The sequence below is a fragment of the Sparus aurata genome, chromosome 21 (genome assembly GCF_900880675.1).
Source record: "Sparus aurata chromosome 21, fSpaAur1.1, whole genome shotgun sequence".
Taxonomy (NCBI): Eukaryota; Metazoa; Chordata; class Actinopteri; order Spariformes; family Sparidae; genus Sparus; species Sparus aurata.
The window spans coordinates 34481445-34604351 of NC_044207.1; the positions used below are offsets into that span (position 1 = coordinate 34481445).

General features: G+C 41.5%; 5 protein-coding genes and 1 pseudogene across 6 annotated transcripts; 4 read left to right on the forward strand and 2 right to left on the reverse strand.

Moving 5' to 3' along the window:
• The first annotated feature begins 5238 nt into the window (after positions 1–5238).
• Positions 5239–8124, forward strand: nol7 (nucleolar protein 7). Its single transcript, XM_030403900.1, has 8 exons — positions 5239–5470; positions 5964–6024; positions 6285–6340; positions 6435–6460; positions 6553–6676; positions 6872–6993; positions 7296–7373; positions 7625–8124. The coding sequence occupies exons 1-8, from the start codon at positions 5286–5288 to the stop codon at positions 7696–7698; spliced, it is 726 nt and encodes a 241-aa protein (XP_030259760.1). The 5' UTR covers positions 5239–5285; the 3' UTR covers positions 7699–8124.
• Positions 8125–9212: 1088 nt separating this feature from the next.
• ranbp9 (RAN binding protein 9) lies at positions 9213–31914 on the reverse strand. Of its 2 annotated transcripts, none has more exons than XM_030403888.1 (14): positions 31229–31914; positions 27701–27812; positions 25974–26026; positions 23681–23848; positions 21841–21863; positions 19095–19279; positions 16374–16486; positions 16154–16262; positions 15391–15545; positions 14676–14829; positions 14360–14478; positions 13920–14071; positions 13120–13231; positions 9213–12988 (listed from the first exon to the last, which is right to left on the reverse strand). In XM_030403888.1, the coding sequence occupies exons 1-14, from the start codon at positions 31443–31445 to the stop codon at positions 12858–12860; spliced, it is 1803 nt and encodes a 600-aa protein (XP_030259748.1). In that variant the 5' UTR covers positions 31446–31914; the 3' UTR covers positions 9213–12857. The 2 variants fall into 2 exon arrangements, with proteins under 2 accessions (XP_030259748.1, XP_030259746.1); XM_030403886.1 differs by having other exon boundaries at positions 14360–14481.
• Positions 31915–40338: 8424 nt separating this feature from the next.
• Positions 40339–42322, reverse strand: rnf182 (ring finger protein 182). Its single transcript, XM_030403897.1, has one exon. The coding sequence runs from the start codon at positions 41564–41566 to the stop codon at positions 40709–40711; it is 858 nt and encodes a 285-aa protein (XP_030259757.1). The 5' UTR covers positions 41567–42322; the 3' UTR covers positions 40339–40708.
• A 1624-nt stretch (positions 42323–43946) lies between these two features.
• LOC115572849 (reticulophagy regulator 1-like) lies at positions 43947–71926 on the forward strand. Its single transcript, XM_030403303.1, has 10 exons — positions 43947–44085; positions 46213–46501; positions 48714–48820; positions 50705–50735; positions 66451–66568; positions 66690–66774; positions 67018–67140; positions 67365–67435; positions 67751–67874; positions 69092–71926. Exons 1-10 carry the CDS (start codon positions 43947–43949, stop codon positions 69607–69609), a joined length of 1605 nt encoding a protein of 534 aa, XP_030259163.1. The 3' UTR covers positions 69610–71926.
• Positions 71927–73177: 1251 nt separating this feature from the next.
• On the forward strand, positions 73178–76418 carry LOC115572850 (GTPase IMAP family member 4-like; annotated as a pseudogene).
• Positions 76419–82185: 5767 nt separating this feature from the next.
• Positions 82186–110342, forward strand: LOC115572851 (translation initiation factor IF-2-like). Its single transcript, XM_030403304.1, has 5 exons — positions 82186–82252; positions 93045–93119; positions 94900–95894; positions 103233–103290; positions 109318–110342. Exons 1-5 carry the CDS (start codon positions 82228–82230, stop codon positions 110340–110342), a joined length of 2178 nt encoding a protein of 725 aa, XP_030259164.1. The 5' UTR covers positions 82186–82227.
• Positions 110343–122907: the final 12565 nt, after the last annotated feature.

The following is a 122907-nucleotide window of genomic DNA, read 5'->3' on the forward strand; positions in this document are numbered from 1 at the left end:
AAGATAATTATTATTATGCTAAATTTAATTTTATCATGTATTCCTCTCCAACTTTGGCTGTTTATTTGGTTTGTTATATTTCTGAAAATAGTAGAAAAGAATTACGAAACAATGATCTTCCATTTGTTTTGCTAATATATTTATCAATTAATTTTAATATCTTTATGCGTATTATTTTGCCAAATTAAAAAAACAAAAGAATACAAAAAATATAAACAAATCTGAACTTTGGATAAATCCTGGTTCAAAGTCTTCATTTCATTTGTTGACCTAAATTCACCCGATTACAATATTAAAGTAATGTAACTTAATTACATTCTGTTAGTATTGGAATAATAACAAATAAAGACCAGAGAAATTAAATATCAATAAAAAAAGTGGCCATTTTAAAATCCTTTTACCAAATGTTTGTCTGTGTTGGTTCTATTAATATTAGTTTTATTTTGAGTTTAGCTCCTTTTGACAAAACAGATTGAGAAATCACAGGAAACACAACGCAGTAAAAAACCCTGAGCCGGGAGTCGAACCAGTCTGAAGTTAAACATCTATAATTTCGATACCTGCTGTACCAAATGAGCTAAACAACATTACAAACTGTTGGTCTCTCTGGATTTATCAGCATAAACCAGGTGAAATAAGTCCCGCCCACAGATATTCAGACGAATCCAGGTGGTGCGCGTCAAAAGGGGCGGTCTCGCTCGTTTCCCGCGCGAAGTTACTGCATTTCCCTCCAAAACCTCAGATCTGTATTTAAATGGCTGAGGAATCGTCACTCTGTTTGGAGCTGCTCTTCTCTGAGGACACTAACATGGTGAGTAAACTGTTCTGTATAATCTGCTTTATGTGTCCAGTTACCTGCTCAGTACAGGTGTGTTCATGTCTGTGTGGGAGGTGTAAAGATCAGTTATTAAAGGGTTTAAAGGGAATTAACGTCCCTCTCATGTCGGTGAGATTTGTTTTTGCCTCAAATGTTTCTAAAATAACTCCGAACATGAAGCTGAAGATGTTTCATTTAACTGTTAAGTGTTGAGGTAATTTCGCTTGAACATAATCCTTTAATTACATCCAATTAAATCAGCCACGGACTTTTGCTCGTGCACCAAACTCCACTGTGATTTTGGTCGTTTTCTCTGCTGTGTTTATTACATGAATAAATGCACAGGTATTTAAATGTTGGTCACTTTCTCAAAACAAGTCGGTAGTTTCGGTAAAATCGGCATGAAACTTTTTTGAAATGTATGTATTCTTTAGAACGGCATGAAAGCTGGTTAGCTAATGTTTGCTGGTCAGTTTGAGTGAGTGGTGATGCTATGTTAGCTAGTTGACTTTAAAGTTGTTGTAGATGCACTGCACGGTTTGAAAACACGTTAGCAGCGGCTCGGCTGCCTTTATTAACAGTAAGGACACATTAAACTGGGTACTGACACTATAACAAGCTTATAAAGACGTCTGAGTCATTTAATCGTCGTGTTTTTACAGACAGGTTTGCATGTTAGCTAACGTGTGTGTCTGTTGGAGTGTTAGCATGACGCCATTATCATGCTGTGTAATGTTAGCTTGTTGATACTAGCATCGTTACAGCTGAATATCAGAGTACAGCACAGTTAGCTAACAGGCTCTATGTGTTGTGTTAATGTCTCAGTATGTTAGTATGTCAGCATCTATTAGGTCATTCTGAGCAGCTAAAGTAGTTTATACACACAATATGCAGCCTCATTGTAGCTGCACAGAATGGATTCAGTGTGTTTGTCTCAGTTCTGGTTTAATGTGAAAATCAGTGCAATGACTCACTGTTCGTCAAAAAATAGAATTTAAAATCATATTACTTGTGTAAATACACACAAAACCTCCACAATACCACACAAAACCTCCACAAATACTCACAAAACCTCCACAATACCACACAAAACCTCCACAAATACTCACAAAACCTCCACAATACCACACAAAACCTCCACAATACCACACAAAACCTCCACAAATACTCACAAAACCTCCACAATACCACACAAAACCTCCACAAATACTCACAAAACCTCCACAAATACTCACAAAACCTCCACATAGACTCAAAATCTCCACAAATACACAAACCCTCCACAATGACACAAAAACCCTCCACAATGACGCACAAAATAACCATAAACTCCACAAATTCACAAAAAAATTCAATAAACATTCACAAAACCTCCACAAATACTCACAAAACCTCTACAACCTCCACAAATTCACAAAAACACAAAAAAAACCTGCACAAAGAGGCGTGAAACTACCACTGCTCTTCTTTCTCATCTTGCAGGTGACGGACGGCTGAAAGGACGAATCACCGGCCCAGGACAGGAAGGCTCTGCAGCGGGTGATCCATCCATCCACAGAGCATCAGTGACAGAGGAGAGGTGAGGTGTCTGCTCAGAGCTCAAAGAATACTGAACAGACTAACAGAACCAGAAGGAACCGCTGACGTAGCTTCTGTCCTCAGGCTGTGAGACTCCTGAACATCCTCAACAACATAGACTGCTTTGGTTTCTGTCGGTCTGTGATGAAGCAATAAATGAGTCAAACTGATTCTACAAGCCTGGTGTTGCCAAATGTTTCTGTCAGATCAGTAGGAAATGATGTGCTGCTCAAACAGACTCACACTCTCGGCTGTGTAGACTTCAGACACAAGAGCTCCACCGACCATCAGAAGCTCCGTGTTAAATTACAAACTTAATGTCTGCAGGAGAACAAACAGAACTGTTTTTTTTTTTAACTCGCTGTCGTTCCGCCATCGTTCCAGATCCACATCAGCTCATTCAGAATCTCCTGTCGCTCACAATGGAACATTTTGGCAATAAGAGTTTTGGTGTTTTTAATACGAGCAGGACGTTTTTTCTTTAATTAAGCAAACTCACAAACATTCTTTCATTTATCAAGGCAGAAACTCCTCTCAAATATTAATGTTGCCATCTTTGTTTTTAGTAAGTATTTTGTAGTTAATGAGTACGACTGAGGGTCCACAAGTGTCAAGGAAAATAGTAATAAAGCATTTAACTAATTGTACAATAAATATGGGCATTAATAAAATAAAATATTAGTCTAAAATAGACTAAATTACAACGTTTTCAATATTATAATAAATGTATCATTATTTAATATTTTAATGTGTAATAAAATGAGGAATTATAAATGAAAATATTAATCCATCGCTAAACAGTTCAAATTAAAAAGGGATTTACAGTTTAAAATATTATTTTTCTAATTGCAGAAGACAAATTGCTGGATTCACAATCTGAATTAAGAATACAGACTTTATTATTTGATGTATATTTATGTAAAGCAGTTAGAATCACCTCATGTCTGAATGGTGCTACTGTACATCAGTAAACTTGCATCAGGTGAAGTTTTATTTATTTGAAGATATTTAACCCTCAGAATCCCAAGCAGTTTCTGCCCGTTTTTTGCTTCTGTCACATTTTTACTCACTGTGGTCTCATTTTGTGCAGCACCTCTATAGATTCAGGACAACGATGGCTAAAGCCAGATGTAACTCATCAATATCTCCTGAGCAGTATAACATCATCAGAATGCAATAAATCATTCAATAAAGAAAAACGAACATTGACATTTTCTAAATATGTATTTTCAAAACAATGAAGAACTGTGAATACCTATGTACAACATACTTCAAGGTGCACACAAGTCTTCAGATACAAAAACAATTGGTGAACTATTTATATTATTACAGGCTATAAATACGCATTTACTCTTTACAAACAATACTGTCACAACTATTTACACAATTTACAGTCTACATTGCAGAGGCATCATGCCAATCTGCAAAGCAGTTTCTGTCAATAATAAGACAGAGTGCCACACCACAATTTCTGCACCTCCATGCAGTCTTTTTTTTTTTTACAGAGGACAAGAGAGTTGTTAAATTTGACCTGAAACAACTTTTGTAAGGCACTGAGAGCAGGCATATAGAGCCTGCTCGTTGGTGCTGAGCGGCTCTGAGCAGAAATGTTATGCCTGCAAGACAATGTGATGGGACGTAAAATTCAAAGAATTTTTGAAGCGTGTATACTTAGCGTATGTCCGTCATTCAGGGCTTCCCGGAAGCAGTAAGAAGCGTTGAATTATTTATTTTTTTACAAAATTTAGATAGAGTAAACGGTTTATTTTCTGCAAATTTTCAAAGAAGACATGGCAATCAAAGCGAGGTTGATGAAATTTCATGAAATTCTACCGTCTTCTCCGGCCTGTTTAGACATGTTGCGCATGTTATGGAGCCAGAACGGTGACTTTAAAATTTGGCATCCAAAAAAAAAATTGGCATTGAAAACAAAACCAGTACTGAAAAAAGAAACATTGTCATTGAAACATTTGTATTGAAAACAGTTGTATTGGCATTGAAACAAGTATTGGCACTGAAAAAAGAAAGTAATTCAAATAATTCAAATCCGAAAATCTTATCATTTTATTTTATTTGGATTTTTTTGTATTTTTCAATGACAATCTTCAGATTTTTTCTTCATGTCACTTTTTTTTCAGTGACAGATTTTTTTTACAATGTCAGTTTTTTTTCAGTGTCACTGATTTTCAGTTTCAACTTTCTGTCACTGTTTTGGCGTCGAGAGGGCGGGGCCTGAGGGGAGGGGCAAGTAGAGCTTGGTTTGCATATCATTTGAGAAGGTAACGGCAGCAGCCTGCGGGAAGGCGGGGCTGGACGGTCCAGCCATAAGACAAAAACACATTTATTAAATCAGATTATAGTAGATTTTACAGAGCAGAGTGATGTGAGACTCCTGCAGTGTTCTCATGCACATGGTTACAGACTCCTATATCATTGTTTATAATGAAATTATATAATCCTGTAAGAAATCCCCTTTTTGCTGGATGTGTCTAATCTGATTACATCTTCTTTCATTCTGTTACGATCAGAATATATATTTATATATGTATGTTATTATATGTCATGTCTCAGTATTTATGTCCTGACTCTTAGCTTTATATATATTTATTTCTACCACATACTTTTATTTACTTAGTTTATTATTTTATTTGTCATTTATCCACCAGCCCTTTTTAAAAAATAAAATTATTGTTGTCTATTTTATTTTATTGTTTTTGTTAATTTGATTTGCTCTGTGAAGCACTTTGGGATGCATTCATGTATGAAAGGGGATAAATAAATAAATAAATATAATTGAAGTTAGTTGTGGTTCTCACTTCTTCTACTCTCCGTCGCTTTCGTCTGACGTCATGATGTGGCGCGGCTCGATGACGTCTCTTCACCAGCAAATATGGCGAAGAGACAACGTGGGAAAACGGCCTCGTCTTCAAAGACGGCGGACATGGAAGAACAGACAGAACATTTCAGTTTAATGTTGGCGTCCAGTGACGATGAGGCGCCCGAAGAGGTGACGTTTGAGGACTCGAAGACTGAGGCGCTGCGGAGCATGAAACAGGCGCTGGACACGGCCAGAAGGTAGCTAACGGCTAGTTCTGCCTCGTTACGCCAGACTCCACTCAAAACAATCCGCATTCAGGAGTTATCGTGCTAATACGCAGCATAAATACACCATAGCGAGGTATATGTCACACATTCAGGTTTGTTTGGCAACACTTTTCATATCGGCGTGCAAATATGACAAATAAGTGGTTCACAAGTTATTACCTCGCCCACAATGTTAGCCTGGAGACGACAGAAGAGGTAATGGATTCTTGTAATAAGGCAGTTTTTGTACTCTCTGACTGCCGATATGAAAAGTGACTCCCAACAATTCCGAATCTGTATGTCTTCAAAATTTGAAGCGTTTACCATTACATATAAGAAGGATACACTGTATATAATTAATAAAACTTAAATGGAGCTTGGTGTGACGATTTGCCCGCTGTCTGCTGCTGCAAAGAGCAGTTTGACATTAAATCAGGGTTGCAGCCATCTGATGTTAAAGTTTGACACAGTCTCCTGTCTGCAGGGAAAAGGAGCTGCTGAAGGAGAAGAGGAGGAAGAGACAGGAGTTATTCCAGGAACAGAAGGTCGGTGTGTGTTTAGTCCACCTCATGACAACATGTGCCTGCTCCAGTGTCATAAATCAGCCTCCTGTGGAGTTGAGCTGCGATGATTGGTCGATTAATTAACCGCTAGACAAATTATTGCAAGTAAAGACAATGTCATTTGCTCCTCTGACATCTTAAATGTGGAGATTTTCTGCTCTTTTTTGTCATGTTATAGACCAAACAGTAAACAAAGTAATCCATGTGGTTCAAGATAAAGCAGCTCACTTCATTTCCCACAGAAAAGAAAACTCTTACCGGCTGACGTGTTGGAGGAAATCGACTCGTCTCCTCCAAAGTAAGTTCTCTGGTCTGACTCATCCTGCAGCTCTTTCACATCGTCCTGCTTCCATCTCTGATGAGTGAACACTTACATCTGTTTTATGTTCCAGGAAACAGAAACAGTCCGACGATGAAGGTAAAAGAACCTTTTTGTCAGATTCGGTGGTTTAAAGCAGCCGAGGAATCTTCAGTATGACTCATGTTTCCTCCCAACCTGTCCTCACACAGCTGAAGAGGAGCAGCAGCAGGAGGAAGAGGAGCAGCAGCAGCAGGAGGAAGGAGAGGACGGGAGCCAGAAGAAGAAGAAGATAAAAAAGAAGAAGAAGAAGGGGAAGCCAGCATCTGCCAGAAAGTACGTAAATATACTTTTCCACAACTGAACACTCTTTGGAGCCAAAAGGACGTAAAGTGTGCTTAATATTTCTTTAAGTTGATGTTAAAATACCATGAAGTATAATGTCATCCACATGTTGATGAAGTTCAAATATTAAAGGAAAAGGAGAAGGTAGATTAAATTAAGTATAACTGGTTCCTTTCTGTGTGTCAGTTTGAAGGGAAGCTACACGGTGACGACGGTGAAGGAGCGCAGGAAGTCGTCCTTCCAGCAGCAGCTGGCCGAGGATTTCATCCAGTCCAGGCTGTACGGACCCGGAAGCTGCCGGACCACGAGTGAGAACAGATTCACTGTTACACTATTGTTCAAACCGTTTAGAGCAGCTTTATCCTCATTGTTGTTCTGTGAAAAGATGTAAAGAACTTGCAGGCTACACTCTGTGGCAGAAGTCTGTAAAGACGATGATCTGTCTCAATTTGAGCTTTGCTACAGTGACGTCCCTTCTCGTCCCGCTGAGACGTCCGCTCTCCTGAGACTCTTTCTGCGGAGACGACGGGCACATTCACAGCTTCCTGTTTGACCGTCAGTCCGTCTTCTGACTGAACAGTTTTACTCTCTAACGATCGTCTGCTTTCAGGTAACGAGATGCTCTCACTCGAGAACAAGAAGGGCAGAAATAAGAGCGCAGCTGTGCAGTTTGTCAAGAACAACTGGGGTGAGTTCAGGAAGATAAACTAAGATTCCTTTTAACCGTGAACATTAAACTTGGTTGTTCACTGGGTACATTTTCCCTGTAGTTTGGCTTCTTTTCACATAAAAAAAAGCTTAGTGAACCAAAGTGCCAAACCATGTAAATTGTGGACCCACAAAATAAGTTTGAACCTGAAAACGGGCCATCACATGTTCATTAGGAGTTACCAAGTATCGGGTCTGATATCCTCTCATCTCTTCTGTCTGATGCTTCAGCCACTAAACAAAAAGCCAAAGCAGAGAAGCTGAAGAAAAGATGGATCCACAAGCAACAGATTCCCTCCTGCTGACCGCCTGTCAACCCGGCCGAGCAGAACGGACTTCACTTCTTCTTCTGCGCCCTGAATTTAAACGGACACTCAGCATGAAGACTCCATGCTCGCTCTATAGCTGGGAAACGTTGGACAGTGAATCCCACTGATGTGGACACAACCTGGATCCTTGATGCACATGATAGAACCTGACAGGACGGTGTCGGTGCAGCAGAGTGACGGACTGTGATGAGTTTAAAAGTCCTTTTTTCGTTTGTTTAACAAGTTTTTGTTCATTTTGTTTATGAAACAGGACTTTTCCGCTTGTGTTTATTAAAGAGCTGTTAAAGATGTTCATAACTTTAAGTTCAACAAGTTCATTGCTGAGATGTGAGACTCAGATGAGCTGCTCTGTTTTCTGTTCGATGACTGTATTAAAGTCTTTGTATATTTTTGAAAACACAAGTTTGTCTACACACGCCTGAAAGCTTTGTTACTGAAATGGTTCAGCTTCTACATCAGTGCGACTGTTTTTACAACTATTATAAAATGTATAGCTACATTTTCTTAGGATGGATTCAGCAGTGACACAAGATGAGCACCGACTTCAGCCTGAATGTTCCTTCTTAAAATGTATTTCACAGCTTTAAAGAAGCTGTTACTTTGTTCCCCCCCAAAGAAATCCAAAACTTTGTGCAGAAACAATCCTGTCGGTTTGCTTTGTCATGTGTGACAGAGTTAAATACCTTGTGACTGTTGGTTAACGAGTCTTCATAAGTTGCTTTTTCACAATTTGACATTTGGTGGATTTAAATCGTTAGTTGCTGCCCGAATTATTAACTATTCCTTTCTAACATGTTTCTACATGTTTAAAATATCTGACATGTAACTCATTATTACTTTTATGCTGAACTAAAAATCAATAGATTAAAGAAATTAATCACCATCATACCCAAAGTCTGGTACCAGCCTCTTAGATCATTCTCAAACATTTCACAATAAAAGCCCAAAGAAAGCGTGTTCGTCCCAGGTAGTAAAAACACTGCTATTCTGTTTTTGATCATTTCAGTCAAATATCTTGTTTGGACTGTTAGAAGGAAAAAAACACCCAAAAAGGCATTTTAGTATATTTATAAACTGTTGCAGTCACTCCAATTTATCCACTAGAGACAGTAAAATGTTCAATTTAGTTTATATATTTAGTGGAAATCTTGTTTGGAATTTATGCATTTTATAAAAAAAAAAAAAAAAAAAAGACGTCAGATGTTTTGGACTCTAATATCAACTTTCATCGGTCAAGCTTTCATTTGAAAACAATCATCGATAATTAAATGTATTTTTAGATGCAGATGTCTGTTAGTTATTTAAAAAGGACCAAAACAACGATGACTGTTTTCAAAAGGTGGATTTTTTTCTGGCAGGCTTCAGGTGTTCAGAATGAAATCAAACATTTTGCAGGTTTTCTTTAAACTGATCTCTGTTCAGCCTCAGCAGAATGAAACTGGTTGGAGGCTTCAGCTCCGGCGTCATGCAGCATCCAGACAAGTGCCTTCGTCATTTGTCATTTTTTAATATAAATCTTTTCACCCTCACACAAATTGCAATTTTTTTTTCTCCAAATGGACACACAGTCAGCAGTGGACAACTTACTGGTTGACATCTTCCTTATACACCGTGAACTGGCTAAAAGAAGGAGAAACAAAAAGAATAAAATAAGAGACATCTAACTTGATCTTACCACCACTTTACTATGGCATGCATAGGTTTCAGACCTTACTCAGAAAGAGACAACAGACACTTTGTCTAAGAAGTTTGCTAAACGATGCCGTGACTGCTTGCGATCCGAAAAGAAAAAGAAGAAACAAACCAAGGTACAGAAAAGCTCGGTTCCACCGTGAGAAGAGAAGTCAACTCCGGACCCCTGAGGGGGAAATGAGAGGAAAAGATGGAGGTCGTGTTTCGCGTAAAAAGCCTCTGCATTCCTGTTTCTCTGCAAGTGGCGAGCACGAACACACAGGCTTCAACACACAGCTGCGATGTCTCGTCCTAACTTTTTGGTTCGTTACTTTATAAATGTGGTAGCCACAGTGCAGCTGACAATACTGAATGTTTTTTTTATTGTTATTCTTGTGTTATTTTTCTCGTCGATTCTTTGAGCACTAAGAAACGTGACAGGAGAAGGACCTGGCAACAAAAAGCTCACGGAGAGAGGGAGCTCGCCTCTGAGGGATGATGATGGGTGGACACGTGGACACGAGGACTTCAGGGCTTTTCATACCTGAAGAGTATTTCTACAGCAGCTTCAGAAATAATAAATAACTTGACAGCAACATGTAACTCGGGAGCAACGTGGAGTCTGACTGAAGGACAAACAGAATCGACTGTTGGTCTGAGGTCGACCAACAGGCCTGACAAGAGTGTGAATGATGTGTTCTTAAACCCATCAGGGATCTCCTTTCACTTGATTTTTTCCTGGATATTTTTTTACGTTTTAAAATATTTCAGTTATTTATGAGATTACTGCAACGCTGTTTTGCTGTGAAGCTCCAGAAATGTTTTGCGGACTACGAAACTTCTGACTTTCCATGAGCATGGGGGTCGGAGACAACGAGAGCCCGGCCGATCTATTGGTTGGTTGATATCATCTCTCAATTCAGACTATTCAGCTTGTTGTTAAACTGTAAACTATCCTGCGTCTGTTACACAACAAGTGTTGACTGAATATATCAGCAGAAATGTCAAAATTTGAATTTAAAACTTCTTAATATCAGCCCGACTATTTTTCCATCAGTGTTGGGGTGAGTAGATAACAAATTCATTTTCTTTTTTGAGAAACAATGCAGCAAAGTTCACTTTACAACTTTAAAGCTAAATAAAATAAAATTTCCTCGGTGTACTTGGTCCAAATTCTAATCCCTGCTGAAGACGAGCAAGCTGTCTCACTTCAACTTTCCAAGTAGAAGTTAATCAGCCTTACTTGCCTATTTTTCATTGGAACACAAACTTAAACGCACGAGTCTTCCCAAAGAGTCAAATGTTGTAAAGGGTTGATGATCAACACTGAAAGGACAAATAAAATAACACAGAAGTCGACTGTTGTCATTCAGAAGATAGAAACGTCCACTCAGAGGTTGATGTTTCGAGAAAGTTTTACACAATCATGTCCAAAAATATGTTTATCCTCTTTTGAAAAATCAAGTGATGACAGCTGCAGTGTTTTTATCGTAATAGTGAGAAGTTTGATTTGGAACACAGCTCTGTTTGGCCGTTGCTTGTTTTTCTGTCTGTCAAGTCTGAAAAGCCCGTAGCTGCGAAACAAGAACCACAAACAATAAAAGGGCGAGTCCACCTGGAGTCGAGGCCCGGGGTCGGTCAGCTGCTCGGCTGGACCTACTCTAAACCGAGGAGGAGGAACAAAGGGACATTTTGGCTCCTGAGTTCTTTGTAGGGTTAAGGATTAGCATAGACATCGATACGAAAATAAAGATCGACAATGTTTGCATCAAACCTGCTGTGCAGCGGGGGGTTCGGGGGGGTAACAAGTTAAACGGAGTCAGAGCTCATCACAGGGTTCCTGCGCAGGCTTTCACACGTTCCAGACTCTGTCCAGAAGTTTTTATTCCCCCTGTTAAAGTCTAAATTAAGCTCGATGTGACGTTTAAGTGCTAAAACTCTGTCTGGGAACTTAAGCGCAGTTTTTCCCCCAACAGATCAAATATCAGCATTCCACCTGCGTAGGAACCCCGAGGCTCCGACACAGGAAACAGAAAAACTTGTACAGACTCGGAACAACCAGGAGTCACTGGTGTCGGTACAACGCATTAAAGGACTGGTTTTTTTTTTCCAAAGATTTCCATTCATTTGATAACTAAATATCTCACTCTATTGATATAATTCCATTTTGTTAAATTCATATATAAACGTTAACATGTACACACGCTCGTCACTGGCAATCGGTGGAATCGGGACCTTTATTATAATAAGTTGGTGGAACTTGCTCTTGCTGGCGCTCAACAAATATACTGTGAATGCAAGTAACAATAATTAATATAATAATAATAATAATAATAATAATAATAATAATAATAATAATAATAATAATAATAATAATAATCCATCGTCTGCACCATGCCTTGTAAACCTGGAAAAACTAAAAACAAAACAAAGCCAGGTCACCACCTCTCCCCGCTCCGCCATGAGAAACAAAACAAAAGATTAAAAACAGGGAACGTTGAGTCGAGACTGTAAATTCTCTCCGGCTTCTTCGAAAGTCCCGAGTCCACATGCGTCACACAGATCTCCGCCGATGTCCTGAAGTGAGTGGGGGGAGGGGAGTCGGTGCAGGGGGTGAACGGGGGCGGGCCGTCCCTAATGGAGCCTCGCGTTGGCCGGAGGTCGAGCGCTCAGCAAGCCTCGGTGGAGAAGGACTTTTCAATCCCGGATTCAGCATCAGCCTCCGTGTTCGCTTGTTTGCGTGTGTTATGAGTGTGCGCGTTTGCCCGGTAAGCCAGGTTTACGGGGACCACGTTAAAGGGTGGTCGGGCCATGGCGGTCACTCGTCTGTATCCTTTTTTTCTTGTTTTTTTTTTTATTTTCATTTTCCATTTATATTTGACCAGGGGGTTTTGTCCATCAGCGCCCTGGTTTGAGGCCCCCACGTATACGGGGGGCAGGGTGTCTGCAGCGAGTCCACACGAGTTCGGCTCTCCGAGTATTTTCAAGTCGGCTACTCTTGGCTGGCGTCCCCCGCTGTCAGTCAGAGTGATGCAGACGCAGCCTCGGCGGGCTGGAGGTGGGGGGTTTGCCAGGCCAACCAAGGTGGAGGCGTATTTTCATATTTACGATGGAAAGGGAGGTGTGTGTGTGTGTGTGTGTGTGTGTGTGTGTGTGTGTGTGTGTGTGTGTGTATGTGTTATGTATGTGTGCGCTGTGTGTTCACAATCTAACGATCTGCCCAGAAGCGGCTCCTGATCCTCGGTGGAGTTGGTGCCGGTCTGTAAAAGCACAACAAGAAGCGAGTGAGGTGGTTCAACTTTCTACTACTTGTTATCGTGCGGAGGAGCGTCTCCTCGGCTAGTATGACGACACTGATGGAGGAGGGGGGAGGAGCCACTTCTGCACACATCGTCAGAGTGTGTGTGTGTGTGTGTGTGTGTGTGTGTGTGTGTGTGTGTGTGTGTGTGTGTGTGTGTACAGGGCTAGTGCAGGTAATCGTCCACAGAGGCAAAGGCGCAGGAGCCGCTGCCAGTTCGTGCCATGATGGCGAGGCACTGGGCGGCCTGACCCACGGCCTGGGCCAGGGGGGGCTGCTTGGGCAGGTTGTGAGTCTCTGGAGAGGAAAAGGAGGAAGAGAAGGAAGAACACCATCAGGACCGGAGACAACAAACAAACAAACAGGAGTGATGAGGAGAGGCTTGTTGAGCTGTCAGACAGTATCAGCAGGGCGGACAGATGACCTACCTAATATTGCACTGTTGAGAGTGGAGCAGACCGGCTCTCTCTGAATGGCGTCCAGCTGGTAGCCGACCGGGCTGTTCCAGGGGTCCGAGTAGGCCAGCAGGCTGAATGCATCCTGCAGCAGGAGACAAACAACAACACACTGATCACACCACAGACACACTGCTGGATCAAGTTACTCCGGTTCAAAGTGTTTTGTCTTTCACACTTGAAGGAATAGTTTTTGCTGAGAACTAGATAAAAGTATGACGCTAACAGCAGCAGCAGCTTAACTAGCTTAGCATAAAGAAAACACCACAAACACCCGAGTCTAAAACCAATGATCATGATCATGAATGAATGAATGAATAAAGCTTTGCTCAGACCAAAGTTAAAAAGTGAAAACCTCCCAGTTAACCCCAAACTTTAGCCTGCAAAGCTCTAAAATGGTTTCCTCTTGACATGAATCTTGGATCTGGACTGGGCTTTAGAAACAGGATTGACGTCCCGTTACCATGGAAAACATCATTTCTGGTTCAGTGACTGGACTTGCCAGAAGTCTAGCCCATAATTCAGGCAACTTATCAAGATGTCTGGGAGTAAGGTGGACGTACGAGGTGCACTTCAATTCTCCCCATATGCCTTTCAACAACCTCAGACAACACATTATATCTTATCGCGTATTTATCAGCTTGTTGATGTTTTCTTCTGCCCCCTAGTGGCCAAAACATTTGGACTCCAGCTTTACATTTCTGACTCGGTTATAATACTCAATCACACTCAACACAGCGTGGACACAGTAAGCTCAGCGGGCTCTGTGTTACCTTGAGCATCTTCTTGTTAGCCGAGTTCTTGCCACACTCGCGGCGGAGGTGTTCGCTCATGCTCTGGAGCTCCCTGCCGAAATGGATCATCCTCTCAATGGCCGCCTGGCTCCCGCCACACAGCTGCCTCTTAGACTGAGCTGACTCCACCTCTGCAGAGCCACGGCCAGTTGGACATGCAACATGGTTATGTTATGAACATTTACAGCACAGGAATTTATCTGGAGCACTGACCCAGCGAGTAGCCGATGGATAAGTGCTAAAAAATGTATACAGAAGGAATAAACTGTTTGTCTTACAGAGACGAGCTAAAGGATAAAATACACCATTGGTCCCCCCAAAATTCAACTAGATATTTATAAAGAAGCAAAAGTGGCACCCGGGGGAATGTTGCCATGTGGATAAATGCTCTATTCAAGTCACTAAAAGCCTCCACCCACCCATGTCCGCATCACAGTCGTCGGGCTCGGTGGCGTGTTTGGAGCTGCCGTTGAGGAAACCGTTGGAGGAAGATTCTGTCACTCCGTTGGTGAAGTGGTCAACCTCCATGTCCACATCGCTACTGAGGGAGGACGAGAGGAAAAGGGAAGAGAAACAGTCAGGACGTCTAACAGCTCACTGGAAGTAGAAAATGAACTCTTGTGAAACCCTCAACAGCAACCATGATGGAGGATACCATTACTGAGAACAGCTGATTTAATACAGCATTTATAAAATGACTTCCTGGCACCAGAGTGTGTTTTAATGCTGCTGTACCTGCTTATGGGCTGTTGGCTGCGGCTCCCGTTGAGGCTAATGTCAGATGCTGGGAGGGTGGAGCCAGAGCCTGGGGGGCAGGGCTTGTGACTGTGAGGGGAGGAGCTGTGGCTCTTATTAGACGTCACACCATTACAGCAGTTGCTGTCGAACCCTAAAACAACAGCAGAGAGGGAGAAGGACATTTTTAAACCATTGACAAGTAAAGTTAAAGCATTTTTACAGTGGATGTGCCGCCTTTTTTACATTTTTTTAATTTCTTTTTCTTGTATAACAGGGAACAGTAGAAATCAGCAGATCAAACATTTCATCAGACTGCATCCAGGAGACCTCAACACTTGTTATAAAAAGTCTTTATCTCTTGCATTCTGAATTAGACACATCGTTTTTTCTGGATCAGAAGATGGAAGTTGTGAAGGAGCGAGACATCCGTCTTCTTGCTCATCCCTGTAGTGAGTTGCACATGTTCGGTGCCGATGATTCAGCTGACGAGGATTTGGTTCTGACGTCAAAGCCAGTGACGATCTAACGTGGGTTTGTTTTTGTAAATGTTTTTAAATTCAGCTTCTCTTAAAACTCAGCGTTGACTGAATTATGTTTGAGTGTTGCTTGAACAGACTTCATTTCAACTCGTGAGACAGCGTCGCACTTGTAAAAAGGAAAACTAGCGTGTTCTGATCCAGATGTGAACATGCAGAGCACAGCTGGACTGTACCTGGGAGGTAGGGCTGGGAGCTGCTGGCTTTGTGGCTGGGGCTGCTGAAGGGCCGAGGGGAGCCGGGGTAACTGTCCTGAGACTTTGGGCTACGACCTCCCAGACACCTCACCTCACTGTCCGTCCCATTCACCATCTCTATGAACTGTCTCACCCTGAGGACGCAGGGGAGGGAGGGAGGACAGGGGAGGGAGGAGCACGAAAGGGAGAAGGCAGAAGAAAAGAGGAAAGAAGTATGGACAAAATGAAGTAAAGATTGGATGGAGGTGAAACAAGCAAAGATGTGAAGAGAAGAACAGAAGAGAAGGAGGAAAGGCAACATAAAAAAGGAGAAGATGTAAAAGAGTGAGTCCATTTACAGGAGCGACAAACAACAACACAGTTCTGTTTGTTTTCCACATATTCCAAAAAGATGTTCTTAAAAAAACACTTAAAGTCCCGAAGATTAAAATCTTTTCACATAAATAAACATGAAATTAGACAATGTCTTAATCAAGCCACATTATATTCTTACATATTTTAATTCAATATCACATAATAAATAAATAAATGAATAAGTAACACAATCACTTCCACAAAACACTTTTATCAGTTTCTAAAAAGCTAAAGCTGTTTGTAAAAGGAGCAACAAGTTTCATAAATCAAATAATCTATTCAAAATAAACAACGACAGGAGAAATGAAAGGCTTTCAAATCGTCCAATGTGTGATTCTTTTTCAATCAATTAGCTATAAAAACCATGTTGTTTTCCTGCAGGTCTTACTTGAGCATGAAGAGAAGGTCTGGGTTCCTCTCCAGGAGGTTGGGGTAGAGCTGCTGGGTGGTCTCGATGGCCTCGCCCATTCTACCTGACAACACCAGCTTCTGGATCTCTGCAAACCGACAGTGAACAAACAGAAGACACTTAGACAGTTTTCTGTTGGTCCTGACACTGAAGTGAGTTTGAGCATTATTTAAGAAGATGCCACCACAGAAGGACTCACTCTGTCGGTTTTTGATGGAGGCCAGCTCCTCGTGCACGGCCTGGTCTGTGGATTTGGCAAAAGCTTCAGCTGTAGCACAATAGCTGTGATGAACCAGGTAGGAGGCCACCATCCTGACAGACGAGAGGCAATCAATACCAACACACACTGATCAGACACAGCAGCAGGAGAATCAGACAGACGGTTAGACTTAACATACAAGAGCCGCTGTTCATCTGATCATCTTCTGTCATTAAATATAATGAACACAGTAAATGTATGTACTGGGAGATTATAACATTATCATAGAAACATCCAATCAGCTGTGATGTTTCTGTGTATAATGTGCTGGATAGGGTTACACACTCCAAGCAGCTTGCTTCATATTCATGGAGGGAGGCAGTTATTGCACCTGCAGCCCAGAAACAGTGATATTGTAGGAATCGGCCTGATCGATTCACAGACAGATTAAACTGCATCACTGGTGCTCACAACTACAGTAAGTACAGAAGGTCAGAGTTGAACCAGAAGGACGGTTTGTGTTTTCCTATGAACATTTTAGGTAATATTTGTATCATTCAAGTTTGTTTTGACATTCAAATGTTTCCATGTTTTGTGTTTGAACTGTTGGCTTGTTTTCAGCCTCTTCCACTGTCTGGCTGCTGAATCATTCCCAAATCTGAGTGATTAACTTAGTGAGTAAAATATTAATATCATTACAAAAAAAAAATGACCCAAGTTGCAATAAATCGCGATTATAGGTCAGGAATGTGAGAAAGACAGCTGACTGTACAGATGTGTTTGACTTTTTGTTTGTTTTTGTAATCTATTTTTTTATTGGTATTCATCATCACAAAAAGTTGGTTTCAAATATCATATGCATACTTCATATATTCATGTTTGCTACAATTCACAGTCTTTTTGTTTGTGTACAAAACAAACAGAAAAAGAGAACATGAACCTTTAGGGAGTAACATTTTCTTTGTAACCTTATTATTGGTTAGTAAAAGTAAAATCAGGCCTAAGGGGCTTTATGTAGAGAACCCGTCTATGCCAGCGGGAAGCAAATTGTTCTGATTTATAATTGACAAATGCTGTTACCTTCTCAATTTCATAAATGTCCACTGTAGTTTACAGGCTACCAGCAGTGCATTCATTAGGAGTTTGTGTGTGTTTGACTTTGTGCAGATATGATGAGGATCTACCTCCTCATTAGTGCTGAAATGACACATTCCTACATTTCATTAAACGTTTGTTTAAGGTTGAATCCTCTTCTTGACCGTTTATTATCTGCACACAGTCACTTCTAAACATCCACGTTGCCGGCGATGTCTGCAGGAGATTTGTTCTCTCTGCTCTCTCCGACTCGTCATCATGTCACTGTTGCTCTACAAAGACATTAACACATTAACTCTCCTCATCCACCGATCTGACGTGAGCTTAAAAACTTCCTGTTTTCAATCCCAGGCTGTGAGGCGACTTTCCAGGATAAAGTCTATGGCTCCCTCCAACTCCACCCAACCCTCCACCCTCCAATCCCCATCAAATGGAGATTAAATCCATTCAGGACGAGTAATCATAGCAACAGAGAGCTAATCCCATCAGGGCATGGCATGAAGAGAAACCGAGTCCCACAGCTTTTACTTCTGGATCCCAGCTCCTGCTCTCTGATGGGGAAGCGGTCCATCTGGGCCTCACTGAGATTTAAGTTTGTTATGTCAGCAGTGATTTCCGGTCACCTATGATATCCCAGGAACTCCGATCCTGTCACAGATCAACATCAACTAATACATACAACCACTACCACCATATTCAGACTGAATATCAGCTTCAGACTGAGCCTGAAGCGGACGCACTCTCTTCACCCTCAACATACCTTAGAATAACAAAAAGTAAATTCACACTTGCTTTAATCAATGTGTTTGTGTTTGACCTCAGAGTCTCTGCGGCATTACAGCCATGATACGCTCGCTGGAGCAGATCGCTGCCATTCTAGTCACTGCTCGTGTGCCACGGCAAGTTTCAGCAGCACCCCAGAAGCGGCCGTCCGCTCTGCTCCGGAGAATACGCAGAGTCTATTTTTGACACAAGCCGGCTGCAGCCGCGTCAATCTGCACAGAGCAGATCGAGCCAGACGGGAAGCCAGACAGCGGTACGGCGTGGAGCATCCGCTCAATTAAAAAAAATGCCCTGTAGTGACTCAGGATTTACAGCACAACAGAGCAAATATTAACAATAAACACAATTATAACAGACAAACAACAACACTACTTTATGTAGCCTAATCAACCACAGTAGAAGCATAAATATCAAAGACAAAATAAACAGTCTGAGCAAGTCAACAGCATCAGGTAGGCACGACACTGCGCTTCTGAAACGCTCCGGTGGGACATGAACCTGCATGGAAGACGCAACACAACAGCATCTCACACGACAGGTAACAACTACTCTTTCCTGGTGGAATCGAGGCGTGTCCTGTCTGTTGATCGCTACGCAGTCACATTAGTAGCCAGTATGGGGTCAGGAGTCAGTAAGCATGTCAGCAGCAGCAGCAGGGACCACAAAGGGACAAGATGCTAATATGTGACATCTCGTGGTCTCTATGCTTTTCAGGACAGTATGTGAACAACTACGTTCATGCAGCCAGTTGTCTTCACAAACGTGTGGTTCAAAAGCAAATATATCTCCGGCTTAAAGCTAAATAAAAGGTCAGTTGCCACCATTATTCCACAGTGAACTTACTTCTGGATCATGGACTGCCACTCGCCCTCGCGCTCTCCGATGGGGAAGCGGTCGATCTGGGCCTGGATCTTTGTCCTCCACTCACGCATGTAGTCCTCGATGTCGAACACGAAGGGGTGCTGGCCGAAGTTTGCGTCCACCACTTCCCCTGGAGTCTGCAGGCCCACGGTCGGGTACAAGTTGGGCTGTAGAGGAGAGAGATTAGAGAATAATGAATTAGGATGATAGCGGGAAAAGGGAGTCTGGGAATCTAATCTGGACAATAAATCAAAACAGGAAGCAATGAGAGGAAAAACAGGAAAGCAGAAAATCTCAGGAAATAAGCTTTTGTCTCCAATTACCCCTTAAAACTTGACTTTACGAGCTGGCTAATGATTCTTTAATCAAAGTGCTGTAGCAGGCCAACAGGGTTCAAAGTCCTCAGACGAAACGGGGAGTAAGTAAGATTTACATGCACAGGATGAAGGGCTGGCCAAGATATCGATATAGTTACTGTGAGATGAGACTATGTCGTCTTAAACTGTTGATATCTTAACATGGTGATGACATAAATGTTGCCTTGGCGTAGTTGTAAAGGCTGTATTACAGTAATGTGATGCTGGTGGGGGAGGTTGTTCTTAAAATATATAATTATAGCATCTTATTTTATTTGAAATAAAGGACTGAGAGGCTGATGAGCTGATACTACTGATGATCTTGTTCTTCTCCCTCTGCAGCGCCTCATACAACACTGACAGGTTGAGAAATAACGCTGTGATAAATTAAAATACAGGAAGCAGTTTGTCTCATGTGAAGAATCACACAGCTGTTCTATTTCGATATTTTGAAAACTATCACCATAAACAGGAAATATTAAACCTAGTCTGTGACTGTGACTGAACTGTTTTGAGGGTTGAAGTTGAGCTTGTTATTGCAATCTGTGATTAAAAAAAAGTTTTATAAAAAAGGCATCATCTGACAAAATCCAAAACAAAGCTCAGCTCAACAGCAGCCACCAACTCCAAACTTTAAAATTCGGGCAGTGAGACAAAAAGCGACACTTAAACTGATTTTAGCAGCATTACTGAAATACTGATTTAATGATCTGCTTCCTTATTATTGAAGGACTTGTTCAAATGTGTTCAGACAGACACGCAAACAGCTATGAACTGGACGTGAAGCTGTAACAGCTGGGGTGTGACGTGGTGAAGCATCTCTGTGCTATGTTACAATGCCAGTTGTTGACATGCTGCATGCCAATGCCTGAGGGTTCAGCACAAGTCAGTGGCTTGTTCCTAGGAATGGCCATTCTGCTTTTTCAAGTCCCTGATGAAATCACTGATGACAGAATGACAAGATAAACAGAGCTGTGAGGTGAGGAAGCTCCTATGTGCACATTGTTCCTCCACCCTACCAATCTAATCACAGCCTTGATTTGATCAGAGGTGCCGACTGACGAGAGGTGTTGCGTTGTGCGATGACTCTGTGCGAGAGAGATTGTTAGATTTTTTTAGTGATACAACTAAACAAGTTGATTGTATGATCGATCCAGTGGGGGTTTGATCAGGGTCAGGACTACTCTTAAAGAAAGATGAAAGATAACTGATTCGTCAAGGTGTCTTTTAATCTACGTTAGGAGAAGTTTCAGGGTTAGGGAATATTATAAATCGATTAAAGTCCCCTTAACAACAGTGGTACAATAGGTGTGTGTCTCTCCTAGAGTTGCCTTTTGTCATGGTCCAATAACCACAGAGGTCAGCTGTGCCGAGGTGACGCACTTCACTGCTCAGCTCTGGAGGAACATGAATGTCTGGCTCACAGCCAAGCCCGTTTTGCTGCTCAATGGATTATTGTTGTGGCTAAGACTCTTATTTTCTTCACCCACGAAAAAACAGCCAGCCTCCATTTCATTTGTAACCAAGCAAGAAGCAGGCGGAAAAAAACCCCCTTAAAAACAAGTGTCTCCCTCACATCTCGATGCAGCGAATACATTCATGAATCCCATTAGAGTTAATGTCCATTTGTTGTGGGAGTCGTTACATAATGAAGCACGGGAGCTGACGGGAGCGAGACTCGCCTCAAGATGAGCAACAGCAAAACAAGTGGTGTTCTGTTCAGATACAAACAGTACTTTGAGTTTTACTTCCAGTAGAAACAGAAATCTTTCCCCTACTAGCGTTTGAAAGTGTTACTACTGTAGCTGCCACCGTCCAAAAGAAAACTGGATCGCTTTCCGTTTTCCACATAGTTGTAACTACCAACAACACAGGACAATGCTCCAGTTTATTATTCTCACGACAGTCCAAAGGATGTGACTTTATGCACATCCTAAACTTCTCTTCAGTCCTCTAACAGAGAGAAACAGTGACTAACATTAGTTTAAAAAATAAAAAATGGCGTCCACCAACATAAGCTGACGACTGGCTTCAAGCACAACACAGAAGCTCCACAGAGTCCCTTTAAGTGATGTCAGAAATGTGCGATAAACTTTAATCCATCCCGCCAGTTGAAGGCTGGATACAGCCACAGAAACTGAATGAAACACAACATTAACAGATAACAAGAGCAGAAGAAAAAGGGCTTTTGAAGATCCCAAGTTTTCCAGCCTCCAATCCATTTTACAAAGTGTAAACATTTTGACGACAGCGGACCATCTGAATGAGACATTTCATTTCTATAAATACCATCTTGTCCTACAGCACTGATTAATCCTGGAAACAAAAAAGATTCTGTTACAACACAGGCGTGAACAAAATGTGGTACTTACTGGTAGGTCTGTGAAGGCAATACCTGCAGAGGAAGAGACAAAGAGAGTCATTTCTGTTTCTGCGCACATCAGGAGGCCACAGTCAGCATGTTTACAGGTACGGAGGTAATCTGGTTACTATCACCTTTATGCAGTTACCTGATATTTCTTAACCGTCATATGAACGACAAATCTTTTATCTGGGTCAGATAATCCTGGATCACATAGCTTGATTTAGCAGGAGAGGCCTGAATTACTGAGGTGTTGCTGTAGCAGAAGCTACAAGGTAAAAGGTGGAATTTTACAGTGTAGAGGAATGAAATAAAACATGGAGGCCGAGCACAATTATCATGCACAAATAAAACTACATTTCATTGATACACCAGTTTCGACAGTAACTTTTATGACATCCAAATACACCTGAAGAGCCATTAAATTCATACCGCAGGCGGCAGGGAGGAAACCTGATGAGTGACGAGCTCCATGTAAATGTGGGTTAACCAGTATCCAGGTTACTTCAGCGCATGTAAACAAATCATCTGATTTCCTGAGCCAACTTTATCTTTCCAGACAACCTGGTTTCTTGTGAGCATGAGGGACCCTGAAGCCTTTTGGTCTAAATTGCACGTATTGCTTTAAGTGGGGCACCTTTTGAAGCACTACATATCTAAAGTCTGATGTCACACCTAGTCTTCCCTCTTTTGAACTCAAGAATAATGTCAACATTTTTTTTAAGGCTTTTGGGGAAATGTTCCTTTTTGTTTCAGACAGCTGCGAGGAAGTGTCAAGTGTTTGACTGACAGCAGCCTGCAGACTGTGTCGGCAGGAAGCGAGAGGGAAAACTACACAACCTTTCACTGCAGCTAAAAAACAGCAGCAGGCAGTGTCTGGTTAGTGGGGCTGAGGAGCACAGCGACATCTAAATGGACCAAAGTGAAATTTACAGGTACATTTACTTGCTGTTTAAAGAGCTCCCCCCCCTGAATGTTGGTTGGGTTGCTTCAGGTGCAGGACAAGGCGGGGTTCATGTCTGTTGTTCATGTTTGGTCAGAGATTTCAGCAGGAAGCTGATATGAGCTGTTGTTCACAGTCTGTGGCTCAGTATGAGTGTCTGCTCCGTCTCCGGCAGACTGCTGACTTTAAGGCAACATTTGATTGGTAAAAGTAACTACTAGGGAGGGCTCTCATTCTCTGCATATGTCGAGTGCTCCTCAACCAATAAGGAACACGAGGTAGTCACCAAATATTGAAAGCATCATTGGCTTGAAATCTGCACCTGAGGGACGGGAACAAGCACTCCGTCCCCTGTAGACTGAGTCTGAATGGTATTTTAGTGAAAGTAGTGCAGAAAGGAGCGGCGCCATCAGAAAACCAAATTCATTTTCATTTGGCCATCATTAGTTAGTGATATTATATCATTCACAGTGATTTAAAACCAGTTAACTCCCTTCTTATTAATGCATCCAAGGCCCCACTCCAGTGTATTTTGGCATTTTTATGATGATATTTCATACATTTTTAGGTAATTGCCTGACAATATATGCAAAATAACTACTCTAATAGAACAATTAGGTGTGACTACAGTAGAAGCTGCAGGTCACACGTCATCCTCTAAACTTGCCCAGGAAGACAGTTTGAGAAGCTGTGGAAGAAACAACAGCATCTCCCAAAATGTTAGCAATCAGCTCAACTGTATATGGTGTTAAAGGAGCGGCAGTTAATAGTCATATTAAGTCCAACTAGTAACCACAACCTCTTTCTCAGTTAAACAGGAAGAAACACTGGCTTTTCAGCAGGTTAATAACAGGCCCACACAATATAAGCAGTGTCACGTATTGGCTTTGTTGTCTGAGGTCGTTACCTAGGCTGTGGCCGTTCTTTGTGTAGAAGCAGGTGTTGTTGATGAGGTTTACGCAGCAGCCAATCACGTCGCCTGTTGTAAACGTGGGTCCGTAGGGTTGCCCGGTGCCGGACGAGCAGAAGGAGTGGCCGTCATCTCCATGGTAACCGTATGAGTGCTTGTCCCAACCTGACGAGTCAGAAAGGTTTAAAAGGTGTTAATAACACAACAGATGGCACACTCTTAAATCACTACAACAACAACAACAACAACAACCACCACACACACGCAAACAAACAACGAACTGTTCAGGATCCCCCCCCCCCCCCATCTATTTTTTCTAAACATTTATTTGTGACTAATAAGACAGACAAAAGACCAGAAAAAGGTCAACACCAGAGGAGGAATTTAAAGCTGCAGCGAAGCCCTCAGCAACATGACTGAATGTGGTGAATGTGTCAGCTAACCCGTACCGTCTCAACAAAAACTCAACCTTAAATCACTTCTTGCTGCACTACAAGAAATATCTCAACCAAAAAAAATCTGATGTGTGTCGTCAGTCTCACTGCTTATGACTGCACAACAAAGTCATCGACCGCCTGTTCCTGTTTTGATCATTGATCATAAACTGGCCTTTAAAACTCAGCCAGGTGAGAAATACAACGGTTTTGTCATCATTTTAAACCTTCAGTGAATACTGGTGTGTTTAGTAATGGAGACCTGCAACAAGCAGCAGTCACAGTGAAGCAGACACCTCCAAGGGTTCAATGCCATGAACAAGGCAGCACAGCAGAACACATGACTGACTGCTGATGAGCACTGTGGGGATTGAACCTCTGGAACCAGGCTTACAAAATCACTGGGACAGCTTGTTGTTTTCAATGTGACTTTGGAAGGACAAGAGTCACAAGTCTCATTCAGTTTTTCCCCAAGAAATGACGACAGACCCTCGACAGAGCTTTAATGTTTATTGATTAGTTGTCACCTATTAAATTTGAGTACGAGTATGTTCTTAATGACATAAAGTCAAACATCACTAACTTGATCTACAAATATGTTAATATTTACTGATATTTTTACTACTCTGTTACAGAAAACTCAGTATTTTTGGGTTTGGCACTAAATAACTAATTTGTTCATCAGGGAAATAACCTCGAGGTTAATTTACAATGAAAATAATCATAAATTGGAAAGCTTGAACAAAGCTATGCTTTCTAAAAACTGTAAATGAATACAAGTCAAAGCCAAAAGCAGGACTTGAACACTAAGTATGTGGAAATTTGGGTATTAGTAGCTCCAACATATTAGTTAAGTAAAACATTAAGAGAATTAAATCACACTCATGTGTTTGTGCGGGGAGTATTTGTTTGGGCAGCCTCTGCTGCGGCTCTGACAGCATCAAGGTTGTGTTAACATTAGAAACCGAGTGAAGGGATCCTTTGAGTTACTGCTGGGCTGCAGAGGTAATCCTGCCACATTCATCACCGGAGCAGAGCACTCAACTCTGAAGCCGTCTGGCATCAGTTCCACGCAATTAGTGAATTTTCATTAGCATCTATCCATCAGTTGGGACTCTGCAGCTCGAGTGGGGCCTCCGGTTATCTTTGAGTGGACACACCCAGCAGCCGGTCTCTACGTACAGACTGGTGGCCTGATAACCTCTGTGCAGCGCAGAGCCTCACAGCTACCGGCGCCGTCTTACTGCTACCATGTCATGGCAAAGACAACAAGCAGCAGCAGCAGCAGCAGCAGCAGCAGCAGCAGCAGCAGCAATCTTTTTGTTCTGACTCACAGACTGCACTTTAGTTGGTCATCCATCTCAATACTTATTTCCACTTTATTCTGCTCAGGTGAATATATCAGGAAAGTTAATTTTCCCACACAGGTTGTTCAAAACACTCACTTGGCTGCATCAGAAATGTACAGTGTTGTGTTTTTCCTCCAGTGTAAATGGAAGGAGAAGGCAAACCTTCACTGAATAAATGCCACAAGAATTTTTTTGCTTCTCAGTGTTCCTGTATATCAGCCTCTCAAGCAATGAATCATACATACAGGCCGGATAACTGACATAAAACTCATTGAAATGAAGACTCCATCACTCAGTCACACCTACACCACAGGCATCTTAAATCCGTCTCTACCAAACGATAAGTTCACAGACAAAATGACACCCACACAAACGCAGTCAGAAAGATCATCTGGTACAATATACAGTAGACAGACACGCACGCAGACACACAAACTCTTCTCACCACACCCAAAGGCAGTGGCAATGAACACTGAGATGAAACAAACACACAGAGTGTCAACTTACCAGGGAGTCTGTTCATGTTTACACCCTGAGCTGAGAGGCCGATGCCCATGTACCTGTGAAGAAGAAGAACCTGTGAGGTCGTAATACTCAGCGCACATCCAGTCACTACTGGTGCTAACAGTTAGCATGTGAAAGAGAAGAGAAGCTCTGTTCATGCTCGACTCGCTGCCTCAGAAGGTAAGGTAGTGTGTTAGCTGCCATGTTGTGTTCTGACTCTTCTGATTAACTGCGGATACCGCAGCCACAACTAGTGTGGCTGATTATCTTGTAATATTTATAATTTAGGAATTCTGTTAACTTAGTGTAAACAGACGCTACACCATGATAGAAGCCAATTAAATGTGGGGTACTGTTTTGGTATTAATCAGCCATCTTTGGTCAAAACGGGACAATTAGTAAATACGACCCGTGAGCTCATGTGATATTGTTACACTGTAAAATTAAGACCTTCAGATGACTTAAGCCTCAATTCAGGATAACAAATTGTCCTCTGCCCCCGAGAAGATTTTAATCAGGCTTTCACTTCATTCTGTGTTATTCAGTCTGCTGATCTGAATTTCTAAAAACCTCATTTGCTACACAGGGCATGTACTGGATACACTCGACATGAAGATATCCTACAGAGTTAACGAAGCATCATTGAAATCTGCATTCATACGAGGGCCGGCAATTTGATTAGATTTTGATAACATCACAATTAAAAGGCAACAAGGTGAAAAACATTTTGTAAGAATCTCAAGTATGAAGAGACGACAACAGACTAATCTCCTGTCAGGCGCCATCTTTTCTTTACATGATTTCTGACCACAAAAAGGAAGAAATCAGCACTTCCTCCTGCAGAAAAGCTGAACTGCTTTTGTTTGACCTTTCACCGCAATCATCATTCATAACAACTATTACACAGATATACTGCAAGTCTGTTTTGTAAGTTTATGTCTTAAACACCGACCTGCTACAGTGAGGGTCACAATGCTGCAGAGTGTGTAAATCCAGATTAGACTAGTTGATATTTTTGGACTTTCATTGTGACCAAATTAAGCTTTTAATAACTCTCAACTGTATAAAAAGGTGGCGTATCATTCTGTGTACAAGCAGCTTAGTAGTTATGATGGTTTCATTTCTAAACCATGAATAGGATTAAAGAAATCTAAATCAAACAACTGTAGAAAAGTCGTCCCTCCATTTTGTTTTTCGGTGAATCAAATGCATGAAAACCTGACAGGCCTGTTAGTGAGGCTGTGGATCTGTTCCATCACCTGAGTGCTAACGCTATCATGCTAACATCCTTACATTGACATGTTACCAGGCTGAAAGTTACCAAAGTAACATGACATTCTTCTATTTAGTGTCAGCAAGCATCCCAATGTGTATAAACCAGTTAGCAGGTTAACATGCTAACATTTCACATGCAGTGTTTTCATTTTGTCATTTTAACCATAAACAATAAGGCTGAGTGAAATATTGTTCCTCTCAGAACCAGAGTGTTAAAACTAAATAAGAGAAAAATCTAAATCACACGTAGATTACATGCATACTGTAAATTTACATTAAGCGAACATTTAGAGCATCTCTCAACAAAGATAAACATTTAGCATGAAGGATGCTAAATATTACTTTGTGGCTAAATCTAGGAGAACTGTCACCCCTTGATATTGAGAAGATGCTAAGCTAAAAGTGTCACAAATGAATTGGTGTGTTTTCTCTGAAATGTTTAGTTCTGTTCTTACCCGTCTCGGCCTTTGCTGATGATCTTCACCTCGAAGTAATAGACCCCACAGGCTGCTGGGATGGGGTGGGTGGCCCGGACAGACGCTGCATCTTTTGGGGTTTTTCCGTGACCTTCAGGTGATAAAACACATGTGATTGTTACCAACGGATAACTGCATCAAACATAAAGACAGATGGAAGCTTTTCTACAGCAACGCGGTCTGAAGACCACCAACTTTGATTTGTTTTCTCGTCATCCATTTTGATTCAATATGACTCTAAGCACAGTGCAGGAGTGTGTGAAGACTTTAACCACGAGTGGCTGTGGAGAGGAATCAACCCACAACACTGACAATCAATGCTGACAGTTTGTTTAGGACGCAGCGGTCCCGCCTCTCCAGCGGTTTTCTAAGTGAGTCAAGTCTTTTTGGGTTTCTTGTGTTCGCCACTTCTTGTCTTGTGTTTGAGGTTTTAACCCAAAAGGGAAAACTAATTATAAAGGCAGTTATTTTCTCACACTCTGATGTCAAAGTTACTCTCACATGTTTAGTGCCTAAAGGCAAACTAGTCACTGTTCCAATATTTATTCTGGTAAACATAGTAAGTTGTAAAGTTAACGTTCCATACTTGATTCCTTTCTCATTGTTTTGACACATTTCAACATGAACCAGGGTGTTGAGGTGAAACATAATGTGTGGAGGGCTCGATTCAAAATTAGGAAAAAGAAAAGAAATAGCATTATATAAGTAGGTACGTTGGTTTTGCAATTTCAAAACATATGATGTCGTTTCACTAGATGACATCTTTATGAGCATCCTTGAGCACAAGATGTGTCTGTGGTTATTAGATTATACACTTAATTAAATTCTCTGAATCGACCTACTGGGATTCTTCCATATCGTACGGCTCAAAACAATGTTGATATCATTTGTAATAGGATAGAAAAAAAACATAATCATGAAAATGTTTCACGGTGGAGAAGCAACTTCCGGAGTGTCAAGAGGTTTGGTTACAAATAATGAGATGTATGTTTATTATGTCAGATGTGTACTGTCAGATAAGTAATATTGTCAGGTAAAAATACTCTTAATGTGATTATTTTCAGGGCCGTATCGATGATCCTTTCTGTAGAGCTAACATTAGCTTGAACAGCCACAGTGGACAGCTGTCAGCAGCGTCATTAAGAGTCAAAAATCAGAAGCAGCATAAAGTTCTGAGGATCATAAATGTAGATGGAAATACTGAGTAATGTAAGTATATCACGGATATTCCATCCAACCAAATGTGAGCTAAATCAGTCAGTATTTCTGTAGAAAACAAACTATGTTTACTGAGAAGTTGAAGAAAAGGAAAAAGGAACCCGTGGGACATCATCATCCAGGAGCGACTGCATCAGATTATCTTATCGTTTTTATGTGGAAACAAGATAAGTTTGTCATTAAATCCCAGATGTAAAACAAACCTTGCTTAATACCATGCACACACACCAACAGAGGCCTGAATCCATAACTACAAAATATAACCAGAGTTTAAATCTTAATTGCAATATTTTTGAAGAAATTAAATCGCAGCCAGACATTTTCCTCAAAGTGCTGATCATCTCTGCTCTGAGAAGCAGGTTTAATTAGTGCTCTGGATGATATCGCTTAAGAATACCTACGATTGCCTTAAATCTTGAAAATGAACTGTTGTAAACACTAAAATAAATCTGTTAACCTCCATTTTACATCTGTTCTGGTGACAAAATGGTTGACAAATGAATACACCAACCAGGTGAGAAAACACAAGAAACACCTCAAAACTAAAGGTTGGAAGCTGGAAAAATACTATTTTTATCAGTTGATTATTTTCAGATGCAAAATTGAGTCCCAAAGGTAAGATCTTAAAATTTTCCCTGTCTGACTCAAAGTTGAAAACCAACAGAAACAGCAAATCGTCACTATTTAGAAGCTGGAACCAGAAAATCTGCATAAAAGACATACAGTTAGAATCAATACATTCCCAGTGAAGTTTATTGTTAAACCATACAACATCTGGTCTGCATTACATCTTTATCACAAATGTTTGTGGGATCATTGCAAATATGTGTGTTTGTTTTATTCACTGAATCCACCCATCATGTCAGCTGAAATATCAATATTTGGACATTTTACTCCCGAATGTCTGTTTTGGTATCAGCTCCAAAATAGAGCATTAACTTGACATATTCAGACGTATAGTTTTGTCCACTCTTTAACACGAGTGATTAATGGATGATTAAAATAGATGAAGATTAATTAACAGTCCACTATAATCTTCATGGTTGTATTCATACATCTGAACAGACTTAGGTAAATAAACTTAGGTAACATTTAGTGTTTGTTCAGGTAATGGAAGATCTTGTTAAATGAGTATATGACACAGCATTTCATGACATGATGACAGATGAGGCCATGGCTGTTTTCAACAAAATGTAATATTCTCTATTTTCAGTTTAGGTTGATATGATTCAGATTTTACAAATGACTTTAAAAACAGTAGGACTCCTGACATAGTGTGGCCTAGTTAACACAAAGAGGGCCTAACATTTTCAGTTCAGTCTTGCTGTGGAAATACAGTGCTTAAAAAGTAACTGTTTAAAATTATTGATCTGATCCTGCTCCATGGATTATGTTCATGTACAACTTTACAGTGTTCGCATGTTTAAGTCACACAATCTGCAGTATACCTGCTGTAACAGATTCAGGTGAATCTTTGAAACAAAGACAGAACATTCTCGTTGTAACAAGGAAGAGTGTGTGTAGAGGGCCGGTCAGACCCAGAATAGTAGAACACACCCAGGAAGCACAGTTACACCTTCTTCTTCTTTTTTTAATCAAGCCTTTTCTTGTAGGCCTGCACCAAAAAATCCTCTTGATAGCTTTGCTTAGCAACTAGTCAACCTGAATGTCAGACAAGACACTTGATATTAAACCCTCAACAGCAGTGAACTAGCAAAACCTGGCCTGTCATCAATAACTGCTTGACTGGACGCCTGTCAATTGGTCTGAGCAGATTAAGCTAATCATGATATTCGACGCTGTGTATTTCATTTAATTACCTAATAATGCTACATGAGTCTACCATAGGAGCTGTCCAGCCCTTGTCCATTTTGACAAACGTTAATCGGTTTGAATATGTGACTCACATCGAGGCTAACCAGCCTTTTGAGCACTTTGTCTAAGGATGATTCTCCATTTACATGTTATTTGTCATATTTCAGTAGATAGCTTGACAGATTGCCCCCCTGGTGACTCTTCACGAAGCTGACAAACTGGTTAACAGGGTAGCAAGGAAGCTAACGAGCTAGTAGGTCAATTTTGGCTGTGGTTACACCTCGCCAGCTGGTCGGGTTGCAAGATGTCCTCTGCCTTGTTGTTGATGAAGCTACTAGCCTAGCCTACTTTGTTTTTAGCCACAACGGCAGCTGGCTTTGATCCGCTAACGGTCGAGCTAAGCTAACGTTAGCAGAGTTGACGTTAGCATTGGGCAATAAAGTGCAAAAACTTGAGTGTGTCTTGGTGTCATACCTTTATAATGTACACGGAGATTGTTCTGAGAGAGCCCGATGTAGCTGAACTTGTCCTTTGGGCTCCAGGAGCGAGGAAGCGGGGTCTCATTTTCATTAACGGCTGGATAGAGCCGTCGGAGTCGCTGGTTGAGCTCCTTTTCCTGCTCGTTCAAAACAGAGTCTCCGTGGACAACAACCGACATCAGAAACCCACAGCCCGACGACTGTCCAGACATGGCTACGACACGAGTTTTAGTAAATTGGCTTGTCAGCAACAAGCCAGAGCCACTTGTGTCAGTCAGTGTCAAGTTTTTTAAAGGGAGGTTTTTTTTAAGCAAAGCTAGCTAGCAGGCTAGGCTAACTGGCTTCGCTGTGTCGTTGAGAGGCAGCCAGAGCTGGTTAGCCGAGAAGCTAACCTGGCTAAGCGCGTTTAGCTTGGCCAGCAAAGGCGAAGCGATCGCTGAAATGGCTCAGGTTGACATTAGCTGACACAAAAAGCCACGAATGGAGACACAAGAAGAAGAGTGTCTGCCGCGCAGGGTCGGGAGGAAAGTGATACAACGACAGAGGAGAAGGTCGTTGTTGAGAGCAAAGTGACAACTAACGTGAGGCTAGACGGATCGACAAAGTATAATGAGCTCAGCTAGCCTCGATCTTTTGTTTGTTGTCGGAGCGTTATCCGCGAATCTGATTGGCCGAGAGCAACCCCACTCACTTCCTATGGGAATGTCAAATATATACAGGATGAGCAGTGAATGTACAGTCCTGTGGTAACAACAACAACTATCATCATAATAATCATTATTATTATAATATAAATGTTTTATTATTGATTTTATTACTTACTTTCTACATGTACAGCAGAGAGACTGTGTTGCTAAAAACAGTCCTGTCTTACCAACAACAACAACTACTATAATAATAATAATAATAATAATAATAATAATAATAATGATAATTGTAATTATTAATATTATTACTCACTCTCTACATGTACAGCAGAGAGACTGTGGGGCTAAAACAATCCTGTGTTATCCCCACCACCACCAACCACAACAACAACTATTATTATCATTGTTATTATTATTATTACTATTATTATTATTATTACTACCCACTCTGTACATGTGCAGCAAAGAGACTGTGAGGCTAAAAACAGTCCTGTGTCCTGTGTTACCCTAACCACTACCAACCACAACAACAACTATTATTATCATTTTTATTATTATTATTATTATCATTATCATAATTATTATTAAAACCCACTCCGTACATGTACAGCAGAGAGACTGTGGGGCTAAAACAATCCTGTGTTATCCCCACCACCACCAACCACAACAACAACTATTATTATCATTGTTATTATTATTATTACTATTATTATTATTATTACTACCCACTCTGTACATGTGCAGCAAAGAGACTGTGAGGCTAAAAACAGTCCTGTGTCCTGTGTTACCCTAACCACTACCAACCACAACAACAACTATTATTATCATTTTTATTATTATTATTATTATCATTATCATAATTATTATTAAAACCCACTCCGTACATGTACAGCAGAGAGACTGTGGGGCTAAAACAGACCTGTGTTATCCCCACCACCACCAACCACAACAACAACTATTATTATCATTGTTATTATTATTATTACTATTATTATTATTATTACTACCCACTCTGTACATGTGCAGCAAAGAGACTGTGAGGCTAAAAACAGTCCTGTGTCCTGTGTTACCCTAACCACTACCAACCACAACAACAACTATTATTATCATTTTTATTATTATTATTATTATCATTATCATAATTATTATTAAAACCCACTCCGTACATGTACAGCAGAGAGACTGTGGGGCTAAAACAGACCTGTGTTATCCCCACCACCACCAACCACAACAACAACTATTATTATCATTGTTATTATTATTATTACTATTATTATTATTATTACTACCCACTCTGTACATGTGCAGCAAAGAGACTGTGAGGCTAAAAACAGTCCTGTGTCCTGTGTTACCCTAACCACTACCAACCACAACAACAACTATTATTATCATTTTATTATTATTATTATTATCATTATCATAATTATTATTAAAACCCACTCCGTACATGTACAGCAGAGAGAGTGTGGGGCTAACTCATCAGGATGTTTACAAGTTAGACACAGTGAGTCATCATTATCAGTATTCTGTATTCATCGTTATCACTATTATAATGACTATTTTATGTATTCATCCCATAGCACTTATGTATTAATTTGTTAGGAAAATCATGAAGGTTGTCTGATCAGATTAAGTTTTATAAAAGTTAAAAAAGGACCCATAGTTCCATTTGGAAGTGTGGATTATACATTTCAAGATGCTGTAAGAGTGTCATTTTTAAATGTTTAAAAAACAATGAATAAACACGACATCAGTGGAGCTGAGGTGGAGCAGGTGAACAGCTACAGGTTCCTTGGAATAACCATCACACATCAGCACCATGGAGCCAGCTTCATCATCAGCACATAAGAATACACTTTTTTGTTGTTGTTTGTGTGAAAAGGACTCAAACTCAGTTGTCTTTCTACAACCCTTGTGTTGTAAAAGATAAATAAATCAACCTATATAAATAAATCTCTCCTTTCCAATCCACCATCCAACCCGCCAACCTCACTCTGTGAGGTACAGGAAGTCCCACAAGACCTTACCCCGACAGTTTGAAAACTAATTAAAAATTAAATTTCGAGGAGACAGGTCTGCAGAAACCAATTAGTGCCTCTGTGCTCGAATTCTACCCATCCCCAAGTTTCTTATGTGTCATCAGTGAATTTATCTTCATATGCTTAAACTCACTGAACCTGGAATATGTAATATTCATCTCGAATGAAGTAAAAGTCGCCTCCTGGTCCCTTACCTCTCCAGTCAACACTGTGTTGTGGAGCATTTTACCATACACATGTTTACTGATCAAATTACCATAAACTAGTCAACACAAACTGAACTTTATGACCCCTGAGAGTCAACGACCAGATGTTCCTACAGGAAAAGTCATTTTTCTTTAATTTTCTATTAAATTGTAAAATGCTCTTCAAACATGCAGGATCCTTTACTACTGATTATTTTTCATAATCTGAGAACGGCAAACACCTTGAGCAGGGAACATGGACCACTTTGACCACTTTGACCACTTTGCCTCAAAAAATGACAGTAAATCAGGTGTTTGATTTCGGCCTGAGAGTCACCATTAAATATCAGATTTCGCCCTCTAATGAAAAGAAGTTTGGGCACAATTATAATCCAACCGTTCTTTTTAAGGTAGCACACTGCCAAAACACACTATAATAACACATATCTTTACACAACAACATAATTTAAATGTCCCATAAAGTAGAAAACAAGATTCAATGTCCTTTTAAATATATATACTGTGAAAGAATAACATTTTTCATTCCACAGTGAAATGCAGCCTGTGTTCAGAAACTTTTCTCTTGAACAAGCCGTCAGGACTTCCGTAACGTTGTGATGTCACAACTGTACAGTCTGTGCCCTTAGCCACGCCCCCATCATAGCAAAAACACGGTGATACAGAAACATGGTGGGTGGGGCCTGCTCAGACCTGTGAGAGCTGACCAACCAGAGCAGACAGAGGTTTCTGGGCCACACAGCCTTTTCTTTCAGGCAGAATAGCACTGGTTTAGATTAATCAGATCACAGATTAAGTGCTGCACGTGCATCTTCTCGTCTCTATGACAACAATATCTTGACAACCACCGCTGTATGATCGGCCCCGCCCCCTTTGACAAAGATTATCACCTCAGCCAGGAAAAGAAAAACAGTGACATCACCAGCCTTGTTGGGATCAACTGATAATTGATTGGTGCTCAGAAATCAGGAGCTAAATCAGAGCAGAGGGTGAATGGAGGTGCTGCAGCGACAGCATGAGAAACATTATGTGTTGTTTTTTTTATTAATATGTCCACATTTCTAGTAGTTACCAAACATTAAAGCATGAACCTGACATTGATCATCAAACAGGACCTTTAATAAACAGTTGGAAGTGTTATATTATTAATGATTACCAGCGTTAGAACTCAAATTAAAACTATAACAGCACGTCCTGTCCTGTTGTTTTTGCTGCCAGCCGCTCTGACGCGGGTTACAATCCAGCCTACAGGCTGAAGGGAGGTTTTCAGTTTTGGCTCCAGTCCCGCTCACCAACATGTGGGAATGTTCATTGCATCAGGAAAAAGGAATCTGAAATGATGTTACGCTCCCTGTAGGGAAGCACTTGCTCAGATTGAGATTCAGAGTCTCCTGGAAAACAGAAATGTTGGAAGGCCGTGAATGTTTATCATCAGCCAGACGTGTGTTGGAGAAGGAGAACGGGGACAAACTGTTCTGGGAACAGACCGTCAGTGTTTGTTTTACATCCAGCTTGGACGACTGGCCGGGTGGAGTTCAACAGCAGCGTGACACGGTGTGAATCTGAAAATAATAAGTTAATATCACGGCAGTACAAGAGGAAGTGCTGGATTTAAAACATTTGCTCAATGTCCTGTTTTGTAAAGCTTCATACACAACGTATTCATCTGACAGCTGATTGTTACTGCAGCAACATTTTACATAACAAACACATGAGGAGTGTAAACACATTGTTGATTAATCCACTGGTTCCCAGCTGTTTATCTGGTGACTATCAGTTTAATTGAATAATTGTTTGAAGCTCAAAAAAGATAAAATTGAGCAACACTTCACACAAAGCAAAGATGAGAGAGAAGTCCAGATTGATGCAGCAGAACTTTTTCCAGATCTTCTAACCTGCCGCATGAATCAGTTTACGACCTCTTGGATTTATCCTGCGACCCTTTGGAGGGTCCCGACCCCGTGACTGGAAACCACCACACTTTACGACTTAACTGTGAAAGTGTAAAGTGGTTAAAATCAGCCCCAGCTTGAGCATCAATATCAACTCTGTAATAATGTTTACGGAGGCCAATTTCTCAGAATACGAGTACTTTTCCTTTTGATTCTTCAAGTTAATTTAGCAGATTATATATATTTTCTTTTGCTTAGGTAAGATTTTTTAATGCAATGAAGCTTATAATGGAGTATTTTAACATGAACATATTTCTACTTTCACTTTAGTGAAGGTTCTTAACACTTTTTTAAATGTACACTTACTGTTTTTACATGTTGAAAAGTCTGGCATTGGTTTTGGTGTTGCACTGAAGTGAAGTCTGATTTTTAGGTACTTTATATGAGTTTTCTATCACATTATTCTCCCACTTCACTCCATTGTGGTGACAAATATTTTACTCTAATACAAGTAAATGTTCAATTTAAATACAGTTACCAGGCAAATTACTGTTCATGCTGCATCAGAGCCAAAGTAAATTAAATCAATTATCATCAATCACTGAAAAATGCCGATTCTGATCTGACAACTGAAACTTTTATGCACCTTTAATATTAATGTACATTTATTGCAAGAAAAATTACTTTTGATACACAATCAATATCAGTAAATCAGATCGTTAAACAACACTGAATAAAAGTGAAATAATACAAGTTTGTCCTTTTGACTCTTGGTGTTTTAGTTTCTGCTGTCAAGGCTGGAAAAACCATCAGTAACATGTTCTTTAATGGTAACCTATTGAGTTTTCACCACCTGTGGTGCTATGAAGCAACGTTTAATGAGCAGGTGTTCTCGTTAAAGGTAAAACTGAGTCAACAAGACATGAAGAAGAAAACTGCTGGCAGTAAGAATTAGTAAACAATTCAAAACTTTGAAAAGAAAATCTGCTTTGCAAATATTTCGTGAAATGCAACCAACACGTCTGTTTTACCTGGTCAGATGTCAAGATCGATGATTATGTGTTTTAGTTCAGGTAACTCACTGATAACATAACAAAGTGATGTGGCAGAACTTAACTAAGTCTCTGAGTACTGAGTAGTTTTTGTGCCTGAACCTCACTAAAGCGTGACCATTTCACAGCGTTACAACAGTCCAAATAATATCTGAAGTGTTGGTCAGCAAGCTTTGATTTGAAATATCTGAGTATGTTTATAATTACGTAACTAACGGAGTCTGAGTCCTGGATGTCTGAAGACACTGTGTGATGGATGTGTACCTTTATTGTTTATATTGCTTTACATTTTTTATTGTTTTTATTTATTTTATTTCTTGTTTCCTATGTTTTATGTTTCATGTTCTATTTCTTTTCATGTACAGCTTAAAGCGCTTTATAAATAAAGTTGAGTTGAGTTGAGTTGAGTTAAGGTCGAGCTGCTTTATCATGTTAACTACAAACACAACATCTAGTTTAAAACCTTTATTGTTTCAGTTTAAATTACATCCACATTAGTTTGTTTTTAATAACCAGCTCATACAAAAACACTTTGCACAGAGTGGGAGACATGAGGGGTCGTTAGAGGCCCCACAGCTCATTATTACCCACTGAAAAGGTTTTTCTGGCCCTGACTTATTAAATATAAGTATAAGTGATATTATAAACCGCATTACAGTTTCATTTGACTTTCAAATTCTTTGTGTAAACACACCTGCATCATCCTGCAACTCTGAGCTTTTAAAACCAGAGTTTCTCTTTTCTTTGACAGACACATACAGACACAGAGATCCTGGTGATCACAGCTTCTAATAGAAACACTGTCAAACTGAATGAAGACTCTGGATGTCCACTGTCACTGCAGGAAGTCCCACAGAGACGGGGAGGCGAGAGCGGTCACAGCACCCTCTGGTGGTTCAGGATCGACCTCACCACAGAGACCGAGACAGTGAAACACTCTGCAGTGTGAGCTGAACTCAAGCTGCCTGAATCAATTGATGTTAATCACATCCTAAACCTCCACGCTGATGCTGAAGTACAGAAAAAAAACACTTTTTTGCTGTTTACTTTTAAGCATTTTTTGCCTTCAATATTTTCACATTTCATCTCTTCCACTCTGGACTTCCTGCAGGGGTCAACAAAGGTGTGATCCCACACTGGCTTCCCACTCTGACACCCTGATAATAGAGAGTGTGTACGTCTCATTCATCTGAAATGTGCATTTGATGCTTTCACGTCTCGTCACATACAACACTGTCAATGTTTCGCTGCAGACAGTCGAGCTACAGATAAAAAAACCAACAAATTTGCCCAAAACTAGCACTTTGTCCGAGATGTTGCTGTTGGGAAGATATTAAAGATGCTAACAAAGCAATGTAGTGTTTACAATAAGCAGCAGAACCATCAGAAGGGTGAGACCAACTTGTTTTAGTTTATATCTTTAAACGTTACAGCTGCGGCAGAAAACAACAACAGAAATGAACGATACAATCAACTTCCAGATATCTACCTGGAAGTAATACCAGGAATCTGGTCTGTGGTGTCTGGCTGCCAGGTGTTGAACGAAGGTGCATGTATTTCTCCTTTTCCTGGGATCACCATGGCAGCACCTGGTATGTTTGCTGAGAACAAGTAGACCTCGCTTCGAAAGAATAATGAAAATAGCATTTTTTAGATATCTCCTGCAAATGTTGTTCTATTCTGACCCTCTACCACTCAGCACACCCAGAAGCAAAAAGCTGCAGCTTGAACAAGAATCACGTTTTACTGGCAACCATTTTATTTCAGGAGCAAACTATTATACTTTGCTATTATATATTGCATTATATATTATACTATACTATACTTATACTTTATACCTGTGACTCCTTCATACGATACCTTCATGGTGAGAAAACTCACTAATCTTCTTTTTTGGTGCACAGAAAGTGTTTTTCACACTTGAAAACGACCGGCTGTTTGTGCTGATTTCAAGAATGAGGCTCCATTCACTTGTATTAATCATGTTTTTAATTGGCCGCGGGGAAAATGACACCTTCTTGGTCACTCTCAGTTGTCTGTTCAAGTGTGTGGACCAGTTTGTGACGGACTCGGGCCAGTTTTTCCACAACATACCAAAGGATGTGACTTCATGCATGTTCGGTGCCTCTCTCTGCTTGGCAAGCAGAGAGAACTGAATATTTCTTTTGGATGCAACTTAACATTTGTCTAGGTTGAATTTTCTATTTCTCTCTTGTCACAACGCAGTGCTGATACTCTGTTCAGGTTTAGGCACTCAAATCAGTTTGTTAAGTTTAGGAAAACATCATGGTTTGGCTTAAAATTCCTGACTTGGTCGCCACAATCACAGATGGAGATTAGCTGACTTTCCATGAAAAATAACACAAGTTTTGTTTGCCACAAAAACGTCTGCAGGACTTCTTTTAAAAAAACTGGTTTTCATGCAGCGAAAACGGCTCGAAATATTGGCAGGTGTCCTTAAATATACCCCGCTGACTTGAACTGCTGTCATCCTTTGGAAGCTTTGTTGGCTGTAATAACTCCACCACCTTCTCCTCCTCCTGATGTGAAAGTCAGATAATTAACATATAATGTGAACGTGATGTGCCAGGTTTGGTAAACATGACAAGCTTGGATGAATCTTGAATTCTGTGGTTTGCAGAAACTTTAACTGTGAAGCTGATCACCTGGAGACTGAGCTGTTTAGAAATGGAGACCGCTAACAGATATGAGTGACCAGCTTCCAGCACAACACAGAAGCTCCACAGCTCCTTCAAGGTTCACATTTGCTGATTTTCTGGCTGTGACACAAAAACTTTTAACTTGTTATTGCTGAGTGCTGAGGGTGAAGTGAGGAGTCTGACAGCCTGAGGAAAGAAGCTCTGCAGTCTGGTTGCACGGTTACACCCCGCCTTTCCGAAACCCTGCTGTTCCGAACATAGACTTCAATTCATCGTAATGGCGGGGTTTCCCTTTTTTTCAAAGACCCCGCTATTCCGAAAAAGCTACTGGGGAAACCCCTCCATTCCGAAACCCCCCCACTCCGAACTAACCCTAACCTTAACCCACTTCAGAATTGTGCGAGTGCGGCTGGAAGTGGAGATTTCAGCACCACGGATAGCGGTGTTTAATTTCGGAACAGCGGTGTTTCGGAGTGGGGGTGTTTCGGAATGGAGGGGTGTTTCGGAATGGAAGGCCGTCCCCTGGTTGCACGCCACTAAAACAAACTAAATCTACTTTGTTTCACCATCGTCATCTTTTATCCAGAGGGACCACCAGAATCAACAAAGATGAAGGTCCTTAAAGTATCCTTTAATACCATCAGGTTCTCACTGCAACAGTAGGCATCATTCATTATATTCATTCAAGAACTGGCAGTAAAGTTTTAGCTAAATCTGAAAGTTACAGCTCTAACAGGTCGTTAGTCGGCTACCAAGCTAAAACAAAGCACAAATTAACATGTATAATAATGGAAACTGTGGGCTCCATTTGTAATGTACACAATGTTCTTGCTCTCTTCTTCCATACAGAAAAGGAACATTTTTTCTCCTATTGAAGAAGTGTTTACATGGTCAGTTACACAGTAACATCCCCATTAGTGAATTCTAGAGATCCATTGTCAAGCATATTCAAAGCAAACCGTTGCCCATTCATCTGGTCCCATTACGGCGGCATGCAGTCCCACAACTCATGGCAGATACACTGGCAGAACCCGTAGACCATGATCATGATGAGGCTGGCGGGAACCAGGCTCACCAGCAGCACACCAAGCGTTGTCCTCTGCATGATGAGCAGGTAGACCCCCATGGGCAGCGAGCTGAAGTACAGCAGCCCCAGCACCCACACCAGCGCCCGGGCCGAGGTCTGGCACAGGAGGGCCGCGCAGTTCCACACCGTCCACCTCTGCGTGATGGACGCCATGGAGTCTAGACTGGATGAGCGGTAGCCCTGGCTCGATGTGTGAGATCCACGTGGCTGGCGGTGCAGATCATGGGAGGATGTCGGCACCGGCGGAGGCTCCATGATGGTAATGACCACAAAGTTAGGGGAGCTCCGGATGGAGGAGTATGTGGTGGAGGAAGAAGCGGAGGAGGAGGAGGAGGAAGGGGATGTCACAGGCAGGCTGCTACTCATCAGGGAGCTCAGGCGGCCGGGGCTGAGGAGCAGCTCTGTGGTCGCCTCCTGGTGGAAGTGGAGGTTCCTCTGATTCCTGCTTTGGAGGGCGAGCGCCGCCACCAGGTTGCAGTCATCCGGCAGGCTGCTCACGGCCTCCCCGGGCAGTCTGGTGACATAGCGGCAGAACGGGCACACCACAGCGTTTGGAGGCGACTCACCCAGGTCCAGGATCTTAGCGAGGCACTTGGCGCAAAGACGATGGCAGCACTCGAGCACCTTCGGCCGGCGACTCCCCAGGTTGTAGGCACAGTAGCAGATCTTACACTCCAGCTCCTCTGTGCTCAGTATGTCCAAATGGCCACAACCACCTCCACCATCGTCCGTGCTCTGCAGATCAATCATCATCCTTACCCCGAGCTCTATCCTGAGTCAAGATCAACACAGAAAACCAACCGACAGCTCAGGTCCAGGCTCAGCACCGAGGGACACGGCAAGTTTCCCATAGATGGAGACGGTGACAATGGTCCACTCCACTGAAGGTCTGGGGTTCATTGTGGCTGTCCAACTGGCTCCTGCAGCGTGTGTGTGTGTGTTTGTGTGTGTGTGTGTGTGTGTGTGTGTGTGTGTGTGTGTGTGTGAGAAAGAGAGAGAGAGAGAGAGAGAGATGTGGGAAGTCCCTCACGAGTTCTGGCCTCCGGGGCGAGCCTGCCTCTGAGCCGTTGGGGTAACGGTGCTTCGTTTGGGGCAAAAAAGCCTTTCATGGGTGCTCACGAAAAAAGAGAGACAAAGTGAGAGAGACTGAAAGAAAGGCAGAGAGACAGAGAGAGAGGGAGAGGGGGTGAGAGAGGGAGAGAGATAACTGTTAACACAGCATTAGAAGAGAACAAACAGAGGCGAAGGGACAACAAAGCAAAGCCTGTACAAACCAGAGCTGGAATTTTCGAGCCTGATCTTTTGTTGCTCAGTGAATTTCAGTCCAATTAGTGGCTCACACACACACACGCACACACACACGCATACACACACGCACGCACGCACGCAAACACACACACACACACACACACACACACACACACCTACAGTTCTCTGCAAACTTAAGTAAACTGTGTGTACAAGTGCTGGCAATAATTAAGTGTGTGTGTGTGTGTGTGTGTGTGTGTGTGTGCACGCGCGTGCGTGTCTGTGTGTGTGTGTGTTGTTCATAAAACAATTATATCTGCAGCTCTTTGATCCCTGTACTCTTGTACATTTATGTTTTTAAATTTTAGATTGTCATCAAAAGATTTTGATCACCAGCATCGCAACCAATCACAGAATAATAATTTAATCTTCTCAGTTATGCCTGTTAATAAAGATATGCATTAAAACATAAAAAAGCAACTCCATCTTTATCATATATTTTATTGAGTTGTGAACATTTGTATCCCAGTTGGTTTCATTGTGTTCAAAATCAGAGAAATCCTGATTTCACTCAAAGTAACGGGGCGTTATATTTGGTTGCGTGTCGCCTTGACATCCAGGACTGAGTGAGACAGTGAGGCAGGTCGCAGGTGTCTGCAGGGATTGTGATTGGTTCTCTGAGAGGCCTCGCATTTTCCAGCTTCTCCTCTGGTGCTTAGTGGTGGTGCGACAGGGATTGTGGCCTATAGTTTCCCCAGTAAACACACTGCACTCTTTGGTTGTTACCGTCTCTCCGGACTGACCGGCTGCTGCTCCTCTTGGATTATAATCCTCCTCTGGAACTGTTCTTCGCTGCCCGAGTGTCTCGGGACGAGAGGGGCTGGATAGATGTCTGAACGTAGGATGCCTCTCAAAGAGAAACCAAGTCATTCAAGCTCAGTATTTAAGGGGAAGCAGCCCTCCCTGAGCTGAAGGAGTCAGTGTGTTTAAAGGGGAAAGTACAGCTGGCAATCTGCTCACTGACACCAGCAACGCAGACATGCAACCATAAAAAACAACCAACCTTACCAGCCAATCCTGGGAAACCCCCGTCTTTCATTGCCCTCCCCCAGTTTCCTCACAGACTGATTCTGCCTTGTCCTCAGCAGTGAGTTAAAAGACGGACAAAGAAGAGGAAGATCCCCAAGACTTCTGCTTCGGTTTCAATATCTTCGCTATTTTTGAGGTTCTAATTTTGGAACTAAACTGTGACTCTAATATGAATTTGTAGACCTCTATTGGCAGGAATGATCTAGTCGGGTTGCAGAGGTAGGAGAAGTCTCACTGACTCGATAAAAACCTGAAATAAATACACACTTTTGATAACATTAATATCTTTTGGGAAGATGTTATTTATGAGAAATGTGATCATCTCTCTACGTTACAGTGTCTTCGACTTTTCAAGCTTGACTGTAGCTTCACAAGAAATCCTCACAAATTAACTTGCTAACAAATAGTTTTGCTTTTTTAAATGCATTTATTCATACAGTTGTTTCAGTGTTTTCTGAAGCTTGTTACCATAAAGTTGGCTGTGAGAGACCCAAAATCATTCTCTTGTTATCATGATAAAAAGTGCTTTGTGCTGTGTTTTGACCTGCTTTGTGTAATTATTGAAGTCCTGTATTATGTTTCATATTGGTCATTTAATTCACTTTGCTGTACAAAAGCCCGCCAGTGGTCTTATAATGAATGCAAACAGAGCTGTTACAAACTTGGGGGTCGTTGCACAACACTTTGAAATGATGAATGCAGCCTGTGTGTGACGGACAGCCGGCCGGGACATGACAGAGCCAGAATGAACCCATCTTTGGGAGTGACGGGGAAACTAAGAGCTACAAAGAGATGAATGACCCAGTTTATGCTGCTGCCTCCACTGTTCTGGCCCAGAGTCAAGATCCGAGCTCAGAGCCAGACCCTGATCTCCAGCTATGACCTGGTCCACTTTCCACTGCAGGGGGCCACTCCTCCAGTTCACTATTTCCCCAGTTAACACTGAACTTTAATCCCCAAATGAGCTATTTTCATTTTCTAAAGGCATTTGTCTGTACTGACCTCGATGATCAACTAGAATAAAGTCTGAGTGGTCAAACAGAAGTAGTTTGTCTGTGTTATTCAACCACACTGGAAATCAAATGTGATTTTAGTTTCTCCTCACACCAACAGCACACAAACATCGTACATATCAGTAGTTATGTTGGAAAGATGTAGCATGGAGAGTGTTTACAGAAGGGAACAACGTTGGCGAGATGTCGACCAAATGCTGACGTCTCGCCAAGAGACAACAGCAAAAAGTTGCGTCACAAAGTAGAATGTTGATAACGCTTCATCACTTCCACAGAGAGAAATACGTCCAAATTTAGTGTTTAGTGTTCATCTGATTCTTACATTTAGATCAGCCGGGCCGATACTCGGGCATAAATGCAGACAAAAGCCCGATCTTAGCAGGTTTAAGCAGGATTACTGAACGGTTGAAAAGGGATTCAAGTCAAATTGCATTTTGTTATGCTCAGGTTTGATCTCCTTAAAGGCCCGAGCAAAATATCTATTAGCTCTTCAGCTGCTTCAGGTTCCACTTTCTTCATCAGCGAGTCTCTAACTCTGTCTGCTGTTTGGCGCCGGACAGAACTACGAGCTAAAAGATGCTAAACGCTCCATAAAGCTGCAGAGAAGTCAGAGTTTCATATTAAATAGTCACATCAACATCAGAAACCTTCATTAATACAAGTGTAGCTAAACATACTGCATATATTCTTATTTCTCATATTCAATTTGTTAGTGTGTTATCAGGCCACAACCACACACACACACACACACACACACACACACACACACACACACAAACCTGACGTCAACGACCTGAACCACAACAACACCAGCAGCAGCTGAAGTCTGGAGCTGCTGCAAGTCACAGAGAGCCGAGTGAGACAGGAAGTGTGGCGAATCCGTCTTTCACAATAAAAGGCATAAATTGAAAGACGATCACTTGAATTCAACACAATTCCAGCAGTCGCTCTTCAGCTTCAGGTGAACACTTCACCATCATGGGGTCACATTTTTTTTTGTTTGATTTGTTTTTCTAAAGCTAGAAAGCATCAAGTTAATCTATTGTCTATCTACGAAAGTATTTGTGTTTTTATAAGCTTGAAATTACCAAAATAAACAATATAAAACTACATTTCTATGTAATTACGCCTCCAAAATGAAAAACAGATATTTTTGAGAGTAAAGCAAGTACGACACAAATATTAAAGGGGCACTATGTAGATTTGGAGAAGAAATTAAAACTCAGAATTTTAATCTTTACCATATTAATGTTGTAATAACACAACCCAATAACTAGATATTTGTCCATAGGTGAATACACAAGCTGCTCTCAGGGGAAAATAAGGTCCCAGAACACTGTTTGAAGCTAGATAAATGGCAGGGTCCGCCACATACAAACAAAGTAAAACAATACGAAACTCTGTTGTGTGATGAATTACAAGTTTTGTTCTCCAACATAAAATCCATCAATAAATGTCCCACAGATTAATTATAAAGCTCTCAAAGTATTTTAAATTTTGTGCAAATTTTCAGATTTGTACTGTTTTATTTTGTTGCCGCTTTTTCTTTTTTCTTTGTATAATGTATATTTCAGATGTGTATATTTCTTGGCATTCTGTGGACAGCAAAGGAAGAATTTCATTGGATAATTGAGAACATGTTTCTTTACTGTGCGTATAACAATATTGAATCTTAGTTTACAAAAACTCTGAAGTGTGTGAAAAACATTTTTTAAGACGTGGAATATTTAATGATGTATTTTATGTCATAGAACAAAACCTTTCTTCATCCTTCCTTCGTCATTCATCCTATTTTAAGCATTGTAATAAAATCAGATTAAAAAAACTAATTGATTTTGAGACGGGAACCAGAAGTACAGAAATACTAAGTGACTTCCGGTTTTAGGACCACAGACTACATCACTCTATTCACGTATAGAGTATAAATTAATGTTTTATCTTTGATTTTAAGTTTTACAGTAACAAAGTCAGCTGATAACAGCGTCTTTTATTTTCCAACAGAGGAAGTTCTGGATAGAAACCCCGTGACTTTTATTGTGAAATCCCCAGCAGGAAGTCCCGTCATAACCCGGTTACCTTGCCGTGTGTCGGCGCTGCTGAGGAGCGGAGCGGCAGAGCGGAGGGGCCCCGGTCGTTTTCCAATGCTGGGGAGCCGGGAGACAGGAACCGCGGGCGGCCGGGAGGCGGCTGCCGGGCCGCCGGGGCCGCAGAGCGGGGAGCACCGCGGGGAGGAGGCGCCGGCCGGCCGCGCAGGGTGTCGGCTCACCGGCCTGGTGAACTGGAGGCGGAGACCGTGCAGGACTTCAGCGCTGTTTGCTGCAGCCAACACGGTGATCTGGTAAGAACCATGACGCAGGGATATCAGGCAGACTCCCGCTGTGACCACACTGAGCTGCTGTTAATTACATGTTAGATAATCAGGACTGTTAAACACCAAATTATGTTTCCATCTAAAATACTGAGAAATCAAATGCAGTGATGTTTTTTTAGAGGAAATGTTTGTTGCTTCCAGACAAAAATCAAAGGAAATGAAATAAATCCGGCTGATTGTTGTGGTGTCAGAGGATTTTAAACAGTTTACATAAGTTTAATTTATTTTATTTTTATTATTGAAATTCACAATAACGTCCACATGTTTGTTTAAAAGATGATTAAGTTAAAATTTCTTTACATTTTGTTTTTATTTCTCAGCACTGCCATTAGTAGAAATAAAAAATTAAAAGGTATTTGCTTGATTTTAAGGTCCAGTGTGCAGGATTCAGGTTTCAACCAACTGAATACCCCTCGCCTCAAGATTCAGGCCCATTTTTACATGAAATTCTTACTGAAAATGATCTTAGATTTAGGATATTTTTATATGATAAAGTGTCAATATAAATATTGTGACGATATTGTCAGGAGGACTTTTGGTTCTTGGTTGAAGTCATGAACACGATGAGATTTCTGATCAGTAATCCTCAGTCATGTGGATGTAATGACTGTGGGGGTTAAGAACATGTAGAACAGTCTGAGAGGTTCAGGAAATGTGATGCAGCCTTTAAAACCAGGAAAGACAAAACTGATGTCATGGTGATAAAACGAAATCCAAAATCTGAGATCATACAGTCACAGTGATGGTTTTTATCTTATATGTTGCCTTCTGTTTACATCCTGTTTGGAGTTGTTTTCAAAATGTCTTACAGTTTCTTGAAGTGTCTAAATTCACAATAATATAACTATAATATCTGTTTGTCAGTTCTGCCACACATACACAACATACAGACGAACAGACAATTGAAAATGTCGTCATGACAAAGAAAACAAGACACAGGCAAGAACTTAGATATATGTTCATCAAAGAATTATAAATATATGATATAATGAGGTATTTAGTTAAACTTGCGCTGGTTAAAACGGCCTTAAAATAACATATAATGATATTTTTTAGACTATATTGTGATAAACATTACACGTCCTGATACGTCTCAGTCCTCAGAAGCACTTTGTAAATGTTTGGATGTGGCGACAAAACAAATATCACAATATCTTTGACCAAATACTTAGATATCAATATTGTGACAATATTGACTCTCTGTCAACAAAAATCTGAACATGATATTGACGAGTGCATCATATTTAAGTGACCAACGAGCGTCTGTGGACTGAAGACGTTGAACCGGTCAGTAAGAGACAGCGCTCTGATTGGCTGATCAGAAAAAGCCGAGCTCACACTGCAGGTGTGTCGGCTGGTTTCACCTGCAGATTCAGTTCTGGAGCAACATGTTTGGTATCGAGGGCTCAAAATCTGGACGGCTGCGATTGTCGTCACGTCAGTAGCTTCTGACTGAGTTGCTAAGGAACGATAAACAACCCCTGAAGCTAACGTTAGCTAGAATGCTCCTGTAGACAGATAATAAAATAAAATAAAATAAAAAATAGTCTTCTCGCCGACCGTTTTATCATCCAGACTCAATTTATTTCACTTTTTAAGACACAGTTTTGCTGGAGAAATAAAAAACAGTCACATGTTAAAATACTGACTTAAAAAAACCCAGAAATCAGCCCCTAAAAACTGACTGTTAATAATTTATGTGTAATTTCTGCTCCTCAGTTCGACCTCCAGAATTCCCAGACACAACACTGAAGACACGTCGTCTGCCTCATTCATATTTCAGAGCTTTCCTTTGACATTGTTCATTTGAATTATTAAGTATTTTACCATGAAGTGGTCAAAGGGAAATAATAAGTGAAGCCTCTGATGTTCCGGATGGTAATAATGTTCAAGTTCAGTTATTTTAGAGCTTCGATCGTCCGACAGCAGCAACGACAAACTGAAAATAGAGAAGAGAATATTCAGTCTGGGAGTTTTGGCCACAATCACAAAATCACTGAATATTTTCTGCTTCAGTCCAAAAATATCAGAGTTAGCCTTCATCAGAGTCTCACTGCTGAGCCTGCTGAGCCTGCTGAGCCTGATGAGCCTGCTGAGCCTGCTGAGCCTGCTGAGCCTGATGAGCCTGCTGAGCCTGATGCCGTGATGTCTGATGGATCTGTGTTCTGCTCCTCCTCAGGTTGGTGGCCTTCAGCCCTCTGCGAGCCTGCAGCCTCACGGCCGTCCTGCTGGCTGTGCTGGTCGTCAGCGTGACCTCCAGAGACGTCGCTCGGTCCAGATCAGCAGGTAAAACCCGACCAGTACCTCCTCTTATAACCTGCAGGCAGAACCGGACAACAACGTCTGTTCATGGTGTAGATGCAGATCAACTCCAGAATATCAAACATAAAAAAAGGAAAAGAATCAGCTGCTGTTCTGATGTTTGATTCTTTTCTTTATCTTCTGTGACAGTAAACTGAATATTTTTCTATTTATTCTGACATTTTATATTAATTCTAATATAATTTTCACTGTCTTGATTATCGCAGCCAAACAAATTTGTGATAATATTATCATGTCAATTTAAAAATCAGAAAAAACTCAATTCATCTTTAACTTTGTTTATTGTGTGTCAGTATTTATGTAACACAATACATCTAATAGGAAGATTAATGATAATAATAGAATAATATAAAGAATTGTATATCACAACTTTCTAACTTAAATGATTATTATTTAGATACAAATACTATATTGTCAGTTAACTGTAGGATGATATAGTAAACCTTACTTAAAGGATAAGTGCTGCTCTTCACTTCTTTTATCACTTCATTTTTGTATTTCCATAGTTTCGATATTTTCTGACAGTAATGTGACTCTTAAAAAATGAATACATGTGTAATATCTTTGTTTGAACAAGCAAAGGAAGATTGTTCAGCCATTATCTTGATAATTGTTTAATTATTTGGTAAAAATGTAAGAAATCTCCCTTTCATCTTTGTCTTAATGTCATGCTGAACTCAGTAATATGTTATTATTATTATTATTATTATTATTATTATTATTATTATATTATTTTAAGGGTTTCAGGATTTATGAATGACTTGAGAAAATATCCGGCTCATTATTTGTTTATGAGAATCTTATTTTTGTCCAATCTGCTGGATGTGAGTGCAGCTCAGACTTCAGATGATTTCACCCTGATGGTGACTCGTTAGTCTGATGAGTCAGGACGAGGATGAGACACAGACGGTCTCTCATCAGACCGTTACACAAACATTTAGGCCGCGTCCACACGTATGTCCTCAGAATGAAGCTTCTTCTATGAGTTACAGCCTCACGTACATGTGAACAGTGTTTCACTGAGCTTTTAGAAACGTTTTTGAGTAACTACAGTGTGTGTTGTTTATCCCTGAGACGATTTTCAGACATGACCGACACAACAGATGTCGTGCTGTGACCTCACAACGCACATTTTTGGCCACAAGTCAATGATCACACAATAATTCTGATAAAATATAATGAAACGATTAAGTAATGACATTTAAAGACACAGTGACATCATAATATTCTGCAAACAAGTGTTGTTATTCAACGCCACAACTCAGGAACAGGAACTTAACTGCTGCACGGAGGCAAAAAGAAAATAAGATGCAACATGATGAGATGAAAATATGACAGCTTGTCATTTTATTTCTTACTCTGCAGACTTTAAACTCTTAAAGGAGCAGTCTGTAGTTTTGAAGAGCAGAGAAAGATCTTCGCTGACTGATTTAATCAAACTAAATAATCAAACTCTCCGTGTTTTCATGTCTAAATGAACTGAATGAACAAACTGACCTGAAGGAACAACACACTTCGTTTATATGTGGCGGACCCTGCCACCTGTCTAGCTTCAAACAGTGTTCTGGGACCTTGTTTTCCTCTGAGAACAGCTTATTTACTCACTTGTGGAGAAACGTTTGCATTATTACCTCATTAATGTTGTAAATATTAAAATTCAGAGTTTGAATTTCTTCTCCAAAACGACGCACTGATGTGTTGTTAACAATCATCACTGTTACAGCTGTGTGCGTTTGTCTATCTTGTCCTCCATCATGTGCGTCTCCAGCAGTCGTGTCTCTGTTATGTGTTCCCAGTGATGTGACCTACTCACAGACGATGAATAATAGATTTCTTCTTCTCCCACAGGAGCTCACTTATGGCGCAGCATGACTGCAAGGTAGGACACTGACGAGCATCTGATGTTTGTTTGTTCCTGTGTTTCTTCTTCTGTTCTGGGGGCAGGGATCATCTCATTGGTGGAGATAAAAGTGGAGGGGCGGGGCCAAAGCCCTCAGTCGTGTTGATAACCGGTCAAACTGAACCGCAGAGAGCAGTCAGTGTTGAGATGGACAGTTAAAATGGCCGTCGTAGCTAAATGTGTGTGTGTGTAGTGTTGGCTAACTGTTAGCATGTAGCCTGTGTTTCCACAGTTTGTGTTCACAGGAACATAGTTAGTGTTACTTAACTTATTTTCAGCAGGCTCTCGGGCTCCTGGGTCAGTGTGGGATAAAGAGCTTATGTTCCTCATTTCAACAACAAGGCTGGATAGTTCTGGATATTCTCACATTAAACAGCTGTTTGCCTCTAGAAATAAAAACGCAGATTTACAGTGAAGAGAAAACAAACAAACTGACACCTTTCTCTAAACTTGATCCACGTCGTGTTGATGTGGTGTTCAGTTTGTTTGCACAGACAGACTTCAACAGAAACATGTGACGTATCAAACTGAACACACATCCTGTCGGTGAGGACGCTCGTCCTGAATCTGCATTTTCAGCCAGCTGTTGCACAAGAGGTGCAACGTTTTGTATCACAGGTGCCTAAATATCTATGAAATTAAGAGTTAATCCCTTTGTAAAGCATCAGATCAGAATTATGAACACACCCCCATATTTATTTCAGCTCACAGAAAAATATTTAAAGGTTGATTGTTTTATTTCCGCCCCTGAACACAAACAACTGAACTGTCTCCTCCCCACATTTTATATATTTTAATCAATATTTTAATAATTTACTTAACTTTCAGACGCAGCGAGACGAGACAAAGACGTAAAAGCCGTAAGAAGGCGTAAACAGACAGAGAGGGAGACTGGAATGTGGAGAAAAGGCGTGTTAGTGTCTCGTATCTGCAGAGAGTTTCTGATTTTCTCTCTTTGTTGCTGCTCGGGACGCTTTACCAACCCAACATGTGTCTATTTGACGTCCTGGGAATGAGACTCAACAATCAACTGTCTTTGTGGTGCGTTCAGGAACAGCTGGGAACAAATCCTACTGATTCTACCTTTTATCTTTAATAGTCTTTGAATTCTGTTAATATGACGTGAGCTTCAGTTAGCTTTGAGCACAAATGTCCTTCAGAGGGAGACTTTTTACTCTGATACTCTGAGTACATGTCAGAGCCTGTAATCTATTACTTTACTGGAGTAAACAAGCTGAATCAGTACTTCTACTTTTACCAGAGTCTGTTTGTACACAAGTATCTGAACTTCTACTGGAGGAAACTGCGTGTGGACTTCTGCCCATCTGGTCAGCAGGCTAGCTAATTAGCTTAGCTTATAGCTACAGGATAGCGTCGGTCATTTGAAATCAGAAGCCCGGCTGACTGACTAATCACCACGTTTAATCTAATAAAACTAGACTGGAATTTTAATTTGTTTTGCAGTGCACTGCACGAGGGTTCACGGATGATCGGCCGCTGATCGTTATTGATCGATATCACTGTGTAAAAACTGATCAGTGTAAACACACAACAGTTTCTCTGAGCGCCAGCAAAATGGCGTCCGTTGGTCCCCCAGTGAGAGACGACAGACTGTCAGTGTGACCAATGACACGTCTTCTCATGCTGTTACTATGGTTACAATCACTAAGCATGTGATGATGTGAAGTTTCTGAAGTGTTTCCCGTGGTGCCGGTCCATCCATCCCCTCAGTCACAGGACCCAGACAGCACTCAGTGGTGGAGTCGTGGCTTCAGGACACAAAGACCTTAAACATTACATCACGTTTTACTTTATTATAGCACTAATAACCAAAAACTGTAGATGATAAAGTAAAGCTGAAGCTGAAAATGAACAAACTGGTTTCACCGTCTGCAGTTTGAATCGGTTCACTGTCAGATTCTGGGTCAGCGCGGGATGAGTTCAGCAGCGGTGATGAAGCAGCAGAGTTTTTGTTCCTTATTTCAACAACAAGGCGTTTTTTAATGTGTTAGCTCTGCTGAGTCTTCTGGATATCACCACAGTAAACAGCTGCTTGGCTCTGAAGCTGGCAGGAAATCCTGAGAAACAATAAGAAATGCAGATTTTCAGTGAAGAAAAACAAACACACTGACATCTCGTCGTGTTGACTTTGTGTACAGTTTCTTTGCACAGACTTCACCAGAAAACGTGTCACGTATCGAACTGAACTCACAGGTGTGTTGAACACACATCCTCTCTGTCAGGACACTGATCCTGGATCTGCACCGGACCGTTGAGAATCTGCAGAGCTGATCGGTCACACATGACTGTCTAATCTAATCCTCTCTGAGACCGAATCATGTGACCACGCAGACACTGAAACGTACAGTTTCAAGTCACAGATAACGACCCGACCCTGCGACGCACGAGAGTTTATATGAACGACTGGTGGAGTAACAGACGGAGCGTTAGGGACACGGCAGGGGATAAATATTTTTTGAGAAGTCACAAGATTTTAGGAGTGAGTCGGAGGAAACAGGCGAGAGCAGTCTGTCGGAAATAAAATCAAAAACATGAAGTACGAGTAACGTTTTTAGAGTTTGACACCTGAGACAGAGAGTGCAGTCATGGCAGCAGGAGGTGTGTAAAGCTGTGTGTGTTATTAACAGCCATGACATCATCATGAGTCCGTGTGTGTCGTCATGGTAAAATGTGGAGACACCTTTCGTAGTGAGAAAGAACACAGAAAGAGTTTGAAGGCCGAGTCTGAAGATGGCTGAGCTCCAGTGTTCCCTGACGTTGTATTTAACCCTCTTAATGATGTACGATCAATAAGGGTGTGATGTGTTCAAGTCCAGTTGTTTGAAATCACTGAACGAGCATCTCTACAGTCGTCTGACCGCTCAGAGCGCTTCACAGCGTTCGTCACATTTCACACATGATGTCAGAGGTGCCACGCGAGGTGCCAACCTGCGAAGTCAAACCAGCGACCTTGTGATTATGGACTCCACCACCTGAGCTACAGCTGCTGGAAACCAACAGCCTTTCAGTTTTTAGGCTTTTACCAACATTTTTAAACTGATGGATTTATGAAGTATCTTCCTATAGTTACAAGAACAGAGACACGTGAACCTGAAGCATTATATTTGTCATGAAATCTAAAACCCAACCAGTAATGTTAAAATCAAGTTCAAATTTGTATTGAAGTTTCTCAGCCAGCAGATGTGGCCGTATCTACAGGATGCAACTGGTAGAGTTGTGGAATCGAACCAGCGACCTTCTGATTACCGGACGACCCGCTCTGCTTCTGAAACTGAACAGAGGCCTGTACTGCGAAGCCAGTTTAGTGGGTTAGCGAGGTATGTTGAGTCTAAAGCCAGGCTTCCCTGTACTACAAAGGTGGCTCTCTTTTAACCCGGCTAGATCACCATGGTAACTTATGCTTAGCTCATAACCTGGTCCCGACCAGGTTATGTTCAGAGTTTCAGCTTAAAATCGGCTATAAAAGCGCCGCTGTTTCACTGTGTAAATCATTCGGAGATGGCGTCACCATTCATTGAGAACCCGGTGGACCTGGGAGCAAGAATAATTCTGGCAGCACTACGATGTGAGCGGCTTCTTCGAGATCGCGCTGATCCGCTGGCATTTCCTGATGAAATTCTCTATGAGCGATAGAGATTTTCAGCCGAGGGAATACGGAACATTTGCTCACTTATTGAGCCGAGTGTCAGGAATGCCACTCGAAGAAGCTGTGCGCTCACTGTAAGGCAAACTGTTTGTGTAGCCCTTCATTTTTTTTTGCCACGGGAACCTTTTTACATTCAGTTGGTGATGCAGCAAATCTGAGCAAGAACACTGCGTGTTGCGTGTTTGTAGTGTTCCCAAGTCATTTGAGCACAATGCTTGTTAAGGAAGGATTCTATAAAATATCTGGTAATGTAGGCTACTTTCATACCCCTCTACATCATCAGTATTACTTGCTTGCATAATGAAATCTTCCCCTTTTCATTCTTCTTCCTGTTGGCTTAAGATAGTGATATATTAAAATAAAATGGGAAACAGTATGTTATCCACACTGACAAAATGATGGGGCAGCTTGGCTACATACCACTTTGAATGATGTGTTTGTATTTGGCTCTAACTTGCTGCCATGTCCGACTGCTGCTTCCACATCTTAATAAAATGCAATATGAAATATTAATTAGGCCAACCTAGTATTTATTTGTCACAGATAATGAGCAAAGTTAATTATTTCTTTGATGTGGCTTGAATAAACTGATGAACTGATCAATGTTTCACCCGTTGTAGGGCAGTGTACACCCAAACACAAATCTTACAGGCTTGAGCGATTTTCACTGTCAGAAAGCTCTTTATTGTCATTGTACAGGGACAGTCGCTACATTTGCTTGTTCATCCCGACACAGTAATAAAAAAAAAAAAAAACACCGAGCCTACGCACACTCAGCCTCGCTTTCAATAAAACACACACGCGCATTCTATAACTGAGATCAGTAAAATGTGAAAACAATATAGACATCATTCAAAAATGAAAAAAGATAGTTGTTACTTCAGTGTATTTATTTTTTAAATGGATGAGGGTTAATATGTAAAAGTTGCACAATGTTGAGCTTTCAGAAATTAAAACACTAAGGGCTTAATATAATATTTATCTTAATATTAATCATTGTTAACTTACGCATTTACACGGTCAGCTATTTTCTGCCAGCAGCCCTCCCTCGCTCTACTGGCGGCGACAGTGTTACTTTTTGCCGTGATTGTGTCCTTGAATTCTTCATAGTCCTGCATAATAAGAATCTGCTCATCTTGAGTAAAATATGTGGCCCGGGATCGATCCATTTTCGCACGGAAGTAGAATAATATGACGTCAAACGCCCCCTTTTACATGTACGCGCGCAGAGCACAAAGCAGAGAACCGGACTTGACAAAGTAAGTTGATAACCACCGTCGCAGTACCATTTAACTCTGTTTGGGGACTTGGGGCTTTGTTGAGCTGCATCATGAGCACAAAGCCTGGCTATGTTGAGCCCCCTTCGCAGTACAGGCCTCAGGCTTTCAGTTTTCAGGCTTTTACCGACATTTTTAGACTGATGGATTCAAAGTAACAGAGACACATGAACCTGCTCAGTCTCAGACTGAAGCAGGTAAATTAATATCTGTCACTTTTTACTTTCTGACCCGTTCATCTGACGTGGTCGTGTTTGTGACCGTGTGGAGGAGGTGGAGGTGGCATTTGGAGTCACATCGGTCACCTGGTTCACACTCCTGCCCTCATTTCCAAAGTGATAGTGTGTGTGTGTGTGTGTGTGTGTGTGTGTGTGTGTGTGTGTGTGTGTGTCACTCGATGCCGCTGCCAGCTCTGAAGGCTCTCTGGGATTCTGTGGAGGTGACGGGGATTTGTGGGCGCCAGGCGGGATGCAGCATGTCTGAGTTATATAACTGATAGTCCAGGTCGCACACACACACACACACACACACACACACACACACACACACACTGTACTTTACACTGCACGTCTTCTTTACGACAAGTGGAAAGAAAACATTTAAACTACACATCCGAGTTTGTCTTTCGGTTCAGATTTCTGTTCTGGACATTAATGCAGTGTTGTGCATATTTAGTAAGATTGGTCTAATTTGGATATTTAAACTTAAAATATGAGAAACACACAGAAAGTCAATGCGTTTAACTACAAGTGGAAAGAAATGAAAGTGATAAAACAGGTGCAATGAAAGAAAAAGAAATAGAGAGAGAGAGAAAAGTCATGCAAAAATATAAATGAATCATAATTAATAAGGAATAAAATCAATAAAGATCCTGAGAAGACGACATCACAGACAACACATATGAAGATTATGAGCAATAAATAGAATAAAGGAAACAAATAAAAGCAGTAAAAGATGCTCAGAAAGAAAAATATCACAAGGAAGAAATCAGAGAATTGTAGTACAAAAAATAATTTCCTTTATGTAAGTTATCATCATCTAGTCGTTATAATTTTCACCCTATCTAATATTTTTTCATCTGAAAATGTCAGTAATTATACAATTTTTATCTTTAAAGGCTGTTTTTCTTCTTATATCTTCGTTCCAGCAGCACTGACACACTTTACACAGCCTGATTTATAGAGACGTTTATTCCCAAAAACATGGAGAAAATACATATTTCTTATAGCTGTTATAATAATAATAATAATAATAATAATAATAATAATAGTTATTTTTATTGCACCTCTCGTCCTGACTCACATTTCCTCCTCTGGATATCTCTGTGTTCTCGCCGCCTTCCTCCACTTCCTCTCTGTCTCGCTGACATTTGGCGAGCAGGGTGGGATTGTGTCGCTGTCACCTGCTGCCGTCTGTCAGAGGTGAATTGTGGGTGATTGTACGTCGGCTCAGAGCGAAGATTAGCTGCTGACCCAAAATGCGAGCTGACAGCTGGGAAGTTTGAACCGACGACGTCCATTCCTTGTGATGATTTCACAGTCATTTTTATTTTTCCGTTCATTGATTCATCGATAATGAACAAAAGAAGACAATGTCACATCAGAGGAAAGATTAAGAGTAAAGAAAGAATGAAAGATGATAAATCAATAAAGATAAACAAGTAAAAGCAGTAAAGAAGCTAGAAAAAGAAAGCTGACTTTATATAGAATTAAGTCTTTTAAAGCGGGTTTTAAGAAGTTACTGATTCTCTTCGTCTCCTCAGGTTGGAAGTGTGAATCTTATTTTCTGGTTGATGGAGTGAGAAAAAGAGATATAAAGTAAAAAACCTTATAGAAAAACTGGAGCTGTAAACATCAGCTGGTTCAGCTTCTTAAATGTGAGGAGTCGCTGCTTTTCTTCATCATTTTGGACAGGAAATGAAAAATGTTTTTATGTTTTGGACATTTTATAGACTGAACTGTTCATCGATTTAATCTTGAAAATAATAAAGCAGATTAATCGATTAATGAGCCATAGAGGACAATAAGAAGACGAACATCACATCAGAGGAAAGATTAGAAACAGGCAAAAGACTCAAAGATAATAAATCAATTAAAGTTAAACACATAAAAGCAGGACAGAAGAAGACAGAAGAAGACAGAAGAAGAAGACAAAGATGAGAAATAGAAGCAGGAATAAAGATAAAAGTTAGAAAGATGAGGTCGTGTTGACAGTGTGTTTGTGAAGTGATGAAGCTGCTAAAAACTTTGAGTTTTAATACGTATATGAAACATTAAAATTAGGATTTTCTGATGTCTTTGTAACAAGCAGATTAATTGATAACGAATGCTGTTGTTCTGACAGTAAATAACCGACATGACTGAGAACATGATCGTCATCTTCGACTCTGGATTCTGTTTTTATGGCGTCGAGGAAAAACTGTGCGAGCTGCTGTTTGTTCCCACAACAACACAAAGTGTCTTAAGAGTTGTGAAACCTGAGTGCTGAGTGTGTGTGTGTGTGTGTGTGTGTGTGTGTGTGTGTGTGTGTGTGTGTGTGTGTGTGACTCAGCTGTTTCTCCACTGGCGGAACTGATTCAGAGGTGTGACAGGAGGCGCTCGAGCCAATCAGAGCCGCTTCTCCACACAGATGGGGGGGCGTGCTCCGGAGAGAAGCCTCTGATTGGACGCCGGCTGACTGTTAGAAAACGACAAACAAAACAATCCACAATGTTTCATCACAGTCCGATGATGTCATCAAGTATTTTATAAACAGTCATGGAGGGAAAATGTTTAAATGACTTTGTTACAGAATCGTTTTGTTTGTGAGATCTGACTGGCACATCTTTAAGAATTAAAGAATAAAGTTTACAGCCATGTTGTGCTGAAATTTATCATGATTAACACTATAACACAGTTTAATAAGAGACAACAATCTGACGTAAGTGGTGACAAGAAAACGAAGTCACAAAATTCATAATTCACTATGAAGTTTCTGAGTGAATTTGGATCAATATCTCGATCACGGTTTAGTCTTTCCTGCTCTCTCCTGCTGCCTCTCAGTGAGCTGCCTCTGTGTTCAGATTCCTCTTTGCAATCCATCAAGAAAACATGTTTATATTTTATTATTTTCACATCTAATCGTGTCACAACAATGTGTAGATTCTTCTTTCTCTCGTCAGACTTTCATTGTAGAGTAGAAAAAAATCGATCACTGCTGATTGATGATATCGGTTTCTTCTTTCTCCGGTTGTCTCGGGTCGGTTCCCCCTCCTGTTTTGCTGCTGTCTGTCTGCTGAGCTGAGCTGTTTGTTTACCATAAAACTAACTGTGAAACCAGAACTTTGCGCAACTTCCAAGAAACTTTGTGTGCAGTCGTGTCCACCTGTTATTCCAGCATCATGAAGCAAGCGCGTGAAAACTGCAAAAACTAAGTTAGTTTTTCAGTTTAAAGTTTTGTCATTTTGGTTCTGCTGCAGTGAGTCTCGTTTTTTGGGAGAATCTTGAAAAATATTTTGATAAATTTGGTTTGTAGGACTGAAAGATGTGACCTGATAATAAAGTGAAGCACTGAATCATATAGGACTCAAATAATGTAATTACACGTGATATGAACTCATATTTATTTTGAAGTAAACCATGTCACGATGAGGAAGAGATGACAGGCAGGAGGATGTTTTAATCCAGATCACGGCAACACAAGAAACCGGCAAACACAACAGATGACTCGACAAAAACTGACCTGCAGACCGGACAATACAAACTAAACTTAACGAGAGGACGAGGTGCAGCTGAAGAGAGGTGGAGACACAGAGTTACACTGTGATGTGTTATAAGAGTCGTCGTTCTGGTTTTAAAGGCTGCATTACAGTAAAGTGATGTCATTCTCTGATGACCCACTGAGTCATTATATCCACATTACAGAAAGCTCGTGTGTTCGTATTTTCCCTGATACTGAAGTCAGATATATTGTGATTGTTGCCCAGTCCTGACATTGAGGAAGTGCTTTTTAGAAATGTTTAAAATATCGAGGGATCTATCACGATATGACTTAAAAACATGAGGCAACCAGAAGAAAGGTCACTGTTCTGTACATGAGACATGTACTGTGTGTCCGTCCTTTCTGGGCTTCTTCTTGAGGTTTCTGCCATCTTTTTCCTCTTTTTCCTCAACATGGCAGGTTTTTGAATCGAGGAGTTCGATGGACAGAGGATGTTGTTCACTGTACAGATTGTTAAACCCACTGCGGTGATGCGATTGTGATTTTGTGCTGTATAAATGATGCTGTATAAGTGAACCACACACACGTCTTTGCTTTCAGTCGAGGCTGCGACCAATTTGACCTCCACACGGAGCTGAGATGTGATTCGCCTCGCCGGTATTCACTCTAGTTGATTTCACATGCAGATAATAGACGGATGAGGAGAAGAGTTTACATCCGCTGAGTCAGACTGTTAATGCGGCTCCATCTTCTCATCTGACTCCCGGTGAGAAGTTGTACCTCCAAATGTCAAACCTCTCTGAATAAACAGCCGCTGTTTAGGAAAAACAAACATGGGTGAGTCAGTCACACATGTTTCCTCTCGTCGGGCCGTCCATGCCATGTCACTGACACAAGTGGAGGCATGTTTGGGGGGGTTGGTGTTGGTGTTGGTGTTGGCGGTGGTGGAGGAGGGTGTTGCTGTTTCTTCCCCCCAAACCCAACCCCATCCCTCTGTCCTCCTGATGGCTGCCAGTTGGAATGTAGTGTGACCGGGCTATTTTTAGATGAGGCCACTTGAAATACTCCAACCGAGGCTTCATTGAGGATAAACACAAGCTGCTCTCGCGCCGTGTGGCACGTCTGACCCGACTTCTGCTCCAACCTGACCTGAGATTTTCTTGGCATTTTTTAATTTTTTTTCTGAACTTCGAAGACGAGTTCTCTCCCGTCTCTTCTGACGCATCACTCCGATCCTGCAGTCCTTCGGCCGGTTTTAATCGTGTCGTCAGATCTTGTGAAGGTACCTGAAGCTCCTGAGATGTCTCCTGAAGATCGTGGGGCAGGACTGAGGTAAAGAAAGACTTCAGGAGCGCCGGATCATTTGTCTCCAGAAAGGATCTGCTCTCTAAAATCACAGAAAAAAATAATATATACACTTTTATTTTCTTACTTTCCACTTGTGATAGTTTAGGTTTTATTTGTTTGAGTTTGGAGATAAACGCAGAAGAGATTTATTTCTTTATTTTCAAAAAGATTTGATTTCTTTGACCAGTTTGAAACAAGTCATTACTTGAACAACGTCCAAGTTACTCCTGCTTGCGTTCAACTAAAGAAAAGAGAAGTTGTGACTTAGAAAATGTGTTTTTCTTGAGAACCTTTAAGGCTTTTTACACTTATTAATGACCCATCACATGGGGAACTGTAATCTTGTTTTTAAGAAGTTTTTAACGTAAATACTTGGTGATACAAACTTTGTGATCCCAAACTCTGTTCCCACATTGTTTCAGCACATTTAACTCGAGTCTAAATGGATCAACAAGGCGAACAACATGACACAGATCTACTTGCAAGGCGTTGCACATCGTTGCGTCATCACTCCCGTCCATCCATAACACCGGCGTCTTGTGTTACTCTTGGCCTCATGAGACATGCAGACGTCCTGTTGCGAAGGCATTAACTGTAAACTCGATGGGCTGAGACTCTTCTCACTCCATTAACGTCAGCTTACTGTATACGCGGCTGTACGTGGAGCATCAACAGGTGTCGGATGCATCAGAGACGGAGTTTCTGCGTATGTATGTCCACACAGACAGGCTGGTAAACATCTTTACGCCCCCGCCTCCCCCTCCTTCCCAATCACGAGTGAAGAGCTGGGATGTTTTTGCCGCCATTCTTCGCATTGTTTGTCTCGGTCTATTTTTAAGGCGCCATCACCGGGCTTGTTAGGGGCTCAGACGTGCTGCTCCCTGTGTTGTTTCAGAGATTACCGATTGGGTAAAAAGTGATATCTGCCTGACAGCTGCTCATGTGCCGCCGCCGCCTCCAGGCCTCTGACCTCACAAGTTCAGAGGACTGACGACTGATGACATGTTGACTGATTGACACACCGGTGGACGGTGGCGTTTTGGATTTGTTCATCACCAGCGCTACTAAGAAATGTAACCCCGCAGTTACTGTTGCTAGGTCAGACGAGCTTGTCAATAACAAACATGGCGACGGTGATGGTGCAGTTTATCTGCCTGTTTCTGGGCATCAGGTAACACAGCTTTAAGAAGCTGACAGCAAGGATGACAGCGCACAATGGAAGGATATATTGGCAGACTTTTACAAACATTAAGCCCATTAAACTCTTCTTGATGTAGCTAAAACTGACCATTACACAACAGCTAGCTAGTGAAATATGATGTGTCCATGAAGACTGTGGCATCTACATAACGTGACTGTATGTCATAATGCCTCGTAGGTGTTGTTGAGCATTTTTAACCATCTTCTTAAAGTTCCCATGAAGTCAAATTTGCTGTTTAAGGGCTTTGATCACATCTTGCCAATTTCAGGCTTGACAGTGTTAAAAAAAATGTGTTTTGTGGAGTTTGTACCTTCCTGGAAACTCATTAAAAATGTTGATGAGTCATCCTGCTGCCATGGATGTATAAGAAGAGGAACGCCACCAGAGCAGAGTGCTGCTGTTACTGCACAACAACACAACTATATTGAGCGATTTGGGTGAAACTTGGTATTTTATGGAGGGCATATTGTTGTTTTTCCCTCTGCTGCCCTTGAGCTGCTCAGCCTGGAGAAACTAGCTTTACTTGTTGCTAACAAACGTGCTGCTAACCAGCAGCTGGGGGCCGTAGAACGTCAACAGAAGCCATTTGGAGCACCGAGGTGATTTATGGAGATCCTGTTAGCTTTGTAGCTAAAGTAAGCGCTAACTTCTGCTAAGTGTAGTTAGCGGTGAGCGGTCCTTGCAGCCTCCTGGTGTCCACTTTGGACAGAAAACCATTTTGGTGCCGTCTCCTCTGAGGATTTGTTGTTGTTCTGTCTCGTTCCGGCTGAGTTAACTGAAAGCTGACTGTAACACATGTTCATCACTATTGGCTGCTGCCTGTTTTTATTCGGAAGACGTAACTATGCTGACGCAAACAGTGTTCAATTAGCAGTTTCAAGGGAACTTTAACTATTATTCTTTTCTTTGCAACATAGACGAACCAAACACAGAAAATATAATTTGTTTTTGGAGCACTAAGACTGGACGAGTCAGCTGTTTGCAACTTTGTGTGGAAACTCAGTTTTTACAGCAAGTTTGTTGACAACCAGTCATATGCAGGCTGAGTCCCTCTGGAGGACATTTCTGGATTTCCCTTCAAAATATTCATTTACAAGTTGGCATGACATCTAACAGCAAGATGGACGTCAATTTCCACTTCTGATCATGGCCAAACTTTCACCCAAGCCATTGAACCCCATCACCTCCAAGTCTGGCCCAATCCCAGTGGTCTGACCCCGACCACTTCTCTGTTCACCAAGAGGTGGGATGTCCTGATTCTGGTTGGGATAGAGGGGCGGGATTAAAAAACTGTTAGTGTACTACATTAACACAAGAAGAAGAAGAAGAAGAGTTTGTGTTTGCATTTTTTCTACCCATCTCTTCTGAAGAATCATGTCGACCCTGCAGTGCTTGGCTGGTTTTATTAGTGCTGATAAATCTTCTGAAGGTACCCCAAACTTCTGAGATGTCTCCTGAAGATTGACGGGCAGGACTGAGATATGACTAATGAAGATAGACTTCAGGAGCAGTGGGTCATTTCTTTAGTTTTCTGAACAAATCTGTTCTTCACAATCACAGAAAAACAAAGAACAACGCCCCAGTTGCTCCTGCTTGCTAATCAAAGAAAAGAGAAGTGGCAACTAAGAAAATACACATTTTTCTTCTTTTAATTGGTGATTTTGGGGAACTGAACCCTTAAGGCTTAGTCACTTAGTCAGCCATCACATAGGACACTACATACTGGATATGTCTGCTAACGTCTTGGAGGGTTATTCAGCTGCTTCGCCTCATAACTCTGTTCTGAAGTGCATCTGACAACGAGAGGTCGGGGGATTCAAATGTAGAATGGGACTGAGCCATCGTCTCCACGTTGGTGGGAAAACAAACCGTAACAAACTCCTTTTCCACGCTCCAGGTGATCTGTAATGTGCTGAAACTTGACAGCACTTTATCCATGAAGACCTGCGTCTCCTTCCGAGGAGACGTCTGTCTTTCGTGGAACAGAGAAACGTTGATCCTGTCCGTCCCTTCACAGTATCGCTGTCACATGTTCAACACATCATGTTTCCCTGGAAATCCGCCTCTGAGAGGGGAGTAGCGGGTCGACCTTTCCGTCATAAGGGTTATGTGAGACACGGCTGGGTCAGGTGGGAGGTGTATATAAGATACTGTAGCGTCTCGTGGCCTCTCGGGCTTCTCCCTTGTAGACACGACTGAGGAGGGGGAGGGAGGTTTGGATGGGTTTATGGTGGAGAAGCTCAACAGGCAGAGTGACTTTGGGTGGTTTGGTTTGTGAATATGGAGTTAAAACAGCCGTGTGTGTGGAAGAAAACTGACCCGGGGGGGAAAGTATGTTGCTTAACAGGATTTCCGTCATTAGCAGCTGCCAACACATGCTAATTCACACCACTTCAAATGCCAGAACTTTTCCTGAAGAGCTGCCAGCAGGAGGGATCAATCTGTCAGAAACAGCACATTAAACCAGGAAATGCCGCAGTCAGCATTCCATCTTGTTTTGCTGTAATTTACCTTTATTAGGTTTATCATTATCTCTGTCTCTTGTATGTTTCCGCTTTAACCACGCACAGGGATCAAACTTGTGGCCTCCGGTCTCTGAACGGCTGTTGAACCACGACAGGCAGCTCGTAAAGCCTGACCTGCTCGCTTGTCTTTAATAAAACCACCCAGATTAACTGGGTGGAGAGCGGTGGAGATCCCTGTTGTATTCGTTAAGCTCCCTCTTAAACTGTACCAGGGTCGCTGGGGTCAAATCGGTCTCATAGCTGAAGCTTACGCAGTGTTTTATATGGCTTCGTATCCATATTCACACCCCGATATGTGATACGGCTCCTCAGATGTTAAAGAACTACCTCAGTAAAAAAGAAAACTAGATGTGCTGCTGTTAGAATATCATGTCTGGATTAGTGAAGATCAACAGATCGTTGGTTTTATGTTCTGACAACTGTCATTAACACTCAATTTCTTCTCCAAGAACAGCTTGACTTTGTCTTGGGGGCTTTTTTCAGGTTAAAGTTAGACAAGTTTGAATCAAATTCACCAAAAATTAAAGAGTTCAATGAAAAGTTACCAGCTACTTCAGTTGTTTAGGAAAACGCTTTGCTGTGAAGCTCCAGAAATGTTTTGTGAACACGTAAAATTCACCTGATAATGCCTAAAATCTTTTATTTTTGGGTGAACCATAAATTACTTCTGTATCTTCCATATGCTAATAGACCACCATCACAAAGGAAGCACAGGAACCGTCACAGCTGTGTCAACTGGCAGGATCTCCATGGTGCCTTCACACCAGGACAGCTGCTTTCACACACTTTCTATCAGCTGTTAAAGAAAAACAATAATGGAAGTCCTCATTGATTCGGCTAATTGAGCTAACTGAACAGAAGCTAGCCAGGAGAGTGAGCTGGACTTCTGCTGCCTCACACCCTCATCTATTTATCGCACATGACCTCCACATGTGCGCCTTTTATAGCCGCTTTATGTGAAGTGAGCACGAGGGCTGATAGTAGCTCGAACAGGAGGTGAGTTTTGGGAACCCCTCGAGGTGGAGGGGAAAGTTTCCTCCCAGCAGGTGGCCCAGAATTCCTAGCATGAAGAGCACTTTCACATTCCCGCGCTCATCTGTCACCTGTCTATTTAGTCATCTCGCTGGTTTTATGGCAGGTTTCTTAATTTAGACGATGACATTTGCATCAGATCAGCACTAAATTGTATCAACGACCCTCAACAGAAGAATTTCAAGGCTTAAAATAAACCTCTTCAATTCCTCCACAGGGTGGAGTCGAGAGACTGTGTTTGTAAAGCACGTTTAAAGACAACACAGGTGCTGTGCAAAGTTTCCACATACAAGTATAACATCTAGACCACCAACAGCTTCAGGTCAGAGTCCTGGAGGAGAATATGAAGAGAAACCGAAGCGTGAATATCATTTTTCTCCAGGTTACAGGTGTTTCTCCATCTCCTCTTATCTAAGCCGATGTGCTTCAGCTGTTTTAAGCCACTTAAAGGTTTGAGAAATCATAAAACGAAGTTACCTCACTGGATTTCCTCTAAACATGGATGGAGGATTAGTCTCAGCCCAGAATAGAACCCAAAACTTTGGGGGACTTTGAGAGTCCATTTTCCGACATTATTGTTCACTTTGGTATCAGCATGAGTGATCTTAAAAAGGTGCCAACCTGTCGAATTGATACTAAAAACAAACGGTGGCAGCGTCTCACCAACTGCTAATGGCTGCTAACTGTAGCTGCCATTAGCCAGTTAGCTCTATTAGCTGTGCATCTAGTGGTCCAGACTGGGAGCTTCGGACGGGAGGGAAGTGTTGTTGTTTACACCAGTAGCACAGGGATGTTGGACCGGTTCTGAACCAATGTTTCCCAGACCAAAATGTCAAAATTGTTGTTTCTTCACATTCTGTTATTTCTTCATGTTTTTTACATAAAATTCTTGCATATTGCACCTTTAAAGATGACCAACACTGTTCCTATCTGTCTTGTCTTGTAGCTGGGAGATCATCGACTCGGGCCAGGATAGCCGGTCCGGGACTGGACCTCAGCTCGGCGACTCCCTCAGACTCTTCCTCCAGGAGACGTCCGCTTTCAAACAGCAAAACCCCGGAAAGGTGGGCGACCTCAGACCAACCTCAACTGTTCACCGAGTCACCGCAGGGGAAAAATTGATCGGGAATACTTCAACATTTTCATCGTCGTGTTGTCTTTGTGTTTGCTCTCCTCCTCTTCTAGTTCTGCCTGCTGGTTTGCAGTTTGTGCACCTTCTTTGCTGTCTTAGGACGCTACATTCCAGGGATCGTTATCTCGTATATTCTCGGTGAGTAAACCAAAGATTTGCACATGAACAGAACTTTTCTATCCCGCTGAATATTAAATGTTTAGACTAGCATATCATCACAGAGTCATGACACTTACACATGATGCATCAAACGCTGTACGAGTAAATTTATCTCTGCATATAACGTTTAAAACACTATCTTAGCGTATTGTTATGGCTGGCATTTTAATGACATTTATGGAAACTGACGCTTACTTTCCTGTTTTTCGTCCGTCCCTGCAGTGCTGGGTTTTTTCCTGTGGCCTCTGATTTCGTCTCACGAGGTTGGGTTGTGGCTGGAGCCAGTTCTGCAGAAGCTGGACTTTGGCATCCGGGAGTTTCTTCAGAAAATCAAAGAGAACCATGGTAACTGTGACACTCAATACGTTAAATGTTCTGTTTCATATGTTGGGAAACCGTTATACGTTTCATTCAAACAAACTGAAAATACAAAACACTTTTAAAAATGAACCCCAACAAACAAGTCACTCACCCAACTTATTTAGTTTTTGTTCCCGTCTACCAAACCAACATCTTCTCTTTTACTTTCTGTCTTCAGTACTGGACTGAAACTGTGTTCTTCCTTTCAGAGCGGAGAATCATGCAGGCTCAGACTGAGAAAGAGAACATCGAGTCGGACCTCTCCTCCATGTTTCCAAAGGTCGGCTCATCATCTCATCTCGATCTAATTACGCCTCTGTGGCACGACAGGGTCCACTTGAAGCTTATTGATATTCAGTACACATGATCCACATCAGCATCAGACATCAGCTGTGCCAAACTGAATCCAAACAGCTGGTTCACTGAGTGCTTCACTCAAAATTCTTAACATTGGACCTTTTATATCGTCACTGTGAACTTGAACTGTGCACTTATAAATTGTTCCACCAGCTGAAGTCTGAGTCAACAGATTAGATGATCTGTAGCTGCGTCTGTGGTCTGAAATCTGACGTCTGCTCGTGTTTCCCTCCTGCAGCTCGACTCCACGGTGTGTAAGGAAATGTCTGTGTCGGACACAGAGGTGTCGGACGTGACGTGGACGGACAACGGTACATTCAACCTGTCGGAGGGACACACGCCGCAGACAGAGAACTCTGAGGGTACGTCTGTCAGCAGCACATTACCTGCAGATGGATGCACGGTTTTAATTATCTGGAATATGACTGCAAATAATGATTATTTCCACTGTTGGTGATTCTGTTGATTATTTTCTTGACTAACAAATTTGTTGTGTGGTTTATAAAATGTCAGAAAATGTTGATCGAAGACCAGGATGAAGTTATTCACCCAAAGATATTCAGTTTTCTGTCATAGAGGAAAGAAACCAGAAAAATTATCCACAATTAACAAGCTGACAGAGAATTTCTTCTTAAATAATTAATAGTTGGCGATTCATTTAATATTTGACAGTTAATCATCTAATAGTTGCATCATCAGCCTCAGTTATCGTTTGTATTCAGAGTCAGTTAACAAATGTCAGCATGCCAACATCAGCTGGTGAACACGTGATTACCTGTTAAACATCAGACAGTTTGCATCGTTAACAACTTTACCAAACTGATTACACACTGTATCCATTAAAGGACCAGTGTGTAGATTTAACAGGAGTTTAGAGAAAACACAAAATGAGTATAATATTTTTAACCATGTTTAATCTCCTGAAACTAAGAATTGATGTGTTTTTGTTACCTCTCGTTGAGCCTTTAATATCTACAGAGGCAGCGGCTCCTCTTCCTTCCGTGGTGTGTTGTTTATTTTCGGTTTCTGTGGCGTCTTCAGAACTTTTTCTAGTGTTCTGCCTCCTTTTGCTCCTAATCAGACTGATTTTCCCTCCATACCTGTCTCCTATCTGTGTGATTAGCCGAGCCCTGTTACCTGAGTTCTGAGTCCGGTCAGCTCTGTAGCTTCTTCAGTTGCCCTTCGCTCTGCTTCTCCAACCTCAGCTCCTTCACTCTTTCTAGTGTTTTTTCATTAGTTCAGTATGAATTTAGGTCCAATCTTTCGTCCAGTCATCTGTCGAGTTCCAGCTATTTTTGATAATTGCTGGATCCATATTTGCATAATCATAAAACTAAAATGAAGAAATTAAAAATAAAAAAAGTCAAAGTTCTCCGATTGCAGCCTTTAGAATTAGAATATTTTCTGGTTTCTTTCCTCCTCTATGACAATAAACTGAAAAACAACTAATTGATGATCAATGGACAATGAAAATAATCTTCAGTTGCAGGCAAATGACTCTCACATATGTAGACAGACTAAATCTATCACACACTCTTATAAACATATAAAATAAATAAACACCTTTTTCACCTCACAGACCTCGACAGAGAAGAAGCATTCACCGGTGGTCTCCCAGAATTCCCTTCACTCGACAACGGCACAACGACCAATGGAGACGACGACGATGACCTCAGCCTCGGCCTCCCCTCACCTCATCCCCAGCAGCCAATCAAATCCAAGCATTCACCCGCTCCTCATAAAGACCGACCCGCCGACAATGCTCTCGAGTTAGTCAACCAGATGGCGGGCGACGTCATCGCCGCCGCCGTCACAGCCGCCATTCAGGAGAGAATAGAGGCGGCGGTCGGCTTCACGGCGCTGAAGGAAGACACGAAGCGGTCGAGAGTCCCAGAATCCACCAGGCTGCTGGAGCTGGCCGAGGAGTCGGACAGCGAGGTGGAGGACTTCGAGCTGCTGGACCAGTCGGAGCTGGAGCAGCTGGAGGGGGAGCTGGGGCTGGGGGAGGTGAAGGCCCCGGCCACAGAGGAGGCTCCGGCCCAGAGTGACCAACCGGCACCTTCTGGGTTCTTCTCCAAACTCCTGAGACGCCACTGATCGGGGACGAGGACGGTCGGCATGGGACGAGGGCGGGTTAACGAGGACATGTGGAGGGATATGTTGAGGTCACACAGGACTGTCTGAGAAAATAATGTTTCCATTTATCTTTTAACCTGTAGAGCAGTTTGTCAGACATGGAGGTGGAAGTGATGTCACTGTAATCAGAATCATCACAGCCCGATGCCGAGATCAGAACACACAACGTCAGCAAGATGACGACCCGACCCGGCAGACGAGGGAGCGAGAGTGAGCGATTTGGGAGATCTGGGAAGGAAACACGAGAGAATATAACTCCTGTGCAGTGTGCACGCGTCACTGCAGATTTATTTATTTATCTATCTTTATTTATTTGTTAACATTATTCAGCTCCATGTTGATCGCTCTTCGATCTCTGAGCTTATTTGATTACTGGTCAGATCGCGAGTCTGATGTTAACATTGCGAGCCGGGTCGGGTCGGGTTCAGGATTGATTTAGTAACTTTTCGCTGCTTGAAGACATAAACAATAAAGCTACGATTGGTCGGAGTTCAGCCTTTAATAATGCCACTATAATCACATGATATGACTCAGTGACCGTTATAAAACACAAACATGTGGTGGGTTCTGATCCGGCGTTTAAGGTTGTTGATGATTTAAGGACTAAAAACCTACTTGTGGTTTGAATCAGTTGCTGTGGTCACACTCGTCTTTTCAAAGCGACTTTAATCACCTGATCACATTTATTTAAATGATCCGTGCTTAGTTTCAGAACCGGTCCAGTTGATCTCCTCAGCTGGAAGTCGCATCAGTGCAGCGGCTGCGATTGTCATCCTTCAGGACGACGTCTCCACGAGCGAGACTCGCTGTTTGTTTCCGGTTACTTATTATTTAACAAAGCGGTTCTCTCTCTGTAGGAATCATTTCTGTAATGTTGTCAGACGGTGAGAATAACAACACTCGGCCTGTGAGGAGATAAAAACAAGACGTTGCTTTGAACGCAGCCCAAAATGACTTTGAAAAGATCAGGAACTGCGTCGGGATGTGTATTTTACAGCGACCTGAGGCGTCCGACTGCTGCTACAGCGTCCAACACTCACATTAATGCTGAATCCACTCATCAGACTACATTACCCAGAATTCCATAGACTTCAAATCAAATGACAATCACCTTTAATGCTCAAAATACTTCTACTGGTTGGATAGTTGACTTTATCAACTTTATTTTTTATTATTTCCTTTTTTAATTTTATATGTTTTTTTTTTTTTCCTGGAACATTTATGAAGTCGAGGGACTTTTATTTTATTACAACATGCAGCCAGTATCAAAATGCTTTGCATGGACATCTCATCTTGAGACATAAATATATTTAAACATTAAAACATTTTTACTTTCAGTGCATCAAGGCCTTGAATTTCACATTATTCACAGCTGGATCGTTCCCTAATTCGTCAAAATGTAATTAAGATGTTCATACGTGAGACATGACGACGATCATTATTGTACATATCACCAGATTAAAAGTTTGCCAGCTGGTTTCAAGTGATCGAAAAAAGGCTAAATCGACACTCAGTGGATGTTTTTTTTTTAGAGAAACATCTCCAAACAGAAACAGATGGAGGCCTAAAAGGTACATTTCTGCAAAAACCTAGTAAAACATGCAGGAGACAACAGATAAACAGATAAAACTTAAAACTGAAAGCTTGATTTACTCCAGTGATGACAGCGTGACACGTCTGGACTTCTAAGTGACCAGATGAAGACTTCTGCTCTTCTCCTCACAGGATGATCCAAAATAAAGTCAAATACAGTTTGAGTGCACTGAAAGTAAAATGTTCTGAATCGACATATTTCCATTCACACCTTAATTATCACTTAACGACGCACCGACGTCGGACAGTCTGCTGAGTCAAACAAGATGAAGACCGACTGGACGGTTTCTTTAACATGCCTTGTACACTGAAAGACATTGTTTTTTATAATTAAGACACACAGCAATGTATAATGAACCCTCTTGAATTAATCATGTAATGCCTTGTATTGTAACTTAAGATCACGGTAGAAATGTTAATCAGTGCCTATGAGAGGACTTTGTAGTGGCTGCAGTTCATTTCTAGCTCACGTGTGATAATAACCGTATAAGACGAAGAAATGTTCAAACCTCTGAACACTTTTTAAAATATTGACAACACTGATGAGATAATTCATGTTTTTTTCATTTACCTTCCTGTTGTCTAAAAGTTCAGAAACATGTTGGTGAGTCAGAACCAAACTGCATTAACAAAATGTACTTTTATGTAGTTAAACTCAAGAATGTCAATAAAATGTTGTAACGCAGTCGTGTAGTTTCATTGATCGGATGCAGTGTGTGGAGACATCGATCTGTTTACAGTCACACTTAGAGAACTTTGCTGCACTTTGGTGACAAAATCCAAGTAAATTATTAAATTATTGTGCTCAATCTTGATTTACGGGCAAGGTTAGAGTTTGGCATGTATCAGGATTAGTGTACTGTGAGCCTCACCGCTCACGCTCGCTTGGGAGGAAGGAAGGCAGGAAGCCGGCGTTTCTAGCTGGTAAATTGTGTGTTATTTTTGGGCATGGACAGAGAATCTTAAATGAAAGTAAAATAAAACACAAATAAACAGCCGTCCCTCTGACAACTGAGGGTTGGATTCCGTCCTGTCTCTGCTCCAGTCCTGCCCCCGGACCCAGCCCACTGCAAGAGATCAGAACCAGGTTACAAGCATGCTTACATAGCTGACTGATTACCTGATTCTGTCCAGCTGTCTGAACACCGGCTGAGCCACTCCTCCCTCTCCTCCAGCAGCCGGCGCCTTAACCACACCTCACTGCCACGTCTATGTTAAGTCAATAACAAGTTTATTGCTTTGGTTTTGTACCTGGAAACATAAACTATCTTTATTAAAGCAACAGTTATTAGCAGTAGTCAGATTTTACTAAGCGCATTTACTGAAATACTACACTTAAACACAATCTTGAGCTCTGTAAACATGAAGCATTTTCTGCCAATTTCCACATCTACCCTCCTGGATTTCATACGGAAATACTTCAAACTCTACAATTATCTGACAGCTAACCTCTAATTTTCAAGATTTGACAATTTGTTCAACATACAGTTATGAAGATGAAACAACCAAACATCACATAAAGTTGTAAAGTAGTTGACAACATTGACAGGCTGCCAACAGAAACTCATTCTGCCAAATAATGAGCACAGTCAGTAAATCTATGAAGGCAAGAATACAATACAGGACACAATGGATCCACAGTGGGTGTCTTTGGATCGGACTGTAATCAGGGACGTCTGGGTTTTCCATGTGAAGTGGCACCCATGTGAAAACTTGGACCCAACAGAACATGGCACTGTAATGAGTCATTGTGGTTCACCGGTGTGTCCTGTTGTAAACCTGCAGTTAATAAACTGTGCACACCTGTTCCACTTTGTTGCCGACACTGTGATGTAGGTGTGGTTGGGTGAATGAAGCCTTTCAGTTGAAAGGTGTGACACAGACACGTACGTCTTCGCTTCAGCTGCACACCTGCGCTGCCCTCTACGACACTAACATGGCCAGCAATGCCGAAGCAGCCGAACCCGGTAAGTTCATCATCATCATCTCTACAGCGAGTTTTTCCTTCTACCTTCCTCTGTTCTTTGTTCTCTGTCTACGATCACTGCTGATCCGCAGAGATCACTTCTGATTTGCATATTTCAGGGAACAAATGGGAGGAGTGTGACTGAACTCTAGCTTGATCAAAGCCAGGATGGTGTGCGTCACGGCAGTTCCTCCTCTACTCGTCTACTCGCCTGTTAATTCCAGGAAATAACCTTCTATATGCAAACTTCTCGTATTTTGTTTCACAACGAGCAGTGTTGGGGAAGCTACTTTGCAAGTGTAGCTTGTAAAACTTCATGTAGTTCAGCCTGGCAGCAGTTTGAACAAACTACATTTCTACCCCTGGAGAAATGTAGTTTGTAAAACTACTGGTAAAAAAAAGTAGCTTTAGCAACTACTTATACTCATTATACTCATTAACTCACCATTAAATAAATCAACATATGGTGTATATGAAACAAAATATAATAGCCTGCATAAACTTCACATGCCAGCAGAAATACGCCTCTCAACTCAAGTTTTATTGTTTAAGAACAAAAGCTGACATCTTTGGTCAACATCACAGTAACTTCAGAGGCACTAACAGTGAGGCACTAGAACTAGATGCCAGAGCAGAATCGCTTGTTGAACATGACACATGAGCAGTCTCTCAAAGTTTTTATCAGGCAGCCGGTTCTGTTTGGCACTAAAAACATCTTTACCAACACTAAAAAGCTGTTCTCATGCTGCACTGGCTGGGACACCAGTGTTGAACTTCTTCAAAGAAAAATAAAACAAAATGTATATCATATAGGTCTTTTTTTATAAAAAAAAATATTTTGTGTTATTGGCCAAAACTGTTTGTAAATTGAGTAGTAAAAACACAAAAAATGACCCCAAAAGTAGTTAAATTACTTGACACAGCAGAAAATATGAATGTAGTTTAACTACCAGCAAGTTACAACAATTTGTAGTTAAGCTATGTAGTTCAACTACATGTAGTTTATGTCTCCCCAACACTGCCAACGAGTTTGTGTACCAGTGATGATTGTTAGAGGGTGAATCTACCCAACTGTGCTGTCAGGAAAGAGCTTTGATTACATGTGATGTGAAGTAGAATGACCCATTTAAAGATGATGTCACTGCTCGAACACTTCCACACCTTTACTTTCCAGCTAACTGCAGAAATGACCCACTATTTCTTGCAATATCCAGAATCATGAGGCGCAGAATTGTCCAATGTGAATGTAAATCCAAAAGGGATTCTGGGCTGATCTCGAGGTAGTCACCTTAAAAAAATGTGTTCTGGTAGATGACTGTTTCCATCGACAGTTTCTTTATTAGCATTTAAAAATAATGAGTTAATGCACTTAATGTGTAACTTGAGATGGTTCTAACAAGTTCTGATGTATCTGTATCTGTATCATCTAACTCTTTTGTTTCTGCTCCATGAAAAAAAAAAGGCTGATTCTTCACAGAGTTTACCATGATCGTAAAGTCATGTCTGGCAGTAGAAAGAGCTCTTTGTGAATGAGAACTGTTTCTATTTTCTTCTTCTTCCTTGAGAGTTAAGCTGGCTTTATACCTCCGGATCCGGACGAAATTCGTCTGTCCGTACCAAACGTTCTCTCCGCTACTGGCCTACGTACCTCCGTCCGATTTCAGCGTTTTTATGGACGTAACGCGTCCTAGAGGGCGGTGTCGTGTCATAAATGACTGAGCCATTGACACAGTTGCTGTTTGTCACGATGACCCGGTACTGTGGCATCGTATTAATGTATCTTCTCACCAACTCACATATCTTCTCCTCCAAATTTTTGTGCCATTTTTAAATGTCCAATGTTGTACTCTTTTCTTCTTCTTTGAATTTCCGGCAACTACTCTCTTCTTCGTCGATTTTCGCGATGGAGTGACTTCTGACTCTATACTGCCGCCCTGATTTCTGGTGGTATTGCTCGGAGCACTCCAGATTCGTAAGCTCAGAGCCAACGGATCCACTGACGGATGAAACGACCACTGGATACGGACTGGGTGGGTCCGTATCTCTTTTTACCGTAGGGTATAAATGGGCCTTTATTGGCTGCTGGTAAACAACTGTTTTTTCTTCTTCCTGTGTCTAAAATCAGGTTAGGGCTAACAGCTTTAGCTTCCTTAGCTTTCCCAGAGACGGCAGATTCTGGGACTTTTTTACTTTTCACACAAACTCATACGGTTCTCCTCTGCACCATGAATGTCCCAAATACAATGAAGTGGATTATTATGAATAACAAAACTGCATATTAATAATATCTGATCTATTCCTCAGAACTGACCGGATACAATAATGGGGAGATCAGGATTGTGTTGGTGGGAAAGACCGGTGCTGGGAAGAGCGCCGCAGGAAACACCATTCTGGGAAAACAGATGTTTAAATCACATTTCTCTCCTCAGTCTTTGACTGAACACTGTGATAATGCCTGTGGGGACGTAGACGGACAAAAGGTTGCTGTTATTGACACTCCAGGTGTGTTTGACACCAGGATAGATGAAGAGAAAACAGTCAAAGATATTGCCCAGAGCATTTCCTATGCTTCTCCTGGACCTCACATCTTCCTGATCGTCATCAGACTGGGCAGATTCACAGAGGAAGAGAAGAGGACGGTGCAGAAGAATCAGCAAATCTTTGGAGAGGAAGCAGACAAATACAGCATGGTTCTCTTCACCCATGGTGACCTGCTCAAAGAGGAACCCATTGAGGAGCTCTTAAAGGAAAATAAAGACCTGCAGGAACTTGTGTCTTGATGTAACGGTCAGTACCACGTCTTCAATAATGAGCTGGAGGATCGTTCTCAGGTAAGAGAGCTGCTGAACAACATCAGAAATATAACAGAGAAGAACGGAGGAAGACACTACACCACTGAAATGCTCCAGAAGGCAGAGAATGTATTCGAAGAAAAGAAAAGACAAATCCTTTGGGCTGAAAACGAGAAAATGCGCAAAGAGCAGGTGAAACTCGAGAGGAAAATAAAGGAAACCAAGGCAGCACTAAACGATCCAGCTGTACTACCTCTGGCATCCTTTGCCTGCCCCCACATTCAGAGCTCTTTTCTTGGGTGCCTTGCCCCTCAAATCTCACTCCTGGGGCCTATTCCATTTCGGTACCACTTATGGCAGTTTAACAGACCCCTGATACTTGGAGGGTGTATTGTGTTTTCCTTCAGAGGTCAATATAAACAAAAGTTTAGACCCAAGGTAATGAAATATCATATAATCATGAATCGAAGTTACTACAGAGAAATTATAAAGCAGTCGAAGAACATTTCATGCATCAGGCCGTCCAAATAAAACAACAAAAGTCTGACTGTGTGTTGTGTGTCAGGCCACATGCCACCACCAACCCCTGCTCCGGGTTACAAAGCCATTTAGAACACATATAATCTGAACCTTGTATTGTAGAATTGTTGATATTATATGTATTAATCATGGCTTGCAGAAACACTTTTGTTTGGCGAAAACAGAGAGACAAAAGCTCTGGACTGACTACTTACACTGTAGCCTGACTTGCAACTCCCCAGAAATGTACAATGCAGTGACATGGACGACAAAGACTGATCGACCCGTTCAGTAGAATCGCATTTGCCGGCTTCTCCTCCAGTGCTTTGCGGCACTGTGAATAGAGAGAATTGAGATCCGTAGTTTCCCCAGTAAACACACCACCCTCTTCGACTGTAGTAGCCCCTTCTCGTAGACTGTTGTGAGGTATCTGGGCTGCAACACATTCTGGTCTTTAATTGAACTCAGTTTAAATTTTACCTGTGTGGGTGTGGTGTGGGGCTCACAGCTCCAGGAGGCAGTATTCAGTTGTGTGTGTGTGTCAAAGGTTAGCAGAAGATAAGGCCACCATAGAGGACTAAAACAGAGTCTGACCCTCATATCAGATGGAACGAGATGTCTAAAAATGTACATTTCCAGAAAAGGATAGAGGGTTCATTTAGGTAATTTGGGGATACAAGACCTAAGCAGTGACAGTAACAGATTTAGTCATAATGGGAGTTGAACAGGGAGATACTAGAACTCCTTTTCTAGTCGATTGGACAGATGGACCCTCAACCCACCAAAGTGACCAATTAGAAGATGTGGGCGGGTACAGCCCAAGGGACTGTAAAAAGGTCCCTTGGGCTGTACCCGCCCTGGCTGCACACGAGTAGAGAAGGTTAGGTGGTAATTGGTAGATTTCTTAAAGGAGTCATCACCCGGAAATCGCAATTTCTCTCGTTAAATCATGCATATTGGTGTTGGATCTCTGTTGAAACTTGCCTGAAAAGCTGGAGTTTGAAAGTAGCTTATTTTTTTCGCTTTGGCTCTTTTTCTGAACAGGAAGAGCGCACAGTAGTGCGCGTTCCTAAAGCACGAGATTTTGACTCTGCTCCTGTGGTGACGTTACCACAGGAGGCTACTTGCATATGCATCGGCTCACAGCCGTCCTCAGCCAGAGTGAGCACGCCGAATCTGCTTATTTCTCTGTCATTTTCACGCCATACATCGTCACCGCCAGCATTAAAACTAAGGTCTTACATGTAAAACACGAGTGTGAAAAGTAAGACGGAAAAAAAAAGAATTTACCATTCAGAGACATCCTGCTGTAAACGTGTATCTTCCACCGTCTCTGCCTCTTCACTCTCCCGTTCGGTTTCCGACTCCGGCTCGTACATAAATGCCTGAATTCCGTAAGGTTCGTCATTTAGTGTGTGCGCCATGACAGGGGGCTGTTTATGTTTGGAGTCTGTGTGCATGCAGGCTCGCCCCCCATTCCGGCTCTGTCCTTCCTGCGGCCAATCAACGCGCGCCTCATTACATATTAATGCAATGCACATCCGGACCGGTCAAAACCTCGCGCATAATCTCGCGTGAGAAAGTCGTGGTATGAAAAAGTGTCAGAACAAGCTCTATGTTTGATTTAAAAAAAAAAAAAAAATTTCTAATAAGTTTTGAGAATTGATCCAAAGCGATCCAAGAGGGACTGGATATGTAAAAAACCAGGTGATGACTCCTTTAAGATCGAAGGCTCGATAGGATTTCTGATAGGGCAGAGGGCGAAGCATTTTGGCATTGCTTTGCCATAGATTTCAGAACACCAGAGAGTGGCCGCATCTGGTTCGGAAGCGGGCTTGAGATCTGTTTCAGTAAAGATTGCTCGATCAGTCCACCCAGCCTTGCCTCCGCAGAATTCTTTTATCATCAAACCACACGCCGACACCTTTGATGAAGAGGACTCAGAAACTACAGCTGCTCTTCTTGGGTTGTACTTCCCCTAGCTGCCGAAGACGTTGGCTTCCTGTCCACTCCTCCACACCTGGCTGCAAACTTTTAGAGACTGAGCCTTCAGTGTCACAGCGTCCAACCTGTGAACTCCTGAAGCACCACCTGTTCACCACAGCCAACAACCTTAGCTCACTCTGTCTACCCTCCATCAATCCAGCCTACTCTGTCATACGCCCAACCATCCCTCTTTTCTGACTTCAGCTCGGCTTCCTGATCATTATTTTCTAGTGTCATTTTTTTCCATAGATATTATATGTTATATATCAGTTATATAATCAGTCATGATTTCACCTGAAAGAATGCAAGATGACCTTCCTGGTGTTGTGCCTGGTCTGACATTAACTAATGGTCACATGTTGATATTATCATTATAAACACACAGTCACTGACGCCTGTGTATTAAAGCTTCAACACCTGTAGAGGAAGTCCACAATATTTTATTGTTTGACTGCTTATCAACCAAAGATATTTTTAATTCTGCTAGAATCAAAGTAACATCACAGTTTATTTAAAAACCCCGCTGAGGGTCAAAGCCTACAATTTGGGTTCTGACTGGGTTTGCAGCACACACGTTCATTTGACATCAGGTGAACAGAGATGAGGACTTGCAATTCATGAATTACATTCTGTACGTGCACTGTATTTCTTTCTGTTTCAAAGAACTGGTGACATTTCTTGTAAATGCTGATGGTGTGGACAGTGAGACGTGTCTTCAGTTAACAGGAGGAACCATGAAAATGCAGGAAGACCGGATACTCAAGCAGGCTGGAGTTAAAAACAAAATGGGACAATTAAGGGTGTGAACCACATTTAATGTTTCAATTAAAACATGTGAGAGATAAAAAACTGAAAGTGCACTCCAACTGTGAACTGTCATTTTAATGCAACAATTAAAATTGTATTCATGCAGTTTATATCCATCTGTGTCTGATAGTACAAGATTTTCTGCAATTAACACTAAAGCAGGAACCTGTAGCTTTTCAAATCAGCACATATCTTTATTAGGGTCCGGGCAGCTAAGCTGCCAGGACACTATTGTATTCCTAGGAATTCTTTCTTTCTTTCTTTCTTCTTCTTTAGAGTCCGGGCAGCTAAGCTGCCAGGACACTATTGTATTCCTAGGAATTCTTTCTTTCTTCTTCTTCTTCTTCTTACTTTCTTCCGAGGAAGTCATACTTCCCATTGGCGAAAACTCACCAAACTTTACAGAAATGTCCGGCCCCATGCCAGAATTACTTAATTCCAAGGACATGTCAATATTCCTCCTGGGGGGGGGGCCAATAAGCGTTTAAATTTAAAACATTTAAAAATACTTACAAAATCAACAGTACATGCTACAAGAACTGAGGATGATGAGACTCATTTGGCTCTGATTGGGAGTGGGAGACAAAGTTCATCATCTCATTCTGTGGACAAGTTAAAGTCTAAGTTCAGTCAGAGAAGCTGATATGAGGCTGGAAAGACATGAAACATGTTGTGTTGATGAGAAAATCTCCTTTCTTTACACCGAGAGGAAATTTCAACCCAACACACTGGTGTCTGTAGATCTGTAGAAATATAAATAATGCTTCAAGAGAAATGCATTTTTTTCTTCATGGATGGATTGAAACTACCACCTCATAAAGTCAGCCATTGTAAAAGTTAAACCTCCTCCACTGTGCGTTTAAAGTTAATCCTTCCTGACGCTGCGTCTAAATGACAAAAAAAGAAAAGAATTGAGGATGAAGAGACTCATTTGGCTCTGATTGGTCAGAAGCTACTCAGGAGTGTTGCTAGGTGGAACTTTTTATACTTGGGGAAAGCAGAAAGTGCAGCAGGTGTTATCAATAACATTAATCAGGGCGCCACTGTTCTGTTATTTTCTTTATTGAACAAGATTTAAGATTTAAGGCACAATGTTACAAATAAAATGGGTCTTTAAAGTGATGAATAAAATGAGCAAAAACTAATGAAAACAAAAGAAATGGATAATGGATGTTATGTTGGAGACTGTAATGGAACAGGAACCTGCATGATTGTGCTGATCTAGGTTGTAATGTTGCTTGTTTGCTGGCACCTTTAAAGCAGTTTTATAAAATATCAAAACAGTTTTTGCATTTATATGTTGCATTTCAATTCGACCTGCAAAGGGTCGACTGCCACTGAAATCATTCAAACATTTGATTTGAACATTTGTCCCAGTTTATTATTAGAGTCCTGCACATCTTGAATATCCAGTCCTCCTGCATCTCTATCGTTCATTCTCCTAACCACAACCAGCAACACCCTGTTCGCCCTTCAGCATTTACAGGAGACAACACCAGTTCAGTTCAGTTCATATCATGTTCACATGATGTCCAGCTGCTACTGAACACGATTTTAAGCTTTCTAAACATTTCTGAGTTTGACTTTCAGCATCATATTGATACGCGTTTACTATTTTTTTTTCCTTGAAGAAATAAACTCAATCTGCTTCTTGAAAGCTTCACCTGAAAGTTAATTGTAACTTTTGCATTAATCAAGGATGGTGGATTTTGTCACTTTATAAGGGATTTCTTGGAGTCAAGTATGATCCTGCAGAAATGATTACTGTGACAATTACTCCTTTAATGCATATGTGACTGAAAAATCAGAAACTTTAGAAACCTTTAGATTCTTTATTGAATATTGAATGTTTTTTCTTACACATTAAACATCTGAATGACTTCAGAGAATTGTTCATATGTATTTTACAATAACTTCCCCACAGTTAAATTTCTTCTGCAACATTTTTAAACATTTAGTGGTCAACTGAACTTATATAACACCTGTTATCATTATAGATCACATCCAGCAAAAAAATCCAAAACCTCTGCAGTTCAGCATCACAAAGTCAGAAATTCTCAAACCAGCTTAGTTTTTATTTTATCCCTATCATAGAAGCCACATTGTCCACCAATGTTCCTATTTCTTTATGTAACATCATGTTGTGAACAGAGACTAAGAACTACAATTCAAAAGTGCTGGCTGCACTCTAGTCCACTTTATTTGTTGGCACTGTGAAAGAACAGGTGGAGTTTCCTGTAAATGCTGATGGACAGGGTGGATTTGCTGCATACTTTGCTGTGAACCACATTTAACGTCATAAACATATGAAAGTAAAAACTTAGTGGGGGAATAAATATCAAGAAGGTGAACTCATAAGGAGAGTATAGTCTTTTGTTGAAAATGCTATACATATTTTATCATACCACTTGCACGTGCATGGGATTTTATTTTTTGTTACTCTAATTTATTTCCCCCATAGAGGATTAGAGCCATGAGAAAATACTTTTAATTTCTGAGTTTAAAGTCACATCTCTTCCGTATTTTCTTGTATATGAGATATTATTGTGAAAAAAACCAACAACATTTAAAACAATTTAACATACTATTAAACAGCAGAAAAGTAAATCAGAAGCCATTAAATAATGCAACAGTAAAGAAAAACCAACATTTCCTCTTTACTGTTTATTAAGATACATCAGGATTATAGACTGCAACACTTTAAGAATTAAAGAAAGGGATCGAATAAACATTTAGATTCAATCTATGATCCACTGCAGCAGATGATAAGATCTGGTGTTGAGTGTGATGTCAGCTGTGTTTTATAGGTGTGGTTTGTTGCATGAAGTCCTCATATAAAGAGCTGTTGTTGCAGGTAGGTTTAACTTTACGTCTCCACTTCAGCTGCAGACCAACTCTTCTCTCCACAAACCAACTATGGCCAGCAAATGTGACGAACATGGTAAGTTAATGAAATGTATTCATAATGATTACCTAGTATTATAATTCATATTCATACTTTTTCCAAAAACAGTTAGAGAAGGGACAGTGCTTAATTAGCAGAAATGAACTTTTCTCAAATCTCCAGTATTAGAGGTGTTTCTGTTATTCTGTTGGCCGTCACTGATCTTAACTGAGTAGAAAGAAAATGAGTCTGAAACAGCTTCAACAGAAACTTTATAACCTTCATGAAGGGAGGATTTGTTTCAGGACTGCTGTGTCAGACTGCTTTAGTGTTAGATGGACCTCATAAACTGAAAGCTGAGAGTGATTTTGATGATTCTGTCTCAAGTTTTGCATCATGAAAGTCTATTTTAATTACATTTACTTTCTAAATAGTTTGTAATGTTTATATTTCATGTTAAATTAACCTAATTCACAGCAGATATCTGAGTAACACTCAGGGTTTTTTATTCACAGCTGTTAGTTGTTTGGGAGATGCATCGTTGCTTTTATCAAAATGTTCTCACTCCCAGCTCGTCAAACATGGCAAACCGTTCTTACTAGTTGGCGTCTTTTTGGCCAACTGCGCTGTCAGTGAGAGAACTCACTCTGATTGGCTGCTCAGCGGAGCAAATGAGTTTGATAAGAGAAACCCCTGCTGGAAAAACCAGCATAGACCAGCATATGTTGTGTTTTGGTGCTGGTATGCTGGTGACCAGCATGGAATATGTCAGTAACTTATTTCAGATTGAGTATGAGGAGGAGTGAAGTTGGCTATGAAAGTCAAATACAGAACACCAAGTTTATTGAACACAAGCTTCAAACCTGCAAGATTTTGCGGTCATTTGAGGGCACCTGAAACAAACTGTAAATACTAAATATACAAAATATAAATGCAACACTTTGTATGTTGCTCCCGCTTCTCTCACAAGTTTAAGTAAACAATTTGAGAAAGTTCTTCTTTTTTATGTACAAAAAATAATCTCGTCTTTCAGATGTTGAGCACACATTTGTTAAAATCCAATAAAATAAGCCATCCACCTGACAGGTGTGGCAAGTCAAGATGCTGATTGAACAGGATTCAGGCATAGGTGTTCCCTGCCAGCATGGGCAGGGAACTTCCCATGCTGGTGCTGGTATGCTGGTGACCAGCATCATCAGCAACGTCACCAGCAAGAATATGCTGGTAGGCCAGTATAATTAATGGGACCTTGTTGGTGGACCAGCTTCATCATGCTGGTCCACCAGCTAAACCAGCGCCAAACCAGGGACAGAAAAAGAGAGGGGAGCTCACTGAGCCTGTAAGTGTAGTATTCATGATTTCAGTCTTAAGTGCAGTTTCTCCTCATCCTCCACCTCTTCACCAGTGACATTTACAACTCTATCTCTGTTGGCTCTATCAATGAGAGTGGAAACACTGCTTCATCATATCAACCCGGCTGGAAAAAACAGCATAGACCAGCACCAAAACACAACATAAGCTGGTCTATGCTGGTTTTCCCAGCAAGGAATTCATTGTATCTGCTGTCCTGAGTCTTCCAGTTTCTCTGTTTGAATGACAGATACAGATTACTGCCACCTGGTGGTGTGGAGAGTTACTTCCTCTCACACAGGTGCAGGAGCTGCAAGCTTGTCGGCTGTAGACTTTGTGTAGGTTGAGACAAGAACAGTTAGTGAAGTTCAGAAAAAGATCATGTTTTCAGGGTTAAAGTAAGTTGTGTGTTTAGGTAAGATATGTTACTTGTGTAACTTATTTAAAGATGTAGTCATCACTGATGTTTGGTCACACACAGGACTTAAACCTGGATCTCCTGTGTACAACCCATCCAGTCTGTATCTGATGTGATGGCAGTGAGAACGAGCCAGCTTTTAATTAATTTTCTGTTGATTTTCATGACGATAAATGTTTTTTCCTAAATTGATTAATCAATCGTTAAGGGGTAGCCAATCAGAACCCTTTTAGATCTACTGCACTGACTCTGTCTTTTAACCTCTCCGCACCCACCCGCCCGCCGACGGGCGATTTCAGATAAATGACTGTATGTCTACACTGCGCAGTGACGTATCCCGCTTCAACTTTCATCAATATGGACATACTATACGTCGTTAGAAAGAGGAGAACCTCCGCAATTCATTTATCCAGTTGATTTTGCAGAAATCATGAGCACCAAACCATAAATCATTGATATACACCAGCATGGTAAACGTGAGACACAAGAAACACACGGCGACTCCCTACCTTTGAAGCGGCCATAAAGCCGTAATATGTGTCCATTCCTCAATTATCTATATTCCAGTTGTCCGTAAGAATCCACTGATCAAAAGCATCAAAATGGCTTTTCATAAAATTATTCCAGCTTGTGAATATCGTCCTGTAAAGTCCATTTGTTTACCGTCTGCCAACTTTGTCCGGCATATAAAGTTCATACTTTACCGGCCGCACCGAAATGTTTTCTAGTTCCTGTATGGTGATGTTGGGTATGCTTGTTTTCATCACTTTGCTAGCTACAAAATAAAAGTGTCCCGATCTTCTTCTGTTCAGTTTTCACCCCAGCAGAGCCCCTGAAGTAGATCGAGCGCTGCCTGTTTGAAGGACCAATATACTTTGTTTACTGTTTTTCGCTGCCTTAGTATAGGAATAGCGTATTGGCTATCGACATGTCAATAACTCAGGCTTTTAGCCAATTATTTTACCTTTCTAATGAGGGCAGGCGTGCCCAGGTCAGGTATTTATGAGCCGAGGGGTTTCCGTGCGTCTGGCGACTCGTGGGCGGACTTTACGCAGCAGACGCACGGTGAAGAGACGCAGCAAACATTTACATTTCTTCGTAGGCATTTTCAGAGTTTACAATGGCGAAAGCCAGGAAGAAATCCAAATATATCCGAGAAGATGACCAGGAATGGACTATAGCATCATCTGATGAGAGTCAAGACAGTGAGTATGACTCTGAGAGAGAGGAGATGTTCGCTCAGGGACTTGACGACATCTTAGATCGGTGAGTAACGTTATCTTTGATCATGTTTTATTTATTTATTTAGCCATGAGTGAAATTTGAATGAAAGTTAGTGGGTGGGGTTTTTTTTATGATTACAGTGAACAGTACAGTATACATTAGCATGTCATAAATGATGCTAAATGGTTAGCGCCCCAGGGCCTAATTAGCCTTGCTAAGCCTAGCTAGCTAGCTAGCTACTCAACTACTCAACTAAAGTTATGTAATCCTTGTAATCCTATTCTATAATGTCAGGGTTTTCCCTGCCATTATACGGCTTAGGCGCGGCGCCCAAGCGTTTTTGCCTCCCGCCTAAGCAGGGTTCTCCCCAGACGGTGGAACAGCGGCGCTACACCGCTAAACCGCTAGGTCAGCGGCGCTATACTCCGCGCGTGACGGTGACGAGCGTCCGTCCCCCGGCTGACGGCGATGAGCGTCCGTCCGTCCGTGTCTCTCTCTTCCCCCACCCCCCGGGACAGACTATCCTCTAATTCCCTTTTATTTAGATTTTTTTTTTCAAGCTTGTAAATAAATTGAACTAGATCTTTTTCACTGACCAGACACTGGGAATATTCCCCCAATTCAATTATTCTGTTTATGTACAGTTATTTCCCTGATGTTTTTGTGTAATATATAATATCATATCCGTGTTTATTTGTTTCCTATGTAAATAACACCCCATTGAAATGCATTTATATATTTTTTCATTATATTTGGTAACATTTGTGCATTGCATTGTGTTTTGTAGGTCACAGTCTGACAGTGACGTGGATTGGGAGCCTCAAAGTAGGACACTCAGACGCCAAACCCCATCTCCTGCTGAAGGTGGTCGAAAGATGCGGCAACGATCGTCTGCATCCACCAGTGCTACCTCCCCCGCTGCATCTTTCACTGCCCCCTCTGGCTCAGGGGAAGCTGCAGCTTCTACACCAACTGCTGGACGTTCCCGTGCTGCCAGACGTGCCCGGGGGAGGGGCAGAAGAGGAGCATCCTCCAGAGCACATAGCTCCCACACGGAGGAACAACAGTGGCATGATGTGGGGGATGACGACGTTGAACCTGCTCAAGTTGCCTTCATGCCGGTGAGACAGCCCGGACCACAGCAGGAGACCAGAGTGGCAACCAGTCCACTGCAGTTTTTCAGACTGTTTTTCAACGACGCAGTGCTTGGGACTTTGATGGCAAACACTAATATTTTGTTGATATTGGCACAGTTATACATACAGTAATAGTGTATTGATAGATAATACAATCCTTGTTTGAAATTCAGTTCAGTATAGTCTGTCATTTTTGTATAATGGTAACTATTCTGTAGTGTCTTGTCACATGACAATATCTCAATATGGCCACCTAGAAGCGTGTGGAAACCCCTCCAACCACCCATCAAATGAATGTGTGAATAAATTATGTTTTGAATCATGGAGAAAGGTTTTATAGTCACCAGAATGCTTCAGTAATGTTTCCAGTGTCACAGAAGTGAGTAAAAGCATTTGGCACAATTTGGCCATTTGGAGACGTTTTGGAGAGGTTCGTGGACGCCAGTGACACCACAAACTAAAACCTCCATAACTCCCATAAGGGTAGGCCTAGAAGTCTAAAATTTCACCCAGGTGTAGTTGACAAGATGAGGAAGGTATGTGCTATATTGCCATATGCCTTACATAAAGCACATCCTAGTTATTGTTATTCAAATATGACCTATTATTTTCGAAGACAAAAAAAATGTTTTAGAGCCATGTTTGAACTGATGTCATTTTGGTTGTGTGTATGGTACATGCTAAATAAACACATTCACAGAAACTAGAGGTTGTCAGCTTTCAAATGGCGTATCATACATCCATCTCGGACTTGTAGTTCTTGTGTTATCAGCTTTTCCATTTGGGTATGCTAAATAGGTGAAGTTACTGAAAATAGGTGGGTGCGAACAGGTTAAACACTTCACTTTTCAAACCATCAAGTCAAAGCAACAACTGCTCACTGTCAAAGTCGCCCATGTTCCTTAATCTTATGAAAACACTAAACATTTGTTCATTATTTCAACCTCCCATCAGGACCGAACATATACAACAATGAGGAGATCAGGATTGTGCTGGTGGGGAAGACTGGAGCTGGGAAGAGCTCCACAGGAAACACCATTCTGGGAGAAGAGAAGTTTGAATCTGAGTTCTCCTTTGATTCTTTGACTAAACACTGTGATAAGGCCTCTGTTGTAGTGGATGGACAGAAGGTTACTGTTATCGACACTCCAGGTGTGTTTGACATCAAGATAGATAAAGAGAAAAGAGTGCAAGATATTGCCCAGAGCATTTCTTATGCTTCTCCTGGACCTAACATCTTCCTGATTGTCATCAAACTGGGCGTATTCACAGAGGAAAAAAAGAAGACGGTGCAGAAGATTCAGCAAATCTTTGGAGAGGAAGCAGACAAATACAGCATGGTTCTCTTCACCCATGGTGACCAGATTGACAGGAAACCCATTGAGGAGTTCTTAAAGAAAAGTAAAGACCTGCAGGAACTTGTGTCCAGATGTAACGGTCAGTACCACGTCTTCAATAATAAGCTGAAGGATCGTTCTCAGGTCAGAGAGCTGCTGAACAAGATCAGAGATATAACAGAGAAGAACGGAGGAAGACACTACACCACTGAAATGTTCCAGAAGGCAGAGAAGAAGATTGAAGAGGAGAAACAACGAATCCTGAAAGAGAATGAAGAGCAAAGACGCAAAGAGCAGGAGGAGCTGAAGAAGAAAATAAAGAAGAAGTATGAGGAAGAAATGAGGAAGATAAAGGCTGACAGAGAGAAGGAGAAACAACTGAGAGAAGCTGCTGAAAGAGAATTAGAGGAAGGATGTAGAAATCTACAAAAAAAGCAAGAAGAGGAGGCTAGACGCAAGGCAGAGCAAAGTGATGCAGTAAAAGACTTTCTGATCAGGTTGGGAATAGTAGCAGGAGCAGTGATAGGAGTCGGGGTAGGGATAGCTGTAGCTGTTGCAATATGGAGGCTGCTCTGATTGAAATATTTGTTTCCAAGATGTAGACCTGTCATTTACTAACTTGTTGTTGTAATCCAACAATCCCTGAGCAAAGAGTCTAATCACATCTTTTCTTTCAAATGACTTTGTGGACAATTTGTTTCTAAAATCCAGCTGCTGTTGTGTCTGAACACAACTGAGGCTGATTCTTCATGCTCCATTATTATCTGCAGTGTATAAAAGTGTTGCCCCAAATGTCTGATTTGTAGATATATTGATAAAGGATTTTATTGATGATTTAATGTGTCAGTTTGTTGATGTCATTTATTCACCTGACACCTGCTCAACCAAGAATCATAATTGAAATACGTGTTTTGATTTTATGCACATTGTGTGATTTAACACCTAACAAATTGTGTGACTTAATGTCCCTTGATTCATAATGTCAAATAAATAATAAAACATTTTCACACCTGTTGATGATGAGGTCAATTAATGTTGAATAGAGCTACAGATTGTCATGAAAAGATTGATAAGGTGATCATGAAATGAAGCTGATAATAAATGAGTAACTCTTTGATTTTAGAAATGTAACTTTAGTTGTTAATTAAATGACATCTTGTGCAGTTTAATGTAACTTGTTGTCAGATTCCAGGTGGAAGCCTTAAAAGAAAACAGATTTTTACACACCAGCTTGTTTAATTTAGATAGATAGATAGATAGATAGATAGATAGATAGATAGATAGATAGATAGAATTACTTTAAGGATCCCAGACTGGGAAATTATTTTGTTACAGCAGTAGTGGGTCCGCAAATAAAACACTTTGTACATAACATAAATAGAATCCAATATATACATAGTTTATATATACAGGGCACAGTGTGCTATAAATCATAAACAATAATAATATATACAACAAAACAAAATATGCTATACACTATAACAATAATATATACAACAAAACAGTAGAGAGACCAGAGTTCTCTGTCAGGCAGAGGTGAGAGAGTTGTTGTATAAAGTGATGGATTGTGGCAGGAAAGATTTCCTGTTTCTGTTGCTACGACAGCGAAGCTGAAGCAGCCTTCCAGAGAAGGTGCTCCGCTGTCTGACCAGTGTGAGTTGGAGAGGGTGGAGAGGATTATCCATGATGGATAACAGTTTTTTCAGTGTCCTCCTCTCCACCACAGCCTCCAGAGTGTCCTGTTTGCAGCCAATCACAGAGCCAGCCTTCCTGATCAGTTTGTTGAGTCTGTTGGTGTCGCTGGCTCCGATGCTGCTTCCCCAACAAACCACAGCAAAGAAAAGTACACTGGCCACCACAGACTGATAAAAGATCTCCAACATCTTGCTGCACACGTTGAAGGATCTCAGCTTCCTCAGGAAGTAAAGTCTGCTCATCCCCTTCTTGTAAACAGCTTCAGTGTTAGATCTCCAGTCCAGTCTGTGGTTGATGGTAACACCCAGGTACTTGTAATCCTCCACCACCTCCACATCCTTTTCCAGAATGCACAGAGGTTGGAAAGCTGTGTTCCTCTTCTTCCTGAAATCTATCACCATCTCTCTGGTCTTGCTGATGTTCAGCCGCAGGTGATTCTGTCCAGTCCACTCCACAAAGTTGTCTACCAGTGCCCTGTACTCCTCCTCCTGTCCCTCACTTATACACCCAACAACAGCCGAGTCGTCAGAAAACTTTTGCAGGTGACATGACCCGGTGTTGTACTGAAAGTCAGTGGTGTATAAGGTGAACAGGAAAGGAGACAGTACAGTCCCCTGTGGAGCTCCTGTATCACTAACCACCGCATCAGACAGAACACTGCCCATACGGACAAACTGTGGCCTGCCTGTCAGGTAGTCAGTAATCCAGGAGATCATTGTGTCGTCTACACCCATCACCCGCAGCTTCTCCCCCAGTAGCAGTGGCTGAATGGTGTTAAAAGCACTAGAGAAATCAAAGAATGTGATTCTGATTTATTTAACTTGATCTAATTTTATATAACTGTGACACATTAACTGTTCTCATGGATGCACAAAGCTGAACTCCTGCATGAGCTCAGATATTGTACAGTAGCTCCCTCCACTGGCCAGAAGTGACTGTAACATGTGAATGATGCAGCTGAGATGAACTGAGGACAAAATAAAATATGTTGTTAAACATATCTAAAAATAAAACTATGTAACAACTACAAATGTGTGTTTTATATAAACCGACTATAACAAAATACATCAGGAACTACAATCAGTCCTCTTGTACATACTGACCATGACTACATCAGTTTTTTAAGAAGTGGGGGACAAAGTTCATCATCTCATTCTGTGGAGAAATAAATCTTAAGTTCAGTCAGAGAAGCTGATATGAGGCTGGAAAGACATGAAACATGTCGTGTTGATGAGAAACTATCTCCTTTCTTTACCCCGAGAGGAAATTTCAACCCAACAAACTGGTGTCTGTAGATCTGTAGAAACATGGATAATGCTTCTAGTGTTCAACACAAAGAGAAATGCATTTTTTCTAATTGGATTGATTGAAACTACCGCCTCGAAAAGTCAGCCATTGTAAAAGTTAAACCTCCTCAACTGTAAGTTTAAAGTCAATCCTTCCTGACGCTGCGTCTAAATGACATAAAGGAAGAATTGAGGATGAAGAGACTCATTTGGCTCTGACTGGCCAGAAGCTACTCAGGAGTGTTGCTAGGTGGAGATTTTTATACTCGGGGAAAGCAGCTGGATCTGATTGGCTGAGAGTCACAAAAGCTCTTCTCCTATTGGTTCAGCCCAAACATTGATGGACAGCACAGCATGTGTTATCAGTAACAGTAATCAGGGCTCCACTGTTCTGTTTTTTTCTTTATTGAACAAGATTCAAATACAAACATTTAAGGCACAATGTTACCAATAAAACAGGTCTTTAAACAGCATGAAAGTAGGAATAAAATAAGTAAAAACTAAATAAAATAAAATAAATGTAAAGTTTTATTCAAGAAATACAAGTTAATTCCTGCATTGGACTGTCAGCCTGAACTGTTGATTATTTAATGTTAAGACAATTTGCTGCAAATCATAATGGAATTTCAATTTTGGTTTGTTCTTTTGACTGGATTGATGTTTTAATTTGAGCACAAGATGGCGCCTCAAACAGGTATCACCTGTAACAGTACAGGTGACATATATGAAGACCTGATTCTCAGTATATCTGATGTTACAGACAGAGTAGTTTTGTTGAGGACTTTAATTCTCTACAATGAGAATGGCTCTTAAAAAATGTGTGACTGACTTTTACAACAATTAGTGATTTAAAAATGAATGTTATGTTAAAATAACCAGAGGTTCCTGGAGACTGTAATGGAACAGGAACCTGCATGATTGTGCTGAATCATTGGAACATTTGATTGTCCCAGTTTATTATTAGAGTCCTGCACATCTTGAATATCCAGTCCTCCTGCATCTCTATCGTTCATTCTCCTAACCACAACCAGCAACACCCTGTTCGCCCTTCAGCATTTACAGGAGACAACACCAGTTCAGTTCAGTTCATATCATGTTCACATGATGTCCAGCTGCTACTGAACACGATTTTAAGCTTTCTAAACATTTCTGAGTTTGACTTTCAGCATCATATTGATACGAGGCTACTATTTTTTTTTCCTTAAAGAAATAAACTCATTCTGCTTCTTGGTAGCTTCACCTGAAAGTTAAATGTAACTTTTGCATTAATCAAGGATGGTGGATTTTGTCACTTTATAAGGGATTTCTTGGAGTCAAGTATGATCCTGCAGGAATGATTACTGTGACAATAACTCTTTTAATGCACATGTGACTGAAAAATCATAAACTGTCCTTTAGATTCTTTATTCAATACTGAATATTTACATTATACATCTGAATGACTTCACAAAATAATTGTTCATAGTTATCTTACAACAACTTTACCACAGTTAAATCTCTTCTGCAACATTTTTAAACATTTAGTGGTCAACTGCACATATATAAACACTTGTTATCATTATAGATCACATCCAACAAGAAAATCACAAACCTCTGCAGTTCAGCATCACAAAGTCAGAAATTCTTAAACCAGCTTAGTTTTTATTTGATCCCTATCATAGAAGCCACATTGTCCACCAATGTTCCTATTTCTTTATGTAACATCATGTTGTGAACAGAGACTAAGAACTGCAATTCAAAAGTGCTGGCTGCACTCTAGTCCACTTTATTTGTTGGCACTGTGAAAGAACAGGTTGAGTTTCCTGTAAATGCTGATGGACAGCGTGGATTTGCTGCATACTTTTCTGTGAACCACATTTAACGTGATAAACATAAGAAAGTAAAAACTTAGTGAGGGAAGAAATATTGAAGTAAACTTATAAGGAGGGTATAGTCTTTTGTTGAAAATGCTATATATATTTTATCATACCACTTGCACATGCATGAGATGTTATTTTTTGTTACTCTAATTTATTTCCCCTACGGAGGATTAGAGCCATGAGAAAATACTTTTAATTTCTGAGTTAGTAGTCACAACCCTTTCATATTTTTTGTATTTGAGATATTATTGTGAAAAACCAACATTTAAAACATTTGAATATACTATTAAACAGTAGAAAAGTAAATCAGAAGCCATTAAATAATGTAACAGTAAAAAAAAGGTAAATTTCTCCTTTACTGTTTATTAAGAGACATCAGGATTATAGACTTTAAAAATTAAAGAAAGGGATCGAAAACACATTAAGATTCAACCTATGATCCACTGCAGCAGATGTTAGGAGCTGGTGTTCAGTGTGGCGTCAGCTGTGTTTTATAGGTGTGGTTTGATTCATGAAGTCCTCATATAAAGAGCTTTTGTTGCAGGAACGTCTTCAATTCAGCTGCAGACCAACTCTTCTCTCCACAAACCAGCTATGGCCAGCAAATGTGCCAAACATGGTAAGTCAATGAAATGTATTCATAATATTGATTAACTAGTATTACAAATCATAGTCACACTTTTTTCATAAACAGTTAAAGAGGGGGCAGTGCTTTAATAACATAAAAAACTTTTCTCAAATCTCCAGCATTAGAGAGGTGTTTCTGTTATTCTGTCTACTGTCACTGATCTTAATTAGGTAGAAAACGAGTCTGAAACAGCTTCAACAGAAAGTTCATAACCTTCATGAAGGGAGGATTTGTTTCAGGACTGTTGTGTCAGACTGCTTTAGTGTTAGATGGACCTCATAAACTGGAAGCTGAGTGTGATTTTGATGCTTCTGTCTCAAGTTTTGCATCATGAAAGTCTATTTTAATTACATTTACTTTCTAAATGGATTGTAATGTTCATATTTCATGTTAAATTAACCTAATTCACAGCAGATATCTGAGTAAGACTCAGGTTTTTTTATTCACAGCTGTTAGTTGTTTGGGAGATGCATCGTTGCTTTTATCAACATGTTCTCACTCCCAGCTCGTCAAACACAGCAGCTCGCTCAGAGGCCTTAAGGTCCTGACAAACCAGGAGACCAGTGAGCGTCTGTGGCAGCAGCAGTTTGTGTGATGTGTCACAAACTGTTCTTACTAGTTTGGTGTCTTTTTGGTCAACTGAGCTCTCAGTGAGAGAACTCACTCTGATTGGCTGCTCAGCTGAGCAAATCAGTGCACAAGAAGAGAAACAGAAAAATAGAGGGGAGCTCACTGAGCCTGTAACTGTAGTATTCATGATTTCACTCTTTAGTGCAGTTTCTCCTCATCCTCTTCACCAGAGACATTTACAACTCACTATGTCTTTATTGGCGATATATTAGTGGGAGTGGAAACGCTGCTTCAGAACTAATTTGTTGTGTCCTCCTCCCTTCGGAGGAGGTCGCGGACTCACACATCCCAAGAGTCTGCGCACCAGAAAAAAAGGAATAAAAGAAAATGTCGCGTGCCGTAGATCATCATTTTCGTGGGCTTGGGCGGCAGAAATTGTGACGTAAGGGTAAAACATCAGGTGACGCAACCAGGAAATGCTCCAAAGGCTAGACCATCCGATTTAACAACGGCTGATGCGGTTAACAAGATCTCTCAGAATGTCTCGCCTTCGAAGACCGCAAAGGCTGGGTCCTTCGAAGGATGCAGGTCCCTGTATTGGGACACAGCAATTGTATCTGCTGTCCTGAGTCTTCCTGTTTCTCTTTTTGGATGACAAATAGAGATTACTGCCACCTGGTGGTGTGGAGAGTTACTGCCTCTCACACAGGTGCAGGAACTACGAGCTAGTTGGCTGTCAGCTGTAGACTTTGTGTAGGTTGAGACAAGAACAGTCAGTGAAGTTTAGAAGAAGATCATGTTTTCAGGGTTAAAGTAAGTTGTGTGTTTAGGTAAGTTAGCTTTATTGTGTAACTTATTTAAAGATGTAGTCATCACTGATGCTTGGTCACACACAGGACTTAAACCTTTGTGTGGTTGTGTGTACAATCTATCCAGTTTGTATCTGATGTGATGGCAGTGAGAACGAGATGGGTTTTAATTAAGTTATTTTTCATGCCAATAAATGTTTTTTTTGTTTTTTTATCATCAAGGGGTAGCCAATCAGAACCATTTTAGATCTACTACTCTGACTCTGTCTTTTAAACACTTCACTTTTCAAACCATCAAGTCCCCCAAACTGCTCACTGTCAAAGTCACACATGTTCCCTAATCTTATGAAAACACTTACTAACATTTGTTCATTATTTCAACCTCCCATCAGGTCCGACCATATACAACAATGAGGAGATCAGGATTGTGCTGGTGGGGAAGACTGGAGCTGGGAAGAGCGCCACAGCAAACACTATTCTGGGGGAAGAGAAGTTTGAATCTGAGTTCTCCTTTGATTCTTTGACTAAACAATGTGCTAAAGCCGATGGTGAGGTAGATGGACAACAGGTTGCTGTTATCGACACTCCAGGTCTGTTTGACACCTGTGAAGATGAAGAGAAAACCAAACGAGATATTGCCCAGAGCATTTCTTATGCTTCTCCTGGACCTCACATCTTCCTGGTCATCATCAGACTGGGCAGATTCACAGAGGAAGAGAAGGAGACGGTGCAGAAGATTCAGGAAATCTTTGGAGAGGAAGCAGACAAATACAGCATGGTTCTCTTCACCCATGGTGACCTGCTCAAAGGAAAACCCATTGATGAGTTCTTAAAGAAAAGTAAAGACCTGCAGGAACTTGTGTCCAGATGTAACGGTCAGTACCACGTCTTCAATAATGAGCTGAAGGATCGTTCTCAGGTCAGAGAGCTGCTGAACAAGATCAGAGATATAACAGAGAAGAACGGAGGAAGACACTACACCACTGAAATGTTCCAGAAGGCAGAGAAGATGATTGAAGAGGAGAAACAACGAATCCTGAAAGAGAATGAAGAACAAAGACGCAAAGAGCAGGAGGAGCTGAAGAAGGAAATAGAGAAGAAGTATGAGGAAGAACTGAAGAAGATGAAGGCTGACAGAGAGAAGGAGAAACAACTGAGAGAAGCTCTTGAAAGAGAAAAAGAAGAGAAACGTAGAAAACAACAAGAAGAACAAGAAAAGAAGGCTAGACGCAAGGCAGAGGAAAGTGATGCAGTAAAAGACTTTCTGATCCGGTTGGGGACATTGGCAGTGACAGGGGCAGTGACAGGGGCAGTGACAGGGGCAGTGACAGGGGCAGTGACAGGGACACTGACAGGGGCAGGGACACTGACAGGGACAGGGATAGGGGTAGCTGTAGTTGTAGCTGTAGCAATATGGAGGCTGTTATGATTGGAATATTTCCAAGATGTAGACCTGTCATTGACTTACTACAGTTCTCTGTAATTCTTCTGCTATGTTTTTTTGTCTGTTTGCTTTGATTTAATTGATGATGTAATGTGTTGGTTTGTTGTGTATGATGTCATTTAGTCACCTGACACCTGCTCAATGAAGAATCATAACTGAAATACATGTTTTGATTTTATGTACATTGTGTGATTTAGCATCTAACAACTTGTCTGATTTAACGTCTCTTGGTTTATAATGTCAAATAAATAAAAAAACTAACATTTTAATTCCAGTAGATGAAATCAGTTAATGTTGAATAGTGCTACAGATTGTCATGAAAGCACTGATAAGGTCATGAAATAAAGCTGATAATAAATGAGTAATTCTTTCCAGAGGCTGATTTTAGGCTGAACTCCTGCATGAGCACAGATATTGTACAGTAGCTCCCTCCACTGGCCAGGTGTTGTTGGTAAATCATATTTAAATCCGTGTAACAACTATGAATTTATGTTTTAGATAAAGTGATGACAACAAAATAGATCAGGAACTATAATCAGTCCTCTTGTACATATACTGACCATGACTAGGTTGTTTTTTTAAGAAGTGGGGATAAAGTTCATCATCTCATTCTGTAGAAAAAATCAATCTTAAGTTCAGTCAGAGAAGCTGATATGAGGCTGGAAAGACCCATAAAGTGGTCGTGTATGTGAGAAACTATCTTCTTTCTTTACCCAGAGAGCAAATTTCAACCGAACAAACTGGTGTCTGTAGATCTGTAGAAATATGGATAATGCTTCTAGTGTTCAACACAAAGAGAAATGCATCTTTTACTTTTTGATTGATTGAACCTACCGCCTCGAAAAGTCATCCATTGTAAAAGTTAAACCTCCTCAACTGTAAGTTAAAAGTTAAACTTTCCTGAATGACAACAAAAGAAGAATTGAGCTCTGACTGGTCAGAAGCTACTCAGGAGTGTTGCTAGGTGAAGTTTTTAATACTTGGGGAAAGCAGCTGGATTTGATTGGCTGAGAGTCAGAAAAGCTCTTCTCCTATTGGTCAAACGTTGACAGAAAGCACAGCAGGTGTTATCCATAACATTAATCAGGGCTCCACTGTTCTGTTATTAATTCATGACAGTTTTGAAGACTTAGACAACTCTATTCATCCTTTTGGGAGGTTCCCTCAAGGAAATTGAAAGGGTTTGTTTATTGGTCTATGACACAACGTTGCAATGACACACAATGAGCTACACATGCAGGAGAACATTGCAGACCTGAATAGTGCACCCACAGAGTGTAGATCCACTGGTATGCATGTTAGGAAAATGGCTAACATTTTAAGTCTGGATGAGACTTCAGTGAGCACTTACAGAGAGCTCTTTATTTGCTTTGAAGTCAACCTGAGATGCACAGATTGAGGAGATTCAGATGAGAGTAGATTGATTTCATAAAGCGAACTCTCTGATGTCTCTGCCTGAGATCAAAAAGAGACACAAGAGTTGAAACATTCTGACATTCACTTCATTGAGAGCTTGATCAAATCAAATGAAATCAATTTTATTTATATAGCCCAAAATCACAATCACATTGCCTCAATGGGCTTTACACTCTGTACAGTGAACAACATCCTCTGTCCTTAGACCCTTGATTCGAGTGAGGAAAAACTTCACATGTTGATGGAAAAAAAAAAACTGGGTAAAAAAAAAACAATGGAAGAAACCTCAGGAAGAGCCACAGAGGAGGATCTCTCTTCCAGGACAGACATGCAATAGATACAGTGTACAGAAAAGAGCAACAAATCACAGTTTACAAGTTACATCAACAGAAAGTCTGATACAAGTTATATATAAAGTGAGTGGATCCAGGAGATGACCGAGCAGGACGAGGCATCACCAAGTGGTTCCCGAGCCAGACGACCTCCTGTCCACCATGATGACCTGGAAGAGGGCAGGACACGTTTGTAGTAGGCAGCGGCTATTACGTTTGTGGAAAATGTATTACATTTGTGGGTTTATTACATTAACTGCTGCAGATTTTTATTATCTTTGTGGTTTATAACGTTTTCGGACATTATTACATTGGTGGGCGTTACATGCTGCCTACCAGAGATCCAATCCTCACAACAGAGAGGCAGGTGGAGTCACCATCATCAGCGGCCTCTGAGCTTTCTTAAACTCCATCTCCATCTCCATCACCGGCAGCAGTCCACACAGGTGCAGTGGTGGTGTCGGTCCTCAAGCTAGCATCTGCCAAGGAACTCGCCTCCTCAGAGTCATTCGTCTTTTATTTCTTTGTAAATCCGAAATTTGCGAGTAGATTTCCCTGTTTTCTTTTAGACATGATGACTGCAAAACATGGCAGTAAATACGATTCAGCACCGAAATTGAGTGGGTCCAGCAGCTCCTGCGCAAATGGTCCAAATGTTTTTTTTCATTTCCGATGTCTGATTTAAAGTGACGTTTAAGACATAGCGCCCCCATGCTTCAGTGGTGAGGACAAGAATTGCATGCAGGCCGGCATCTTTATTAAAGTGAAATAGTGATGCACAAATCATACATTAAAAATAGCCTTATTTTACACATGATCCATGATTATGACAATACAGAAAAACAAAAAAACAAAACAAAAAGTAAATGCATGGGACAAAACTGCATTTTGCCAACATTTTAGAGACCCCCCCAAAATTTTACAAATCATGTTTTCGGGGAGCTCATGTCTTATTAAAGGGGGCTGAGACCCCCCTGGCTCCCCCGTAGTTCGCACCCTGCCTAGGTGTGAAGAATGGGCAGTTCTGGGAATCTGAGGCCCCGTCCAGACGACAACGCTCTTTTGCGAAAACGCACATGTATTGCATCATTTTGGCCTATTGTCCACACGGATCCTGAAAACACAGCGCCTGAAAAAGCACTTTTTTGAAACCAGGTCTCAGGGTGGAGAAATTCGAAAACGAAGCCCTCCCGTTTTCTTGTGGACGGCGAATCCGCACACTTTTCAAAACGATGACGCCATCGCCCCACCCCGCGATCTCTAAGCTCTGACCTCTGAACCCCGCAATGTCTCATAACAACAACAACAACAACAACAATGGCGGACTACATACTTGTGTTCGTGCCGCAGAAGATATTGAGCCTTTCTTGCAACGTACTCGTCTTGTAGTTGAGTGTGAGTCTCAGCAGCAGTTCGACCTCATTATCGGTCCACACAAAGGCTTCTGGTTTCCTTGCAGTAGCCATTTTCATCTTCTTCTTGTTGTGTTCAGTTTCTCCGTCTACTGTCTGTTTGTTAACAGTGCGCAAGCTTTCTGCGCATGCTCCGTGTCTTCTTCTCCATTTTTGGTGAATGTCAAGCACCACCTAGAGGCCTGGAATATGAACTACAGCGTTTTCGGTCGTTTTCAGTGGATCCGTGTGGACACAAATATTCTTGAAAGGATGCCGAGGAAGACAGAGGAAAAAAAGATCGTTTTCGCCCGTCTGGACGGCCCCTGAGTTCACTTCAGAGTCCATTTTGAAATTCACAATGAACAAATTCATCTGTGGGTCCCAACAGCAGCGACATCTTTTCCACTGAATAACTTCACATATTCCTGCAAAAGTTCAGACAAAGTAATTCTGGCTTAGAAAGAAATTAGCTGTGAACATTAAAAAACAGCTGATGGATTGGATTGGAAGTTCTCTGTAATTCTTCTGCGAAGTTGTTTTTCTGTTTGCTTTGATTTTATTGATGATTTAATGTGTTGGTTTGTTGTATGATGTCATTTAGTCACCTGACACCTGCTCAATCAAGAATCATAACTGAAATACATGTTTTGATTTTATGTACAATGTGTGATTTAGCATCTAACAACTTGTGTGTGATTTATTGTCCCTTGATTAATAATGTCAAATAAATAATAAATAAACATTTTCACACATGTTGGTAAGATCAATTAATTTTGAATAGTGCTACAAATTGTCATGAAAGTGATAAGGTGATCATGAAATAAAGCTGATAATGAATGAAGCTGATAATAAATGAGTAATTCTTTTCAAAGATTGATTTTAGTTTTGCATTTTAATGTTACTTGTTGTCAGATGTAACACACAAGATTGTTTAATTTATTTAATTTGATCTAATTTTATATAACTGTGACACTTTAGCTGTTCTCATGGATGCACAAAGCTGAACTCCTGCATGAGAACAGATATTGTACAGTAGCTCCCTCCACTGGCCAGAAGTGACTGTAACATGTGAATGATGCAGCTGAAATGAACTGAGGATAAACTAAAATATATTGTTAATTAAATCTACCATTAAAAGGCTTTTAAAATCATCTTCAAATTTTTGTTTAACATTAAGACAATTTGCAAATCATAATGAATTTGATTTTTGGTTTGTTCTTTTGACTGGATTGATGTTTTAATTTGAGCACAAGATGGCGCCTCAAACAGGTATCACCTGTAACAGTACAGGTGACAGATATGAAGGCCTGAGGACTGAAGGGTGTCATTCTATTGGATGTCTGGTGATGTTTGAAAAAATGTGTTAAAATTTGTTTTTAAGCCAGTATTCCTGTTTGGCCCCTGACTGCAGATTTAAGTAGAAATGTTGACTCTGTTGAATGTTGAATAAATGAGCAAGTCTCTGCCTTCAAACAAATCACTGCATTTCATTTATATTGTAATTATCTATTCAATAAAAGTGAAATGAATCATTACTTTTGACTTGTATCATTGTTTGTAATGATTGTCAGTATACCTGATGTTACAGTAGTTTTGTGGAGGACTTTAATTCTCTACAATGAGAATGGCTCTTAAAAAATGTTTGACTGGCTTTTACAACAATTAGTGATTTAAAAATGGATGTTATGTTAGAATAACCAGAGGTTCCTGCAGTGTCAGGACTGATAACTTTCCCCACAATTCACTCTACTGGTGTTTTTGTCTTTTTCTGACCAAGAGAAAGTTTGTCTTCATCTGCTCAACAAAGTGTTAACCTTAGAGTATAAATGTGATTGGACCAGACTATAGCATCATGTTAGAGAATGAACCGATGAGCCTCTGCACCTGTTTTACGGGCAGGTTGTTTACTACATGATTTATAATTTTATTGAGATTATATCAGTCTCCGTCGTGTAATGACCCTCTGGGGAAACACCCAGTGAACCAAAGAACTGTATTCAGTCTTCACCTCCTCTTAAATATAAATGTTTTCTCTTTTGTGTGTTTGATTTATTAATTTCTGTTTTTGTTATATTAATTTACGTTAATATGTTGATGTGGGAATAGAAAAACATAATCATTGACTTCACTGCATTTGAGCTATTCCAGGCTGCAACAGGAAGCCCTCAGTACAACACTTTCTTGTTTGGCTACATATCAACAACAACAATTTTTAATTTCTGTGAAAATCAAAGTAACAACACTTTATCTTAGTGCTGATTTATTTAAAAGCCCTGCTGAAGGTCAAAACATACAGGTGGGGACTTGAGTCAGACTCTAATCACACATTTGAGGACCTGAGACTTGTTTGCCTCACACTGAGGAAAGACTTGACTTAGTTTTTGTGAATTAAGTCTAGTTCTTTATATTGTTGTGTGAACCTGTCTCATCCCTGAGCAAACATGTGATTGAGCCATTTTAGTGTCATGATAGAACCGTTGGTTCATTGCTCCTGCTTAAAGGGCCAGTCATGAACAAAATATACGTCAGCTTTTCAAAATTATACTCGATTAAGATTATATTGGCCCCATGGTGTATCTGCCCACCAGGAAATCACCTGTTATGTCAGTGAGCAGTCCAGTGCTGGATGTGGTTCCCACCACCTCTTAAAATACAGACCGAGTGGGTCAGTCCCTCTATCAACCACTGAACACCTTCTTACTGTGGTGTCCTTTACACTTGCCTTCAGCTCAGCATATTATGTACATGTTAATGTGTGATATGAAAAAGTCCATATTTGGTAAAAACAAGCAGTTGCATATCTAAGATACAAAGTTCAGCTGAGGTCAGTCACACTCTTGGTCTCAGTAGTTTTCCTCTGTGATATACAAACTCAGTTGATTTCTTCCCATTACAGCCTTCATCATGAGTTCTGACTTTGAGATGCTCGGCTGAGCAGATTCATCAAACTGTTGTGGCTCCTTGTGAACCTCCACAGTCTCTGTCACAGATCCTGTAAGACAAGCATGTATTCTTTAATAAAGATTAAATGATAGCATCTGATTTTCAATTCTTTATTAATACACCACTCTGATGCCATAGATGCATTACAATTATAGTCTGACTGTGTTTGCAGCACACATGTTAATGTAACATCATGCTGTGAGTTCAGATGGCTGGCTGCACTCTATGTGCACTGTATTGTTGCAGTTCAAAAGAACAGGTGGCATTTCTTGTGAATGCTGATGGGAGGGGTGAGCATGATTTACTGTTTACCTTTGACCTTCAGAACTTGGCACAGCTCGAACAATGATGACAATAAAACCATATATGAAGTTGTAAACATGAGGAAGCTAAAAACTTAGTAGGGCAAGAAATATCAAAGTGAACTAATAAGGAGGGTATAGTCTTTGTCTGACAGCACTATTTTCCCCATAATATTACAATTATAAGTGGTAGATTAGAGCCACGAGAAAATCTTATTTTAGTTCTGAGTTTAAAGTAGGTGTGGTTTGTTGTGTGACGTCATCATATAAAGAGCTGTTGTTGCAGGTTTAACTTTCACTTCAGCTGCAGACCAGCTCTTCTATCCACAAACCAACTATGGCCAGCAAATCTGCCAAAGATGGTAAGTTAATGAAATCTGTGTATGTATTCATTATGTAGATTAACGAGTACTATAGTTCATATTTATATTCATATATTTTTCTTTTTTTCCCACATAAACAGTTAAAGAAGGGACAGTGCTTAAATAACAGAAATGAACTGTTCTCAAATCTCCAGCATTAAAGAGGTGTTTCTGTTATTCTGTCTTCTGTCACTGATCTTAATTGGATATAAAACGAGTCTGAAACAGCTTCAACAGAAAGTTCATAACCTTCATGAAGGGAGGATTTGTTTCAGGACTGTTGTGTCAGACTGCTTTAGTGTTAGATGGACCTCATAAACTGGAAGCTGAGTGTGATTTTGATGCTTCTGTCTCAAGTTTTGCATCATGAAAGTCTATTTTAATAACATTCAGATGTTAAATGGATTGTAATGTTCATATTTCATGTTAAATCAACCTAATTATATCTGAGTAAGACTCAGTTTTTTTATTCACAGCTGTTAGTTGTTTGGGAGATGCATCGTTGCTTTTATCAACATGTTCTCACTCCCAGCTCGTCAAACACAGCAGCTCGCTCAGAGGCCTTAAGGTCCTGACAAACCAGGAGACCAGTGAGCGTCTGTGGCAGCAGCAGTTGGTGTGATGTGTCACAACCAGTCTTACTAGTTTGGCAGCTTTTTCTGCCAACTGAGCCGTCAGTGAGAGCACTAAGCGCAACTGACTTTGTACACTGGTGCTTGTATAATTCCTATTTTGCATTCGGCGCACATTGGAATTTTCCCTCCGCAGACGCACTTCCTTAAATTAGGGAATGAATTTGATTTTTCCGCCCACTCTCGAGTTTTGGATAGCATCTCTTAGTTTGCAGCTAGCTAACCAGTCAACCAGTCAGCTTAACAGTCATGTCTCCTCCACATCACTTGTGCATCTTTCCTGGATGCCACAGTGTGCAGGGTAACAGCTGTTAGCTTATTTAAGTTTCCAAAAGACAACAACGTAAGGAAACGGTGGATTGATTATGTCAAGAGGAGCTACTGTGCTACTGTGGAGAGTTTAAGATCACCACCATAACCTGTCTCTGCAGTGTCCACTTTACCCCTGATAGTTACAGCAACTGTCACAGGTAAAGTCTGGATATCTGAAGAGTCCGTTGATGCTGGTCAGTGTGGCCGAACTGACCCTCTCCGTCCCCAGCTTGCATCCTCCCGTCCTGCCGACAACAGGTCTCTCATCCGGCATTACGTGCCCGCCAGAGAGTGTAAATAGAGTTTAGATTCTCTAAAATCTAAACTCTATCCAGTCAGTATCCTCGGGCCAGGTTGTGCCGGCCCTTGATCAAGCATTTGTGTGTGTGTGTGTTTTTAAATAACTCAGACTAATGACTGTATTTCCAGCTACAAAAGGCGCATCTCTCCTCCCTCCATGTTGTTTGTGCTGCTGCGTGGTTTTACACGCGAGTGAGTGTCCTCATGCTGAAAAAGTGACTTCTCCCGCACGGGACGTCACTCTCCGAGACGCAAGAAGAAAGCAAAAATATATAGTTTTACTAAGGAAACTGACAAAAATAATAGTAACGCACAGTGATTTGAATAAGTAACTCTAATCTGATTAGTGGTTTGGAAGTATTACCGCGTTAGATTACTCCTCACTGAAAAAAGTGGTCAGATTCGAGTAACATGTTACCGGCATCACTGCACGGGCTCGGTCGGGTTGGACATGATTTTTTTTGGGCCAGATCTAAGCTCTAGGTGTAAGTGTGTGTGCTTATGTATGTTATAAATATTGTACATTTGGGCAATTAAATGCATTTTGCTGAAGGTGCAAATCCTGAAAGTGATTTTACTTTGTGCATCCTGTCATGCCCATTTAATGTTAGCAAATGTTATTGCATTTAATCATGACATGATTTGGCCTCATTCCCTGAGCAGAGTCCATCTGACAGCACAATGATAATCTACAGGTGATATTTTATGTGCACCAATATAGCTATAACAAGGAACTATATGTAGACTGGGGTTTTATGTTTGTGTGTAATGTAAAACGTGGACTGTGAGGAACGAGGCTGAGTACTATCAGTGTCTGACTCAGAGTCAGTTTCTGGCTCTGATGGCTCAAACAGGTCGGGCTGGATCCGTCCGATGATGCTGCTAGCTTCCATTGTTACTGTAGGTTACGTCCTTGTACAGTACACGGAGGAGGCTCCTCCCTGCGTGGGCGTGGCTGCAGCGCCTCTAACTGACACACCCCCAGCTTCACAGCAGAGAGAAGTGCTTGTTTTTCCATGATTTTGAGACCTAATTTTATGTACTTGGCAAGTTTTTTTTTAATCTTTCAAATTTGGCTCAGTGGTCAATGACACATGTTTTTTGTGGTGTGACAAACTCATAACACAAATCTATTTCTGCTTTACACAGACCAAACCACATCTATGAGTTATGTAACTTCAGACCAACCCATTTTAGATTTGCGTGAGGCACAAGAGTCATTTATCCCGACGGCATAATAGCAACAGCGCCTGAGATCCGCCCACAAAGCTACTTGTGTTTTGCGCCTGATACTTGCGTTTCAGATCGTTAAGATTGAGCACTCTGATTGGCTGTTCAGCTGAGCAAATCAGTGCACAAGAAGAGAAACAGAAAAAGAGAGGGGAGCTCATTGAGCCTGTATCTGTAGTATGAATACCACAGTTACAGGCTTAATGATCTCCCTTAGTGAGCTCCACACTTTAGTGCAGTTTCTTCTCATGCTCTTCACCAGAGACATTAACAACTCTATCTCTATGGTGGCTCTATCAGTGAGAGTGGAAACACTGTTTCATCATACCAACTCAATGTGTCCCAATTCAGGTTCTGCACACTTCGAGTGCGCATTTGAAGTGCGTTTACGTCATTATACCGCAGCGAAGGGTGTCCCAATTCAAAGTGTTCTCATAATGCACCCCACAAATGCGCACTCCTTTTACCTGTTTTTGGAGGCTGCACCTCTACTACCTTTCGTGGTCTCACATATCCCAAGATTCGTTGCGCGCCCGAAGAGAAGAAACCTCAAGTGGCGCAGATCTCCTATTTAAATGTAAGTATTGGGTCTATACTCGGGTTTTACTCCTTTGAACATCCAACGCCAGATATGTTAAACTGCAAGGTAAAATACGTTAGTAATGCTCAGCCTGATGCCTTTGGAAGTAAAACCTTAAAAGCCTTCACTTTCAAACGTTAGACGAGGGAGGATGAAGGAGGACATGAGGCTGCAGAGAAGATGGAGAGGCTCTTCTCTGCTCCAGAGGACAATCCTTACATTATATCTGTTGTTATTTAGTTAATGTATGGGTTCTTTTTATATTATTTGTTCATGATTGTTCATTTTATATAATTCATGAAATAAAATATTGTTGTATTGTTACACATTGTCTATTCCATTCAGTATTTACAGCTTAACCTCCTGACTACCAGTAGTTCAAATTTGTCCTGTGTGGAGGACATTTGTAAACCTGAATATCTCCCACCCAATGCATACTACTGAATTAAGTTCTCTTCCTCATTCAGGAAAATGGTGTCCCTTAGTGCGAGCACATTTTATGGGAAGAGGAAAAGTAAGTGCATAATACTTTATATTGAGCAAATTTGGCTTGAAATGTTGTTGGCATATTTTATATAAGTCTCTTAACAACACATTAAAAATTTGTCTGAATTATTTTAAGTGTATTTTAGCATAGTATTTAAGTGTTTAAAGAATGTCCTCCATAGTGGACATTTGTAGTTATGTACTCCATTTTGTTCTGTTTTCTCAAATGAAAAGAAAAGGAAGCATTCTCAGAAGCAGAGAGGATTTTACTGATGGAAACTCAGATAGGTGTTTGTCTTGGCCACACCAAGTGGTCTGGTCTTAGACTTTGTGGTCTACCAAGGCAGAGTCTGTTCCCCGAGGAACCCACCTGTTGTTTGACAGGTTCTTTACAACGATCAACCTCCTTGACACCCTGATGACAAAAGGGCTGACAGGCAGGGACTGGAACCCTGTTTTTCATGAGGGTTCCAGTCCCTGTCAGCCCTTTTGTCATCAGGGTGTCGAGGAGGTTGATCATAGGGGATAAGCCCTTTAAAAAGAAAGGAAGAGGAGCATCAGAGATGGTAGTCAGATGAAGCTCTCCTGAACTTGCTGTCCTAAAGTGTTTGGACAACAAGCCAGTTGTCATGGCATCTTCTGCCTATGGCATTGAGCCTCAGGACACACGCAGAAGATGGTCCAAGAAAGACAAAAGGTTTGTCCAGGTGTCAAGGCCACTGTCAACACCAACATGGGTTGCGTGGACTTGGTTGCCCGAATGTTGAGTTTCTACAGGATGGCCTCTCACACTCGGAAATGGACAGTGCATGCAATTTTCCACTTCTTTGACCTGGCAATCACCAACTCATGGCTTCAGTATAAGAGTGACTGCCAGTTTCTGGGGAAGAAACCACTGAAGTTCCTTGACTTCAAACTGCTCCTTGGTGAAAAGTTGATGACTCGGGCCCAAGCAGGAGTCGCAAGTGACAGCGAAGATGACTACACTCCTACACGTCAAAAGTGGAAACCACAGCCAAATGCCGCTCTGAGACCCTATGGCGCCATCAATCTTCCAGAGATGGTGGATGAAACACATGCATCAAGGTGTCGCAGATCCGGCTGCAAGAGCAAAACATATGTGATGTGCACGAAGTGCAAAGTATTCCTTTGTGTTTCCAAGAAGGGGAATTGCTTTTTGAGCACAACACAACAAGCACAACAAAGCAAAAGAAAACAAAACAAAAGTGATGATGGACAGTTATGTTAAGCTCATTCTTATGTTGACTTTTTGGTGTTTTCTTTGGGACTAACTGGTTGCCATCAAGGTTCAGTTTTGCATGTATGGCATTTGGATGTCCACTGTGGACACATGATATCTTAAAAGCACAACAAAGCAAAAGAAAACTAAACAAAAGTGATGATGGACAGTTATGTTAAGCCCATTCTTATGTTGACTTTTTGGTGTTTTCTTTGGAACTAACTGGTTGCCATCAAGGTTCATTTTCAAGTGTATGGCTTTCCGATGTCCACCGTAGTGGACACATGATATCTTAAAATTGAAAAAGTTTTTTGCTAAAAAAATGTTTTCAGTATTCTAATTACCTTACAAAGATTGGGGAATTAAAAAAAAATTCTGATTGAACAATATTTTTTTCCCTGGTAGTCAGTACAATTTATGACAGCAAACAGCATCAAGTGCTACTTTTCAGGGACAACAAGGGATTGAATGTTTTATTTTATTATCACGGGCTTCACATTTACAACTATTTCCACTATACAGCATAAATAACTATTTACAGATTATTATTACCTATTAACAAAAATAATTATTATTAAAAACAATATTAAAACAGTTAGAGATGATGGACAGTAACAGGCTGAGCAGGAGTCCCTGCAGTGCTGCTGGGCTGGATGGTGTCAGTGGGACATCATCTGGGTCGGTACTCAGGGTGTTTGGGGGTCCAGTCTCCTCTGTCCACCACATCGTCCGTCAACTGGGTCTGCAGTTCTGACTCCATCCACAGCTGTCACTAAGATTGTTTTAAGAAAGAGTCAATTTCATAATATAATTAAAGTATTAATACATCATTACAACAAACAAAACTATCTACCAAACATTTTAAATAGGAATAATGCTTTTAAAATTTAAATAAAACCCTAAGTGGTGATCAGCAGTTTATATGTCAGCATTAACGCGATGTATCGGTATGTTAATGACCCCAAACTGTTAGCTAGCTAATAATGCTAGTTAAGGACATGTGCCCTATCAGTACAATTAGCAACCCAGGCTTCAAGACACTGGTCAACACTTTGGACAAGCGGAACATGTTGCCATCACGCAAACATACAAATATTATCATCATTTACTTTTTTACTTGTTACTAATCTGGTTGTTTTTCTAAAAGTTATATTTAAAGTTGAGTTTTGGTGGCCCATAAATACTTTTGAAATCAGTGAATAATTGTGTTTATTAATCGTGATTTCAATATCAATCAAAATAATCGTGATTATTATTTTTAGCATAATCGCCCAGCCCTACGTAAGACTAGAGGCAGGAACATCTGGTGACGCAACCAGGAAATGCTGTGAAGGGTAGACCGTCCCATTCAGCAAAAGTTGACGCAGCCTGCAGGACGCACCAAAGGACTCTCATTCGGTGAGAGCGCAAAGGGCCGGTCCTTGAAATGTGCAGACCCTGAATTGGGACACAGCAATTGTATGTGCTGTACTGACTCTTCCAGTTTCTCTTTTTGAATGACAGATACAGATTACTGCCACCTGGTGGTGTGGAGAGTTACTTCCTCTCACACAGGTGCAGGAGCTACGAGCTAGTTGGCTGTCGGCTGTAGACTTTGTGTAGGTTGAGACAAGAACAGAAGAACAGTCAGTGAATTTTAGAAAAAAATCATGTTTTCAGGATTAAAGTTGTCTTAGAAAATTGTATACAACGTGTATGTTGAAGCCAAAATTCTGAGAAGAATCGACACATGTTATTTCCCAATATTCTGTTTTCCTCAGACCTGAAAACTGTCACCCATGTTCCCTAATCTTATAAAAACACTAAACATTTGTTCATTATTTCAACATCCCATCAGGACTGAACATATACAACAATGAGGAGATCAGGATTGTGCTGGTGGGGAAGACTGGAGCTGGGAAGAGCTCCACAGGAAACACCATTCTGGGAGAAAAGCAGTTTAAATCAAAGTTCTCCTCCAAGTCTTTGACTAAACAATGTGCTAAGGCCGATGGTGAGGTAGACGGACAAAAGGTTGCTGTTATCGACACTCCAGGTGTGTTTGACACCTGTGAAGATGAAGAGAAAACCAAACGAGATATTGCCCAGAGCATTTCTTATGCTTCTCCTGGACCTCACATCTTCCTGGTCGTCATCAAACTGGACAGATTCACAGAGGAAGAAAAGAAGACGGTGCAGAAGATTCAGCAAATCTTTGGAGAGGAAGCAGACAAATACAGCATGGTTCTCTTCACCCATGGTGACCTGCTCAAAGAAGAACCCATTGAGGAGTTTTTAAAGGAAAATAAAGACCTGCAGGAACTTGTGTCCAGATGTAACGGTCAGTACCACGTCTTCAGTAATGAGCTGAAGGATTGTTCTCAGGTCAGAGAGCTGCTGAACAAGATCAGAAATATAACAGAGAAGAACAGAGGAAGCCACTACACCACTGAAATGTTCCAGAGGGCAGAGAAGATAATTGAAGATGAGAAACAACGAATCCTGAAAGAGAATGAAGAGCAAAGATGCAAACAGCTGGAGGAGCTGGAGAAGAAAATAGAGAAGAAGTATGAGGAGGAACTGAAGAAGGCGAAGGCTGACACGGAGAAGCAGAAAAAGTTAAAGGCTGAGTGTGAAAGAGAAAAACAAGAGGCATGTAGAAAACTACAAGAAGAACAAGAAAAGGAGGCTAGAAGAAAGGCAGAGGGAAGTAATACAGTAAGAGACGTTGTGATCGGAATTATGATAGGGGCAGGGGCAGTGATAGTGGCAGGGGCAGGGGCAGTAATCGCATCAGGGACAGGGGCAGTGATAGTGGCAGGGGCAGGGGCAGTAATCGCATCAGGGACAGGGGCAGTGATAACAGCAGGGGCAGGGCAGTGACAGCAGCACAGGCAGGGACAGTGATAGCAGAAGGGGCAGGGACAATGATAGCATCAGGGGCAGGGGCAGTGACAGTGATAGCAGATGGGGCAGGGGCAGTGACAGGGGCAGGGGCAGTGATAGCATCAGGGGCAGGGGCAGTGACAAGGGCAGGGGCAGTGATAGCATCAGGGGCAGGGGCAGTGACAAGGGCAGGGGCAGTGATAGCATCAGGGGCAGGGACAGTGACAAGGGCAGGGGCAGTGATAGCATCAGGGGCAGGGGCAGTGATAGCATCAGGGGCAGGGGCCGTGATAGCATCAGGGGCAGGGGCAGTGATAGCATCAGGGGCAGGGGCAGTGATAGCAGCGGGGGCAGGGGCAGTGATAGCATCAGGGGCAAGGACAGTGATAGCAGCGGGGGCAGGGGCAGTGACAGGGGCAAGGACAGCGACAGGGACAGGGATACGGGCAATAGGGAGTCTTTGCTGTATTTCATAAAAAGCTTCTTGACTTTGTGATGTCAGACTGCAGCAGATAAATTAGCTGCAGCTCCAGTTTTTGGTCTCCTCATTGGGCCTGAATTGTAGAAATCGCATACTGAATGAAAATTGCTGTTGTTTTAGATTTTAATTTGATGTAATCATATGATTGGAATATTTGTTTCCAAGATGTAGACCTGTCATTTACTAACTCGTTGTAATCCAACAATCCCTGAGCAAAGCATCTACTTACATCTTTTCTGTCAAATGACTTTGTGGACAATTTGTTTCTAAAATCCAGCTGCTGTTGTGTCTGAACACAACTGAGGCTGATTCTTCTTGCTCCATTATTATCTGCAGTGTATAAAATGTCCCGTTTTGTAGATATATTGATAAATGATCGCTGTCAGCATCGACATCAGTAACAAACTCAGTCATTTTCTGTGACTGATTCACAATAAATTCACTCTTTGTTTCACCAGTTGAATAGTTTTAATACAAAGCAGCAGCAAATCTAGAGCATCATTCTTAATGTGCTGTGAGTCCTTTCTTTAGAGACAAACACTGTAAAATAAACTACACGCCTTCCTGCACAAGCTCAGACTGGTGTTAAGATTGAATCCAAAGACAAAGTCATTCTGAACAGTAACAGCTTGGAGGGGTTACCAAGAAATTAGCCGTGAACATTAAAAAATGGCTGATTCATCTGAAGTTCTCTGTAATTCTTCTGCTTTGTTTATTTGTTTGCTTTATTTTCATTGATGATTTAATGTGTTGGTTTGTTGTGTATGATGTCATTTAGTCACCTGACACCTGCTCAATCAAGAATCATAATTTAGATACATGTTTTGATTTTATGTACATTGTGTGATTTAACATCTAACAACTTGTGTGATTTAAGGTCCCTTGATTCATAATGTCATATGAATAATAGCATTTTCATACCTGTTGATGAGATCAATTAATGTTGAATAGTGCTACAGATTGTCATGAAAGTATTGATAAGGTGATCATGAAATAAAGCTGATAATAAATGAGTAATTCTTTCAGAGGTTGACTTTAGAAATGTAACTTCATCAGTGGAAGAATTAAAAGAAAACAGATTTTTACACACCAGCTTGCTTGATTTATTTAATTTGATCTAATTGTATATAACTGTGACACATTAACTGTTGTCATGGATGCACAAATCTGAACTCCTGCATGAGCTCAGATATTGCACAGTAGCTCCCTCCACTGGCCAGAAGTGACTGTAACATGTGAATAATGCAGCTGAGATGAACTGAGGACAAAATAAAACCTGTTGTTAAACATATCTTTTAAAATAATTTTCAAATCTATGTCACAACTGCGAATTTATGTTTTATATAAACTGACGATAACAAAATAGATCAGGGACTATAATCAGTCCTCTTGTACATACTGACCATGACTACATCAGTTTTTAAAAATTCATCATCTCAGTCTGTGGAGAAATAAAGTTTAAGTTCAGTCAGAGAAGCTGATATGAGGCTGGAAAGACATGAAACATGTTGTGTTGACATCTCCTTTCTTTACCCCGAGAGGAAATTTCAACCTAAAAACCTGAAACATTGAAACATTAATTTGTATCTTTACTTTTGTTTGTCTCAGCATTTCCTATCAGTCAGTGTGAATGAACACAAGGAATAAAAGCAGCTGGTGACTCTTCAGGTGTACGACAACACACAATACAATACTCACATGCCATAAATGCAATAAGAGGGTTATTGGCACATAACACATTGGGAGAGAGAATGTTAGGAAATAACTAAACTAAAACCCCAAACCAAAACAACAAGATCATGTTATATCATGTTGTGAACAGACAGAACAGTTCAACAGATATACTGACACTTCTTGTACATGCTGATGTGAGCGGTGAACAGGTTCTGCTGTTTGTAGTTAACTGAAGGAACCATGAACATGTAGAAGGACTGGATATTCAAGCTGAGAGAACATCTGACAATCAAGGGTAAGAAGAATTTCAGCCAATCCTTTTAATGTTTAATTAAAACACAACATGTGAAAGATTAGACTTTATCCGTCCTTCTTCCTTGGGTTTCTCAGCGGCCTCCTCTCCACCTGCTGCTGCCGATCACCCTGCACACCTGCAGCTCATCCAAATGATAAACAGTGCAGGAAGAGGCAGAAACCCAGAGGGCTGATCTGAGGCCTGCACCTCAATAATGTTAAGATATGACAAAGTTATAGAAAGCACAGAATTAACACACGGAAAATAATATGAACACAGAACATTTATAAATGATTCTGCAGAGTAACCTCACTAAATATTTAAGGTGGTGTCATTTCCTGTGTGGAGGAAATATTTTCTAATATTGTGAACAGGTGGTGAACACAAATCAAACCATTCTTCATTCAAACTGAATATTTGATCTAAATATCATATTTATTCATGTACATATAAAAACATGGAAACATAAATAAAGTGAGACACATAAAAACACTGTCACATGGTGTTGCTATAGTAACCGTGGAGTTGATTTTAGTCTTCAGTCTCATTTCTTTCAGTTTCCTGTCTGTGTTTGTTAGGTCGACCTCTTTCAGTTTGCTCGACTGTAACAAACAGGAAAACTCATCAGTAATAACTGACTGTAAATAATGACATCACAGCTCAGCATCTGTGTTTAAACCCTTTATTTGACAGTTGTTTGTGCTGTGAAAATGCTGACAGGAACAGACTAAAGCTCCTGATTTAGTTCCTGAGTCGAGCTCCTGGAGCTCCTCACTTCTTGGACTATTTGATCAAAAAGCTCTTTGAGTTTCTGAACATGAACAAGAAGCTGTTTGCATGAACGAGTTTGACCCCTGCTGGAGGTTGTAGGAACACAAGCCTTTGTCTCTGCATCTTAAAGTGGTCCCATTTTATCCATGATTACTTTTAACCCAAATCGACTCCTTTTTGCAGCATATGAGACTGAAAGCCCACATCTCCTGACCTGGCAGGACTTCTTTCCCCCACAGGGGGAGAATGTTGTTTTTCTGGCAATAAACAGATCACCAGAGATCTTCTTTTAGTAATTTACAACGACAAAGCACATCTGGTCTGTTCCCCTTCCTCCAAAGAAGATGAACCCCTTTTCTTCAGGTCAAACGAGGTCAAGCACGATAGAGTCTTCTTTCTCCACATCAGAAGGAAGGAGGACTGTTTGGACATCTCTAACATAGATGTTGTGATTTAAGATGTCTTAATAATCTACATCTCTCTCCCTCTGGAACACTCTCCAGTGGGGGAAGGTAAGGTGCAAAACCTAATCTGTGTGTTCTTCTCCTCACATGTCTAACTTTTATTTACGACCGTTGTTGTTCCTGGGTCAGACATTCCAATCCCACTGCAGTGTCTATCTTCATCCAAATTCAAATACGTCTTATATAACTAATAAACTCTCAACTTCTTAATTTTAGCAGATTCCAAAATAGCGTGAGAAGGTCATGCAATAGATCTTTCCCATGTTATTGTCAAGCCCAAATGAAGTTTATTACTTAATGAGTTGAAGGTCAACAGAAACCAGCCCCTCCCCTTGGTGAAGATGGAAGAGACCTGGGCCCGTATTCACAAAGAATCTTAAAGCTAAAAGTAGCTCCTAACAGGGGAATTTAGGAGCAACTCCTAAAAATAATGGGCGTGTCAGTCGTAACTTTAGGACTCCTAATTTTTGAAAATAAGAGTTATTCCCAAAACATTTTAAGCCTAAAAGTAGCACTTAAGTCTGGGAGACCTTAGAAGTAGTCCAGAGGACTCCTAACTCGCCAAGAATGTTTTGGAGACGCTAAATAACAGGGAATTATTAAAACGATATCAGATGGACCGCGAAGGGACTGAAGTTGTGGTTGAGTTGGTGAGGGACGCAATAACGTACCCAACCAACCGAAACAATCCGATAACACCGGAGTTTAAATGTTTGGCAACACTCCGGTATTTGGCTACGGGGAAAATGCAGTTCTTCGTATGAGACTAGTATTACCTGGGGACCTCAGGTGATTTAGAAATGATCCCACCACGTCTGTGTTTCGCACGGCATAAGCGAAGTATGTGTTTTAACTCAAATTTACTGACATTATCCCCGGGGTCGATCACACCGGAGCCCTTGCTGGAGCAGCACCATAGTTAGATATGGATATTTTTAATATAATAACTGGTGAGCCTGTTGAAAGATGGAAAAATGTTCCTTACCTCATGCTGCCATGCTTGTAATCCATCTAATCATCTTTCGAGATTTCGCTCTTCTGATGAGCCTCCTGAATTTGCACCCAAAATGCTGTCAAAACTCTCATTTATAATTCCCAAAACAGCCTCCATAATTCTCAACCGAGAAAAAGGCAGAAAAAAGGCGTGAAAAACACAAAAAACCTTAAGAAAAACAACAAACGACCCCAAATCACAGAGATGCCGATTCGCATTGGACTAATATTATCACATGACTTCTGTGTTTGGTGAAATATGGTAGGAAATTTGCAGTGTTCCCTCTCCGGGAACCATCACCTTATCGCGGTGGAGAGGTTTGCGTGTCCCAATGAACCTGGGAGCTAGGTTGTCAGGAGCCATGTGCTCCCGGTAGGGTCTCCCAAGGCAAATTGGTCTCAGGTGAGGGGCCAGACTAAGTATGGTTCAAAATACCCCATGGAAAATAGAGGTGTGAGGCGAGAGACCCTGCCCGGAGGAAGCCCGTGGCCCACGTCTGGAGCCGGGCCCGGACGGAGGGCCCGAGAGCGAGCGCCTGGTGGCCGGGTCTGCCACGGGGCCCGGCCGGGCACAGCCCGAAAGGGCAACATGGCACTTCTCCCTCCCCCATCCCGTGGACCCACCGTCCGCAGGAGAAACCGCTGGGGTCGGGTGCGATGCCACATGGGTGGCGGTGGTGGTGGCGGGCCTCGGCAGCCCAGAACTGGGCGGCAGAGGCTGACTCTGGGGACGTGGAATGTCACCTCTCTTGGGGGGAAGGAGCCGGAGCTGGTGCGGGAGGTTGAGCGCTACCGGTTAGATCTGGTGGGGCTTGCCTCCACGCACAGCATCGGCTCTGGATCCAAACTCCTGGAAAGGGGCTGGACACTATTCTTCTCCGGAGTTGCCAAAGGTGTGATGCGCCGGGCGGGTGTGGGGATACTCACAAGTCCCCGGCTGAGCGCTGCCGTGTTGGAGTTTACCCCGGTGAACGAGAGGGTCGCCTCCCTACGCCTAAGGGCTGGGGGGAAAACCCTGACTGTTGTCTGTGTGTATGCACCGAACAGCAGTTCGGAGTATGCGGCCTTCTTGGAGGTCCTGGCTGGGGCCCTGCAAGGGGCCCCAGTGGGGGACTCCGTGGTCTTACAGGGGGACTTCAACGCGCACGTCGGCAATGATGGAGATACCTGGAGGGGCGTGATTGGGAGGAACGGCCTCCCCGATCTGAACCCGAGTGGTGTTCTATTATTAGACTTCTGTGCTCGTCACGGTCTGTCTATAATGAACACCATGTTCGAACACAAGGATGCTCATAAGTGTACGTGGTACCAGAGCACCCTAGGTCGTAGGTCAATGATCGATTTTGTGATCGTATCATCTGACCTCCGACCGTGTGAGTTGGTTTCGGTGGCAGGGGAAATCCCTGGACAGACCTGGTAAGCCCAAACGAGTAGTGCGAGTAAGCTGGGAACGTCTGGGGGAGGCTCCTGTCCGAGAAGCCTTCAACTCCCACTTCCGAAGGAGCTTCTCTAGCATCCCTGTGGAGGCTGGGGATATCGAACCTGAATGGACGATGTTCAAAGCTTCCATTGTTGAAGCTGCAGCTGTGTCCTGTGGCCATAGGGTCTTAGGTGCCTCAAGGGGCGGCAACCCTCGGACACCGTGGTGGACACCGGTGGTCAGGGAAGCCGTCCGACTGAAGAAGGAGGCCTTCAGGGACATGTTGTCCCGGGGGACTCCTGAGGCAGTTTTGGGGCACCGACGGGCCCGAAGGGCAGCAGCCACAGCTGTGGCAGAGGCAAAGCAGCGGGTGTGGGAGGAGTTCGGCGAGGCCATGGAGAAGGACTTTCGGGCGGCGCCAAAGCGCTTCTGGAAAACTGTCCGCCACCTCAGGAGGGGGAAGCGGGGAACCATCCAAGCTGTGTACAGCAAGGATGGGACCTTGTTGACTTCGACTGAGGAGGTCATAGGGCGGTGGAAGGAGTACTTTGATGACCTCCTGAATCCCACTCAGCCACCCTCTGTAATGGAGACAGAGCTGGAGGATGATGGGGTATCATCGCTGATTTCCCTGGGTGAAGTCACTGTGGTAGTCAAACAATTCCACAGTGGCAAAGCCCCAGGGATCGATGAGATACCACCAGAAATGCTGAAGGCTCTGGGTGTTGAGGGGCTGTCTTGGTTGACACGCCTCTTCAACATTGTGTGGGGGTCGGGGTCGGTGCCGAAGGAGTGGCAAACAGGTGTGGTGGTAATCTTTAGTTATATTTTGGCAACAAGCTCTAAGACAAGCAAATTGAATCCCTACTTTAAGTGTTTTACTTTAATCCAAGTTTTAATAGAACAAATTCTTTTCTTTTGGATTTTGGATTTTATACTGTTAAAGTATCACCGCCTGATTCAGAAGAAGTTGAATTAGTTTCAGAATCAGAACTTAATAACCACTACTTGAAACAACGAAGAAAAAGTCTTTTTCAAGACTGTGATCATTTGATGAAAAACGTTGCAGTCATTGTCTGCTTCAGAAGCCGTGCAAGGAGTCTCCAACAAAAGAGACTTTGTGTGTTCCCAGCCGAGACCGACACTGCCCGCAGCGCTCCCAAGGCGGAAACCCCGCAAGGCCTTTGGACCAAGAGTTCCTAAACAGAGTACCGGCCTTCCCTCTGACTACTGGACTGACGCAACGTGCCGTAGTCCAACAAAGAACTCTCAAGAACACTAAGCTTCAGTGCCTCCTGACTCCCAGATAAAACAGGCTGAACGTCTTCATGCAGCTGGATCCACACACGTGAGAATGAGTGGTGTCTAAAGTTCTGACTTCTGTATAGTTAATTTTAATGTGGAGAACCGATGGATACGTGCGAAGAATTCACTACTTCAGAATATTGAGAATGAATAAACTGATTTTGAATGGACTCAAACTGTCCAAGCCAACTGGTACAGTAAGGTGTTTGGAATAATGTCCTCAGGATTATTCCAATAACTAAACATGGAGGTGGTGCCCCATTTACGAGTGTAAAATTAATTACCAGTGTGTGAGCAGTGTCTCCTACATTATATATTTATGGTGCTGCCCATGAGAGGCCCATTTACTATCCTACAAGGTTTAAGTAGAAATGTTGGCTTTGTTGAATGTTGAATAAATGAGCAAGTCTCTGCCTTCAAACAAATAACTGCATTTCATTTATATTGTAATTATCTATTCAAATAAAAAGTCAAATGAATCGTTACTTTTGACTTGTATCATTGTTTTTAATGATTCTCAGTATATCTGATGTTACAGACAGAGTAATTTTGTTCAGGACTTTGATTCTTTAAAATGAGAATGGCTCTTAAAAAATGTGTGACTGACTTTTACAGCAATTAGTGATTTAAAAATGGATGTTATGTTAGAATAACCAGAGGTTCCTGGTTATTCGTTTGTCATGGCTCTAGGCCATGTAGGAGACACTACTTTGATAAAAAGGGTTAATTAATTGCTGGTAATCAATTGTACTTTAGACGGGGCACCACCTCCGATGATTCTCTGTGCGACTAGCTCGGAGGGAACTAGCCAGAATATTAACTGTCCAAGTTTGGCTTGAACACAAAAGATCAGTCTCGAATTGATCTGTTGAATTTCAATTTGCTCCTATTCTGAAGTCATGAATTCTTTCCACTATACCGTCGGTTTCCCACCTCAAATTAAAAGAGCACAGACAACGACATGCGGTTAAATATGTTTATTTACTAAATAAATGCAGAATAAAGGATGTGAAATAAAATTCAAATATGTGACAATATTAACAGAAATTGTGAAATAAAATGAGGACAAGATGAATTCTAAACGATGGTGGGTTTTAGTGTAAGTAACCGGTAATTTATCACTACGAATTAATGTTTATTCTATTGGGGCGATATGGCGAGGTCTTTGAATTTGTGAGATATATCTATATATATTCGAAGCTTCCACAAACACCAACTCTGATCTCATTCGAGTGTGACTCTTGTCGTGTAAATGTTTTAGCCTACTTTTATTCGGAGAGCGGGATCCCGGACTCTGGACGGCCGGGAGTAGCTTCGTCTCTGTGCAGGGAGGCGGCGGCGGTTTCAGAGCCGCTGGAGAGCGATGCCCCTATGAGCTCCGAACATATATCGATTAGGTCTTTGTACAAAAATAACGGGGAAAGAAACGCTGGCCTGGCGAGTCCGTCTTAGTTACTTAATACAAAAACAAAAATAGCTTTTCTGGCTTACTGAGTTGCAATACTTGGCGATATAAAAGAATACAAAAAGGATTAATCTCGTTTTCGCTTTGGTTTCGAAAAGAAGTTATTTTCAAAATAACTGCGCGTTTCTTGGTAAGAGTTCTGGGAGCAATTCAAATCTCCGGAGAAAAAGTCCGGAGGCGCGAACAAAGCAAAGTACGGAGATTAAGTTTGAAAAATATAAGTGTAAACGCGTTGTAGAAAAGATTAAACAGGTAGGGTTACAAAAAAGAAGAAGAGAGAGAGTGACGTGAAGTCTGCTCTTTTAACACTTACGCTGAAGGCAGAATTGAGGGCGGACTGTCACGTCACTTCCTCCGGTGACGTCACGGCTCATATTACAGCTGATATTGCGAACTTATTACTTAAGGAAATATAATAACGCTGTAACGTCTCAAGATCACGATCGACTTATTCCCCTAAATCCACCATGGTCTTTACATCAACCTTTGTTACATAAACATGAAAAGGACATGACAGGAATTGCCTAATAAAGTAAAAAGGGGAGTCATTGGTTATAACAAGACCCACACACAATTGCATACGATTTTAGCAGCACTGATGGCTTAAAAACATTTCGAAAAGGTTAGCTTAACTTTCGGTACAAGAATATATGTTGGAGGTAGGTAATCATATTTATAAGTACAAATATAAAGTCCATTTGTGTCAGAAACTCTCCTCTTAACTATATCCGGACTTACCACTAGGTGGAGCTGTGGCTCCATCACACTTTCAGAGATTAAACCTGAATTTACTAACTGTAGTTTCCTTGAACTTAGAAAACAGGGGGGAAAAGTATGTTTGGGTTATCATCCAGCTGAGTAAGGATATTTTGTCCTGTAAAAGATGAGATTACATTAAATACCCTTTTAGCATTAAGACAGAAATCAAGGCTCTTCCTTTCTCCTGTTTGGAATGCAGAAACACTCGGGCTGGGTTGAGTGTCATAATTCACACGTGTGGCACTTTGATGGCTCGTACCAGATGTGGAGGGTATCTGTTGATGACAAGTCTGGTATAACAAATTGGGACCTTGTTTTTCTCAGTGACCACTGCGCCCTGAATTATCAACAGCCCGTCAAAGTGAACAAAATCCAGATGTAAAAGGAGACCTTTCTGAGTCTCGAATGTCCAGTGTCCTGTTAGCATAGACCCTATATAAGTCAGGTAAGAGGGAACTTAAGGTGACAAATGGTCGTCTTCCCACTCTCAGCGGTAATCCTTTGGGGTCTGGCAACCCCCCTTTGTGAACTCAGCCAGCAGTCCCTTATCACAAGAAATGTTTATTGCCCAGCACATGTTGTTTAACCCACCATCAGAGTGTGAATGGAGGGAGGGGGAGGAAGAGAGTCAGGCCATTAGGGTGTCAGAGAAAGTGGATCAGAGGGGGTCTGTGTATAATCTGAAGATCGCGTCTCCTGTGATATAAAAGATGTTAAAAAGGGACATGTTCCTACATATCCCCCACTTTGATCCAATGACTGCGGCAACAGGAACTTGGATCAATGAAGTCGAACTGTCCCTCGTCGAGGTCTTCCAGATGGCACACTGTGATAATCAGAGTTGGTGTTTGTTTCTAACATGTGCCTAAAGGGTAATCAATTAACAAAGTTTATATACAATGAGGTAGTGTCATATTAATAATTCTAACTCCTGTATTAGGAGGCACTAATCTTCTTTTGATCGAGTGTCTGAAATTAGAATACAACACTATCAGTAACAACCTCTAAAAGTGCCGGCGCCATTGATGTGTAACGTCCCTTACTTTCACTTTCGTCATCGGGTATCTCGAGCCCGGTACCGGGGTAATTTGGGGCTGGTCTTCCGAGTCTGGCTATCCTAGATAAACCATTGGTGCATTTGTTGAGTTTGCACTGCAAGGCTCTGGTGCGCCTAAGATAGAAAAAGGCAGTGCCAAAGGTAAATAAATATCCTAACGCTGCAACGATCGCTAAGACAGTGTCGGGTGTTGACCAGGCATAGTGAATGGGTTGAAGGGGTTTGTTGCCCTGGGCAGCTATTTCCTTAAGTACATTATTGACAGGTGTTAAGTTGATGGTCCGAGTACCCTCATACTGTATTTGCGTGAGGGTATTTGGATCTAGCTCAAGGGGGTGCTGGTCGAAAAACTCGGATACTTCGATTTCACCCTCATATTGGTTTGGGTCCAAATAGTAGAGAGCTAAGTCATCAATATGTAGGATAGCGTTCTCTGGAACACTAATCCAGAGGGTTTCGTCGGGCAGAGTTATTCTAGTGGCAGTGTCATGTTGGTCATAGGTCAAAACAGCCGTTCTCACTGGAGTATTAACCAACCAGCGGCCTCCCACAATCTCAACCTGAGTCTGGTTTACCTGTGATCGTGGCGTGACCCGAGTCGGACAACGGGAATCAGCTGACATTGCTTTCAGTCCACATATTCCATCTGTGTTGTCTCGTATAAAAGGTTTACTGGGACATAGGTAGTGAATGTCTTTGGTGAGAGTGCACATGCGGGTGTTTGGTGCCAAATACAGGTCGGGATTGTTGTCGTGATAGGCAACCAGCGACGGAGTCTGCACTTTAACGTGGACGTCACCTTGCCAGGATCCAACATTTACCACGTCTTTGAGTCGGTAAATGTTCTCTGAGTTGATTATCGGTAGGTTTATAATAAAACCTACTTCCCTCTCCTCGGGGTCCACAAAAATCGGGACCGCACTACCCAGCGTGTACGCTAAGTGGGCTTGAATAGGCGTGGCCACGTCTCTGGTGGCGGTGGACAGAATGTCTTGTACCAAAGATAATGGAATGAGGTATGGAGGGATCTTACCCATGGCTAAGCTGTCTACTGAGGACCCAATGTCACGTAACATATCATTCATCAACATGCTTACCAGTTGTGTGTGAGCATAGTCGATCGATACTATCGCAAGAAGGGAATTTACGGCGCGGATGGTTTTGTTAAGGGCTACGCTGTGTGAATTGACCACCAAGATGGTGCCCTTAACTGACTGTCCTATCGTTCGTAGCTCTTCTTGCTGCCGGTAGACTTGTTCCCTGATCTCTGGTATTTCATCCTGCAGCTCGTTGACATGACGCTTTACGGTCGATAAGCTAACGGCATTAACGGTTGAGTGTCCCAGGTTAAAAATGGTTCCAACAACAGCTGCTGCGGTCAAGAGCCCTGCGATAAAACGTTTGGGTCTGTGCTTAAACCCACTTAACTCGGATTGAGTGACAGTGAATTTCTGCAGCTGCTGCAACATGTGCGTTGTGTCTGCTTCGGCGTGTTCTAATACCTCCCTGTACCACCTTTGGCCTGCCCAACCGGTGAGCTCAGAGGTGGTTGGTACATGTCTTCTGCATACCTCCCTGGGGTTCAATCTTACAAACACTTTCTGTGTGTGCAGGCGACAGTTGGTAATCAAAAGTCCAGCCTGCTCCTTCAGAACGATTCCAGATTTTGGTCCTGGTTCAATTATCTCGGGGAGGGCCGCGGTTATTACCAACCCGAGGGTCAGGATGGCGAGCAGCAGCATCATCCTGATGGGGAGAACGCACATGATTAGGGACACCATCCGATTATTGTACACTTGAGACCAGGTGTAATCCTATAAGGTTAACCCCCACTTTGAATAAGATTATTTGAGCAGTCTGAACAACACTATTTGGTTT

What these genes read in the sequence shown, in the direction of transcription:
- nol7 (XM_030403900.1), top strand. Translation starts at nt 5,286, where the DNA reads ATGGCGAAGAGACAACGTGGGAAAACGGCCTCGTCTTCAAAGACGGCG. An exon ending in GAAACAGTCCGACGATGAAG is followed by an intron (nt 6,461 to 6,552) that starts GTAAAAGAACCT and finishes GTCCTCACACAG; the next exon opens with CTGAAGAGGAGCAGCAGCAG. An exon ending in GTTTGTCAAGAACAACTGGG is followed by an intron (nt 7,374 to 7,624) that starts GTGAGTTCAGGA and finishes CTGATGCTTCAG; the next exon opens with CCACTAAACAAAAAGCCAAA.
- ranbp9 (XM_030403886.1), bottom strand. Translation starts at nt 31,445, where the DNA reads ATGTCTGGACAGTCGTCGGGCTGTGGGTTTCTGATGTCGGTTGTTGTC. An exon ending in AAACATGAACAGACTCCCTG is followed by an intron (nt 23,849 to 25,973) that starts GTAAGTTGACAC and finishes CTGACTCGTCAG; the next exon opens with GTTGGGACAAGCACTCATAC. An exon ending in AGCCAACAGCCCATAAGCAG is followed by an intron (nt 14,482 to 14,675) that starts GTACAGCAGCAT and finishes GTCCTCCCTCAG; the next exon opens with TAGCGATGTGGACATGGAGG.
- rnf182 (XM_030403897.1), bottom strand. Translation starts at nt 41,566, where the DNA reads ATGATGATTGATCTGCAGAGCACGGACGATGGTGGAGGTGGTTGTGGC.
- LOC115572849 (XM_030403303.1), top strand. Translation starts at nt 43,947, where the DNA reads ATGACCCAGTTTATGCTGCTGCCTCCACTGTTCTGGCCCAGAGTCAAG. An exon ending in TGGCGCAGCATGACTGCAAG is followed by an intron (nt 50,736 to 66,450) that starts GTAGGACACTGA and finishes CTTGTCTTGTAG; the next exon opens with CTGGGAGATCATCGACTCGG. An exon ending in GCAGACAGAGAACTCTGAGG is followed by an intron (nt 67,875 to 69,091) that starts GTACGTCTGTCA and finishes TTCACCTCACAG; the next exon opens with ACCTCGACAGAGAAGAAGCA.
- LOC115572851 (XM_030403304.1), top strand. Translation starts at nt 82,228, where the DNA reads ATGGCCAGCAAATGTGACGAACATG. An exon ending in CAGCAAATGTGACGAACATG is followed by an intron (nt 82,253 to 93,044) that starts GTAAGTTAATGA and finishes CTTTTGTTGCAG; the next exon opens with GAACGTCTTCAATTCAGCTG. An exon ending in CAGCAAATGTGCCAAACATG is followed by an intron (nt 93,120 to 94,899) that starts GTAAGTCAATGA and finishes ACCTCCCATCAG; the next exon opens with GTCCGACCATATACAACAAT.